Consider the following 118,554-nt stretch of genomic DNA (forward strand, 5'->3'; position numbering starts at 1 on the left):
CCTTGGCGTAACCCGCTAAGGGATCCCACATGGGCATCCCATTTGCTCTTAAATTCTTGCACACTAACAACTGAGCTTAGCATGTGCTAACGTTGGACTTTCCTGCACACTATGCCCATTTTAGCATACCTAAGAATCAGCAATTTTCAGTATTTCTTTTTTAGGAAGCGCTAAGGGCTCCTACGTTATGGGCATGTTAGCCAGTTAACATGTAGTAATCAGAGCACACTATCTGGATATCATGTCCACACCCATTCTTCACTCTTAACATGCTTCCTCCAGCAAATATATACAAATAAATACTGCACGCCTTAGTATGCACAAACAGCTCACTTACTGCAAGGTAAGTTAAAGTGTTTTGTGCTAACAGTTTTCAAAAATCCTACTAAGGGTGTTAAGCCCTAATGCACATTTAATAATAATAATTTATTTTTATATACTGCCAACCATCAGTTTATTATTGTGAACGGCCATGAACTGATGGTTTGGCGATATCCTCTATAATAAAATCCTAAGCGCGCATGTGCACTTAGGACGGTGTGTTCCCTGACAGCCTAATGTGTCCCTCCGTGCTGAATTACATTTTCAAACACGGAGGCAGGGAACACGCCGGCGACTCCCCCCTCCTGCCCGCCGTATCTACTTCTCACCTTCCTCCCTATTGCAAGCTCACCTGCCCGCTGCTCACCTGTTTAGCTTCTTAGAAAAGCACTGCACCGTGCTGCTGCTGGCCTCACACTCTCTGACAACTTCCTGTTTCCGCTAGGGCTGGCCGCAGTGGACAGAAGAGGCCGAGACCAGCAACAATGCGGTGCAGTGCTTTTCTATGAAGTTAAACACGGCGGCCGGATGAGCAGGCGGGAGGGGAGACGAATAGATGCTGGCAGAGGTGCAAGCACACTGGAAGATAGCTAGGTGTAGAAGGGAGGAGCATATGGAACTGGGGGAAGGGAGAGATATGGACAGAGGAGGTAAGAGAGGGAGAGATGGACATGAGGGAAGCGGGGGGAAGGGAGAAATGGATGTGGAGAAGGCAAGATGGGGGGAGAGAGACAGAGATTCAGGGAGGGGACTTAAGGAGGAGGGAGAGATATGGACAGAGGAAGTAAGAGAGGGAGAGATGGACATGAGGTTCGTACCGGTGAGCCATAAGGGGTGCTGCTGGACAGGGAGAGCAGGGAAGAGGTGCTGCCAGATAGGGGGGGAGGTAACAGGAAGGGAGAAGGCCTATTGCTGGACAGGGGGGGAGGTAAAACAAATGGAAAAGGGCTGCTGCTGGACAGGGAGAGCAGGCAAGAGGTGGTGGTGGACAGCCGAGGAAAGAGAGAGACAGAAAGCGGCCAAGGAGAGAGAGAGAGAAAGACAGACACACACATCTATTCTAGCACCTGTTAATTTAACGGGCTTAAAGACTAGTATAAAAATAAACTATTATTATTAAATGTGCATTAGGGCTTAACACCCTTAGTAGGCTTTTTTAATGTTTTATTTTTCTTTCTTTTTTTTTGTCAGTGGGGCTTGATCTCAAATATTGGTCAAGCTGTCCTTCAAGAACTCTTTTTGAAGTAGAGAGCCCAAACTAGAGAATGCCACAGGGACAGAAGTTGTCCCCATCTCCATGGTTAACTGCGGGAAATCATCCCTGTGGCATTCTTTAAAGAGAGAGGGATAAATCGAGTATGAATGGGCACAGCCACTGACCCTTAAACTTTGCACTGAGGAATGCTGGTGTAAAAGGACTGAGGTTGAAATAGCCACTAAAGAATAACATGAGATGGTTTCCTGTGATTATGGATGGGGACAAAGTCTGTCCCCGTGTCATTCTTTAACCCAAACCCTCTATTCACAAAAATATACTCTTCATCCATTAATAACCTATTTGCTGTTATTTTTCTTTTCTGAATAGAAGGCAGTAGTTAACTAGGGCTTCTAACTTATGTGGTTGATTCATCCTATTTTTGTACAGAGAAGATAAAATTGCTTGCTGTAACAAGTGGTGTCTGTAGATAACAGGATAATCAGCTACACATTTCCTCCTTTCTCTTGTTGGCCGCTTTGGTTTATATGTGACCGAGGAGGTCTTGCATGACAGAAATAATTTCCATTAGCCCCCATTGGATGATGCCATGCCACTTGTATGACTGATTATCTTGCCTTCCACTGAGCACATCCTACCTGAATCAACTTTGTTTTATTGGACAGGAAAATGCATTTGATGAGACTGATTAATCTTAGTCTTGATTTGCTGCTATAATTACAAAGGCATGCTTATCTCTAGTCTAACTTCAGATGTGATAGATGTTGTGGGATGAAATTTATTTATAGAGTGGTCCTTTTATATGAAAGTTGCTATGATCTGCAAAAATAAAATAATAATAATGTACAAAGCTTTAAATGTTAAGTTTAACATTTGGTCAAAAGCGGTATCACTTACCTGTTAATTTATGTAGTAATGGGGTACATCTTTTTCCCTGAATATTATGACTTTGGTTTTCTTTTGATATTTTGGATTTTAGTATTATCTATTTGCATGTAATAATGGCACTTGCTATGTATTAATTTTTTCTCCAGGATTTTTGGCATTACGGGATTGTAATGCAGTAATTTTGGTATATAAAACAGATAACTATAGAATGAATGTTGCTGCCTTTTTAAAGCTGGTGTCTGTGCATTGTTGTGTCAATACATGCCTTTGGAATGTGTTTCTGGGTCTGATGGCTTAAATATATTTGCTTACAGTTGCAATAAAACAGAGCAGACATGAATTGCCATGTTATCAAATGTGAGAGTGGTGCATACCCTTTTCATGGGGTCCTAACTCAAGGCACTGTTACAGAATTCATCTGACATATGTTTATCACCACAAAATGATTTCAGTTGCAGAAAATTCAGGATTCATGTTCAAAGGGTGACTTACAATTTATTTCAGTATTTCAGCAACATTATTTGTCATACTTTGTCAACTGTATCATTAATATACTCAAGAAGTTAAACAGTTTATTTCAAAACATAAGAACATAAGCAGTGCCTCTGCCGGGTCAGACCACAGGTCCATCCTGCCCAGCAGTCCGCTCCCGCGGCGGCCCAAACAGGTCAAGACCTGTCTGAATCATCAGAAGGGGCTCCCTTGCCACCTTGGTTTCCCATTTAAGTCCTGCCTTCCTATCGAAGTCCTAGCCCTCCGGTCTTGCACATGCACGACCTGGTTGGTTTATACTCATTACCTGGTTAACTTCCTATACTTGTGTTACATCCCAGCTCCTCCCTCAGTATCCCACGATCCCTTTATCCCTCAGGAATCCATCCAATCCCTGTTTGAATCCTTGTACCGTACTCTGCCTGATCACTTCCTCCGGTAGCGCATTCCAAGTGTCCACGACTCTTTGGGTGAAAAAAAACTTCCTTGCATTTGTTTTGAACCTGTCTCCCTTCAGTTTCTCAGAATGCCCCCTCGTATTTGCTGTCCCCTTCAGTCTGAAGAATCTGCCCCTATCCACCCTCTCTATGCCCCTCATGATCTTGAAGGTCTCTATCATATCTCCCCTGAGCCTCCTTTTCTCCAGGGAGAAGAGCCCCAGCCTATCCAGCCTCTCGGCGTATGAGCAGTGTTCCAGCCCTCTTACCATTTTCGTTGCTCTCCTTTGGACTCTCTCAAGTACCGCCATGTCCTTCTTGAGGTGCGGCGACCAATACTGAACGCAGTATTCTAGATGTGGACGCACCATCGCTCGATACAATGGCATGATGACTTCCCGTGTTCTGGTTGCTATGCCCTTCTTTATGATTCCCAGCATCCTGTTGGCTTTTTTCGAGGCTGCTGTGCACTGTGCAGATGGCTTCAGTGATGCATCCACCAGCACACCCAAGTCTCTCTCGAGTCTGCTGTCTCCCAATAATACCCCTCCCAATTTGTAGCTGAACAACGGGTTCTTTTTCCCTATATGCATGACCTTGCATTTGTCCACGTTGAAGCGCATTTGCCATTTGTTTGCCCAGTCTTCCAGCTTGTCCAGGTCCCTTTGCATGTCCTCACACTCCTCCCTGGTCCTAACTCTGCCGCACAGTTTGGTATCGTCTGCGAATTTTATAACCTCACATTTTGCCTCCTTTTCCAGGTCATTGATGAATATGTTAAAGAGTAAAGGCCCCAGCACCGATCCCTGTGGCACACCGCTCGTGACTCCCCGCCAGTCCGAATATTGACCCTTTACTCTAACCCTCTGCAGTCTACCCGACAACCAGTGCTTGATCCATCTGTGCACATCCCCTCCCACCCCGTGGTTCCACAGCTTCTTAAGTAGCCTTTCATGTGGCACCTTGTCGAAAGCCTTTTGAAAGTCGAGGTAAATGATGTCTATGAGCTCCCCATTGTCCACCCGACTGCTTATTCCCTCAAAGAAGTACAGAAGGTTCGTTAGGCACGACCTTCCCTTACAGAATCCGTGCTGGCTTGTTCTCAGTAGGCCATTCCTCTCGATGTGCTCGCAAATGTCGTCCTTGATCATAGCTTCCACCATTTTCCCTATAATTGAAGTCAGGCTCACCGGCCTGTAGTTCCCGGGGTCACCCCTCGATCCCTTCTTGAAGATGGGTGTGACATTTGCCAATTTCCAGTTCTCTGGTACCTCACCAGTTTTCAAGGATAGGTTGCAAACATGTTGGATTGTGCCCGCTATTTCCTGTCTTAGTTCCTTCAGAACCCTTGAGTGGATCCCGTCCGGGCCTGGTGATTTGCCGCAATTTAACCTATCTGTTTGAGGACATCCTCCCTACTTAGCTCTATGTGCTCTAATTTTTCAGCCTGCTCCCCACTCATGAGCTCCTCTGAGTCCGGTATATTAGATGTGTCTTCGCTCGTGAAAACCAACGAGAAGAACGTGTTCAACCTCTCAGCTACCTCTTTTTCCTCCTTAATCACTCCCTTCCTGTCCCCATCGTCCAACGGCCCCACCTCCTCTCTCGCTGGTCGCTTCCCCTTAACGTAACTGAAGAATGCCTTGAAGTTTTTCGCCTCCCTGGCCAGCCCCTCTTCGTACTTCCCCTTTGCTTTTCTAACTTCTCGGTGGCATTCCTTTTGGCATTTCCTGTGCGCCTGGTGATTTTCCTTTGTTGGGTCCTTTTTCCATCTCTGGAAAGATACTTTTTTGTCCTTTATCGCCCTCTTTACTTCTATTGACATCCAAACCGGGTCCTTTGATCGCTTGTTCTTGCAGCCTTTCCTGAAATTGGGGACGTACATTCTCTGTGCTTCCTGCAGGGTGTCCCTGAATAGGGTCCAGGCGCTTCCCACAGTCTCCATCCTAAAGATTTTTATGAGCTTCCTCCCCACCATTTCCCTCATAGCAACATAGTTCCCTTTCTTGAAGTTCAGCGCAGTTGTTGCGGTCCTCCTAACTATGGGTGTCCCTCTTTCTATTGTGAATCTGATCGTGTTGTGGTCACTGTTGCCTAGTGGTCCTCCCACTTCTACCCCTCTTGCAGGCCCCCCTAATCCGTTAGGATGAGGTCAAGAGTAGTACCCCCTCGCGTCGGTTCTTTGACTAGTTGCTCCATGAAGCAGTCCTTCACAGCTTCTACAAATCCTGTCTCCCTAGTGCAGTTGGAGTGACCCGTACTCCAGTCAATCCCTGGGTAGTTGAAGTCCCCCATCACTGTTATACTTCCAGTCCTGCACTCCTGTCTCAATTCTGCTTCCAAGTCGTGTCCGACTCCCTCTGGCGTACCAGGTGGTCGATAGTACATCCCCAGTTTTATGCCCGCACCCTTGTTTCCCGGTAATTTGACCCACAGCGATTCCAGCCCCTCTGCCTTCGTTGCCATATCCATCCCGACCGAGTGGATAGAGTCCTTTATATATAGTGCTATGCCTCCCCCCTTTTGTGGGTCCTGTCCCTCCTATAGAGCTTGTACCCCGGCAGCGCTACATCCCATTGATTTTCCTCTGTCCACCAGGTTTCTACAATTCCAATTATATCCAGGTCCTCCCCCTTGGCCACGACTTCTAGTTCACCCATCTTGGCCGTGAGGCTTCTTGCATTTGCGTATAAGCACCGCAGGTCCCGTCGTTTTTCTTCCACCTCTGCATTTACCTGGGCCACTTGCCCTTGGATTTCTGGCAGTTTTCCCGCTCTCTGTGTTTCTGCTTTGCCCTCAGCCTTTACCCTCTTAGCTTTCAGCTTCCCCACATTCCTGCCACCCCACTTCCACGCTTTTCCTTTTGGATTTCTAGCCCTACCGGCCCCCTCCTGGGCTATCATCCCTTGCGCCTCTGTTTGATCCCCCTCGCCTTGTGGTACCTCTATATTACCCTCGGCTTTCGCCCTTATGCCACCCAGTCCCCCTGTGTCCCCATGCCCCTTAGTCTTCTCCCAGCAAGCTCCCTTTACCCGATGTTTCCCTCGCTGTCTGATTTGGAGATCTTCCGGTCCCTCTGTTTCCTCCCTGCAGTCAGCCCGTTCAGCATCTGTTCTGGATACTGTTGTCAACATCAGATCAGCTGTCGGCTTTCCCCCTCTCCTCAGTTTAAAGCCCTCTCGATCTCCTTCCTCAAATTGGCTGCCAGTAGTCTGGTTCCCGCTGTGCTCAGGTGCATGCCGTCCCGCCGGTAGAGCTTGCTCTTTCCCCAGAAGGACGTCCAGTTCCTCACAAAGCGGAAGGCCTCCTCCTGGCACCATCTCCTCAACCATGCATTCACAGCTTGGAGGTCTGCCTGCCTCTTTGCATCTGCTCTCGGCACAGGCAGGATCTCCGAGAATGCTATCCTCCGTGTGCTCCGCTTCAGCTTTCGTCCCAGGACCCTGAACCGGTCAGTCAGTGCGTCCATGCTGAAGTTCCTCCGGCTCACATCGTTTGTTCCGACGTGGATTATTACCGCAGTCTCCTCTGTCTCTGCTCCGTCCAGGATCCTCTCGATCCTATCAGTGATGTCTCGTGTCTTGGCCCCTGGGAGACAAGTCACTAGCCGGTCCTCCCTTCCTCCAGCTACGTGACTGTCTACCTCTCTCAAGATCGAGTCTCCCACCACAATAGCAGACTTCCCTTTCCTCAGCAACCTCCTCTGCCTCAGGTCTATGTCCTCGGTGTAGTGTGGTGTCTCTCCCTCGGGGTCCTGGTGAGTCGCGGTCTCCTCCTCTTGCGTTGTCCCTCCGCTAGGTCCTTCCCCGGTATCGCCTTGTGGATCCTGGGTCTCGTCTACCGACATCCGTCTGTGCTGCTGCTGATCCCGTTCCTCCACCGTCCTATAGGCCTCCTCAATGAATCTCTCGAGGTCCCTCACCTGGTTCACAATGGGGCCTGCTCCGTCTGTGTTCTGAGTAGACCAGCTCGTCTCCTCTGTGATGCGCAGTTCCTCCAGTCCTTCTAGTTCCTGGACCCTGACCCTCAATCTGCCGACCTCCATCCTCAGGCTTTCCAGTTCCTGACACCGACTGCATATGTATTCCCGCCTTCCCAAAGGGAGGTAGTCGTACATATTGCACTCTGTGCAGTATACCGGAAAGTACCTCTGGGATCCTGGGTCCTCCATCGCTCTTGTGAAGTGCTGGTGTGCTCCTGCTGTGGGTAAGAGAGAGAGAAAGAGAAAAGGAAAAAGAGAAAAGAAGAGAAAAGTAAATTACTTGGCGTTTCTGGCTCCCTCGCAAGGCTCCCTCGCAAAGGCGCTCTCGCTAAGGCGAGCGCCTTTGCCGCGCGCCGAACGGCTGGGCGCCGTTGGCTCCCTTCTTCTTAAAGGGGAGCCCGGGTGCCGACGTGACCTGTGACGCGTTGGGGGTGGGCGGAGCTACGTCTCGCCGCGACCCCGGCTTCCTCCTCCTGCCCTCCGCCGCTGAAAAACAGGAAAAAAAGAAGGGACACTGCAACCGCCGAGGTCTGCTTCGTGCCCTGGCTTCCCTTCTTTGTGCCCTGGCTTCCCTTCCATAGGGACCCTTTTGCTGGGCTGCATGATGCAGCTAACCTGGCATTATCAGCATGGTCGACAGCAGGGAGGACTGGGGCTACAACACATTTTCCCCCTCTCCCATATATGCATTTAAGCATACCTTTGCTGGTACGGATGCTGAAACCCCGCCAGCCAAAAAAAGGTAGTGCCTGAGCCACTCCCCCCCTCTTCCTTGCGCTGCTTCTGTAATGCGGAATTCAAGTGTGCCTCCAGTAGTGCTGCCTGATTCGAGTTAATTCACCGATTCAAGTCAGGTGAATCGATTTGAATCGATTCAATTACAAAAAAAAAAAAATCGGCCTTCTGAGTCAATGGCCAACCCTTCCCCCGTGCCTTCCTCAAGCAGGAGCGGCAGCACTGCCTCTTGCTGGCTGTCCGCTGCCGCTCCTGCTTGAGGAGGGAGGGTCAATCAGAAAGGCCTGCATGTTCCCCAGCTTCCCCGCTCTTACCTTAAGCTAATATGGCAGCTTGCAGGATCGCTGGTGCTATATGCCTTAAGCTAATATGGTAGCCTTCAGCTGCCATCATCCTCAGCGGCACGTTCTCTCTGCTACAGTCCCGCCCCTCCTCTGATGTCAGGGTCAGGATCGCGGCAGAGAGAACGTGCTGCCGAGAATGACGGCAGATGCAGGAATCACTATACAGTAGTACCAGCAATCCTTCAGGCTGCCCTATTAGCTTAAGGTAAAAGCGGGGAAGCTGGGGGAACATGCAGGCCTTCGGGGAGGGGTAGAGGGCCAGGCCTGTGCAGAGGGAGGAGTAAGAGGGGAGGGGAGATGCCAGACCTGGGGTGAAGTGAAGGGAAAAGAGATACCAAACCAAAAAGGGGGAGGAAAGCAGAGGAGAGGTGCTGGACTAATGGAGAGAGGGAGAGAGAAATGCAAGACCACAAGGGGAAGGGTACAAGAGGGACAGATACTGCTCCTAAGTAGGTGGGCAGGGTGCAGGATGGCAGGAGAGATAGTAGGAGAAAGCCTGTACAGATAAGATGCTGGGCATGGAGGGAGCTTAGGAACAGGGTCATGCTGGATGAAAGGGTAGTTGAGAAGAAGAGAGATTGTGGATGGTGGGGGTCCATCGCTGCAGCTGTGGGGGGATGGAAATGAAAAAAAGAAAGATGCCAGATCTCCAGGAGAGGAAAGTGAAACAGAAAGGGAGGACAGAGATGGAAGATGGATGGTTAGCACGAAAAAAGAAGGAGAGCCTGATCAGAAGACAACCGGAGCCTGGGACCAACATGATTTGAAAAATGACCAGACAACAAAAGGTAGGAAAAACAATTTTATTTTCTGTTTTGTGATTACAATATGTCAGATTTGAAATGTGTATCGTTCCAGAGCTGGTGTTAGACCGCGAACGTGAGCTAGGATTTAACAGAGAGAAGAAAAGTATTTTTTGTTTGTTTATTTTGTTTACACCACAGGACCAATGTGTGTAGGAGATGGCAAAGGGGGTGAAGAGGCTATAAAATAAACCAGGATGTTTAAAAAAAAAAAACCAACAAAAAACTCCACCCAATTGGGCAGGAAAATTGAATGAAAAAATCAATTCAATACATTGAATCAAATTTTTTTTTTCCTGAATCGGACAGCACTAGCCTCCAGCTACCAACTCCAGGATTCCCCAAGCATACTCTTCCACAAATGAGCATGCATAATAAATCCCAACATTGGCAGCAGGAGGCATGCTGCAACTTCTGAATTATTCAGATATTGCAAGGAAGAGGAGAGCAGCTCAAGCACTGCATTTCTTTTGCCTGGCAGGGCTTGTGTGTCCCATCAGCTATTTAAAGGGGTGCTGCAGGTCTGGAGGGGGGCCCAGGCCCCCCCTGTGGCTATGCTACTGGTTGACAGTAGTGCAGCTACCTAATGCATTAAAATCAGATTTGCTGCCTAATTTGGGATTAGGCAGGGTCTGGGTGTGACTAGATATGGCAGCTCGCAGGTTTTTACCATGTTAGCTGTCGTTGTGGGGTAAATAGGCTTATTTATGAATGTTCAGGGGTGCCCACAGATGCTCCTGTTTCCCTCCAGAGAACAGCCTCGGGAAAAGTCCAAGAGCAATAATCTATATGTAATGGAATTTAGAAGTAGCACTCTGGATTATTAGGTGTTTATTTTCTTATTTATATTCCCCTATAATTGGATCCAAGCTCTAAATCCCTAAAGCGACTGACAAGCAATAAAAAAGACCAAATATCAAAATAAAATTATTTTAAAGCATGTGGCAACAGTAAGTAGTCATAACAGCATAATAAGAATATGAGACTTAGGATGCCTAGGAAAAATATAATGAACCCTTTTGCACTAATACCTAAGCTTTACTTGAGAGTAAACACATGGTTATCATATAAGCCAGTGGTTCCCAAACCTGTCCTGGAGGACCCCCAGCCAGTCAAGTTTTCAAGATATCCCTAATGAATATGCATGAGAGATATTTGCATATAATGGAAGTGACAGGTATGCAAATCTCTCTCATGCATATTCATTAGGGATATCTTGAAAACCTGACTGGCTGGGGGTCTTTTAATTTCCCTCTAAGGACCCTTTTACAAAGCTGCAGTAGTGATGCTGCTGCGTTAAATGGACCAAAGCCCATAGAAATTGAATGGGCTTCAGTGCATTTACTGTGGCAGCATCACTACCATATGTGTGAAAAAGCTGTATAGACCCTTCTGCTGAGGAAGGATCTTTTAGAATAGATGAATCAGGCAGAGGAAAGCTGAAGATACAGTGCAGAGTTGTCAGGTAAGGTAGCCAAGCAGGGTTATGAGCTACAAGGGCAGGAGCACTGGACCTCTTCAAATAAATTCCCAGGTATCTCATAGATTTCTATGTGGATGGTAACAGCAGTGTAGCATGCCAAGGTTCAATTTATTGTAGTTCACCTTAAGGCCTGAAATTTCCCCCAAATCTTGCACAATATTCAGTGCTTCAGTTAAGTGGACTATGGCCTGATCCAAAAAGAGCAGCAAAGAGGCTGAGTTTACATTCTGTCCTACCCACTCTTGAGTCCCCTAATATCATCTGACATCCCAATTTTGATGGCTAGGGACTCAATGGCAAGTAGGAACAGAAGTGGAGATAGGGGACACCTCTTTGAAGTGCTATTCTATAAACTGCACTCCAAATGCTAATCAGCACTTAACCCAAGTTAATGGAGACAATAGGACTGCCAAAAACGTAGTCCTACCTTGGTCCGGTTTAATATAGCTAGGTAAGTGCTGAATGCCATACTTAACTGGATAAAAGGTATTCAATGTTGATGCCCAAACATGCCTGGATAATCAATGCCAGATCATAACACTAGCAATGGCTAAAAAAAATTTATTGCTGTCAACTAAATATTTATCCTATAAACTTTTATTCTGATGTTAAGACCTCATTTTTTGTGGAATAGATGGCAGTGCATGTATGCATGCTGTAGGCTTTATTTGTCTTTTGATTTTCCTTCATCGCCCAAAATTTATAGTTTATAATTGTTGTCATCACTGCTTCAAGGGTGCTTATTTGGAATAACTGTGCTCAGTTAGCATATCTTTTTTTTAAGTTTTCTTGTCTCCCTTTTCAGATGTCTGGCTTTATCCATGGTATCAATTTTCCATAATTCCTTCTCCAATAAACGTCTACTTGGAAGTCAGTCAAGGCTTTCGAGACATCTTATCTAATTAGCTTGAGTTCAGCACTAATCCAAACAATATGAGCCTTGTTAACAGGCAGATCCAGCTCCAACCATGTTCTTCTGTTATCTGAACTTGTTTCAGCTTGCTGGGTCTCTCCCCACAGATGTTGAGACTTATCTAAGTGTTGTTTTCACATTTATGGTATTTAAGTAACATCAAATATCTTGTTTAAGAAATATGGAGTAGAGAATGAAACGGGGACAAATTTTTCCACAACCCATTCCTGCAAGCTCTGTCCTAAGCTGCATAAGCCTCAAACACTTTATATAATCATAAGTGTCCAAGGCTTGTGCTGTTAAGGCAAAGATTTTAAGAATGGGGCAGGGACAAGATAAGGAAATTGAGTTCCGGTGGGGATAGGGAAAAATTTGTCCCCATGTCATTCTCTAGTATGGAGCACACATATTCAGGCTCATTCAGGGGCTGATACAGAAAGCCCTGTATTAACCTGGGCTGAGCTCTTCCCCTAAAATATTTATTTATTTGGATTTATATCCCATCCTCCCAGATGAGCTCAGAACAGGTTACAAATTTATATTTTTAATAAATGGTATGGATTAGCACTATTCTACTCAAGCTTTAGAAATGCATATAACCTCTACTCGTGTATATCCAGTTAAAACATATATCAGTTTTCTAAAGCTAATATATTTGCAACCAGAATCTCAGAACACTACTCCAGGCCCACTTAGCTCACAGCCTTAAGCTTGATGTGTTCGTTCATCACCGGTTCTTTTTTATAAAGTGCAATTATTTATAAAGTGCCTTATTATTGTGCATTGTATTAATTTAAAACAATGAAATAGTTTTGTTGATTCATAAAGGCTTAACCCTTTCAGGACCATAAGGATCGTAGGCCAATTTTTGTGGTTTTGACAACATTTTTATGGTAAAAAGGGCTTGCAGATGCCAAAAAATTGATTTTTTTTTGTGAAATATCATTATTTTTATTTAAAAAAAATCACACTTCTGGCTTATGGACAGTGTGGCAAGTGAATCTTCTCGTCAATCTGGCAACGACGCTAATGAATGAATGTCGGAACCAATTTGTTTACATAAAGGCAGTATCATATGGAATCCGTACATATCAAATTTAGAACTGTAGACTATCCCAATCAAAATTTATAGGATTTTAAAGTTATGGGACAAATATGTCCCTTGGTCGTGAAAGGCTTAAATGCTCATACGCTATACTTAGCTTAGTATGTGTGGTCCAAGTAAATAGGGATTATCTTGCCGACATGTTTTGCCGGAGCTTTTTTCAAAAGCATAATCCCTATGAATCAGATATAATGAAAAATGATTTACTTTTATCAGTTCTTTAAAAACATATTAAACTACCAAACTAAATGCTGTTTTTACATGCACCTTTTAGTTCTTCCACCAGCTTTGCAGACCACTTTAGTTTCTCAAAGAAGGTAGCAGCATTTGTAAAGAAAATTTAAATACCCAACCGTCTGATCAGCTGACTGCTACATCAGAATTACATTGATACTGTATTTTAACATCTGCATTTTTATTGTATTGTATTTCGCTGATTGTCCAGCTCTTTTTACTGTAAACCACCTAGAACTTTTGGTTATGGCAGTATAAAAGAATAAAGTTATTATTATTATTATGGACAACTGGCAGATCAGGGCGCCCTCATTGGCTGAGGGTTAGTGCATGGTGGATCAGGCCATCTGGGTGCTGGAGGACCTGGGCTGGATTGTGAACCACAGAAAGAGCAATCTGGCACCCACACAGTCTTTGGACTGTTTAGGCATTCTTTTTGACACGGCTGCAGGCCGTGTATATCTTCCAGAAGCATGAGGAAGGTATGGTGGGAGCCATTACCAGCCCAAAGCACAGAGCTGAGAATTGTTAATGATGTTCCAAGACATGAAACCACAAGAATTTGCAATGGGCCAGGAATATCGTAATATACAAGTAAGCTTCCGTGAGAGCTAGAGAGGCAAGGAACTCTCCATTGACTGCTGCAATGACTGAATGCACCATCTCCACACCAAAGTGTGGAAATTTGAGAGCCATATTCACATGCTGAAGATCCAGAATAGGTTTACAATCTTCAAAGTCTTTCTTTGGCACGATAAAGTATATAGAGTATCTGCCCGAGTCCGAGGTGTCTGGCAGCACCAGCTATATAGCTCGAATATCCAGCAAGCGCATCTACAAACCAATCCGTCAGAGGCCAAGCAAATTCCAGCTTGTAGCCCGACCAAATAATATCCAAGACTCATTGCAAACTCAAGTGGGTAGAAACATAGAGTCTTCCCCTATCTGAAGAGGGGCATCTCTCAGCCTGGCATCATTGTGCCTTTTTGGCAGAGGGTGCAGGATGGGAAGTAGAGGGCTGGGATTGCCTGTAGCTGGAATACCGTGGCTGGGAACCCTGCAAAAATCTCTGCAACATGGCACTTGCATAAGAGCGAGATCACTGGGAGCCACAAAAATTAGAGCAAGCAGAACCTCTAGAGGTTCTGGGTATGTGATCAAACAGGGTCCTAGGGCGACGGTCCACCACAGAATTTATGAGGTTGTCCAGGCCCTTGCCAAACAATTACTGCCCCTTAAAGGGAAGTCTAGCCAAAGTAACCTTGGAAGTGGAATCATTAGCCCACTTATCTGATCCACAGCATCTTGCTGACACTTTTTCTAAGATCCACATCAGGTTATACAATGCATCAGCCTCTGGAGGCCCACATCCATATGGCGGTCCTGCATATTCTTAAGCACACCACCACCACTGGGTAAAGAGGTACGCTTAGTTGCCTAAACAAGCAAAGAATCCACCCTGGGCTGACCCAGAAGCTGCTGGCACTCCTGAGCCAGAGGATACAAGTGAGCCATCTTAAGAGCACCTTCTGGAGAGTCATACTGCTCCGAGATTAGACCGCTCACAGTTTGCTACCTTCCCCTAGTACCCTGATATAAGCGAACACCACAAAGCCAGGAGGATGAAGTGGACTAAATTCAACTCCTGCAAAAACTCTGAAATAAGATCTGGCAAAGCCGCAGACTTAAATAAATGCAGAACCATGGGATTGCCCCAGTAAATGAGGGGTCGGCAAGCTGGTCATCATCATAAGGATCTCTCGGATCAGGATCAGGCAGCACAAGAACATCAGATGACTGAAATGAAGACATGCCCTTAGGGACTATGCAGGGAAAGAACGCCAGTTTTGAAATCCATTCCACAAATGTTTCCTGGGGCATAGAGTGACCTTTTGATAATACAACCTTTCTTAGGCCGCAGCCAGGTACATGGAACTAGCAGCTGTGCCAAGCCCTGAAAATAAAGGCTGCCCCACCAGGATAGCTGTATGTTTGGTCACCTGCTTAAGCAGGGGAGAGGCTAAGCTTGGCAATGGCGCCTGTCCCGGCTGCACCATGCAGCATGTGGTTCAAGAATGCTCTTGAAGCTGTAAATGTGTGCAAACCTGGCAAACATTCACAGCAGGAGAACCCACAAGACTCCATCTCAAGATTTGAGGCAAAAACTGCAGTTTTGGAGAAGCAGGGAACTTTAGAAAAAAAAGATTGCTAAAAATCCAAGATGGCCACCAAAATCATGATTTTTTTTCACATTAAATAAAGTGTATAAATGGCAATTTTAGGATTTTTCAGGTGGGGGAACACAGGGGGTATGCAGAAACCCTCAAAAAGTTCGATTTTCAAACCTCCCCCAATTTACCTCATAGGCTGCGACAGTCTTTACTCACTGATAATGTGCTGCAACCTGCCTCAGCTCTCTAATAGTAGCTGGAATCAGAGAATCACAGCCTCATGCTGGCAATGCCTCTTTGATGCTGATACTCGGGCTGCCAGTCAGACCCTATGCCTAACTGTACCTCCACCCCTGCAGACTGACAGATGTGCTCGGGGACAGGCAGAAGTGAAAGACACAGCCAGCACCCTGCAAGACACCACTGAGTCTCCTACAGATGCCAAAGCCTGTGCTTAATAACCCTTTGTTCGGCAGAAGGAGAAAGGTGGGGATGGCCCTGAGCTCCTGTGAAGTAAATGCAGGCTTGCTGACAGGTACCACCAAGGATTGGCCTGACAGCTGCAGACCGAAGTCTGTGTGATCTCAATATAGGAAAAGCTGAATAATCTTTCTGAGCTCAAGAAACCCCAAGCAAAGGGACAAAAAAACCCACTGAATAAAATGGAGAGCAGAACAGACACACTCCTGCTGGCACGCATTTAGAATGGAAAAACTGTAGGGGGCGCTAAGGAACCCAGTGAAGTACAGCAGAGGCATAAAAAAAAAAAATTGGAGTGAATTCCTTCTGCAGCTGGCATGCAGCCATGGGAACACAACCCATCCGACTAGAACAGTGTATCACCTTGTACCATGGCGCACATGTTCTGTAGGTGCCGACACCTTTCCTGTCTGTCTTTTTTTGCTGTCTGTCTACTTTGCCGCTGTATGTCTGTCTCTTTTCTTTCCGTCTTTCTATTTGGCTGTGGTTTGGCTGTCTTTTTTTGCTGTGTGTCTCCTTGGCCACTTTCTATATTTCTGTTTTTTGGTCTCTCTTCTTGGACGCTGTATGTCTATCTGTCTTTGTTTTGGTGTCTGTTTCTTTAGCTGCTGTATGTGTATCTGTTTTTTCCTGTGTGTCTCTTTCTCCTAGTCCACTGTTTTTTTGGGAGGTTTTTCCTTTTTTTTAGCTGTCTGTCTCTCTCATTGGGTGCTGTATGTCTGTCTTTTTCTTTTCTAACCCCCTGTCTTTTTGTGCGTTTGTCTTTGACTGCCATGTACCTGTGTTTAAGTGTTTTTGTGACATATTTCTACCAGTCTGTCAATGGGCCTTTTTTCCTTTCAATGTCTCTCCCTGGCCCCCTGTCCTTCAGTGTCTGTGTGGAGATGTCAGGGGGATGTCATGTGTGTGGAGATCTCTCACCTACCTTTTTTGTAGTAATAATGGAAGTTGCACAGATTAATTTTTTTTTAAGTAAACCGGCAGAGTATAAATCGTACAAAGTATGAAATCGCCAGAGTGACTTGTGTAGGTTAAACCGCCACTTGACACTCATTTAAAAGCAAAAGTTTGTGCGCCGAACGTGCTCACGCGTAAATTTGTAATTCTGAAGTCGAATGCGCCTACTATTACCCGGATGGGAGATGTTAAAAAAACAACAACATGCCATTGTTGCTTTCTGTTTAAGGTCGTGCAGTACAGATCCGCCAGTTCCGCTCCTATGAGTTTGAAGCTTGACTCCTACGACTGAACTTTGGCAACTTTGTTTTTAGACTACCCTTAATTTAACAGGCAGCTGCTTTAAGACTAACAGCACCCTTAGTTACTTTGCAAAGTTTTTTGTTTTTTTTTTAAAGCCGCCTTCACGGCTCCTCTCTAGATCCCCACCTGCATCGGAAGCCTTCTCCGACGCAGGTGTGGCTCGAGAGAGGAGCTGCCGCGGTGGCTTTGTCTGTTGAAAATCATCCGCTCTGGCAAAAAACAGAAATGTGCAGCCACCCCTGGATAAGACGATTACCATACATTTAGTGAAAGAGACTTCCACATTGCTGCTAATATTCAGATGCCTGAGCTCTTGAGAGGACAGAGCATGGCTTATTTTGGGTTTCTTCCCCCACCCCCGTTGCCGAGTCTCCCTGTCACTCATAATCTAGGGTGTTTGTTCCTAGCCTGCAAAGCAACAACCTATTATGCACGTTTTAACTCCTGCCCCCCCCCAAAAAAAAAGACTTAGTTTTTTTGCGAAGGTTTTTTTTTTTTAGTTCAAAGCAGACGCTGCGTCTTCTCTCTCGATCCCCGCCTGAGTCAGAAGTCTTCTCCGATGCTGGTGAGGTTCTACAGAGGAACCGCGGCGGAGGCTTTGAACTAAAAAATGAACTTTGTCAGTTAATTGCGGCCCGCTGCGAGAGAGAGATGCTGGTAAGCGCACATGCGCACTCTTCCAACCACGGAACTACAGATCAGGTAAGAGTGCGCATGGGTGCTTAGCGTTTTATTATAGTAGATGCTGTTGAGTTTTTATGCTAAGCATATACTGAATTATGTTTCCAGTCCTATTGTTCACGTTTAAAACTTCTCAAACTTAAAAATGTTTTTACTTTCTTCTTAAAATGCTCCAGTTGTTATAACCATCATATATAATACATTAAAACAAGTTATCATGTGACTTCCTAATAAAATGGAAAGTAATATTAAATATTCACAGGACCTCATGGTCATCAAACTGCATCTAGGAAGGAGGAGAAATTAAAAGATTTAGATAAAGAACTTCAAATTTTTGAAAGAACACGATACTTGATGATTATAATAAAAAAAATTGGAGCATTCTTTATTAACTCTCAAGATGCCAAACTGGACCAGATTGGAAAACTTCCATTGTCTACTTGTAATTTTACAAGAACAGAATCTTGGCTGCAGAATTAATTTCCAAGAAATTCCAATGGAAACAAAAAGTTAAATGTTTTAGTGCTGACAGTCCTGCTTTGTTAATAGGTCATAGAGAAATCGACATTTAATCATGGCAGCAAGATTTTTCAAATATATAAATTTCATTTTATTCATATAAAAATGAAGATAGCATACAAAACACAGTATTCTACTTGCTATTACAAAATCTTGCTAGTAATTTAGAGTCAAAATGACAAACGTGACACACACACACAAGTTTGAAACACTGAAAAATATCAATTCAAAATAACCATCACTTCTAAGACAATATACTATATCAAGCACTGCTTTGGTCCTTCTGAAATCCATAAAGTTGGTTCTAAAATGGAGTTATAGGATAACATCACATCTGACAGTCTCTCAGATCTCATTTTATGGCTCTGGTGACAAGCCTAATTAGTGCTTCTAAAAGCCAAGCAAATCCTTGTCATCCCAGCAGGGCAGGCAAAAAGAACATGCTCTCACTGCTGTGAAGGGCAAGCCAGTGAGGCAGGCTTTGGTTGCTATTGCTTGGACCTCAACACAGAATCCTAAAGCAGGTATGACTTTCAGAATAGCATGTTTGACAGAGATAGTTTTTTTAAAAATTACAATTAGAAATAGTAAACATTTTGAGCAGGAAGAAACCTCTTTAAAAAAAAAAAAAAGTGCTTTATAAAGGAAGAATTAAGCTTTGGCTAGTTTGGCATCCAGCTCAAGATTGGGCAATTTCTTTTGAACAGACAGCATATTTTTAAAGTAATATTTTGAGGCCTCTTTGTTTAGAATCTATTAAGTGGCACTTGGTTTAGAAATGGCTGCCCTGAAAAAAAGTATAAAGTGGCAATTGATACTTAGCTGATAATCAACCTTTGAGATTAAAAAAACAGTATGTTTACCTCCCCTACCCCAAAAGGTTTTTACAGTACAGTTAATGAAGTCATTAATTCAATCTTTTCTTCTTCTTTAACTAAGTTCAAACATAGCATTAAGCTTCAGGTTAGTGTTAAATGAATATTTAGGGCTTTGTTAAGAAATTGTAAATAGCACGGCCACCAACTGAAATTTCACAAACCCTACATTAGTTTAAACATAAAAGCTTATCTACTGCATGTATTCTGATCCATTTCTGAATGAAACATGAGACAATAATAATGGGAACTGTATTACCAATTCAATAGCATCTAGAAATGATAATCTTTTGAATGAAGAAAGATTGAATCATTGCTACAGAGAACATACAAATACTGCATGTGTCCTCTTTGTATGAGTGACTGAATCTGTCTTACATCCAAAACAAAGTAGTAGAAGCCAATGTCCATCCCCCTTGTACATCAAGAGGATACTGAACCCAAATAAAGATCCAGAATCAACACTTTAAGCCAGTAATATTGAACAGAAATTCATTGCAATTTGCAAAATTTTAAATTTACTGATTATATAGAACCACGAGACATGACATTATATGTTAAACAATCCAAATGACTTAATATCTTCTCAGTCAATAGAAAGTGGTGTGCGTTATTTGCAGTAGTTTTCTTAGCAGCTCACTTTAGAGTCCTAAGTCACTCTAGATCTAAGATTTGTTTTCCTATACAATCGTATCCTTAATACGTGTACAAGCAAAAGATGAACCTGAGTTAATATTCTCACTTTATTTACACAGAGCAAAATAGTTCGATAGTGCACATATTTCATATAAACATTTAAATTCTCTCGTCTGAGAGCACAAAAAAAAAAGGATTACTCCATCATTAATGCATCTTTCAGACCCAAAGTTCACAACTGATGGCACAATTGCAAATGGTCCAAACTCGCTCTATATTCATGATTTTGTAGTTTTGAGGCTGAATGGCAGCATACTTGAGTTAGTAACAGCAAGTCAACATTCAATGCATTTTCTACGTTTGCCTGTGTCAGATCACTTTGAAGCAGGCAATACAGCACCAGATGATACAAATCACCACCCAAAAAATCTGGACCATAAGTTGTCCCCTAATTAAAACTGGTATGAGCCTTCAAAACAACAACAAAAAGCAAACAAGCTCTTGGTTAGAGAAGCAATGGTGTCCTTTCCCCCGATGGTTGCTTTTTCTGAAAGAAGCCTTGCATTTGCATTAGCCAGTTCTGCAGTCGCTTTCTGAAAGGTGGAACATGGTGGCTGGGGTCCAGAATGTTGGTTTGACGGCGCTCTCTTTCGAGCTTCCACACTTGGTAGGGATTTGGAGGGAAGGGAGGTTGCCCCTTCTCTCGGTTTGTCTGGACTACTATTCCACCAATAATTAAGATCATCCATACTGTGATGATGATAATATCTAGAGGAAAACAAAATGGAAGGAGGAATTTAATAGGAATATGATAAAACAGGAATTCATACTTGTAATATGATTTTAAGAAGGGAACATAATACAGATATTAAGTTAAACTCTTCTTTCCTCTGCTGGCCTTATTCCTTATACAATCTTTTATATGGAGAGCACTACCATCTTCTTGTATTTAAAACATGTGAACTTTACATGCCTTTATCATCTTCAAAATCACTTATTAGGTGTTTCTAATGGCTTTTAGGCTGTTTAGACTGCCAGGCATAGCCTAGTACTCAGAGGAGCAACAGAGAGAACGGGGGAAGTCAGGGTTCAACTTCCTGGCACTTCTTGTGAACTTGGACATCATTTACCCTCCATTAACTCAGGTACAAAATCAAAATTTAGCAGCTGCCATTATTAGGATAAGTTTCTTTGAATAGTGAAACCTCTCTTATGTACCCCTAGAAAGCTTTAACCATAGATTTTCAGAAGAACTATACAGATTTCCCATGCCCTAACCTGACACTTTCTGCATATCTATACTGATAGCATTGCTACTCAGTCACTATTCAGATGGATGTGACACCCCCATCACCCTCCAGATGTATATTCAAGCACTGCTTACTAGCTGGATAATAGTGCTAAATATATGTGAATATGTAATTTAAAATATGGTGGCTAGTGTTAAAACCATGGTGACCACATGGTATAAATATTGCCCTGTCAGACTGTAAGCCCTTTGGGGCTACGTAAACACTGTACCTGAAGGTAATTCACACTTTGGTAACTCTAAGGGCTAGATTCTCAAAAATCCGTGTAAAAAAATGACAGGCCGCTGTCGCAATCATTATAGTAATGATTTTTTTTTAAAGTGAGTCATTCTCCAAAAAACACTCATGCAAATGGAGGATGGCGGAGAGTAGCAAATATTCACCACATTTGCTTGTGCTCCTTGCTGGTGATACCGATGGACACATGCGCAGAATAAATGCAAAAAACAAAACACCTAACCAACAACAGACCGAGGCACCGACGTCAAGCAACCCTCCACCCAACAACAGGAGATGCCTACCTACTCTCCTGCCGCCAATCAACACCCCCAGCAGCGGGAGATATGCCCACTCTCTCCTTCCACCAAACAATAGCCTCCCAGAAGTGGAAAACGAGTTGCCCAATCTCTTCCGGCTCCAAGCACCACCCCCTCAGCAGCGGGAGAGATGCTCATGCTCTCACCACCATGCAACACCCTCCCCCCGTATCTCCAATGACCCCTGAGCTCTCCCTCTTACCTTAGATAGATGGTTGGCCCCTGCAGGTCTACTCCCTCCGGCCAGCTAGCCCGCCTCTTCAAAATGGCAAACCTTCCCCTCCCCAGGGCCTGAGGCTCTGATTAGCCCAGACATAGAAGGCCCCTCCCATAGGAGGGGCCTTAAACAACCTCCCAAAAAGGCTTGTTGGTGGGAACCACACTGTACCCTCTCCAAAGGAATTGCACAAAGGAATAAATCTGTGTGTGAGTCTCAGAAACAGTTAATGTGTCACACAGGGTACACCCAAGCTTAGGGGCAAAGGCATCAATTATTAGCATTACTGGAAGGTTCAGTCTTAGCATCTTTCAGTCAGTACAAAGCCCAGATCTCCATGGAATCATCTGGTAATATAGGCTTGTGGAGAAGAGTAAGCTGGATTATTATTTGTCGTGCGCCAAAAGTTTCCTAGCATGTTGCAATAGCCCCAAGTCCTAGACTAATCCAAAGTTTGTCTACTTACCATTAACTTGAAAAGGCACATTGGTATAAGCACTACTGAAGTCCGTGTTCAGAGCTCTTTTGAGTATGTTCAAGGTAATGTAACTCAGGCTTGTATAGACGTAACTGCTGATGGCCAAAACCACTGCATAGGAACCAACAATGCTACATGCCAGTATATTTAGCTGCAATAAAGAAAGCACATTCAAACTGAACTGTTGAAATCTCTTAAGTACATTAGCTTTAAAGAACACGGTAATTCAGACTTCAAAACAAGTTACAATACCAAGTGTTATAAAACTAAAGACCAAATTATCAGCATTTGGAAACCAGGTTTTATACATCTTATGTTTACTGCATGGACTGTCAGTGTATCTGGAGGGGAAGATAGCTCTCTGTAGGTCAACAGTTTCCAATTTAGTCAATAAAAGGCTTTACATAATGCTCAATTTGGTTGGCTTTAGCTCAAATGAACAAAAAACCAACAAAGATAGAGCATCCCTCAGCAATAGGCTAGCTAACCTACTGAGGAGGTCAGTCTTTTCTCCAGACCTTTTAAATGGTTGTGCCACTTAGCTAACTTGAAAGAAAATTTTATAATACTGCACAGTACTCCCCTGCCCCTCCTTCATGCCACTTGGCTTGCAAAGATTTCTTGGAAAAACACCAGAGATCTCCCAACTAGGATACTCCAGATAAGTGAATCATCAACTTTTCTGTACAAGAAATTTAAACAACAACTGGAAACAAGTATATATTAAATATCCACTGTACGGAAAAAAAAGATCAGGATCTACAAGCTGTAACAAAAGAAGCTGACCTGGATATTATAAAGAAACAAACATATTGCTATAACTAATCTCAGGAAAGACAGAGTAGGAAGAAAGGTGGGGGGGGGAGTGAATGATACTATATTAAAAAAAATATTGAAGCAACATAATTGCATAACTTATTAGGCAAGGTGGAAGCACTGTGGATTAATTATAGAGAGAGTAAATGAACATGTTTACACTGGTGTGATAGACAAGACTTCCCTAGCAGGCAAGCATAGATTTCATTTAAGACATTCACAACATTACTAGGAAAGGAGAGGAGCTACTGATAGGACGTCAATTTGACAGATGGGGCCAAATTCAGTAAAAGGTGCTCAAACTTCAGTTTTCTCAGGGCTGCATTATGTTCAGGAGAGTTCCTCACCTGATTTATTTGTATTTTTAAATAATTATTTCCACCCTATTTGGTTCTTGGAATTTTTGCATTGAACATCCTGGACCCCTGAGGAAGAAGTGTTTTTCGAAACACGGACCATGTCGGGTCCAGCACGCCTTATAACAAGAACCAGCCTTTGGATATTATTATAATTTTTATTGCTTTTATTGATGCTATCATACATCTTTTTTATGACTTAGATTGAATAAATTCCTGCACCTTGTACATGTTCTACAGTTTTGTTCTGGTTTTTTGCTGAAACTTCAGTGCCAAAAACAAATCTTAGCAATGAACAGTATTCTACAAAAGGGCACTTTGGGATGGGTACCTTTTACACAGTAGAATAGTGCATAGCACCGGGATCTACATGCAACTTTGGGCAACAGAATTTACACCAACTGAGACCAGGTGTAAGTCCCATTGTTTAAGGTAGGCACATATTAGAGAGCTGCACGAGAACCACGGGAATCCCCCGGAGTCCAAAGGGATCCCACAGGGATGGGTCATCTTTGTTCGGGGATCCAGTAGGAATGGTACCTTCCTCAGCATCAGGTTCTTCCATGTAGCTGCACTCACTGCTTTTTTCAGGCCACCGGCCGTGTTTCTTCCACCATGCTAACGGCAGCTGACTCAGACATGTTTTGCATCAGAGGGATGCAAACACGTCAGAGAAGGCTTCAGGTCAGCTTCCAGTAGCATGGAGGAGCGAAGGACTACTGCCACCAGCCTGAAGAGAAAATCCGGCAAGATGCTGCATATGTTGGGACACATGAATATTAGGACCAGCTTTTGGATCTAATTATTGTATTTATTTATGCCAAATATGCTTTTATGATTTTTATTGATTTTATTGAATAAATTCCTGCACCTTGTACATTTCCCTGCAGTTTTGGTTTTTAAAGCTCCCATGGAGGCATGATTCTGGCATAGATTTTTAGGCACTGGTAGGTGCTTTTATCTTTACTGTTTTTCACCGTTTTAAATGGCGTTTCTTAATTAACAGGCGCCAGTAGGGTGCCCGAGTTTACAGAAAGGCGCATAACAAGATGCCTGCACAAATCCAAATTGTTCCCATTTAGCACCCAATTTAATTGCCACTAATTGGCTTGTTAGCTAATTTAGTTGTGAACGCATCTTGACATTAAGTGCAATTTTACATGTTGAAATTTGTGCGCCATTTATAGAATCTGGGAGATATTGACTAGGATGTCCCACATGGGAGGGAGTACTCGTGAAGCTGGGACTTATGAATATGGGGTTTCTAATGTTGTAATGGGAGATACTGGGTATGAACCTTTTTGTTAGGAAGACAAATAAAATTGAACAAAGGCTACTACTGTTTGCCAAAGTAGCTGAAAAAAAATAAGAAAAGGTAAGAAGAGATGTTAGCATTCACAAACTGAAGATGACAGAAAGAGGAAGACAAAATATCTAGAAAAAGAGAAGCTGTGGAAGCAGTCAGGAAAGCAAACACACAAGACTTTAAAGATATGGTTATAGGAGGGTCGGGAAATAAGATGGCGATTTGAGTGGACGTGTGTGTCCCACTATAGAGGCTTAACTTGTCTTTAAAACTTTTTATTTACATACCAATTCAATGCCTAAGAGAAGGGGAAGGCAGAGAAATATCCCTCTTCCTCTGTTAGCGACTTCGACACCGCGTCAGTCTGCAATTACAGCTTTTGCAGTCCCGACGGTGTTGGGTGTGTCTGCAGCTGAGCCCCAGGAGCAGCCCAGCATGGAAAGCGAGACTTCACTGAGCCCTTTGGGACCTGACTCTCCCCCTCCTCCGGGAGAAGCAACTGAAGTCGGCCTTCGTTTGGAGGGACCTCGGGAGCAGCCGAGAGGAGAGGAGACATCGTTGCCTGTGATCCCGGAGAGGATTGCCGAGGGAGGAGGAGCACTGCAGTCGAGCGGTGGTGAGTTTGGGGGAAGCGAGACCCAGGAAAGAGAATGGGATCCCGGGTTACCTCAGCTCAAGCCACTCGTGAAACCGGCAGTGGTTACTCTGGACTCACTATGGGGAGCTATAGAAAATCTTCAGACAGTATGTATGGGATTCATATCTCTCATGGCTGATGTTTCAAATAAAGTTAAAAAATTGGAAACAGACTTTCAAGATCAAACGAAGCAAGTTGAGGATATTCAAAAATCTATAATAGAGATTAAAACTGTGAATAAACAGCAAGCAATGGATAAAGTTTTCCTGCTTCGCAAAATTGAAAATTTGGAAAATCAAAAATAGGAGTTTAAATTTAAGGTTTTTAAACTTTCCAATGTCTAAATTTAAAACTCCTAGAGAAATTTTTAAAGGACTTTTTAATTTCTATATTAAAAATTACAGAACTGAATATACCACATTTGCAAAAGATTTATCTAAAAAGAACAGTAAAGGAAATTGATACAACAACTGAACAAGAATTATCAGCACTTTTGGAATCATCAAATCTTGAATTGTCTGGACGAGCTACTTAGAAGAGGGCCTAAAAGTACAGAAAGCAAAGCTCAACAGAACTTTGCTTCAGTATTCATACCCCTGCTTGCCACCCAAATTTTGAGTGTAATCAGCCATACAGTTCACACTGATAGACCATTCAGGGAAGAACTGCAGTTTGATTAGGTCTTTAAACTGAAAATGACCTCAAACGATGTCCCTTCCAGTCTGTACATATGCAGCATCTAACATCTCTTCCTCTCCCAAAAAAGATCCCATATCCCTGTCCCATGTTTTCTTGAATTCAGACAGTCTGTCTCTACCACATCTACCGGGAGACTATGTCAGGCATCTACCATCCTTTCTGTAAAAAAGTATTTCCTTAGATTACTCCTGAGCCTATCGCCTCTTAACTTCATCCTTTGCCCTCTCACTCTGGCATTTCCTTTCAATTGAAAGAGACTTACCCCATGCGTATTTATGTCACGCAGGTATTTAAACATCTCTATCATATCTCCCTTCTCCCACCTTTCTTCCAAAGTGTATATATACAAAGATCTTTAACTCTGTCCCCATACACCTTATGACACAGACCACTAGCCATTTTAGTAGCCTTCCCCTGGACCAACTCCATCCTGTTTATATTTTTTTGAAGGTGCAGTCTCCAGAACTGCATACAATATTTTAAATGAGGTATCACCAGAGTCTTATACAGGAGCATCAACACCTCCTTTTTCCTACTGGCCATTCCTTTCCCTTTGCACCCAAGCATTCTTCTAGCTTTTGCTATTGCCTTTTCAACCTCTTTGGCCACCTTAAGGTCATCAAATACTATCACGCCCAAGTCCTGCTCCTCTTTCATGCATAAAAGTTCTTCACCCCGAAACTGTACTCTTCCACATTATTCGCTATGTGGTGGTCCATTTGTTTGGATGAAGTACATACTGTGGTTAAAAGCAAGTGTAAAATTGTCTCTTTATGGACAGAGTAAAGGTTTCACAGTCCAATTTCTAAGACTTGCCCACGAATCAGGGAATAAAATCCAGTAGCCATGGACTGCTGGTAACCTGGATTTGATTCTCAGATTCATGAGTAAATCAGTCTCTTGTTACTGTTAAGATTAGAAACACCACCATATACACCAGGGCTGCCCAAGTCCGGTCCTCGAGATCTACTGCCAGGCCAGATTTTCAGGATATCCACAATGAATATGCATTTGAGAGATTTGCCTGCACTGCCTTCCTGGTATGCAAATCTCTCATGCATATTCATTGTGGATATCCTGAAAACCTGGCCTGCCAGATCTCGAGGACCGGACTTGGGCAGCCCTGATATACACAATTAATAATGCCTCCCTAGATCTCTTCTATTAATACAGATCCATGCTCATGCATAGGGTTAGCATATGGCTCCAGAAAAAGGATGACGGATTGAGACATCCGGGTTTTACTTCCAGTGCTTTCAAAGGAAATAAAACCTGGATATCTCAATCCGTCCTCCTTTTTCTGGAGTCATATGGTAACCATACGTCATGCAGCTAATCAGCAAGGCAAGAAATTGGTTATTTAACCAAGGTATGCTACAGGTGTGTTGGGTCACTTCTGAATTCTGGATGTCTGAGATAATCACCCCATGCCCTGACCCCCTAAACATTAACATAAGGAAACTACATTTTGGATGAAAAGATAAAGCCCTACTATGACGTTTCATAGTTTATGGTGTGTGTTTTTTTAAAACTGTACTTACATCTATATAATTATATACATATTATAATACACATATAATTATATTATATAATATAATTTAATTTATATCATTTTATTGAAGGACATAATTAAATAGAATATAAATAGAATTTCATTTCAAATAGATTCACAATTATGATATTTTCATACATATTTCTATCATTCCTCCAAAATATATTTCCATATAACCCATATCAACCCCCCTACTCCCTCACCCCTTTCCTTCCCCCCTCTTATTAACATTGTATTGAAGTAATTGATCAAATTATAATAAATAATGAGGGAAACGCATACAGAATATGGCTCAGTATTCTTTCTAATCCCTGTCTGTATTACATGTGCTGTATCTGGGGGGAAGCCAGAGGTAGCTAGAAGAGATGGTGCAGTTTGCTAGGTGGAATAGTTCATGAGTAGCTGGAGCAGTTTAGGGGGGTGTTGAGAGAGTAGGAAATGAGAAGAAGCAGAGAGTTTGAAAGTAAGAATTCCCCCCCCCCCAACTGTCAATGTCATCTTATGTATTTAAACTACAGAAACAAACTGATGTTTCCATGGAAACACAATGAGCCATTTTTGGAAAGTTTAATTCTCTGGAACCCCCAATCCAACTTGGCCATTTTAAGTTTTCCCTCCCCATGCACAGTTTCATCCCATTCTGTTAAAATGTTTTCAGTTATTTTGTTGATGGAAACAAAAACAAAAAAAACATGAAAAAATACACTGTATTTATCATTGTACTTTATAAATTGAATTTTCATGTTTTTATGTGTCAGTGTATAATAAATTATCTCCAGAACATCTGTATCCACAGTTTGTTTTCATCGGTGAATTGTTTTCACTGTGGATAATTGGGTCTCTTCATTTTTCTTTGTTGTGTTTCAGTTATTTTGTCAACAGATTCAACCCCTTCTGTATAATTTTCTCCAATTTTCATTGGGTTGGAAAGCAAACACCCACACAAGCAATTCAGTATAATAATTAAAAAAAAAAATCAACCACCCTAAACACCTCACCTGCGATTACTGGATCCTTTAATACTATAATTCATTGCAATTAAAAAAAAAAACACAAAAAACCACCCCCCAAAAAACATACTACTTACAAATCTTAGATAAGCAAAGAATGCTAAAGGAACCACCATAGCTATACAGGTAAAAGTAAGCCAGAAAACGGTATCATCGTGAAAGACTTTAACTTCACCTGCAACAAAGGAAAATTTGATCATCAAGGACAGTCGAGTTCACAATTTGCAACTTCTCTGAACATTATGTTGTACAATGTTATATATTAGGTCAGTGCTTCTCAATAGAATCTCCCATGCAATGTTACACATGAGAGATTTGCATAATGATGAGGGTAGTGCATGCAGATCTCTCATATGCAAATTCATTGTGTATATCCTGAAAATCCAACTGGCAGGGTATACCACAAGCACTTGGTTGAACAGCACCTTACTAGGTCCTTTACACCTGCCCAAGAGATGCAAATAGGTCAGGAGTTTGGGAATTTCTAATATACAAGAAACATTTCATATAATGGAGGCAAGCACGCATGCTAATCTGTCATGTGTGTGAGTAAGGGCTGCATTATATAGTATGTGTCTGTGAAGTGCCTAGCAGTATAAAAATGCTAATACAGTACTCCCCCAATATTCACAGAGGTTCCGTTCCAGGAACCCCTGCGAATTTTGAAAAACCGCGAATACAGTTTTTCATGGGGAAGACTAAAGAAGGCAGCAGGAGAGCAGCCAGAGCACCTTGGGGCATGCCGGGAGGGGGGGGAATAAAGGCTTGTGTAGTTGCTGCTGCATGCACCTGATCTGTTGGCAAAGAGGGCAGCGGGAGAGCAGCCGGAGCGCTGCAAGTGCAGGAAATCACTCGCAGTATGCTCCGACCGCCTCTTCCTGCACTAAGTCAGGCCTTATCCAATCAGGAGCTGCGTGTCAAAGCAGCTCCTGATTGGATAAGGCCCAACTTAGTGCAGGAAGAGGGGGTCGGAGCATACCACGAGTGATTTCCTGTACTCACAGCGCTCCGGCTGCTCCTGCTTCTCCCGCTTCCCTCTCCTTGTCGGCAGTTCATGGTTGGAAAATACTGTGTATGACCGCGAACGACCGAGGGAACACTGTATTCATTAGAAATATCCTAACTACCGTAGTTTGAAACCTTTGAAAGGCCAAAACTGAATACCACTGTTTTTTGTTAGAGGAGTGCCCAATCACCTTTATTTATTTATTTAATTTTCTATAACGTTCTCTCAGGGGAGGGCAGAACAGTTTACATGAATTTATTCAGGTACTCAAGCATTTTTCCCTGTATGTCCCGGTGGGCTCACAATCGACCTAATGTACCTGGGGCAATGGGGGGATTAAGTGACTTGCCCAGGTCACAAGGAGCAGCATGGGTTTGAAAACTGAACTAAAGAATCACAAGAAGGCAGAATTCATCACCGTTCCCATGGATAACTGCGGGAAACCATCCCATGTCATTCTTTAGTTTCTATCTCAACCTCAGTCCTTCTACACCAGCATTCTTTAATGCAAGGCTTGAGGGTCAGTGGCTGTGCCCATTCATACTCCGATTCATCCCCCTCTCCTTCAAGAATGACATGGGGATGGTTTCCCACAGTTATCTGCCAGGATGGGAACGGTGATGACTTCTGTCACCATGTCATTCTCTACCCACAACTTTAGGGTGCTGAAGCTGTAGCTTAACCACTGTGCCATACTCTCCCCCTAGGATTTGAGACACAAAATTCAGCCAATGCCAAGAGTGTGTTGAAAAAAAAAAAAAGCGCCTCCGTTACCATTAACGGGTGCTAGAATAGATGTGTGTGTCTTTCTTTCTTTCTTTCTCTCTCCTTGGCCGCTTTCTGTCTTTTTTTGTCTCTCTTTCCTCGGCTGTCCACCACCACCCCTTGCCTGATCCCCCTGTCCAGCAGTAGGCCTTCTCCCTTCCTATTACCTCCCCCCCTATCCAGCAACACCCCTTCCCTGCTTCCCCTTTCCAGCAGTAGGCCTTCTCCCTTCCTTTTACCTCCCCCCCTGTCCAGCAGCACCTATTACCTGATCCCCCTGTCCAGCAGTAGGCCTTCTCCTTTCCCTGCTCCCCCTGTCTAGCATCCGCTAGCCCGGGCAGCCTCGGGGCTTTTGCTAGGCAGGCCCACCTTGCATTATCGAAGTGGGCTAGCCTAGCAAATGCCCCGCAGCTGCTGCGTTTGCTGGTCGAGGGGTGAGAAGCGTCCCGGGATTGCAGGAGTCAAACCGCCGCTGAAATCACCATCGCAAAGGAATGATATGTTGGGAATGTTTTTTTTGATTCAAGGTTACAGGGCAAGGGTAGTATATGTTGATTTTTTTTTTCTTTTTTAAAGAAAAAGTTTCAGGACAATGTGTGAGAGAAGCTACATGTTTGTTCTGGGACCTTGCACTAAAATTTATCCTCTGAGACCAGACAGGTCAACAGTAAAAACACACAAAATATTAATTGAAATTAAAACAAAGACTGTGCAGAAGGCAGAATATATCAGTCAACTAGGCAATGAGCTCTTTAAATGAAGCACTTGGGCCCAGTGTCAGAACTAGCTGCTGGTGGGCATGAACCAGGGAAACTCCAGAAGAAAGGTTGACCTAATGAAAAACACATATAGGAGAATGCACGTGACCTAAAACGACAAGCCTCAAATTACAAAAACAGCACCACTGATAACTCATACTAATCAGGGAATCACTGTTCCAACTTTTACACTACTTCCAGTAACTAGAAGGTGATTTCAATCCCCTTAGTTATAGAAACCGATTTCTCTCACTGTTGCCTGCTAGAACTGCCTCTCACTTCCTTCTAACTTACCCTGCAAATCATGGGCAAAACGCCTCAATTACCTTGACTAGGCCTCAAAAAGTCTGCTCCACATTCTCACGATATAGAACTTAAGAATCTAAACCTATATTATACTTCTTCACCTCATTTGCATATATGACATAAAAAGAAGATCCCCCCCCCCAAAAAAAAAAAAAACCACCCATGGATGAGATCCTAACATACTGCATTACAGCCTCATTATACTACTCTTGGTTGATATTTATTCCCTAGGGAAAAGGGCAGGAAAACCAGACGATATGCAGATTTTGTGAATATGAAGTAGAGGCAACAAAAAATTGTACTCTTCTCTATATCTTGTTTTGGCCCCAACACACTCTCATCCCCCACACTTAAGTGAAGAAAAAAATATTTAAGAGGAAAGAATACTCTAGAAAAGTGGTCCAAGGAGGCAGAATTAGATCAACATCAGACATTTCTTAATTGGAAGGGTTGTAGGTGAATGAAATGGCCTCCTGAGGTTGGTAATGGAGACAGTGACTCTTTTCAAAACCAGGAATGTTCTGCTCATCCTATGCTATTATGAATTTTGTCAAAAGGTCCACTGGAGTTGGATCTTCCACTTCAGGTAGTTGAGGCCAACAACGTGCTCGATTTTAAGAAGAAAAAAATGGGACAAACATGTGGGGCCACTTCGAGGGAGTGTTTAGGGGGGAGGGTTATTTGAATGGGCAGACTTGTTGGGCCGATGGCCCTTTTCTGCCGTCATACTATATGTTTCTATGTTTGCTATGTTTCTATGCCCCATTACATGTGAGCAGTTTCTTGTATAAGATAAATATTTAGAATGCTTGATTGAAGACATGTAAACAGTATGTGTTCAATGGACTCAACCTCCCAGAGTGCTTGGCTATACCCAGAATGCTTGGCTGCAGCCTGGGGTTATAGCCTGCCCTTCTTCAGCTTCTGGGAGAAAAAGAATCCATTTTGTGAGACACTACATGGCTGTATAAAACCTTAGGACAAGGATTGTCTCCTCACCAAGTTTTCACCCTTTATTTCTGATAGAATAATACAACTTAGGTCCATTGACTAAGTCAGGAGCACAGTATGGTATGTGGGTACACTCCCAGCTTCCTTGTACATAGGACATGCTGATCGAGTATGGAGATTCTGTAAGAACTAAACTGCCTTGAAATCTTCAGAATTGTAAGTGCTTATTCTTTGCTTTATGTTTTTAAAGAAGTTTGTTCAAAAGAATACAGAGTCTAGCTTGATAGCACTAAGGTTACAGAATTAAAAGGGTTTAACTGACTGGAACCCTTAGGAAAATTGCCAGTCTAACACAGTGAGAATCTGTTGGCAATCCCTGCTTAACAGTGAAAACTTGTCAGTAAAGACTTCAGGAGTCTTTTAGCATTGCAGCAGATTTTCTGTTGGGATACAAAACTTGGGAGCTGAATACACAGATCAGGATTATGCTTTAACCAGTTTGGACAAGGCAGGCAAAAGGACTGGAACTGGGGAGAGTTGTGTTCAGGCTGGCTGGCTTTCTCTCCTACATGCTGCAAATATCTTTCATACTCTTCTAATCTTAAAAATTTCAAACACACTAAATAGTGGAAGTATACATTTGGAAAAATGTAATTTAACTGGAAGGGGGGGAGAAGGTGGGCAGGCAAATTCCTGGTAAGCCCCTAAAGTTCTGGAAAATGCCTAATTTAGTTTAAAAACACAAAAACAACAAAAAGTGCAAGTGATAATTTCAGAAGTTCTCATCTAAATAGTGGGAGATTATTCATGCTTCTAAAATCAAATATAAACCAACAAAGCGGCACAAAGAGCCTCAAGAATAGGGACAAAGATGACTTTAATGTGTGTGACCTGACATGGTCAATGTGTGTGAAGCCTGCATCAGGGGTCTATGAACTACACTGTCCCTGTCTCAAGGAATTGAAAGGTAGTAAAGTCTCATACAACTTAATCACCGATATTGGAGTATCACAAAATGAAATAACACCACACACAGCATTGCTACCTTTCAACTCCTTAAGACAAGGAGGGACAGTAATTCATAGACCCCCTGATGCAGGCCTGCTTCAGGCCAAAAAAGACATGCTGTATGAAGTCACACACATTAAAAGTAATCTTTATTCCTATTCTTGAGGCTGTTTGTGTTGCTTTGTTGGTTTATAATGGTTTCTTTGCAGTAAAATTTAAATCAAACTAGAGAATGAAAAACCTTCACATACTTAACAGCTGCTAAATGTACATTTCCAGAATAAACTGTGGATTCTAGATTTTAAAAAAGGAGCATCATAATTACCTACCTATTGGTGTAAAAAAAACCAGAGATGAGATCAGGAATCCTAGAACCAGTCCTACAATCACCATACAGAGAAAGACGCAACCAAACCGCCACCAATATGCCACAAAGAGAAAGCCTCCAGCAACTCCAGTTACTACAGTCAAAACCAAACGAACTGCAAGAAAAAGGAGGAAACAGTTACACTTACAGGAGACAGGAGGTTAATGCCCAAAATTTTTGGGCCACTAAGTCTTAGAATTTATAATCCTAGAGAAACATTTTGCAGCTCTTTATGGCCAGTGGTCCTTTTTCTTCAAGAAACAGAATCCAGTCATCAGATCTAAAAGAAACAAATCCTTAATAGGCTCATTGTCCTTTTTAAGAACATATAAACAGCCAGAACAATGGTCCATTTAGCCCAGTTTCCTGTTTCCAACAGTGGCCAATCCAGGTCACAGTACCTGGCAGAAACTCACATAGCATTCCATGCTACTAATCCAGGGCAAGCAGTAGCTTCTCCCATGTTAACCCTACTATTACCCCACACTGAGGGGATAAAAGTAATGGAACACATACTAAGCAGGAAATCACATTGGTTGAACTGACATTTTAAGGGCTGTTGGAGGTGCATTTGTTTGTATATACACTGTGAAATCAAATAAACCACACCAAAAAGTTGTCGTCATCATCTTCCACAACTCGGCCAATTCTTATGAAATTTAGTGCATTGTGTCCTGAATGAAATTGATGTAAAATGTTGTAAATATTTACCACTGCACTACAACACTACCTTGTGAAAATGAATTGTGAACTGAATAAAAACACATCAAAAAAGTTTTATGGCATATCTTGAAGAAAAATTTAAAGTCAAAAAGCAATTTTTCAATTAAGTATTAGTATGCTCCCTTTGATGAGATGCTGTTTAAGGTCTTCGACATCAGATATCGATGTCTGGTAGATGTGTTCCTGTTATCAGACTCCCAGATTCGGTAGTCAACTGGGTTTAGGTCTGGTGAATTTGCAGGCCAGAGGTCTGGACCAATTAAGTTTGGGGTCTCCTAATGTAGCAGTTCTACGGTGTCCTTTGCTCAATATGCTAGGGCATTGTCTTGTTGCAAGATAAAATAGTCTCCCAATATGTGACGGATTGCTGGCAACAGCTTCTGTGTCAAGAGGACATCCTAGTAGTATGCACTGTTGATCAGGATCAATGAAGAACAATCTGTGAATCCAAGTTTCAAGATTGTGATCAAAACCATGACTGATTGGCTGAAGGTCGGGCGGGTCCGTAGAATACATTTGGCATGAAACTTACTCTTCAGTGTTGTTGAAGACACGTACAGGCGATCAATCGGTTGAGCTACTGTAAATATCTTTTCATCTGTGCTCCAGGTACTTGGTCAAAAGCTGATGTCTCCCAGATTTACCTCTCCACACCAGATATCTCTACGGGAGTTCAGGCCTGAATTTCAGCCTGCCTGTCCGACAATACCGCTTGGATGTCTCACCGCCATCTCAAACCGAATATGGCTAAAACTGAACTCCTTATCTTTCTGCCTAAACTCGCCTCCCCCCTCCTACCATTCTCTATTTCAGTGGATAATGCTATCCTCCTCCCTGTCTCATCGGCTCGCAACCTTGGGGTGATCTTTGACTCCTTTCTCTCCTTTTCTGCTCAGATCCAACAGACTGCCAAAATCCTGTTGTTTCTTCTTCTATAATATTATCAAAATCCATCCTCCTTTCTGAACACACAACCAAAACCCTTGTCCATGCTCTAGTCACCTCTTGCTTAGACTACTGCAACGTACTTCTCTCGGTCCTCCTGTGTGCCCACCTCTCGCCTCTTCAATCCGTTCAAAATGCTGCTGCGCGACTCATATTCCGCGAGAGCCGCTATTCTAACATTACCCCTCTCCTCAAGTCACTTCATTGGCTTCCCGTCCATCTCTGAATACAGTTTAAACTCCTCTTGCTGACTTACAAGTGCATTCGCTCTGAAGGCCCCATCTCTCTCTTCACTTCTCTCCCCCATGCTCCTCCCCGTGATCTCCGTTCGTCAGGCAAGCCCCTCTTATCTGTACCCTTCTCTTCCACTGCCAACTCCAGACTCTGACCCTTTTTTCTTGCGGCGCCGTATGCCTGGAACAGGCTGCCTGAATCAATACGTCATGCTCTCTCCCTAGCAGCGTCCAAATCCAAGCTAAAAGCCCACTTTTTAAAATCTGTTTTCAACTCCTAACTCCCACTCACTGCTGTCAGATACCTATACCCACTGTATCATTTCCTCTACCATAATCTCCCCAACCCCAAAATGTCCCGTCTAAATTAGATTGTAAGCTCTTCTGAGCAGGGACCGTCTTTGTATGTTAAAATGTACAGCACTGCGTACGCCTTTCAGTGCTTTAGAAATAATAAATAGTAGTAGCAGTAGTAAAGTTAACTCTTGGGCACAATGCTTTTTAAGACACTAATTTCAGATCATCATGAATTATCCTAACCACAGTTGCCTTCTATTTGGCGAGTTGTTCAGTGTGCGTTTGTGGCATGTCCTCCTGGCTCAGTATAAGATCGTGTACAACGCCAATGTGCTCTTGTGTGCGAATTGAGAGCGGTCATCCGCTGCCTGGCTTACAATCCACAGTGGCCATTGCTCAGAACTTGCGTAGCAGTCCATCAAGGCCAGTTTTGTTCCAACTCTTCTGTAGGAACTCTTTCAACAATTGTAGACTGCTGTAACCTTTTAGCGGTACCAAGTTCTTTATCAGAATTCGGTCTTCTGCAGTGAAAATCATTTTGATACAGAGACTGTTTACAAACTATCATCAGCTTCTGCACATATCCCATAGCAACAAGTTAGTGTTGTGGTGCGGTGGGAAATATTTACAACATTTTACATCATCTTCATTCAGGACACAACTTACTAAATTTCATAAAAATCGGTTGAGTTCTGTGGAAGATACAACAAAATACATTTTGCAGCGTTTTCTTTCGGTTTACAGTATTAGTACATTAGCGTAAGAGATGGATAAAAGCAAAACAGGTAAGGTTAAAAATTAAAAATGTTATTACTTATATTAAGTTTGCTAGCAGATTTTGTTCCACTTACTGTCATAGTTGAGACTGGTTACTCTGGTAATGAGAACAAAGAATAAGAAACCCACAAAAACAAATCCCATGAAAAAAAAGCCTGCAAGAAATGAAATTAAAAAAAAGGTAGTTCAGGAAACAAACCTCAAATCACTAATAAGAATACAACAATTCTTTCCTTCCTGTTAAATTGAGTTAACGCTGCACAAAAGGACCTGATATGAACCTCGATGGTATCACAACTATTTACTATGCCTAGACCCTTCCTTCAGTGGTGTTTTTAGAGACCAACATTTTCTCCCTCCTCTTAACCATGTGGAATATTTTGGATTAGAAGATCTGCCAGATAAGGTCAAGGTACTTCTGTGATTTTGACTCTTGTGATTGCTTTTTTATACATATATATTTTTTATAAATACTATAATAAATAATCACCACAAAAAAATGTACCATAACTAAGAAAAAAAATTCCTCTTTTTGCAGGTAATCTTATCCTGGATCTTTTATCCAGGCAGTTTCTACACCTTGTAGGTGAGTTTCCACTAAATGCACATACTTTTTGTTTGGGGTTTTCCTACTGTCTGTTTCCCTAGATATTCTCTACTCTCCGGCATTCATCAACTGTTATGTCCTATTGATTTAGGTAATTGACAAATATGCTGAGTTACCGAATGACTTGCAATCTGGAATTATGTTGATGCACCAAATTTATCCTTCCACTTTTAATTGTTTAATTCTTACTCAACTGATTATTGAAACAAATTTTTCTGACCCTAGTCATAAGAACATAATAATTGTCATACTGGGACAGACCGAAGGTCCATCAAGCCCAGACCGAAGGTCCATCAAGCCCAGTATCCTGTTTCCAACAGTAGCCCATCTAGGAAACTAAGTACTTAGCCAGATCCCTTTTATTTCTTTTTCTCTCCTATTTGTTGGCTCTATTTATACAGTAGTTTTGGCTCTCGTTTCCTTTGTCCAAATAACCAAGCACATCAAATATTAGGCACTGCAACTATTAAACTTTGTTGTCCTTCAACATACCTGTTTTCAAAAACTTGTGTCCAAAGAGACAAACAAAAAGGCCAGCCACAGCAATAATTGTGAAAAATATTTTGGTGGAAATTTTTCCTAGAAGAAAACAAACCAAAAACACTTTATTAAAGTTCAGGTGACTACTGAAAGATACAATCAAAGAAGTGTGCTTGCTGCTCTTGAGGTGGGCGGAAAGGGGGGAGGTTGAGGATTCTATTGTTTCCAGGGTTGGGAGTCTTTCGGATTCTCTTCCCTTTTGGATTATGATTCAATTTGGGAAAGGGTTTGGGTATTGGAGGAGTTTTGGGAGGGTTATGTTGAAATTTTATTTCTCAGTCAGTATTATACGAATCCACATTTGCTTGCTTACTATGTTCTAGTTATGTCACTGTGTACTTTGACTGTTTGCTGATTTTATAACTTTTATATGTCAAGTTCCAATGGCATTTCTTAGCGGGGGGGGGGGAGGGGGAAGGGAAGGTTTTTGGATGTTTGTGATTTGTACAATGATCTGCTGTTCCATGTTCTTGTTGGTATGTAGCACTTTGTAATCTGTTTTTATTAAAACATCCAAGAAACTAAGAATAGTTTCATTCCATAATACGACGTGGACATCTTTTTTATCTCCATCTATTCAGGTGGTCTAATTAAGCCCACAATTGCACCATCTCTGAAATACTCAAGTCAAAAGTCTTTATTCTGCTAGTTAACTACATAAAAAACATCAGTCAGCAAAGCTATGCAGCTGTGAGGCAGCTTGAACAAATGTGATATAGGTTGAAATAAGTCAGATATAAACTTTTCAGTACCGAAGACTGTCTACAGCAGTGTTTTTCAACCTTTTTACACCCGTGGACTGGCAGAAATAAAAGAAATTATTTTGTGGACCGGCATCGGTCCGCGGACCAGCGGTTGAAGAACAGTGCTACAGAGCCCCCTTCAGTTAGTACCAAAGTAATCGAACAGCAAGCACTAAAACAGAAAAATAGGAAGGGGGGACTAACATTTCTGTTCTGTCACAAACTTATCTGAAACCCAGCAGCAGCAGCAACAGGATTAAGGAAGAGAGGGAACATAAAAGTAGCCATTCAGAAGCCTGACGCCAGCAGCCAATGAGCAATGGGCTCAAAGGTCAAAGCCCCGTTTAGCTGCTAGTCTCGCATGACCTTCATTAACGGCAATTGTATTTCACGTTTTCTAGGGCTCCCTGTGTGTAATGTAGTCGTTTTCTGGCGCCACACACAACATGGTAGCTAGTCTCAGACTGACGTCATCGTCTACGACCGCATGGGATCAGCTCCTGACGTCAGAGCTCGTTCCCGAGAGAGCATGGCGGCGCTGTGGTTGTGCTTTCCTGCAGCTGGGCTCTTCGGAAGAGGAACCCGAGTTGTGACTGTAAAGCGGTCTGTGAGAGTTCTGCGGAGACGCCCTATCCAGGTGCTACTTCCTGAGGAGGAGGTGGTCAAGCCAATCATAAGCCTGCTGCCAGCAGGAAATTTAACCGCCGACTCTATCTCGCCAGCCCTGCGCGGACTGGCAGAAATTTTCTGCAGACCGACACCGGTCCATGGACCGGCGGTTCAAGAACAGTGGTCAACAGGATGTCCCAATTTTTTTTTTAATATGAAAAACATCCAGATGTACTCAAAGCAACAGCACTGGCTCTGCATCTCTATCACAGTGCATGTTAAGATAATTTAGGCTGAAAGATGAGAGGGAAGACTGTCATTGCTGTTACAGTAAACTTTCTCTACTCATATTAGAGCAGAATGGGAGGTTAAGACTGGACCTTCAGCCCCTTAACCACACAAGGGAGAAAAATCCCCACCATCTCAGAGCTCATATTCAATAAGCCAGCATCTGGGTAAAGTTTTCCTGAGAGTTTAATCAATTGTATTCAGTGGTCAGACTTACTGGTGCTGGATGTCAGATTTAGGCTAGTGTTGTCCATTTATTTATTTTAAAATTTCTATACTGTTTTTTCCAAAACGGTTAAAAAAATGTTACATACATAAAATATTAAAGATCAGAACAAAATTAGAACAAAACAAGCAGATTCAATCTTTACATTAGAATAGTTGTGTTTTTAACATTTTCCTAAATGAGTTCTTATCTCTACATTTCGAATTTGGCCAACAAGGCTATTCTATAACAAACCCCAACCATCTGTATTTGCCTAGGTAAATTCTCTGGCCAAATTACATAGAAATTGACCTATCTGGTCTGCCTAAACATGCCATCTACTATCCCCTCCTCTCCGAGATCCAATGTACTCGTCCCAAGCATTCTTGAATTCAGATATACTTCCTGTCTCTACTACCTTCACCAGAAGGTCATTCTAAGCATTCATCATCCTTTCCGTGCAAAAAATATTTTCCGAGGATACTTCTGAATCTATTCTTTTTTAACCTTCATCCAGTACCCCTTTATTCCATAGTTTCCTTTCAAATTAAAGACTCGTCTCACGCACATTTATGCCATGTAGATATTTAAAGAAGTTTGTATAAGCCAAGCCTTATGGATATAAACATATATAAATTCTTCAAAACTCTTCATATAAGCACTCTTAAAAGGCCTTGATGGTACCTTCTGTATGTATTAAACTTTTTACCATACAGAATAGCGGCATCCAAAATCGTCATCGGTCCCAAGTTTATATTTTATAACTATATCTTTTTTTTGAATAGAATAAAATACTCATCTTCATCTATGTGGGTGGGGGCAAGCACTCGGACATAGAACTATGTTTCACCCGTAAGGGCTTTATCAAGGAAATCCCCCTTAAGCCTAGCGACTCATGCTCCCCACGTTCATTCGTTTCACGTTCATTCATTCAGAGCATGAGTCGCTTGGCTTAAGGGGGGGATTTCCTTGATAAAGCCCTTACGGGCGAAACATTTCTATGTCAGAGTGCTTGCCCTCACCCACGTAGATGAAGATGAGTATTTTATTCTATTGAAAAAAAAGATATAGTTATAAGATATAAACTTGGGACCGATGACGATTTTGGGTGCCGCTATTCTGCATGGTAAAAAGTTTAATACATACAGAAGGTACCGCCGAGGTCTTTTAAGAGTGCTTATATGAAGAGTTTTGAAGAATTTATATATAAGTTTATATCCATAAGGCTTAGCTTATACATACTTGTTTGAATAGTGGGCCTTTGGACTTGGTACAATGAACAGTAGGAAAAATTACTCTGGGAAGATTTAAACAGTTGTTTCAAGCTAATTGTAGGAAAACATTGCTTAGCTACCTATGGTACACATGCTGAAGGGAAAAAAAGAGATCTGCATTCAGGCTATTTTTTGTTGCTGTCAAGCTGGGGTTTGTTTGTTTTTTTGGGGGGGTTACATTTTTCATTTATATTGCTTGGCTGGGGAAAGGGGGGTGGTCAGGAAAACCTTCTTTGGTTAATGTCAAACAAAAAGTTAGACAATTTATAGAAACAGCTACTTTGTAGAAGATATGAGTTATCCAGATATGGTTGCATATCCATTCTTTTACTCTACAAGAAATGAAACTACAGTGTTCCCCTGCGAATTCGCGGTTCCAGTCATTCACGGTATTTTCCGACCGCGAATGACCGGGCAGGGGAGGCAGGCGAGGGCAGCTGGAGCACCGGCGAGTGAAGGAAATCACTCGCTGTATGTTCCGACCGCCTCTTCCTGTACTAAAGTTGGGCCTTACCAATCAGGAGCTGGATGTCAAACTAGCTCCTGATTGGTGAGGCCTGACTTTAGTACAGGAAGAGGCGGTCGGAGCATACGAGTGATTTCCTTCACTCACCGACGCTCCGACTGCCCTCTCCTGTCTCCCCTGCCTAAAAACCATATTCACGGTTTATCAAAATTCACGGGGGGTTCCTGGAACGGAATCCCTGCAAATTTCAGGGGAGTACTGTATTTTGTCTTCCTGTATACCAAAACTCCTTACCAAAATTCTACAATAAAAAGATGGAAACCTTATTTTCTGCTAGCATTGTTATTAAAGTGAAAGGGAAGAATTCATCGTTATATTTCTTTGGGCAGCTTAGCATTTAGTGCATTCCAAATTAGTTAGCGTCCCTTGATGAATTCCCCCCCTAACTTGACATCAGCTTGTCTGTCATCTAAAGCAAGATTATTATTGCCTGTTTCATGGCGCTTATATCTTAGAGCGACAGCTTGATGCTACCTCCGCATCCTCCGAGGACCCCCACAGTAACCCTTTTGTAGCTTGCCTCTTTCGGCCATGAAGGAATTTTAGAATTTCCTACGCAGCTCTTACCGAGTGTAAAACAGTTATCCATGGTAGCATTGAAGTTACAGACATATGTATGAACTGGTACATAAGCAGCAGATGTATTCAGCAATGGGTCCCGCACAATAACATTGTATATAACTCCTTGGCCCGGAATGGAAGAGAAGGACACAGTACTCATGTCATTGGATGTAAGTCTAACCAACTGAAAGAAAAGAAGATTTCATATGAACCGGGGTTAAAACCAAAAGGGTACCTACCACTAATTACTCAACACATGTTTAAAAAAAAAAAAAGGTCATGGGCATTTCCAAAAGCTTACCTAGTTATCTTCACTTGTGCACCTGCTACCTCTTGGCACTGACAATTGTTTTTAGATAGAATATGGGAAATTGAAATTTAACACCTTCAGGTCAAGCTATATACAATTCCGGTAGTAGTTTAGAACAGGATCTACTGATGGAGCCTATCCAGGAATGCACAAACATTTGGTGGCACATTTGGCAGGAGCATTCATTTGCCAAGAAGCATGGGAAAAAAATGGAGGAAACGCAGCCAATATGTATATAGCAGCTATTTTGCAAGCCTACACAAGAACATAAGAATAGCCTTACTGGGTCAGACCGATGGTCCATCAAACCCAGTAGCCCGTTCTCACGGTGGCCAATTCAGGTCCCTAGTGCCTGGCCAAAACCAAGGAGAAGCAACATTCCACGCTACCGATCCAGGGCAACCAGTGGCTTCCCCCATGTCTTTCTCATTAACAGATCTCTAATGAGATGGCAGCCATAAGTCATTTATAGGATAATTCTCAAAAGTTACTGTGCCCTTAGCATGGTCACTAAACTGGTTCCAGCTGGTTTAGCGTGCCAGTAATTTAACCGGCCGATTATCATAACGGCCTTTTCCGATCATCCTAGCAGTCTCCAACTGCCATGCAAATGTAGAAATATTAAAATGGTAGTAAAAGGAGCACTCTGTGCAATTCTCTGTCATTGCTTGGTGATTCTCTAACCTCGTTGTGTCATCCAAAATTTTTCAACAGCGTCTGAATTGTCTTAGCCTTACCTTCTGACCAGTTCCTAAGTACCGATTGGCTCAGGCACCCTTAGGAAAATAAGGCTTGACAGCTCAGACCCCCCCCCTGCAAATTTATTTTTATCTTTTAGATATTTATATGCCAGTGATTCCCCCTCACACCCTCAACGCCCTCAGCAGAAGGGATGCCCACTCCCTCCTGCCACAGCCACAAAGCTCCGACAGCCCCCCCTCCCAACATTCCCAGCAGGAGGAATGCCCACCCTCTGCTGTTGCCAGGCCCCCAAAACACCCTCTCATGACACTTCCAGCAAGAGTGATACTCACTCACTCTCACTGCCAGGGTTCCCCGCTGCCCCCACCTAGACACCTCCATACCTTTTCCGATAATGGCCGATGGGGGTGTTGGGAATGTGTATCAGGGGGATGGTGCGTCGGGGGGGGGGGGGGTGGCGCATCAGGGGGCTGTGTCGGGGGGGTGTCGGAGGCACCCTGGCGGTGGGAAGGAGTTGGCATCCCTCCTGTCAGGAGTGTGTGTGTGTGGGGGAGTACTGTCAGGGCCCAGTGGTGGCAGCAGGAGGGAGTGGGCACCCTGGCGGTGGGAGCAAGTTGGCATCCCTCCTGTTTGGAGTGTTGGGGGGTACTGTCGGGGCCCAGTAGTGGCAGCAGGAGGGAGTGAGCATCCCTCCTGCCAATCTTAGGTCAGTGTGTTCGTGGGGGGGGGGGGGGAGAAAGACTCTTACTGCTGCTGTCCCTGCCGGTTAATCAGCTGACAGCTGAGCCGGCAGGACTTGGGGCTGGGGTTCAGTTGACTGAAGGCAGGGAAAGCAGCTTTGACAGAAGGGAGGAGCTGTCCTTAGTGATTGCTCTTCTGAGCAAATCACTAGGCACAGTTCCTCCTGCTCTTTACCGGCAATTCTCAGCACAAATAGCGTGCATATAATTTGCAAGTTATTATGCTGAGAATTACATAATAAAAGTTGTTCCCACTAGGGGCACTATATCGACTCGGATTTTACTGGCGAGTTTTAAGAATCTTCCTGTTAGTTCTGCACTGGAGGGTTAAGGAGGATATATCACCCTTATTCTCTCCTGCAAAGTGCAAGAAACAATAAACACTTCAGAACACAAATGTATGAAAGAGTAGGTCTAAATCCCAATGTCAAAGTGTCTCATATAATTATGCATTCCCCTTGTGAAAGATTTGATTTATTTAATTTAATGTACTGTTCTCCCCTAAAAAGTATCAAAGCAGTTTACAATAAAACATAAATATAAAAATAAAAACAGAAGCAGTAAACACAATGAGCAAATTCTCTACTCCATCAGCTAATACAATTGAGAATTACCTGCCAAACAGCCTCAAACCACTCCAGTCCATATGGAGTCTCTTTAATCAAATGCTGCCACAACTAACAAGGCTTTGGCAGCTTTACAAAAACAGAGGTAACTGGCCAATTTGGACATCTCTTTGGGCAATGAGTTCTATAAGAAATATCTGCGCCATTTTTTGGAATAGCCAAGCGATGTCAGTGCATCAGTCTCTTGGCTATTTTGCATGGGGTTTTAGCTAATTTGCATGGCTGAATTGGAAAATGGGCGACTGAGGGGAAAAACACGCAGTGGAGCTGTTTTGTTCATTGGGTCTGCAAAAGTTATCATTGCTAAAGCTGGGAAAACAGGTTTAGTGACAACTGCTGACTTTAGTCCATCTAGCACATAGTGAACTTACAGTCTGATCTGTTTTATCAAACAATATGAGTCTTAGTCAGTGACCAAATTATTACAAATCTGACTGCAGGGATGCATAATGCCCTTTCCCATAAAAAAAAAAAAACTGAAAACTCCAGCTGTTGGGAAGCGAGGCCAATGCCAGTTGGACTTCTACAATCTTGTGTCCCTTATACAGAAGAAATTAGGATGTGCTGGAAAGGACTTTGATGGAAAGTCCAGTAGTTGAAGCAGGGCCGGGGGGGGGGGGGGAGGAGGGGACAAACATTTTTTATGGTCTGAGCTCTGAAAATAACACAGATGGATCAAGACCAAGTATACATTTTTCTTATATCACATTCTTATTTACTATGAATACGGGTCCTGTGTATTTCAGTGGGGGAAGGCAAGGCATCAAAGTGAAACGTAGCAAAAAATATGTTGTAATACTATTGGATTGTTGGTTCAGTAATGATTTGATAATGAATGTGACTGTTGGGCAGACTGGATGGGCCATGCAGGTCTTTATCTGCTGTCATTTACTATGTTAAATTATGTCCTCTAGGTTAACACTGCTCTAGAACTTTTTTTTTTTTTTGGGGGGGGGGCGGAATAGGGGGAGGGAGGGATTTGGATTTAGCTCGTACCCTTTTCAGTAATAGCAAGTGGAGGGAATGATAATTGCTTTACCTATATATATTATCCCTATATTCTTCCAGAATTAACCTTTGATTCCCTTTGATGACAGGAGAGCTACATACTCGGACTGGAGGGGCGTCACCAGTGGGATGCCGCAGGGCTTAGTGCTTGGACCTGTGCTCTTTAACATCTTTATAAATGATCTGGACATAGGTACGACGAGCGAGGTGATTAAATTTGCGGATGATACAAAGTTATTCAGAGTAGTAAAGACGCAGGGGGATTGCAAAGATCTGCAAAGTGACATAATCAAGCTCGAGGAATGGGCATCGACATGGCAGATGAGGTTCAACGTGGATAAGTGTAAAGTGATGCATGTCGGTAACAAAAATCTCATGCATGAATACAGGATGTCCGGGGCGGTACTTGGATAGACCTCCCAGGAAAGGAACTTGGGAGTTCTGATCGACAAGTCGATGAAGCCGTCCATACAATGTGCGGCGGCAGCAAAAAGGGCAAACAGAATGCTAGGAATGATAAAGAAGGGGATCATGAACATATCAGAGAAGGTTATCATGCCGCTGTATCGGGCCATGGTATGCCCTCACCTGGAGTACTGCGTCCAGCACTGGTCGCCGTACCTGAAGAAGTGCACGGTACTACTCGAAAGGGTCCAGAGAAGAGCGACTAAGATGGTTAAGGGGCTGGAGGAGCTGCCGTACAGTGAAAGATTAGAGAAACTGGGCCTCTTCTCTCTCGAACAGAAGAGATTGAGAGGGGACATGATCGAAACATTCAAGGTACTGAAGGGGATAGACTTAGTAAATAAGGACAGGTTGTTCACCCTCTCCAAGGTAGGGAGAACAAGAGGGCACTCTCTAAAGTTGAAAGGGGATAGATTCCGTACAAACATAAGGAAGTTCTTCTTCACCCAGAGAGTGGTAGAAAGCTGGAACGCCCTTCCAGAGGCTGTTATAGGGGAAAACACCCTCCAAGGATTCAAGACAAAGTTAGACAAGTTTCTGTTAAACAAGAACGTGCGCTGGTAGGGCTACTCTTAGTTAGGGTGCTGGTCTTAGACCAGAGGGCCGCCGTGTGAGCGGATTGCTGAGCATGATGGACCACTGGTCTGACTCAGCAGTGGCTATTCTTATGTTCTTATTCACATGTGGTGGGGATGTGATATAGCTGCTGATTTTGCTTATACTGGATCTCTCATTATCAAGGATGGCCCTGTTCAAGAATCTAAATTGAAGATGGAATTTTTGCAAGGGAGTTGGTAAATGGGTAGGCTAGGCATTCCTTATGTGCGTTTATATAAAGCTTAGCCTGTCTTTTTAAGACATATCATGAACTGAGCATTAAAATTAGAAGACACTGTTGGATATGGGAATGGGCACTTTTCTCCTTTACAAGCCCATACAGATAAGATCCTATGGTTAGAGTAGCTGGGTTTAAAAAGATATGGACAAGTTCCTGGAGAAAATTCCATAGTCTGCTATTGGGAAGACATTGAAGAAGCCACTGATTGTGTGGGATCGGTATAGAATGTTGTAACTATTTGGGTTTCTGCCAGGTACTTGTGACCTAGGCTGGCCACTGTGGAACCAGGATACTGGGCAAGATGACCCAGTATGGCTATTATGTTCTTATGAGTGTTTTAAGTGTAATATAATTTTGAGACCCTTACGAAAAGCATGGCATATCCTTTTAGTATAAAACTTTGTGCCTATCGTGAATTTAGTTTTCCCTGGGTTAGACACTGAGGTATTTATAAGTCAAATATATTTTGAGCTCAACGGGAAGACAACAAAATGCATCATAAACAGAAATGACAAGCTCAAGTTATATGAAAGAACCCACAACACCATACCCATCCATCCAACCCCCCCAAAACCAGCCTCCCCTTACCTCCCCCCCCCCCCCACCTCCGGTACACCATTTATAAGATGGGTACAACAAAGAATTTTGTACTTGGTGTCCAATGTCAGCAAAATAGTACAATATAGCTTTTTGCCAATCTATTGCAATGAGAGATTTTTGCTTACATTACAATGGTCTGGTGGAAAAAACTGGGGACTTTTTTTTTTTTTTTAATAAAAAGGTAAACACATGACAGTTTGGGATTTACATAAAGCATTATGCAAAACAGTTCCACAGAAAAATTATCTATCACATAAATGGAACACAGAACTAGGGATACGTTTTATTAGCAGCAGATATTGGTCAGATCATAAAATGTATACCTACCTTGATATATAGTACCTACTATAGGGAATGTCTTGTACTTTTAACTACAGCCTGTTTTGCAAGTGCAAGCACAACATGCATTTTCTGCCTTCTCTCTTGTGTGTGCAAAATGTGGAGTAGCAGGTAATACATTATCACATGCTTTCAGGTTTTGTACTGCTATTCAACACTTCAGGGCCAATATTATTGCATATCTGGACAGAGGTTTGAAAGAGAGCACGCATAGCCTCTCCTATATGCTAGTTTGACATGTTATATCTTTTGTGCCTATGGGGATTGGGGGAGGTCATAATTTATTGGGTAAGGTGGGTACAGTAGGGAAAAAGCACATGCATCAATACTGGTTTCTAGAGATGCCACGGCATTGCCACCTTCATATTGGCAATAGTGGACTGCTTTTCATAAGCTTATCTAAATGGAGGCTTGTGATTCTTGTCTTACAGAGAAAAGGAAGGTCATTCTGCATGGTTGGGAAACCTTATATACAAATCTGTTCCCCAAAGTGAGGAGCCTGGTATTAAAATGTTTTATCCTTTCTGTGATATATTAAAAAGTATCCACATACAGGCTGAAGAGAAATGGGAAGGGAAGTTTGATAACAACATGGAAGGCTATAAGACTTAAAGCCTCTTGCAAAGTGCTTTATATTGTGTACAAATCTGTTTCATCCTGGGGGATGGAGATTGGATACTTTATGTGAAAATCTGTTTATTGAAGATTCAAAAAGCAGTACAAGCTTGCAGAATACGGAATCAGAGGAAATAAACAATACAACAGCATATTGATCTGTAATTCTCCCACCCCCTCCTCAAACCCCATAAAGAACAGTCCCCCCAGATTAAAAAAAACCCCTACAGTTATATAAAAAAGTCCAAAGGACCATAGAATACATTAGTCAATAATTATGTTGACAAACCCTCAAAAAGGCCTCACCCCTACAGAAGACCCACTCTGTATATTGATCACCATATCCCCTAATTAAGAAAAGCAGGAGCGGAAAACAATAAAATACACAGTCCAATCACAACACCCACCAAACCAAGCCCCCAACCCAGTAGCCAGGCCCCCCCCCCAAAGATCTGATACTTTAAACTTTGAATCTGAGGTAAAATATTTTCTCCTATCATTATTTTAAAATATTTTCTAAATCAATACCATTTGTACTATCTTGCAATAAGCAGATTTAAACATAATGGATGGTCCTGTTTTCACTCAACAGTTGAGTCTATTGGGTAGGTGGCATGCCAATGACTTCCACACTACTGGAACAATTTGTCACTCACAGTCTTCACGCAGCTCAGCTGACCATTGCCTTCCATTGGAAGCTCATACCTCCAACTGGAGGATTGGAAAAATGTATTTATTGAAATTATGGTATGTATCATTCATAATTTAACCTTTTCCTATCATGTGTCCCGTATGACGGGACATTCCAAAAATGTTATTCCCATCGTGGATAAACAGTCTGTATGGACTAATAAAGAGCCAGGAACACAAAATATCTGAATTTACACAGACTTATGACTTATTTACATTATGTTTACAATAGCCGTAAATGATAACGGTGAATAATACAAAACTTTGCTAAAATAATTATGATTGGAACCAGCGAAACGTAAAGCACAGTTACTTACCGTAACAGGTGTTATCCAGGGACAGCAGGCAGATATTCTTTACGCATGGGTGACGTCACCGACGGAGCCCACGGTACGGACCTTTTTACTAGAAAGTTCTAGTTGGCCGCACCGCGCGTGCGCGAGTGCCTTCCCGCCCGACGGAGGAGAGCGTGGTCCCCAGTTAGTATAAGCCAGCTAAGAAGCCAACCCGGGGAGGAGGGTGGGACGTAAGAATATCTGCCTGCTGTCCCTGGATAACACCTGTTACGGTAAGTAACTGTGCTTTATCCCAGGACAAGCAGGCAGCATATTCTTTACGCATGGGTGACCTCCAAGCTAACAAAGAGGGAGGAGGGATGGTTGGCCATTAGGAAAATAAATTCTGAAGTACAGATTGGCCGAAGTGCCCATCCCGTCTGGAGAAAGCATCCAGACAGTAGTGAGTAGTGAATGTGTGAACTGAGGACCAGGTGGCCGCCTTGCAGATTTCCTCAATGGGTGTGGAACGGAGGAAAGCAACAGAAGCGGCCATAGCTCTTACCCTGTGGGCCGTGACAGCGCCGTCTAGTGACAGACCGGCCCGAGCGTAACAGAACGCGATGCAAGCTGCAAGCCAGTTGGATAGCGTCCGTTTAGAGACCGGTCGACCCAAACGATTTGGGTCGAAGGTCAGGAAGAGCTGAGGGGACAAGCGGTGAGCCCTTGTACGATCAAGATAGTAAGCCAGGGCACGCTTGCAGTCAAGACTGTGCAATGCCTGTTCTCCGGGATGTGAATGAGGTTTCGGGAAGAAAACAGGCAACACAATGGACTGGTTGAGGTGAAAAGCTGAGACCACCTTTGGAAGGAACTTTGGATGGGTGCGCAGAACCACCTTGTCATGGTGAAAAATAGTGAACGGTGGATCGGCAACCAGTGCATGAAGCTCACTAACCCTCCTGGCAGAGGTGATGGCAATGAGGAAAAGAACCTTCCATGTCAGAAATTTGAGCGAAGTTGTGGCAAGCGGCTCAAAGGGAGGTTTCATGAGGGCAGATAAAACCACATTCAGGTCCCAGACGACCGGAGGAGGCTTCAGAGGTGGTTTGATGTTGAAGAGGCCCCTCATGAATCGGGAAACCAGAGGGTGAGCCGTGAGAGGTTTTCCTAAGACAGGTTCATGGAATGCCGTGATGGCACTGAGATGGACTCTGATAGAGTTAGACTTGAGGCCTGCATTGGACAGGGAGAGCAAGTAGTCCAGAACAGTTTCCACCGCTAAAGAGGTGGGATCGTGATGATGACGGAGGCACCAAGAGGAGAACCTGGTCCACTTCTGATGGTAACATTGGAGGGTGGTCGGTTTCCTGGAGGCGTCCAAAATGAGACGGACAGGCTGAGACAGATTTCCTGAAGAGGTCAGCCCGAGAGAAACCAAGCTGTCAGGTGGAGCGAAGACAGATTGGGATGTAGTAGAGACTGATGTTGCTGTGTAAGTAGAGTAGGAAACACAGGCAGAGGAATGGGATCCCTGGAGCTGAGCTGAAGCAGGAGGGAGAACCAGTGTTGACGAGGCCACCGGGGAGCTATGAGGATCATGGTGGCTCCGTCCCTGCGGAGTTTGGATAAAGTCCGCAACATCAGAGGTAGAGGAGGAAAGGCATAGAGGAACCGATCCGTCCAGTCGAGAAGGAATGCATCCGGGGCCAGACGATGAGGAGAGAAGAGTCTGGAGCAGAACTGGGGCAGCTGATGGTTGTGAGGAGCTGCGAATAGGTCCACCTGCGGAGTGCCCCAGCGAGCAAAGATGGAGTGGAGCATGGGAGGGTCCAAGGTCCACTCGTGAGGTTGAAGGATGCGGCTGAGATTGTCGGCCAGGGAGTTCTGTTCGCCCTGGATGTAGACAGCCTTGAGGAAGAGACTGCGGGCCGTGGCCCAGGTCCAAATGCGAAGAGCCTCCTGACAAAGGAGGCGAGATCCGGTGCCGCCCTGTTTGTTGATGTAGTACATGGCAACTTGGTTGTCCGTGCACAGGAGCAGAACCTGAGGGCAAAGAAGGTGTTGGAAGGCCTTGAGAGCATAGAACATGGCTCGTAGTTCCAGGAGATTGATGTGATGAAGACGCTCCTGCGGGGTCCAAAGACCTTGGGTGCGTAGGTCTCCCAGGTGAGCACCCCATGCATAAGGGGAGGCATCCGTGGTGATGATCATGGAATGCGGGGGCAGATGAAAAAGAAGGCCCCTGGAAAGATTGGAGGAGTTCAACCACCATTGTAGAGATTGCTGAAGAGACGATGTCACAGAGATGGGATGAGAAAGAAGATTCGAGGTCTGCGACCATTGGTTGGCCAGAGTCCATTGAGGTGTTCTGAGGTGGAGTCGTGCCAGGGGAAACACATGCACCGTCGAGGCCATGTGGCCCAGGAGGACCATCATCTGTCTGGCAGAGATGGAGTGATGAAGGAGCACCTGACGACACAGGCGGAGCAGGTTCCGCTGACGGTCGGAGGGGAGAAACGCCCTCATCAGTGTGGTGTCGAGAACTGCTCCAATGAACTGAAGGCGCTGCGTGGGAAGCAGATGCGACTTGGGGTAGTTGATCTCGAACCCCAGGAGGTGGAGGAGAGAGATGGTATGATGAGTGGCTTGTAGCACAAGCGGAGACGTAGGTGCTTTCACCAACCAATCGTCCAAGTAGGGAAACACCTGGAGGTTGTGAGACCTGAGGAAGGCCGCCGCCACAATGAGGCATTTGGTGAACACCCTGGGTGATGAAGCGAGGCCAAAAGGTAGCACTTTGTACTGATAATGGCGATGGTGCACCTGGAATCTTAGGTAGCGACGTGAAGCTGGATTGATTGGTATGTGAGTGTAGGCCTCTTTGAGGTCCAGGGAACATAGCCAGTCGTTCTGAGAGAGATGAGGGTAAAGCGTGGCAAGGGAGAGCATTCTGAACCTCTCCTTGACAAGACATTTGTTGAGGTCCCTGAGATCGAGAATGGGACGTAGGTCTCCTGTCTTTTTTGGAACCAGAAAGTAACGGGAGTAGAATCCCCGGCCCCTTTGTTCCAGAGGTACTTCTTCGATGGCATTGAGGAGAAGGAGGGATTGGACCTCCCTCAGGAGGAGGGGGGTTTGAGTTGAAAGAGAAGCAGACTCTACGGGAGGATTGTCTGGTGGAAGAGTCTGGAAGTTGAGAGAGTAGCCGTGGCGGATGATGTTGAGGACCCACTGGTCCGATGTGATGACCTCCCAACGGCTGAGAAAAATGTGGAGCCTGCCTCCGATTGGTTGAGGGAGAGGCAATGAGGGTGGAAGACTGGCTAAGCCCTGGAGAGAGGAGTCAAAAGGGCTGAGAAGGTTTGGCAGGAGGAAGAGGCTTGGCAGGTTGATTAGACTGTGCACGAGCCTGGTTGTGGTGTTGTTGGCGAGCCCGCCTAGGTTGCTGTGAAGGCGGGTTAAGCGGCCTAGCGGAGAACCTGCGCTGGTATGAAGACTGTGGTTTGTAAGGCCGAGCAGGAGGGGCCTTCTTCTTTGGTTTAATGAGAGTATCCCATCTGGTCTCATGGGCGGAGAGTTTTTGTGTGGTGGTATCCAGAGACTCTCCGAACAATTCGTCTCCCATACATGGGGCGTTGGCTAGTCGGTCCTGATGGTTGACATCCAGATCAGAGACCCTGAGCCAGGCCAGGCGGCGCATGGCCACAGCGATGGCAGATGCACGAGAGGTGAGCTCAAAGGAGTCATAGATGGAGCGCACCATAAATTTTCTAAGTTGAAGCAGGCTGGAGATGTGCTGCTGGAATAGTGGAACCTTGTGCTCCGGCATGTACTTTTGCATGGCGGAGAGTTGCATTACCAGATGTTTCAGGTAGAATGAAAAATGGAAAGAGTAATTGTTTGCCCTGTTGGCAAGCATGGCATTCTGGTAGAGCCGCTTGCCAAACTTGTCCATAGTTTTGCCCTCCCTGCCAGGAGGGGTAGAGGCATATACACTGGAGCCTTGAGTCTTTTTTAAAGTGGACTCAACCAGGAGAGATTCATGGGGCAGCTGGGGTTTATCAAATCCCGGGATTGGGATAACCCTGTAAAGGCTATCCAGTTTACGGGGTGCCCCAGGGACAGTTAATGGATTTTCCCAATTTTTATAAAAAGTTTCCCGCAGGATGTCATGCACGGGTAACTTCAGGAACTCCTTAGGAGGTTGATCGAAATCTAATGCCTCCAGGAAAGCTTGTGACTTCTTGGAATCGGATTCCAGAGGCAAAGATAAGGCTCCTGATAACTCCCTGAGGAATTTTGAAAAAGAAGATTGCTCAGGTTTAGATGTGGTATCGGGGGCCGAGGGCTCTTCGTCCGACGACGATGCATCCTCCTCGGTACCGAGGGGAGATTCCTCCCAGAGGTCCGGGTCTCTGACATCGGTGTGTGCGTGCCGAGAGACTGGAGTGGAAGGTTCGGTATGATGAGCTTTAGACCGAGACTTGCCTGAGCGTACCGAGACGGTACCGGGGGATGAAGACCTGTGTCTGTCTCGGTCCCGGGAAGAACGGTGCCGGTCAGGTTCGCGGGAAGACCGGTGTTCCGCTCGGTCCCGAGGAGGATCGGATGTCGTCAGAGCTACGGTCTCGGCATGGGCATGGATATGCGGTGCCGAGAGAATGGGCATGGAGGGGTCCATAGGTACCGATGGCGTGGATACCGGTTGGACGGTGTGGGGCTCGGGCCGGTCTGGTACCGAAAGCAGCGGTGCCAGGATAGAGGGCAAGAGCTGTTTAAGTTGCTTTTGGAGTTGTTCCTGCAACTTATCCTGGAGGATGGCCGCAATGCGGTCATCCAGGGTTGGCACCGGAACCACTTTTTTCTGCTTTGGTTCCATGGGTGCCGCTCTACGCTCCGGCGATGAGGCGGCCGATGACGAGGCACTCACCGATATCGGAGCGGAGCGCTTTTTAGTTCGGCGTGGAGCCGAAAGAGCCGGTGTCGCCACCGAGGTGGGAGGGCGCTCAAGGGTGGAAGGCTTCTTAGCCGGCTTACCTGGCGCCGGTGGCGCCGATGTAATGTCAGGCGGTGTCGAGGTGGTCGGTGCCGACTTCGATGGTGCCGCAGTTGAAGAAGTCGAGTCCATAGTCGGGCCGGTGCCGAACAGCAGACTTTGCTGGATTTGGCGATTCTTCAAAGTGCGTTTTTTAAGAGTGGCACAGCGGGTGCACGAGTCCGCCCGATGCTCCGGTCCCAAACACTGTAAACACCAATTGTGTGGGTCAGTGAGGGAGATCGGGCGTGCACACCGCTGGCACTTCTTAAAACCGGGCTGCGGGGGCATGAATGTGAACACGGCCTCCGCAAAATCAAACCCCGAGGCCTGGATCGTGACAACAGGCCCCGCCGGGGCAAAAACAAAAAACGAAACAAAAAGAAAATAATTTTTTTTTTTTTTTTTTGGAAATGAAATAAAAAAGAACCCGAAGGTAAATAAAACGAAAAAAGAACGCGAGCGGGAAGGCAAAAGAGGATTTCAATCGGAGTTGAAAAACGCACGTCTTCTTCGCTCCGCGGAAACGAAGAAACTGGGGACCACGCTCTCCTCCGTCGGGCGGGAAGGCACTCGCGCACGCGCGGTGCGGCCAACTAGAACTTTCTAGTAAAAAGGTCCGTACCGTGGGCTCCGTCGGTGACGTCACCCATGCGTAAAGAATATGCTGCCTGCTTGTCCTGGGATAAAATTTATTACGATAGGAAAAGGTTAAAAGACAAAAATCATAAGTATGTTGGTGTTTGGGGTTATAATGATGCTGAAGGGAATTAAAACTATTATTTTTTAGTGCTGTAATGAAATTTGCAATTTTTCCTTGTCTGTGTGAGGGTTCACTTCAGTTTTGATTGTGTTTTCAAAGGCTAATCATGTAGGAATATAAAGGCCTCTGTGAAAGTGAAAAAACAAAACCACACTCAAAAAACGTATACTCTGTAAAAAAAAAAAAAAAAAAGTGTTAAGTACTACTATCTTGTATCATTTGCACTTAAGTTTTCAGCTTTTACCTGAACGCCATGTGTTTTCACCAGCTGCGCTGTACTCATGTTCTGCAGGTGGCTCAGCAGCACAGTTTCCCTAAAGTCACTCTCTGGTAAGAAATGCTGATAGATGTCATACTGAAGTCGCCACCTGCTATCCTGACTCGTCTTGACATCGCACAAGGGAGGACTGGCTCCTCTAGAAGACCAGAGATATAAAGGATTATGGTTTTCAATTACAGCTGACCCCCCTGCTAAAAATCAGAACATTTCACGGATGTATAGGTGTAGATTCCTATCCTCTGTGTACAGAATATACAGCTGGGTAATACTGAGCCTTATTATTTAGTGGTTCTTCGATAAACATTCCAACATGTAGCTCAATACCATTTCTGAACAAAATAGGGAATAAATGCAAATGTCTGGCCTGGTACAATGCCATAGAAAGGAACTTCTCTGGCAGAGACCTTGGGCATTTGTCCACAGGTGAACTCAGGAGCAGGTGAAGGAGGTTTCTAAGGTGACAGGTATCAGAACTGTTCACATCACAAATTAAAATAAACCCAATTACTTGTAATAATATGTATAATATAAAGGTAAACAGACGGCATACGAGTCCTTGCACAACATGGCATCAGATTACATATCATCCAAACTACCTCAATACGTGCCAACAGGCCACTCCGCTCCCAGGAGGAAAATACGCCTATGCACACAAACCTTTTATGGCCGTGCTCTCCTTCCACAAAATGCCAGAAATCAATCCTACTCCAAGCTATTGGAATCAACTACGCCCACAAATCAGATCCACCGAAGGACTCTTGAACTTTAGGAAAGCAATAAAAACGTACCTTTTCACCCAATCCCCTGCCTAGGGCAATGTTCCCTTAAACAACAATCAAGAATAAATGTATAGTAGAACTAGATCCTCTGTCTAGACAAATTCAGATAAACATATTGCTGTAAATATATAAACCGTAACCTGTCTTGCCTGTATTCTATGTCTGTTAACCTGTAACCAATTCTGGGCTCGTTGGGGAGAACGGGATATAAAGCTATGTAAATAGATAAACAGGCAATCTACTCTCCAGAAGACTATGGTGCCTACTTCTATTAAAAGCTTAGCATGTGCCAAGTTTTAGTAAAAGGGCCCTTATGAAAATTAACACATTTTAAACACTACTACCTCTTATCATTTCTATAGCACTGTCAAACGTACGCAGTGCTGTACATCAAACATGTGACAGGCAATCCCTGCATTTAATCAAAACACACAAACAGGACAAATTGAGGTTAAGGAATTTCTCACAGAGGGAATGATAAAACAGACATTGGTGATTTGTTGGAAAATCGCCTCACTCCCCTTAAGCCTCAGTACCCAAAACAGATTTCCTGAACACTAACCGGTAGTGCTACTCGATTTCCAATTTAAATCGATTCACCAATTCACTTCGGGTGAATCGAATCAATTCATATTAAAAAAAATAAATCAGCCTCGCCGATTCGGGGCCCAACCCTCCTCCCTGTGCCTTCAGGACTTCTAAAGCAGGAGCGGCAGTGCTTCCTCTTGCTGACTGTCCACTGCCGCTGCTGCTTTAGGGGGCGCAGGGGTAGGGTAGGGGTTTGGTTGAAGTATGCAGAGTCGCCGAAACTAGAGCATTGCTGGTGCCTCTCTGTCGGCTCCAATGAATGAATCAGCTGTTGTCCTGGGGTTTGTGCGAGCTCCTGTCATCCAAACCATGTGCTGTCCACCGACAGAAGGTGCACTAAGGACCTCCCCCTCCCCTGCCACTGGCTAAACAGGAGCTTTTAGAGCAGCAGCGGCGGTAGCAGCCGTCGGCGGTTTTCGATCACGGGTGTCGGGTTATTGCACTTCTCTGTATCCCTTTGGGGGGCAAGAGGTCCTGCACTCAAAGAAAACACACATGGTAATGGGAGCAAAGTCTTTTCAAACATTCCAACGATCGCCCGTCTTCTGGGTTGACTTCTTGCTCTTCTCGGCTTTCATTCCACTTGGTTTTCTTTTTCTTGACCAATTTATTTTGGGAATTCTGATAGAGTTGGGGAATATTTTTAGCTACAATGTATTTTTTTTTGGGGGGGAGAGAGCGAATCAAGTTTCAGTGCTATGGAAGATCATCGGAAACAGTTTTCATGTAGCATCTGGAAGGGAGAAATACATTTTGTAAACTAAAATTATAGCCAGCTCTTTACTGTGATTGTGATTTTGAATTTGGAGTGCGTACAAGATCCTTGGGCCCCCCTGATCTGCGACCTATAATAGACTGAATTATTTTAGTTTGCTTGTTAAGGGGTTTCCTCCAGGCTTGTGCTTTGGGAAATTGTCTTTTGGTAAATTCATGCTTTGTGGGAAACTGTCAGCAATATGTTTTGAAACTTCTTGAGGTTTCATTTAAAAACCAAATGGATTAGTTAGGTCTGCATAATAAAGTACGGGAGGTAAAGAAGGGGGGATAAAAATACTGGATATGAGGGTAGTTGGGAAGAGAAAGGGAGAGATGGTGGACCCTGGGGTGGTAGGGAAGGAGGGAGAGATAGTGGATCTGGTGATGGTGGGGTCCAGCGCTGCAGCTGCGGGATGATGGAGATGAAAAAAAGGAAAGATGCCAGACCTCTGGGGGAGGGAAGGGAAATGGAAGGGGAGGACAGAGATGGAAGATAGACTGTTAGCACAGAGAAAGAAGAAAGAAGGAGACCCTGGCAAGCAAGTTATCAGAAGACAACCAGAGCCAGGAACCAATATGATTTGAATAATGACCAGACAACAAAAGATAGAAAAAGTAATTTTATTTTCTGTTTTGTGATTAAAATATGTCAGATTTGAAATGTGTATCCTGCCAGAGCTGGTGTTAGACCATGAACGTGAGCTAGGATTTAACAGAGAGAGGAAAAGTCTTTTTTGTTTACACCACAGCACCAGAGTGGGTAGGAGAGGGCAAAGGGGGTAAAGAGGCTATAAAATAAAACCACCAGGATGTTTTGGAAAAAAACAACAAACAAACACCCAATTGGGCAAGAAAATCGAATTGAAAAATCGATTCAATAGGCTGAATCAAATCAAATTTTTTTTCCTGAATCGGGCAGCACTAACCGAGAACATATTTTTTTCTTCAACCCACATACTGAGCTGCTAAACTAATCATGGACTGAGTCGGAAGTGTAGCTAGGTGAGAGTTGAAAAGGAGCAGCAGCTCCCCAAATAGATTTTGGATAAAATAATGCCTACGCAGACCAGCCCTTCAGCTTTACACTGATGCATATTTTATAAATGACTGCTTCCCCTGACATAAAAACCTGGCTATGCTCCCGATTAGAGCACTATATATCCCAATAATTTGGACATAACCAGTACATGGAAATCAAAACTAAGGTAACCAAGACAGATGCCACTTTATACCAGCACAAAAATTCTGACCACCTGCAATACAAGTCAAAGGTTTGAAGGAAGTAAGAAAAGCCAACCTTATTATTAGAACCAGAAATAAAAAGCTTAACATAAGAACATAAGAGTTGCCATACTGGGACAGTCTGAAGGTCTATCAAGCCCAGTATCCTGTTTCCAACAGTGGCTAACCAGGTCACAAGTACCTAGCTGGATCCCAAAGAGTATAATAGATTTTATGCTGCTTATACTAGGAATAAGCAGTGGATTCCCCCAAGTCCATCTTAATAATGGCTTATGGACTATTCTTTTAGGATAGTTATTCAAACCTTTTTTAAACCCTGCTAACTGCTTTTACTACATTCTCTGGCAACATGGAATATTGCTGCACCTTGGGTTTTAGCCAGGTACTAGTGACCTGGATGGGTCACCATGAGAATAGGCTACTGGGCTTGATGGACCATTGGTCTGACCCAGTAAGGCTATTCTCGTGTTCTTAAATTCCAGAGTTTCATTATATGTTGAGCGAAGAAATATTTTCTCCAGTTTGTTTTACATCTACCACTTCATTGCATGCCCCCTAATCCAAGCAATTCAAATCTACCCTTTCCACTCCACCCAGTATTTTATAGACCTCTTATCATATCTCCCCTGAGCTGTCTCTTCTCCAGGTTAAAGAGCTCTAACCATTTTAGCCTTTCCTCATAGGGAAGTTGTCTCATCCCTTTTATCATCATTTTTGTCACCCTTCTCTGTACCTCTTCTAATTCTGCTATATCTTTTTTGAACTGCAGTGACCATAATTGCACAAAGCATTCAAGCGGTTCATAGTCATTCGTTCGCGGAGACTTCAGCACGCTGACATTGCAGCGCAGACAATTCGGCGCAAGACCTCAGTGCGCCGCCTAAAAAGTTACTTTTAAAGAGCTCTGATGCGGGGTGTGAGTGGGGAACCCCCCCCCCAGTTTATTTCATACTCTTTGCTCTGCCGTTGGGGGGGTTGGAACCCTCCATTATAGAGTAAACTTAACTTTTTCCCTGATTTTTTAGCAAAAAGTTTTCTCTATAATGTGGGGGGGTTGCACCTCCCCCCCCATCGAAGCTCTATAAAAGTAATTTTTTCGGCGGTGCGCTGGGGTCTTGCGCCGAATTGTCTGCGCTGCAATGTCAGCGCGCTGAAGTCCCGCGCACTTTTGTCCCATCACCATTCAAGCTGTGGCTGTACCATGGAGCGATACAAGGGCAATATAACATTCATCTTGGTTTTCCATTCTTTTCATTCTATTTGCTTTCTTAGCCACCGCTGCATACTGAGCTGAGGGGTTTGACATATCCTCAACGATGACATCTGCGTCCTTTACCTGGGTGGTGACTCCTAATATGGACCCTGCATCACGGAGCTATAGTTCAGGTTCTTCTCTCTCATATGCATCACTTTGCAGTTGCTCACATTAAATAGTCTCTTCCATTTTGCACGGCACCAACATCTGAAATCCCAGATCACATTTTAAATGCCCTCTACTTGAGCCCCTTATAACAACTGCTCTATAAGAAAAGCTCAAAGTGAATACTATTAACAGGGATTAAAGAACTTCTTTATAAACTGAATATTCGCCAAAATTTAATTAAAAAATAAAATATTAGTATTTCAAGCAAACCATAAGAAACTAACTTTCAACAATTCTAAATGAGAAAATGGGCCCCTTTTACAAAGCCATGCCAGGACATGGTTAATGAACTCCTAGTGGATTTTGATAGATGGGAGGGCTTAAAGCTTTCTTAAGTGGGATGGATGCAGCTTTAAAGATGACAGTCCTACCAGAACTCCCGTACCTATTTATGGCACTACATATTCTGAATCTAAGCTCTTAGGTAAACAGATAGGTTTTCACTGCCTTTCTGAAGTTAGTAGTGACTCGAGTGAGCAGATCAATTGAGGTATTTGGTTCCAGAGTTTGGGAATGAGTATGAGCTTCTGTGGGCTTTTTCATATAAGTGCGAGTGGCTCGGTAGGACTGTCAATAATTTTTCTCCTTGTGATCTTAAGAGGGCGATTAGGCATGTATGTTTGTAGCTTGTCTTGCAAGTACCACGGGATCCTATTATGGAAGAATTTGTAGGCCAAGGTTATTTGAACATGCAGCGTTTATTTATGGGTAGCCAGTGCGCTGCAGTCAGCACAGGGGTAACCTGGTCCCAAATGTTGAGGTTTTTAGAAGATGGACCGCTGCATTTTGCACCACCCAAGTATATCCCTGAAAGACAAATTGTACTGCAATAATCAGCAGCCCTTTGCCACAAAAATTCACTTGCCTTAATCCCATAACTTCCAATTTAAAATAAAAAAATAAATAAATAAAATCACCAATCAGTTCAGAATTTCAACATAAAATCCAAACCAGGAACTTCACAGGGTTCTATCAAGACAGCACAATTCCATCCTCTATTGCCACCTGCTGATAGATGTGCACAGTTCCACAAGTCCTGGACTCATTTGGTGCACATAACAATAGCACCAAAATTATTATTCCTTAACAGAATACATGACACTGTCTAGTTTTGTTGTTGTTTGTTTTACTATAGGGTGCATATTATAGCTAAGACTTTTAGAAAGTCTGATAAAACTTGCTCAAGAGGGTTTTTAAAAGTGGTATTGGGTTTAAGCCTTGGTGCTTGAACAAAGCATTTATATTCCAGCAGAATAAGAGACAGCAAAATAGAGCAGCCCCAGCTATTAACATCACAAACTGGGTAAAAACAGATGAGGAGAACCTATACGTCTGATTTCATAAGATGGTAGCATTTTTATCTGGGTGCTAGGGAATGTATTTGCATATCACTGCTCCGGTTGCTTTTTTAAAATTATAATACAATGATCCGACTGTGGCACGAAGTGTATAACTGGCTCTCTGGACATGGAATGAAAGAGAAACACTAATAAAGCTGCAATCAGCAGCTTCTGATAAAGCAAACAGAACTTATGACCTTAAGCTTGAGAACTAGTGAAAGCCACGTAGCCTTGCTTTGCTTAGAAGCACACTCTCTTCTAACACAGTTCATGCTGCCCTGGGCCACACATTTAAATTCTCCTGATAAAAAAATATAGTAGTTTCAACTACCAATGCACATCTCTTTGGGGGGGAAATATTTTAGAAACAAAGCATGCAAATGCTACCAAGCTTTTATCTCTCTCCCCCTATGGAATAATGATAGCTGAGGCCCAGAGTGGACTGCCATTTGTCAACTGAAGGTACCATGTGTTAATAGTCTGCTCAGGTTGAAGATCTGAGAGTAAACCCGCGTCTATTCCAGTAGCTGAACTGTCTTTACCAGGAATCTAAAATGCCTGAGGGAAACCGGTACTTTTCAGATAAAGAGCCTCTATAAAGAACCAGAATACGGTCCTGAAGATTTATTTGCTCGAGATTTATTTGCTTGCAGGCTGTATAATCCCCCATTTCTCCAAGCTAGTTGAGCTCTGGACATGCCAGGAACACAGTGTAGGCAGATCAGAGAGAGGGAGGGGAATAGTTACCATGGCAGAAACTGCTGAAGGAAACATCCTTCAGCCCCTGGGCAACAACAGATGGAGGAAAAGGAGAAAAACAAGTAAGAGTGAATTAGTGTGGCAGGGATACCTGTACAGCCCCCTCCAGAGGCCACAGTAACAGGTAGACTCAGATCCTGCACCAAGTTCCAGGTTACATTTGAAGGCCCAAGAAATATAAAAGTTCTCAGGAATGGGCAATGGTAGCTCACCATAATACACCCGGAGCAAGCTAGCATAAATTTACTACTATTTAGGAGGAACTACTGTGATACTGTATGAAGAGGTTATTTTGCCCATTTTCATATTGTAATTAGTTTGAGAAAAATCATTCAAGCTACAAGAAATGCTGTATTTTTTGCTCCATAAGACGCACTTTTCCTCCCCCAAAAAGTGGGTGGAAATAAGGGTGCGTCTTATGGAGCGAATACCCAACCCGTTACCTTATTTAGTTCCTCCAGCGGTCCTGACCTTCCCTTCCCTCCAGCTGACTCCTGAACTAGCTGCCGTCAGTAGAATAGCTTGGCGGGATAGTAGTATACTGGGCGCAGCGCGGTTGGTGTCAGGTAGGCGTCTGTGTTTGTGTGCAGAGTCAGGGACGGGGGGGAGAAAAGGCGTCGGTGAGGAGCAGCGGAGGGGGGTTGCTGTCGGTCCACTGTGGGTGTGGAGACCAGAGTGGTGCTGCAGGGCCTCCTTGGCTGTGCGGCTGCTGGGGCGGGAAGACTCATGCTGTGTGGATGGGTGCTCGACACGGTTAACAATTAAATTAAATTTAAAAAATAAAGTAAACTGAATACAAGAGTTACAGTGGTGCCTCGCATAACGAACGCCTCACACAGCGAACGCTGCACACAACGAACTTCATGTCTTGATTCATACAACGAACTTCGTTTCACACAACGAAGTCGCCCGAGCTGCGTTACTCACTGCGCTTAACTGCCCTTTCTCACAGCCCTTCGCCTGGCTCCCTGTGCAGTGGCGGACCGTCGGCTCGCCTCCTTTTATGGAGGGGCCCGGCGCCTACTGCTGATGCGTTGGGGGGGGGCGGAGCTACTCTCGCCGCTTCCCCGATGCTAGAAAAAAAAAAAAAAGAAAAGTTAAGTCCCAGTTTTTGCCGCTGAGACTCTGCCCTCTCTCACTGTATACAGTCGTCCTTTTAAGATAAACTCAATATTTTTTATATACTGTATATCATGGCTTCTAAAAAAAGCAGGAAGGTGATTTCTGTTGAAATGAAACGGGAAATAATTAGAAGGAGTGAATGTGGGGTAAAACAGTGTGACCTCGTCAAAGAGTTTGGCCTCAGCAAGACCACCATTTTCACCATTTTGACAAATTTATCTTTTTTTATGTCATCTTAGCATATTTTATGCTGCAGAACGAATTATTTTTTTTAACATGTATTGTTATGGGAAAACGCGTTTCACATAACGAACTTTTCGCATAACAAACTTGCTCCTGGAACGAATTAAGTTCGTTGTGTGAGGCACCACTGTAGTTAGTTTTCAAAATGTTTAGGGAATAAAAAAGTTTAGAAGTTTATGGAAGAGTTGGAAGGAACTGGAACACCTCAAAATTAGGGGAAGTTCATTCCATAGTTGGGGAAATTTAAACGCCAGAGAGCTGCTAAAATTCTTAATTCCTTGAATTCCTTTCCTAGAAGGAAGAGAAAGTTTAAATCGATGAATGCCTCTCGCATATGAAAATCTATAAACATTCCATAGCAGAGGAACAAGAGGAGCAAAGATACCATGTAAAATCTTAACAAAAATACATAAACACTTAAACTGAATTCTAAAATAAACCAAGAGCCAATGGAGAGAGAAAAGCAAAGGAGTCAACATGGTCGACTTTGCTCTTTCCATAGATCAACTCCGCGGTGGTATTCTGAATCAATTGTAGTCTTTGAAGACAATTGTAGTCTTGTCATCACTAAGGCAGTTCTTAGTGATGACAAGATAAATGGCGTTACAATAATCTATCCGGGATAATACAACAGATTGGACCAAAACAGAAAAATGATGTTGATGGAAAAGAGATTTGACCTTCCTCAACATTTGTAAGCTGAAAAAACATTTCTTAACCAGAGTTTATTTGATCCTTAAAAGTAAGAGAAGAATCAAAAAGTATTCCCAATCCCAATTCCCAATCCAAAAAATGAATTCTACTTAAAGCTATTATCTAAACAACTGTCAACACACAAACACAAAAATTTCGCACCAGTGAGAGGCCTGGGCTCTGCTGGGGCATGATGTGTGTGTGTGGGGGAGGGGGGTAGCAATGATTTGCCAATATAAATTTTGTTGTTGGTTTTTAAATTAACACATTAACATGGTTTGAAGAGTAATTTGAGACACAAAATTCCTTTCACCATAGTTTAATCGCCAAACATTTTGTGATAAAGCATGAGAAGACAGTCAAATTCTCATTCTGTTCTACCCCCACTTTTACAAAACCGTAGCGCAGTTTTTAGTTCTGGCCACGGTGGTAACAGCTCCAATGCTCATAGAATTCCTATGAGCGTCTGAGCCATTACCACCATGGCCGATGCTAAAAACCATGCTAGGGTTTTGTAAAAGGGGGGGTTTAACTAGGCTGGAAACATTATTGCTGAGTGAAAACCCCCATGTTGTTCACAAATCAAAAAGTCACGAGATTAAGATATCTTCAGCACACAACAGACAACTTGCCAGTTCATAATAACCAAATATGGATTTTCCCAGTTTGCTAAACAAACACGGCTACTATCCTACACTTTAATCTGTTATGCCAAACCTTTAAAAACTCCCAGTATTTTTGCATTATAGTTTAAAAGGCATTAAACTATAAACTCAGATGCTGAATCTTAATGCAAAGTAGACGTGCACTATTCATTCAACAATTCTATTTACACTCATTAAAAAAAAAACACAAAAAACCAAGCACACCCATAACATTTTTACCTACCTGGCATATCCTAAATTGGCTGGAGCAAATTTAATAGTGGTTTCATACAAATTATACTGTAAATAAATATTGGGATCAATTTCCAGATTAAACTCCAAGTTGCAGCCTCCAGGGATGGGGTCTGCAAAGAAGGAAAAAAAAAAAAAAGCATGTATTTGCTTCAAATCAATCTTCGGTATGTCCCCAGGTTATTTTTTTTTCCCATTTCTCTTTAAATCACTCCAGTAAGCCCATACGTAGAGTCCAGTTATTCACATATCCTACTGTCAAATTATGTCATTTGAAGAGATTTCTCGAGAGAACTCTCTTTCCAGGCAGCCAAAATGAACGCCTGGTTTGGCAAAATCATACCAGGAGTCTCATCCTATTATATTTTTTAGAAAACTATTAAAAACACAATTATTTGACAAATTTGTAACCCAAGCTTCCTAATTGCTTTTTAAATACAACATGTATTGTGTACATTCTAGAAATGGTAAAATTTGATGCGATTCAGATTTCTGACCAGCAATTCCTTCTCCAATTAAATTCTCCTGATAAAAAAATATAGTAGTTTCAACTGGTAAGAACTTGACACATCTACTAATGAAAAAAAATCAAAAGGAATTCTTTTTCATCTCACAGGGAGGTTCACAAAGAGAGGGAGATAGTATTATGTAATCATGTGGGTAACTTCATATCAGCACATCAATAAGTAATTGGTTAGTCCTCAGTAATATATAGCTCAAAAGATTTTTAAGTGAATTGTAAGCTTGAAAACCCAGCAGGGTAAATTAAGCATAATACATCCCTGGACCTAAATTATTTATATAATGAAGTGGTGTAAATGAGGTTAACACAAGTGCTCCCAATCAAAAGTGAACCTTACTCTGTGGTATAACGCAAACTTCTCAAAATATTAAAAAAATTGATCAAAAGGAGATCCTATCCCCACAAATAGTGGAAGCTCGCCAATGCGGGTCTAAGTGTCAATGTCCAAAATGAGATGTCACAAGATATCAGTTTTTAGATATAAGAGTACTTATCTCCAGTAACTAGCGTCCAAAGTGAATGATGGAAAAAATGATTCTGAAGTCTGTGCCGAGTATTCGGCTCTACAGAGCTCCGTTATGGTGGTTCGCAAACCCCTTCTTCAGGAGCAGTACACTGGACCATAAAGATTGGACAGCAGGAGAGCAACAGAACTCCAACAGTTCTCAATGAATAATGGCGCTTTGGCATGGTCAACTATTAAATACACTTCTCTTTGGGGGAAAAAATGTTTTAGAAACAAAGCATGCAAATACTTCCCAAGCTTTTACCTCTCTCTTCATATGGAATAATGACAGCTGAGGCCCAGAGTGGACTGCCATTTGTCGACTGAAGGTACCATGTGTTAATAGTCTGGTCAAGTCGAAGAACTGACAGTAAACCTACGTCTGTTCCAGTAGCTGAACTGTCTTTACCAGGAATCTAAAAATCATTGGAAGAGACACAAAGAAGCAATGTGAAACAAACATCAAATGAGAAGTTTAAGTAAAGCTGCTTACCTTTAACAGGTGTTCTAAGACAACAGCATTTCATCACTTGTACATAGAAGCTATATTATCCTGATCCACTGATCCCCCTCAAAAAGTACTGAAAATTGTATAATTTCTCAGCATGTGCAGCAGTTCCCATTCATTTGCAAACAGAATTTCTCAGTTCTGCATTTAAAACTACACTTCTCCCTCTGAATTTGCGGTTTCAATATCCACGGATTTGGGTATTTGCTATTTTTTTTTTTAATCAATTTTAATTTTTTGGACTATTTTTAAGCCCTCAGACTCCCTGGAACCTTACCTGGTGGTCTAGTGGGCTTTCAGGGCAGGAGCAATCTTCCTATGCTCCTGCCTCGTGCAGATCACTCATAGGAAATGGCTGCCGTGAGCTCCCATAGTCTCTCGAGATTACGACGGGAGCTCACGGCAGCCATTTCCTATGAGTGATCTGCATGAGGCAGGAGTGTAGGAAGATCGCTCCTGCCCCGAAAGCCCGCTAGACCACCAGGTACGGTTCCGAGGACTCTCAGAGGGCTTAAGTTAAGGTCCAGGATTCCGGGGGAAGGCAGGGGGGGGGGGGAGTCAGAACCGGCTTGAATATTATTTGCATTTTTAAAAAATATTCGATGGCCAGCTCTGCCCCTAATCCCTGCGAATATCGAGGGAAAAGTGTACTCAACTCAAAAAAAAAAAAATTATATTCCACATATCCTACAATTCTATGCGGATTACAAACTATTCAGGTATTCAAGCATTATTCCTTAACTTCCCTGGCAAGCTCCCACTCTTATCTAATGTACCTGGAGCAATGGGGATTAAGTGACTTGCCCAAGGACACAAGGAGCAGTGCAGGATTTGAACCCACAACCTCAGGGTGCAGAGGCTGTAGTTCTAACCACTGCACCACATACTCCACACAATTGTAGGATATGCTGAATATAATCAGTTTCTTAAATTAAGTGGTCAAACTATTATATTAACATTGCATCGCCATTCTCCAACAAATCTTCAAAAGAATACTTATTAAAAGCAAACAATGTCCACGCTGAAAATGAGCCGTCCACATCAGTCACACTCTGGTCTGACCCAGCGGAGGCAACTTCTTATGTTCTTATGTAAACCGCACAGAACTTCACGGTACTGCGGTATATAAACTGTTATTATTATTATTATTATTATTACATATATCACACTAACTATCACCTATAGTCTTCTCATATCACTATTATTGAAAAGCCATACCATGTCCGCCATACAGTGTCAGAGCATTTAGTATGCCGGGCCATGGTAGAAATCTCTACCATGGCTTAATAAAGGGGGCAAGGGGGGGGGTAGTGTACCTGCATAGAGTTAAGACTTATGTGAGCATTTATGCAATTAGAGGACTTACCCAGTTGGCAGACTGAAATACCACGAGAGGTTGCAGCAGCCATTTTGAAGGCTAGGGGAGTCGCACTCCTGCCCCCAACAAACCCGCCCCCTTCCACTAGTGGGCCACCAGGTATTTAGGTAGGTCCAGGTGGAGGAGTTTTAGTAACACCACACTTATCTTATGCAGGTCCCAATATTCAGCCGGGACCCGCATAGGATGTGAATTTAGTACAACTTTGAGCCTGAATAATCGCTGGTGCCCGCATAAACCAAAGCATCTCAGCAGCCCCTATCCGGACCATTTTTCTGGGGCTAGTCGGAACCAATATTCAGCAGCACTGCCCAGCTTAGTAGTAGCTCCAACTCTGTGGAATGCTCTGCCACAGCAACTCCGATTCGAACAACAACTTGATAAATTCAAGATAAGCCTGAAGACTTTTTTATTTAGCGACGCCTTCTCCTGTATTTAGAGACACCTTTTTTTACGTGTTTTATATATTTTATTCAACTATTTTTATTTTATTTTTTTTCTCTCTCTTCTCATTCTTTTCTATTTTTTTTCTTTCCTTATTCAACAAACCGCTTTTATAAAGCGATCCCGCCCCACATGTTTTACCCTCTCCCCTCTCTCTCCCTTCTTCTTTTAACATGTAACTCTCCCCCCCCCTTCTCCCTTTTTCCCTCACTTTCATGTCTGTCCAGTTTGTCCTTGGTGTGCACTTTCATTATTTTTTTAAATTATTTATCTTTTTAAATTTTTATTGTAAACCGGCCAGATACTTGCTGATGGTCGGTATATTAAAACTCAATAAACTTGAAACTTGATTATTGGTGGTTAGCTGCCAATAGGTGACTGAAGTGGGCCAGAGTCTCTCTGGCCCATTTAAATCACTGAGTATTGGTCCCACCTACACACCTCTACAGAGGCATTATGCATCTGCCTCATTCCCATTTGTATGGGTGCTAATCACATACAATCTTGCCTGATAAAACAAACCTTATTGAATGAGAGTGTTGCATTTAAGTGATGGGTATGCAGCTGGAAGATCAGAAAGGCCACGTTGCTACCGATGCCCTGCAGAACAGCTTCTGTCGGTATCGTCTTATTCAGGAAAACTTTCTTGAACTCTCCCAAAGATAATTCCAGGAGACCTATGCATCAGAATATAAAAGAGCAAAAGTTAGTATAACCAAAATGATCTGCTAAAAAGCGTGTCGGGAGCACCGTGGAGCATTCAGTGCTGCTCCCGGTGCTAATAACCGCTATCACGGTTTAGTAAAGGGGGGGATGTTTAAAGATTTTGCAAGAAAGATTACAATGGAACACAATGGAAACATTACAATAAGGAACACAATCTTACATGAGATTTTATTTAACATTTTTTGATGCATATTCTTAAAATGCCACCAACATACAAGAATACTCAGAATCAAATCATCTTAAACCCATATTTTAGCTTTCTACTGTAGCCCAGGGCACTAAATGCTCCGACACTCATAGGAATTCTATGAGCGTTGGAGAAGCGTCAGAGCATTTAGCGTTCAGGGCCGCAGTAGAAACCTCTACCATGACTTAATAAACAGGGGGAGGCAGGGTAATAAAATGAAGCATATCATATGTTTTTCACAACTTACACTTTTAAAAAAGTTTATTATTCTTTTTTATCCTGAAGTGGGTGCATGTATTAAAACACACACTCATGTTAAGGGCAGCTCATGATTCTATTTCTCTCTCCATGCCCTAGCCCTACCACACTAAGCATAGGAAACCACCCCCCCCCCCCCCAAAAAAAAAAAAAAAAAAAAAACCACCACACACACATTCAACCCACTGATATGAGGTGTTATATATATAAGCTTGAGAATGACCTACTTTTATGAAGCTGTGAAGAAAAACTCTGAAGGTATGAAATGTACTAACAGGAAGTACTAAAGGTGAATTCTGTGAAAATTAGAACCCATCTAGCAAATAAATACTTATTAAGTTAGTGGTGCTGGTACTATCAAACAAGGCCACAATTGCTAGGTGGTTAGAAAGTATGATGGGAGTTGAGGATACATTCCACGTAGGGACTATAGTTGCTGCTATATTTTTAAATCTTTTTTTATAGTCTGTAAAAATAAACAGTGAAACAAAAAGCAAATAAGGATGAACCAAAGCATGAAAAACGATACTAGCAAAATCCACACATCACCTTGCAATACAATACCCACCCTTAAAAAAAAAAAAACAACCCACCCCAGGGCCTGCCATAAAAGAGCCCATGGCAAAATAAAGGCAAGCAATAAGATCACAGAGAACCAGCACGCCAAGTCAAATAAGAATCCCAAGTCATGAAAAGAAACAAGATGCCCCGAATTGAGTACTGTCAATTTGACATCAGACATACATAATCCAATTTAACAAAAACTTGCTCAGCCAGCTGATGACTTTCTTTTTTTTTAGCTGTATATTGTGGCTTTCTATCCAAAGAAGGGTTGGCAATCTCTCAAACTGTTGAAACCAGAAAATTTGCAGATTTCATCTTATACGAGGGGGGTGCTGAAAAGTTCTCAGCCCAACCAACTTCCTAAATTTTGAGTGTTATTTTGCAACTGTAGTAGAGAGTTGCACGAGGACAGAAATCCCACCCATCCCCGCCAAAATCCTCTCCGTCCCCACCAGGATCCTCTCTGTCCCCGCAAGGAATTACCTCCATCCCCGCCCGTCCCCATAAAAAGCAGCAATTACTTCTGACAGGATCATCAATTCCACAGTTTCTTTTGTGTTTGCGCTGCTGTTTTCCTTGTGGAATCTCTTTGGTGGAACCCATTTTTTGTTTTCTGTTCAGGTAATTAACTTATAAACCCCCTCTTTTACTAAGGCTGACGTGTCCTTTATATTATATGGTGAACCCTGCTTCCAAATCCTTCCATCCCCGTGGGAGTCCCATTGGCTAGAGGGGGGTCCCCGTGGGCCAGAGGGGGGTCCCCGTGGGAGTCCCGTGAGTTAGGGGGGGATTCCCACAGGACTCCCGCGATCCCCGTTCCAACCTCTACACTGTAGCTGAAAAGTGTTATTTTATTTTGCAAAGTGCCATTGATAATGTTTCAAATCATTGACTGAACCATATCAAATGAAAAGTGTGTAATTTTTACTTGTGGAACTCCAAGCCGTCATGAAATTCCTACTCCCTACTCCCGCAGAAGAAAACTCCAAGAAAATCCATGAATATATGATGCAAACACTGAGTGACAAATGCCCATCATACTCCACAGTGAAGAAGTGGTGTGCAAACTTTCAGCGTGGAGATCAAGACCGAAGATGCAGCACAACAAACACAGCAGCAGCAGACCCACAACAACACAGCAGCACCAGCAGACCCACAATAAACAGGAAGTCAGGTCAAATCCAGCCGACAAGAGACAGAAGGTTCGCAGGAAGAAGCCCACACAATTCAGAAGGGGAACAGGAAATGATAGCCCAAGGAAGTCAGAAAATGAGCTTTCCAGTCTTCTGCACCAGCTGTAATATGTACGACTACCTCCCCTCGGGGACTCGGGCATAAGTATGCAGTCGATGCATGGAGCTGGATAGCCTGATACAGCAAGTCCGGCTGCTAGAAGAGACAGTGGGGGAACTAAAAGAACTCCTCACCTTTGAAGAGGAAATCCGAACAGGAGAAGCGACTAGTGGAGTCCAGTACCAACGAAGAGATCAAGGAGCTAGAGAGATTCATTGAGGAACCCCACCAGCAACATGTAGAGGTCCCAGGGCTGGAAAACTGTACCCAAGCAACTCAGGAAGATGGCCTAGATGGGATGGGAGGAGACACCACTACAACTACAGATATGACTGAAGCGGAGATAGAGGGCGACCACTCATCGAGAGGAAGAGGGAGACTGCATGGGTACGTACCTCAGGAGAGAGAAGATCAGCCCTACACCATGGATGTGGATCTACGACCCTCGAGTAACCCCCGAACAAAGAAGATGGGGGATCATCGTAGGAGACTCCATTATACGACATGTGGACAGCCAAACCGCAGGAGGAAGAGAGGATAGACTTATCACCTGCCTGCCCGGAGCAAGAGTGAAGGATGTGGCTAGCAGGATCACCAGGATCATAGACAACGCAGAAGGAGAGGACACTGCTGTGCTTATCCACGTGGGAACCAATGATGTGAGCGGACGGAAGTATGACAGGGAAGAACTGAAGGGCCAGCTCCGCTCGCTCGGAAGAAAGCTGAAAGTCAGGGAGGTGAAGGTGGCCTGAAGCTAAGGGGGGACAAGTCCAGGACAAATATCAGGAAGTTCTGCTTCACGCAACGAGTGGTGGACACCTGGAATGCTCTCCCAGAGGAGGTTATTGTGGAATCCACCGTTCTAGGATTTAAAAGCAAATTAGATGCACATCTCCTTACGAGAGGCATAGAGGGATATGGGCGACTAAAATTACACCAGGTGTACACCTGACTGGGCCTCCGCGTGTGCGGATCACCGGACTCAATGGACCATAGGTCTGATCCGGTGATGGCAGTTCTTATGCTCTATGTTCAAGGTCTGGCAGGCCTCAAACGGCATTAACTCCTAAAATTGTTGACCATGTCCATGACCTGATTTTGGCAGATCACTTAATATCGGCTAAAACAATTGCCAAGACGCTTCAAATATCCAGGGAACGTGTTAAGTGTATAATCCACAAATAGCTAGGTATGCAGAAGCAGTCAGCCAAGTGGGTTCCCAATGTTTGAATACTAATGAGAAACGGCATTGAACAGAAACTTTCAAGTTGATTTTGCAGCATTTTCAGCGAGCTGGTGCCACATTTTGAAACTAGTTACTGTTGAAGAAACAGTTACACCATTATGATATCGAACAAAATAGTCCATGCAATGGCAGCACTCAGGTTTTCCAAGGACAAAGAAATTCAAAACCAAAAAGTCATGGCCATAGTATTTTAGGATCAGGACTTGTTATAATTACCATCTTCCAAGGGGCCAAACAGTTAACGCAGACTACTAATGTAACTTGCTGTGCCAATTAAAGGAGGCATTAAAGAAAAAAGGAGAGGGAAGCTGCAGAATGTTCTCTCTTTGCAAGACAATGCACCTGCTCACAAGGTTGGCAAAATGATGGATGTTTTGATGCAGTTGGGGTTTCGTGATCCTCCACCCTACTCACCAGATCTTGCTCCATCTATTTTCTGTTTCCAAACCTTAAAGAGTTTGAAATGGCGATAATTTTAGGAGTAATTCAGAAGTGATTACAGCAGCGGAGCAGTATTTCAGTGATCAGATAAGAGTATTTTTTGGAAGGGTTACAGAAACTTTAAAGAAAGAAGTGGGATCGGACAATGGTCTTTCCAAAAAAAAAAAAAAAAGTGATCCAAAAACATTTCTTATTACGTTTCCATCCACAAAAAGATAATGACTCGACACAGTACTGTGTTTCGGCTTATCATACGTCTGTTTCAGGGGTCTAAATATGCACTAAAATCAAAACATGAAGTTATAAATCATAAATTGAAAACATAATAAATTAAAATATAATTTAAAAAAACACAGACTGACAACGCACTTAAAAAAAAGTATTTACATATCAGAAAAGATTCAGCGTACAATGTATAGAAATATATTTCCACAAAAGAAAAAACATCTGTTCTTATTAGTGTAGCATTTCAAACACACAAAAGAAATATGGAACTTTTCCCAACTTGAATAAGGATGTTATTAATACAACCAACAGCACACAGAGAAAGGCTTGGAAGCAAAACTTCATGAGCTTAGAGATCAAAAAAGGACTTTATAACGTACACAAAATTTTGGACAACTATCAATGTGCAAAGTGGACTCGGCCATCCTATTATGTATAAGTGCAACGTGTGAAAAACAATGTAAACGTTCTGAAAATATTTTCTAAATACTCATGCACCAAAATGAAAATTATTACACAATATCAGTCATAATGCCAAAGTATCCTGTCATCTACTGCACTTATTACAATACCAAAACTTTATTTAAACCAGGGATCTCAAAGTCCCCCCTTGAGGGCCACAATCCAGTCGGGTTTTCAGGATTTCCCCAATGAATATGCATTGAAAGCAGTGCATGCACACAAATCTCATGCATATTCATTGGGGAAATCCTGAAAACCTGACTGGATTGAGGCCCTCAAGGAGGGACTTTGAGACCCCTGATTTAAACTGTACATTGCTACCTCATTTTGGGAGCAACCAGCAATAGACATTTGAACAATATTGGTAAAACTTTAAAACAATAGTGTACTAGATACCAATATATCCCAACAATTATGGTACTACAAACTGAATAGTGGCATCTGATCACACAACCCCAGATGACTCCCAATCCTGCAAATGGCTCGGCCTAGCATTAGCCATGGGGGAAACATGTAAAGGCAGGATCGCGGCAGAGGGACCACAGCTCCGGAGGCTTATGGCAACCTGCAAGGATCACTAAATTACCCATGATCCTTTCTGCCGCAATCAGGTAAAGGGAGCCGCGGGAGGCCAGGGGGGAAACCGGACACTACAGCACTTTCCACTGTCCCTCCCCCCTCGCTCTCTAAAGCAGGAGCAGCAGCACCAGCCAGCAAGAAGCAGCGCTGCCGATCCTGCTTTAGGGGGTAAGGGTCAGAGTGAATCGGGAGGCCGATTTTTTTTGGGTTTTGAATCGATTCACCCAAAATGAATAGGTGAATTGATTTGAATCGTGAATCGGGCAGCACTAGTGGATGCCCCCACTGCCGAACAATGGTAATTTAAAACCTGGGGAGGGGGACAGTGACCATTCTCCTGGGTCGAGTCTGCTGAGGAAGTCGGCCTGCATATTTTTCACTTCCATAAGAACATAAGAACTGCCATCTCCGGATCAGACCTTCGGTCCATCAAGTCCGGCGATCCGCACACGCGGAGGCCCTGCCAGGTGTACACCTGGCGTAATTTATAGTCCACCATATCTTTATATGCCTCTCTTAAGGAGATATGCATCTAGTTTGCTCTTGAAGCCTAGGACGGTCGATTCCGCAATAATCTCCTCTGGGAGGGCATTCCAGGCATCAACCACTCTCTGAGTGAAGCAGAACCTCCTGACATTAGTCCTGAACCTGTCCCCCCTTAGCTTCATTACATGTCCTCTAGTCCGTGTCAAATTGGACAATGTAAATAATCTTCTCTGCTCTATTTTGTCGATTCCTTTCAGTATTTTGAAGGTCTCGATCATATCCCCATGCAGTCTCCTTTTCTCAAGGGAGAACAATCCTAGTGTTATAAGTCTATCCTCGTATTCCAGTTTCTCCATACCCTTCACCAGTTTTGTTGCTCGTCTCTGCACCCTCTCCAGCAGTTTTATATCCTTCTTTAGGTAGGGAGACCAATGTTGGACGCAGTATTCCAAGTGTGGTCTGACCATTGCCCTATAAAGCGGCATTATAACTTTCTCCGATCTACTCGAGATTCCTTTCTTTATCATGCCCAACATTCTATTTGCCTTCTTTGCCGCTGCCGCGCATTGTGCCGACGGCTTCAGGGTCCTATCTATCAGTACACCCAGGTCCTTTTCTTGTTCACTCTTCCCCAGAGTTGCACCTGACATTGTATACTCGTATTCCTTATTCTTATTGCCTAAATGCATTACCTTGCATTTCTCCACATTGAACTTCATCTGCCATTTCTCCGCCCATGTTTCTAACTGACACAAGTCGCTCTGGAGTTCCTCTCTATCCTCCTGCGATCTGATTGCCCAGCATAGTTTTGTATCGTCTGCAAACTTGATGATCTCACTGGATGTTCCTTCCTCCAGGTCATTGATATAAATATTAAAAAGGATCGGCCCAAGTACCGAGCCCTGGGGTACACCACTAGTCACTTTCTCCCAGTCGGAGAACTTCCCATTTATGCCCACTCTCTGCTTTCGGTTTTCCAGCCATTTGCCTATCCATCTTTGTATATCTCCCTCTATGCCATGGCTTTGTAGTTTCCTGAGAAGTCTTTCGTGTGGAACTTTGTCGAACGCTTTCTGGAAGTCCAAGTATATTATGTCCACCGGCTTCCCACTATCAATTTGCTCGTTCACGGTCTCAAAAAATTGGAGTAAATTTGTCAAACATGATTTCCCTTTCCTGAATCCATGTTGACTGGGTTTCATGAAGTCGTGTGCGTCCAAGTGCCGGACTATGCTATCCTTGATCAGTGCTTCAACCATCTTGCCGGGGACAGACGTAAGACTCACAGGCCTATAGTTGCCCGGTTCCCCTCTCGATCCTTTTTTGAAAATTGGCGTGACGTTCGCTATCCTCCAGTCGTCCGGTATCTGTCCAGTTCTGATTGTCAGGTTTGCAAGTTTTTGCAATAACTCTCCGATTTCAACCTTCAATTCCTTTAAGACTCATCTGGTCCAGGGGATTTGTCACTTTTAAGTTTGTCGATCTGATAGTATATCTGGTCTAAGTCCACTTCAACTGTGGTGAGGCTGTCTTCTATTTCTCCTGCAAACACTTTCTCCGCTTCAGGTATTGTTGAGGTGTCCTCTTTCGTAAAGACGGACGCAAAGAAGGAATTTAGTTTGTCTGCGATTTGTTTATCTTCCTTGATGTACCCTTTTCTTCCCTGGTCGTCCAGGGGTCCTACTGCCTCTTTTGCAGGTTTTTTCCCTTTCACGTATCTAAAGAAGGGCTTGAAGTTTTTGGCCTCCTGGGCTATTTTTTCCTCATATTCCTGTTTGGCATCCCTCACCGCCTTGTGACATTTCTTCTGATCATCTTTATGTTTGTTCCAGGCTTCGGTTGTCTTTATGCATTTCCATTTTTTGAAAGAGTCCTTCTTTTCTTTTATGGCTTCCTTCACCAGTATGGTAAGCCATGCCGGTTCTCTTTTGCTCTTTGTTCTCCGATCTTTGGAAATCCTCGGAATGTAGAGATCTTGTGCTTCTGTGATAGTATTTTTCAGTAGGGACCATGCCTGATCTACCGTTTCAAGTTTGTCCACCATCTTCTCGAGTCATTTTTCTACCATGGCTCTCATGCGATCGTATTTACCCTTTTTAAAGTTTAAGGTGGTGGTTAAGGTTTTGGCATGTTTCCCTTTCCCGATGTCAAGTTTAAAGTTGATTACATTGTGATCACTCGTTCCCAGTGGAACCATGACTTCCACTTCTGTTATCCACTACATGCATGGCCAAAAGAGCCTCCACATGTGACTCTTGAAACTGTCCATTCGCCTTCGTCCCTAGACAGGCTCTGATAAGCCAATTGTTCAAATATGGGTTTTCTTGGATCCCTGCCTTACAGAGGTGCACTGCTACCACCACCATGTCACAAAGGAAGCTACAGCTGCTGCCTTAATCTCTAGGGCCAAAGCTTCAAATTGCCTCTTGAGGACCACATCCACTTTACAGTTCTGAGTATCCTTTAACATCATACCTGCTACATTAGGCAAGGAGGTTTGTTTGTTGACCTACACCACCAGTGAATCCACCTTTGGCTGAACAAACAGGTGCTGGAAATCCAGAGATATAGGGCAATGCCTGACAGAGGAGATTAATGAATTCTGGGGTAAAGGCCTGAGAGAGCAACTCTTCATGATCCTTAGGGTGGAGCAAACACCTTTCCTTGGGCTGCAAGGAATCTACACCCTTAAGGTGTCTAGGCCACAAAAGAAGCAGAAAAACAGGGAGAGGTGAAACTGTAGCCGACATCCTGAGCACCCTGAAGGACGCTATTAATGCCTAACAACCAGTGCTCAAGTTCCTGACCAATCAAGGAAGCGAGCAAGTGCTGAGGGCCTGGAATTCCAAGCTCCACAATCTTCAACAGGCTAGCTATATAGGTCCCCAAAGGATACACCTGCCAGCTGCAGATTAAATGTCTGCTCCTCTCCAAGCAGGAAAATCTGTCCCTTGAAGCCATGTAAAGAACCGTGAACAAAACAATCAAAAAATAAATGGAGCAAATCAGAAAGACACCTCATGCTCGCCTGCAGAAGGAAGAACTGAAGGGGGCAGCAGAGACCACGGAGAAGGAGGAGGAGTTGAAAAGTTGCGATTGACATTTTCTGCAGTATGCTCACTAGCACAGATGCATACCATCCCTTTCGCACTGAAACTTCAGTTTTGAATGACTCTGGAAGATACCTTTCCATCACTTATGTAACAAGTGATGTTTTGCTTCTAAACATTTCAAAGTCCAACACACATACACAATCACTAGGAGTGAAAGGTTAACCGGGATTTGATCATGTGTCTCCTTTGTTTCTAAACCTTCATTGGCTTCCAGTCCATCTCAGGATTCACTTTAAATGTGCATGTATTAGTTTTAAAATTCTATATGGTATTTTTATTCCTCTTGTCCCAAATTGTGCTCGAGGCCCCCATCTACCTCGACTTCAGAAAACTACTCAAAACTCATTTATTCCACGGACAGAACCCCTAACCCCCCCATCTTCAATATGTATGTGAGTGACATTGCTGAAGGGTTAGAAGGAAAAGTGTGCCTTTTTGCAGATGATACCAAGATTTGTAACAGAGTAGACACCGAAGAGGGAGTGGAAAATATGAAAAAGGATCTGCAAAAGTTAGAGGAATGGTCTAATGCCTGGCAACTAAAATTCAATGCAAAGAAATGCAGAGTAATGCATTTGGGGATTAATAATAGGAAGGAACCGTATATGCTGGGAGGAGAGAAGCTGATATGCACGGATGGGGAGAGGGACCTTGGGGTGATAGTGTCTGAAGATCTAAAGGCGAAAAAACAGTGTGACAAGGCAGTGGCTGCTGCCAGAAGGATTCTGGGCTGTATAAAGAGAGGCGTAGTCAGTAGAAGGAAGAAGGTGTTGATGCCCCTGTACAGGTCATTGGTGAGGCCCCACTTGGAGTATTGTGTTCAGTTTTGGAGACCGTATCTGGCGAAAGACGTAAGAAGACTTGAGGCGGTCCAGAGGAGGGCGACGAAAATGATAGGAGGCTTGCGCCAGAAGACGTATGAGGAGAGACTGGAAGCCCTGAATATGTATACCCTAGAGGAAAGGAGAGACAGGGGAGATATGATTCAGACGTTCAAATACTTAAAGGGTATTAATGTAGAACAAAATCTTTTCCAGAGAAAGGAAAATGGTAAAACCAGAGGACATAATTTGAGGTTGAGGGGTGGTAGATTCAGGGGCAATGTTAGGAAATTCTACTTTACGGAGAGGGTGGTGGATGCCTGGAATGCGCTCCCGAGAGAGGTGGTGGAGAGTAAAACTGTGACTGAGTTCAAAGAAGCGTGGGATGAACACAGAAGATTTAGAATCAGAAAATAATATTAAATATTGAACTAGGCCAGTTACTGGGCAGACTTGTACGGTCTGTGTCTGGCCGTTTGGTGGAGGATGGGCAGGGGAGGGCTTCAATGGCTGGGAGGGTGTAGATGGGCTGGAATAAGTCTTAACAGAGATTTCGGCAGTTGGAACCCAAGCATAGTACCGGGTAAAGCTTTGGATTCTCGCCCAGAAATAGCTAAGAAGAAAAAAAATTAAATTAAAAAATTAAATTAAATTAAAAAAAAAAAAATTAAAAAAAATTTAAATTGAATCAGGTTGGGCAGACTGGATGGACCATTCGGGTCTTTATCTGCCGTCATCTACTATGTTACTATGTTATCTTCCACTTCTCTCACCCCTTCCACCAATGATCTGAACTCTCCTCTTACTCCTTCTTATTGTTCATTCCCAACCTGCTAACTCCAATGACTTGTACATGCCTTTCATGCTTACCTCAACGACTTCGTTGCTTGTAAATCTTATTAATTGATGTGAACTGCCTAGAACTCCCTGGGTATGGCGGTATACAAAAATAAAGTTATTATTATTATGGAATGTCTATAGATTCTCCTATGCAAGAGGCACCCAACAATTCAAACTCTCCCTTCCTTCAGCAAAAGGAATCAAGAATTTCAGTCAATCCTTGGTCTTCAAATTATCTCAACTATGGAACGAGCTTTCACTAATCCTAAGAGGTCCTGGTCCTTTTCAGCTTTTTCATAAATCATTAAAAACTATTTTATTTGCTAATCACTTCACAAATCAACCTTACTAATATTTTCTGTTATTTTCTTTTTCTTTGTATTTTTTTTTTTTTTTTAGTTTCTGTTAACTGAGTCGAGCTCCACTTTGGTTGAAGACCCGGTATACAAAGCTAAGTTTTAGTTTAGGATCAGAGAAAGTTAAGCCACATCAGAATATTTTCTATGGCCTCAGCAATTTCATTTTTACCTAACACATATCTGTTAAGAATTTTTCACTTGATGCTTTTTACACACAGGATTCAAATCAAGTATGGATCTGGTATAATAAGCCTGTGAACTCAGACATACATCACTTGAAGTATGATCAATAATTAAAAAAAAAAAAAAAAGTTACCACATAAGCTTTTGGTTGCTTCCCCTCCTTTAGATTTCTCTTAACAATGCCAAACATAACATATACAGTATTTAACTAGTTGCTAAGCAACAGGTACTGGGATAGGCACGTGGGATCTCTCAGAGAGAAAGAGATAATGGTTACTGTGGATGGGCAGACTAGACGGGCCATTTGGCCTTTATCTGCCGCCATGTTTCTAAAAATAAGCTGTAAAGTGCATGTGGATGGGTAGGGCCATATCTATAATCTATTCTCAGTGTGTTTTGGACACACTGGTGTGTCTGTTTAACAGAGACAGCAAAGCACATGCTATATCACATGTACTGGCAGACCAGAGAGTGTGTAAAAGCAGAGAGCCATCTACTTGAAATCCCCTTTAAATGCTTCCTAGTTCTGCTTCTCCCCACCCTCAAAAGATCAGTCTTGAGATCAGCCCAGGCTAAAAATGCTGAAGGTCTGGGTCCCAATCTCCCCCCGTACCGCACATCAGCGCTATTGTATCCTGAGCTTTCCTATGCTTTTTCACCATAATAACTGCTGCCACCAGTGTGGGCTGGGAAAGCTGCCTCCTACTCTTGTCACCACAAATCACCATTACCAACCTACCCCTAAAATGTGAGGTTCTGTTCTCTTCGCCTCAGCTACAATCACTGCCATTGCTATCTGCAGAGGAAGAGATGGCCTGGTGTGGAAGGTTTGCTACACAGGTTCTGAGTAGCTTACTGAAGGGTGTGTGTTATGCCAAAGTATCTCACCAAAACAAAATCCCCAGATATCCATCCCAAAAACTGTTCATGATAAGAATTCTACACTATTAGCAAACCAGTGGTATAAGGGTCCCAACCTGGCACTTATTGCTTCAAGCCATTGGACTGTATTGGGCATTATTCATCCTTTTAAGCCTCTAGGACCACTCTTTACCTTTTGAAGCCAATCGGACTGTATCTTGACCTTTGCTTTTATCATATATATATATGTGAGTTTTAAAACGATTTAAAATTAATAAACATCGTATTTTATTTTTCCTGTTACATTCAGAAACCATGGTTCCACTTATTTTGCTCTCAAATATTTCCAGTTTTAGTGGAACACAATTCTTTTTTTTTGTTACTGGTTGTTTAAGAATTCTAAGCCATCCAAAGCATAAAACACAATTCCCCCCCCCTCCCTTTTTTATAAAACCACACTAGCGTTCTTAGCACCAGCTGCGGCAGTAACAGCTCCGACGCTATGGTTTTGTAAAGGGGGGATGTGATGTAAAGTAGAACTCTCAACATACATAAGAACATAAGAATTGCTGTTGCTGGGTCAGACCAGTAGTTCATCGTGTCCAGAAGTCCGCTCCCGCGGCGGCCCTTAGGTCAAAGACCAGTGCCCAAGATGAGACTAGCCCTACCTGCGCACGTTCCGGTTCAGCAGGAACTTATCTAACTTTGTCTTGCATCCCTGGAGAGTGTTTTTCCCTATAACAGCCTCTGGAAGAGCATTCCAGTTTTCCACCACTCTCCGGGTGAAGAAGAACTTCCTTACGTTTGTACGGAATCTATCCCCTTTCAACTTTAGAGTGCCCTCTCATTCTCCCTACCTTGGAGAGAGTGAATAACTTGTCTTTATCTACTAAATTTATTCTCTTCAGTATCTTGAATGTTTCTATCACGTCCCCTCTCAGTCTCCTCTTTTCAAGGGAGAAGAGGCCCAGTTTCTCTAATCTTTCGATGTATGGCAACTCCTCCAGCCCTTTAACCATTTTAGTCGCTCTTCTCTGGACCCTTTCGAGTAGTACTGTGTCCTTCTTCATGTACAGCAACTAGTGCTGGATGCAGTATTCCAGGTGGGGGCGTACCGTGGCCTGGTACAGCGGCATGATAACCTTCTCCATCTGTTCATGATCCCCTTCTTAATCATTCCTAGCATTCTGTTCACTCTTTTCATCACCGCTGCCCATTGCGTGGACGGCTTCATCAACTTGTCGACCAGTACTCCCAAGTCTCTTTCCTGGGGGGTCTCTCCGAGTACCGCACCGGAACACAACAAGCATGAAAAACATTTTGTACAATATTTTGGAAATTTATTTTCACAAGTTCACATTTCTTTGGTTTAGGTTTGTAGTCCTTCAATGCATTTGGCAGTAGAGGAATTGTGTGTTAAGAATTTGAATTATTTTTTGGTACAGCAAGCTGTACTGAGGCCAGTGCAGGAAGGTACTACAAACCAAACCATGCTGTTCCTACAGGGTTAATGTGCAGGTTACTGGCCAAGCAATGGGAAAAGGTTGAGTATGGGCTGTTAACTCATGCAGTAAAACATGGCTGCACATCACATTAAAAATGTATGGTAATGGGGCTATTACCTATTCCCTTGCAATGCAAAAAAAGGCTTTTGACATACACACATGCGCACACACGTTTCTCACAAGGTCTGGGACAATGTAGAAGAGCTGACTGAGAGGAGCGGGAGTCTACTGGCACCCCCCTCCCCAATCTGATGTCCTCACCCTGCCAATTAAAAAAAAGTATTAATTCCCTGCTGTCTAGTAGCATCAACCCAACTCCTCCCAACTTTATTAAAAAGAGGTCTAGTGGCAACTAGTGCTGCCCAATTCAGGGAAAAATTCTTGATTCAATTCGGCCTATTTAATAGATTTTTCGATTCGATTTTCCTGCCCAATTGGGCAGGGTTTTTTTTTCAAAATTTTCATAAGTCCTGGTGGGTTTATTTTGTAGCTTTGCACCCAGCCCCCTTTTCCCTCTCCAACCCAATGCCGGTGCTGTGGTGTAAACAAAATAAAGATTTTTTTCTCTCTCTGTTAGACAGCCAGTATGAGCTAGGACCTAACACCAGCTCTGGCAGGATACACATTTCAAATCTGACATATTGTAATCGCAAAACAGAAAATATTTTTTCTACCTTCCACTGTCATATCTCACATTTGTTTCTTTCCTACCATCTATCTCTCTGCCTTATGCCCTGAGTTCAACCTCTCTATTTGCCTCCATGAAGCATCTTTCCCTTCCTCGCCTCTATTATATGATGCAACATTTTTCTTTCTCCCCATTTCTTCCTCTCTCTTCCCTCCCCTCCATCATTTGTATGATTTCTCCCTCCCACCCCTTTCTACCTCTTCTCTCCCTTCCTCTCCTCCCATGTACAGCATCTTTCCTCTTTTCCTATCCCCCTGAGCAGCAGCTTTCCTTCCCTTTCACCCATTCCTGTGTAGCAGCTTTCCATTCCTCCCACCCCCCTGTGCAGTAGTTTTCCATCCCTACCATTGCCCTGTACAGCAGCACCCCACTGACTCTCTCACTGTGAGACTTGACATACTTTAGAGGCCTCCTAAAACATCAGCGGCGGTGGAGAGTCAGCAGTGACATCACTCTGAATGGGCTATTCGTGGTTTATCCCGCAAGAGCTTCCCTCTGCCGTGTCAACAGCGATGTCACCAGTGACGCGACAGAGGAAAGGCCCCAGTGGGACAGGCCAGGAGCAGTCCGTTCAGAACGATGCGATTGCTGACTGTCCACTGCCACAACTGCATTAGGCCTCAGAGGTATGTCAGGTCTCACCAGGAAGGGGGGGGGAGGGGGTTGGTCGCTGAATCGGTGAATCCAATTTTTTCAGACAACGAATTGATTCACCAAAAGCGAATCGTTAAATCGATTCAAATCAGCAACCCAGATAGCACTAGTGGCAACCCCTAATCCCTTGACAAAGGCAGTAACAATGTCTGCTTGCTTCTGCTTCAGTGACACCATTTTCACAATTAGCACCTGACCTTGCATATAGAATTCAGAAGGGATGTACCTGAATAAGCGACTTTTTCTTTATTTCCTAGCCTGGGCTGGGATAAGATGGCATGAATTTAGGTAGGTCCTTCTAACTTCCTAAGCTAATCAGGAATCTCCTCTGGCAGCTGGGCTGACAGCACACAGACTGAATGCCCTTAGCCTCTACTGTTTTTCCCCCCCAAATAATTTCCAACTGCCTTGGGAATTCTAGCCACCCCCTTCTATTTAGCTTGGGTGCAGTTATGCTACGGGGAGCACCAGTCCCCATTTTAAACTTAATAGAGCTAGCCAGAGGCAACTCCCCTTGCTGCTTTGAGGCCCTCTTGGCTCTCCCACTGGGATTCCCCCAACCCAGCCTGAGAATATTCTTAAAAGTAGTTTCCTCCAAAATGTAGGGAGGGCACGCCCCCCTGCCTACTTGTGGTAATGAAGGATGGCAGTCCTAGTCACACTTAAGAGTTTCAGTTTTCTTCCTCATTCTGCACGCACAGAAGGGACTGTGGTGTCCTGCTACAGTAGCTTAAGCTGATAAACTCAGAGGAATATTTTCCTCAGGCAGACACAGGCTCTTTCATTCAAATGTAGCCTCCTAATCTTTCTCTTCTTCTGGAAGAGCTGCATTAAATGTAGAAAAGCCATCTCCTCCGAGTAGGCATGGAAATAGAAAAGGATAACTTATAAAATTAGGAAAGCACACAAGTTCTACAAAACCCTCACTCCAATCAATAGGCACCTGCAACTGCCCATCGGGCTGGACATTAGTTTAAAAGTCTCCCATTATAACTCATTTTGAATATATTCAACCCTTGAACAAGGCTAACACTGTCTGATCAAACTTTTTAGAATGAGATGAAGGGGAGAGAGTAGCGGAAATCTTTATATCAATATGTGAGTGCAACTTTACAAGACACCTTAAATGAAACATTAGACCACAGTATGCGTCACAGAAAGAGTCCTATGCCTTCATTTTATCCTTTTCAATAAAGTCTACTGCTACAGACTCATACATTTGTAATTTCTGTAAAGGAGTGATATTCTGATAATCTACTGTAAGAGAACTGGAAATGGTCACTCAACTTGTAAATTGGCTGTGACGTTCTGATGGCAGAAATTCTCTATACAGAAAGGCACAAAGTGATATATGTCTCATCCCTTTGGAAACTTGCACAAAAAAGCACAGTTACTTACCGTAACAGGTGTTATCCAGGGACAGCAGGCATATATTCTCACATGTGGGTGACGTCATCTACGGAGCCCCGATGCGGAAGCATTTTCAAGCAAACTTGATTGAAGATTTAAGTTTGCTCTGCTGCTCCACGCATGCGTGCCTTCCTGCTCCACTAGGGGGTGCATCCCCTCGTGGTCTCCAGTTCACTTAACTAGCCAAGAAGCCAACCTCGGGGAGGTGGGCGGGTTGTGAGAATATATGCCTGCTGTCCCTGGATAACACCTGTTACGGTAAGTAACTGTGCTTTATCCCAGGACAAGCAGGCATGATATTCTCACATGTGGGTGACCTCCAAGCTTACTGAAGAGGGATGGAGGGAAGTTGGCAATTTAAGCAAATAGGTTTCGCAATACCGATTGGCCGAACCGGCCATCGCTTCTGGACAGGGAGTCCAGACAGTAGTGGGAGGTGAAGGTGTGAACCGAAGACCATGTGGCAGCCTTGCAGATTTCCTCAATAGGTGTGGACCTGAGGAACGCTACGGAGGCTGCCATCGCTCGGACTTTGTATCCCGTTACTCGACCGTGTAGTGCGAGACCAGTCTGAGCGTAGCAAAAGGAGATGCAATCGGCCAACCAGTTGGACAAGGTGCGTTTGGAAACTGGGTGGCCTAACCGGTTTGGGTCGAAGGACAGGAACAGTTGTGGGACTTTCCGGTGTGGCTGAGTGCGTTGGAGGTAAAAGGCCAACGCACTTTTGCAGTCAAGAGTGTGGAGTGCCACTTCTCCGGGGTGAGAGTGGGGCTTGGGGAAAAACACAGGTAAGACAATGGACTGATTGAGATGGAAATCAGACACTACTTTAGGTAGGAACTTTGGATGGGTGCGGAGTACCACCTTGTCGTGATGGAATACCGTGAAGGGTGGGTCCGCTACCAGCGCTTGCAGCTCACTAACCCGCCGTGCGGACGTGAGCGCGAGTAAGAAGATTACCTTCCAAGTGAGGAATTTTGGATGGCATTTGTCTAGTGGCTCAAATGGAGGTTTCATTAATTGAGCCAGAACCACGTTAAGGTCCCAAACCACCGGGGGAGGTTTGAGAGGGGGGTGGACGTTCAGCAGACCCTTCATGAAGCGAGTGACTAAGGGATGGAGCGATAGGGCTTTCCCTTCCAGGGGCTGATGAAAGGCCGCAATCGCACTGAGGTGTACTCGAATGGAGTTGGTCTTTAGGCCGGAATGAGATAGTTGAAGTAGATAGTCAAGGACCAGGGGGACGGGGACCGACACCGGGTCCTGGCTGTGGGAGGAGCACCAGGTTGAGAATCTGGTCCACTTTTGGGAGTAGCAGGTTCTCGTCGAGGTTTTTCTGGAGGCCTCCAGTATCTCCTTGACTGATTGAGACACGGGGAGAGCAGTCAGGGGGAGAGAAACCAAGCATTCAGATGAAGAGACTGAAGATTGGGATGTAACAGTGAACCCTGACCCTGTGACAGTAGAGAGGGAAACTGAGGCAGAGGCAGTGGATCTCTGACACTGAGTTGAAGTAGAAGGGAAAACCACGGCTGGCGTGGCCAGCGAGGGGCAATCAGGATCAGGGTGGCTTGTACTGTTTTCAGGTGGACAAGCGTCCGCAGTATCAGAGGAAACGGCGGGAACGCGTATAGGAACCTTCCCTCCCAGTCGAGGAGGAAGGCGTCGGCCTCGAGTCGGTCCGGGGAGTATATCCGGGAGCAGAAGAGAGGCAGCTTGTGATTGTGAGGGGACGCGAACAGGTCTATTTGAGGTGTCCCTCACCGTTCGAACACTCCTCGCAGGGTCTGAGAGTGTAGTGACCACTCGTGTGGCTGGAGGAGACGGCTGAGTCTGTCCGCCAGGCAGTTTTGTTCTCCTTGTATGTACACCGCTCGAAGGAAGGTGTTGTTGGAGATTGCCCATTTCCAGAGGCGCAGGGCTTCCCGACAAAGGGGCCAAGACCCTGTCCCCCCTTGTTTGTTTACGTAGTACATCGCTACCTGGTTGTCGGTTCTGATGAGAACCACTCGGTCGTGGAGCAGATGTTGGAAGGCTACAGCTGCGAGATAGATGGCCCGAAGTTCTAGCACGTTGATGTGGCAGCGACGGTCTTGTGCTGACCACATTCCTTGGGTGCGTAGGCCGTCCAGATGGGCTCCCCAAGCGTACTCCGACGAGTCCGTGGTGAGTACCTTGCTGTGGGGTGGGGTGAGGAAGAGCAAACCTTTGGAAAGATTTGAAGAGTCGGCCCACCAGCGGAGCGATCGTTGCAATGAAGGAGTCACTGTCACTGAGTGGTCGATCGGGTCCCGGTCTTGACGCCATTGAGACGACAGGGTCCATTGAGGGATTCTCAGATGGAGGCGGGCGAAGGGTGTGACATGGACGGTGGAGGCCATGTGGCCCAGAAGAGTCATCATCTGTCGAGCTGATACTGAGGTCAGCAGGGAGATCCTTCGGCTCAGACTTACTAACGCCTCCAGGCGCGGAGGGGGGAGGAAGGAACGGAGACGAACCGTGTCCAGCGTGGCCCCGATGAACTGTAGGGTCTGCGAGGGGCGTAGTTGAGATTTTGGGAAGTTTATTTCGAACCCCAGACTTTGTAGGTAGGTAATAGTCTGTTGGGTCGCTGAGATAACCCCTTCCCTGGACGGGGCTTTGATTAGCCAGTCGTCCAGGTAGGGGAATACCTGGAGGCCCTGGGAACGTAAGGTTGCTGCTACCACCACGAGGCACTTGGTGAAGACCCGAGGTGATGATGCTAGTCCGAAGGGGAGGACTCGGTATTGTAGGTGCCAGTCCCCTACTTGGAAGCGCAAGAACTTGCGGTGAGCGGGGTGCACTGGGACATGTGTGTACGCCTCCTTGAGATCGAGGGAGCAGAGCCAGTCGCCCTCGTCGATCAGGGGGTAAAGTGTTGGTAGTGAGAGCATCCGAAACTTTTCCCGTACCAGGAATTTGTTGAGGCGTCTCAAGTCTAGTATTGGGCGTAGGTCTCCCGTTTTTTTCGGTACCAGGAAGTAGCGGGAGTAGAAGCCCTTCCCCCGTTGGTCGGGGGGAACCTTTTCCACTGCTCTCAGGCGAAGCAGGTCTCGAGCTTCGGAGAGGAGTAGGGGTAGCTGAGTCCGGTTGGGGGGGCAATTCCTTGGGGGGTTGTCCGGAGGAATGGCCCGAAAGTTGAGAGAGTACCCTGATGAGATCACGCCAAGGACCCATGCGTCCGACGTGATTTGTTCCCAGTGAGGGTAAAAGCTTTGAGTCGACCCCCGATGGGAAGGTGGCCTGGGACTATGGCGGAGGGGGCCCGCCCCCTTCCGCGTGTCCCGTCAAAAGGACGGGGATGGTTTGGTAGTCGCGGGCGGTTGGGACTTGGGCATGGCCCTGTGGTGGGCTTGCGGACGTCTGGGTGGGGGCCGCGAGAAAGCAGGGGTGGACTTTTGTGGGTAGCGGCGCGGAGGGGCCCTGTATGGCCTGGACGCTGGCGGTTTGGGCTTTTGCCGGACAAGGGAGGCAAACGAGCGTTCATGTTCGGAGAGGCGTTTTGTCGCCGCCTCGATAGTGTCATCGAACAATTCCTTTCCCACGCAGGGGAGGTTAGCCAACCGGTCCTGTAAGTTGGGGTCCATGTCGACCAGGCGCAGCCAGGCTAGTCGGCGCATGGCGATAGCGAAGGCTGCTTCTCTTGAGGAGAGTTCGAAGCCATCGTAGGCCGCGTGGAATAGATGAAGGCGCAGGTTGGAGAGGGACTCTAAAAGCAGGCCGAACGTTCCTTGCCGGGAGGCCGGTAGGTCAGTCTCAAAGGCTCTCAATAGTCCAATGAGGTGTTTGAGGTATGATGTGAAGGTGAAAGTGTAGCTTTGCACCCTAGAGGCCATCATTGCGTTTTGGTATAGTCTCCTGCCGAACTTATCCAGGGTTCGGCCTTCTCGGCCTGGGGGGACCGCTGCTGAGACCCGGGACGGGTGAGCCTTTTTCAAGGAGGATTCTACTAGCAGCGATTGGTGGGAGAGCTGTGGTTGCTCGAATCCCGGGTAAGGTACTGTGCGGTACTTGGCCTCCATTTTGGAGGGTACGGCCGTGACCATGTAGGGGGTCTCCAGGTTCCTGAAGAAGGCCTGTTGGAGTACCGGGTTGGGTGGTAAGCGAAGGGACTCTCTGGGCAGTGATGGCATATCCAGCTCCGCCAGGTATTCCTTAGAGTATCTGGAGTCGGACTGGAGGTCTAAGTCCAATGCGTGGCCCATGTCTTGGACAAAGCGAGTGAAGGATGGGCGAGATGTTCCCGGGGCCCCGTGCGGGGTCGGGGAACGAGACCTTCGTCGGGTGGAGAAGGATAGGGAGGCTTCCCTCGAGTATCGAGGTTCATGCTCTGATCCATGCTCCGAGACTGGGGAAGCACTGTGAGAGTGTTCCGGGGTTGTCGATCTTCGGCGTCTCGAGGAGCCCCTCGGAGACGATGCCGGGGTTAGGGGTACCGATCGATGTCGGATCGGTGACCTCGAACCGGATTCCCTCGGAGAATACGTCCGAGGGGGAGTTCGGAGGATGCGCGGGTTGGAGAGTGATAACTCCGCCACCCTGAGCGGTCCCGTACGAGGTGTGGGGGAACGGCCTCGTAGAGTTGGTGAACCTCGGGCCTTCTTGGAGGTACGGCGGTTCGAGGTTTCTGTCGTTGTAGCCCGACGTTTTGCCCCTCGGCGGTCTGCGGAGGGGGAACGTCTCGGGTGTCTCGGCGAGGAGTCCGAGGAGGATGGGATGCGGCGAGGATTGCGCACCTTTCCTCGAGGTTGTTCGGTGCGAGGCTCAGGCTGGTCTGGCACATTCGAGGTCGAGGCCGATTGAAACTGGGCCATTGCAGCGGACAGCTCCGACGTGATCATCGCTCGGAGTAGGTCCTGGAAGACGGGCACGGACAGCATCGATGGCATGTCCACTGCCTCGGTGCGCTCCACCGGGGGCGACCTCGTATCAGAGTATTCCCGTGTGGTGGAGGCACGGCCCGAAGGCCTGGAGGGCTTAGACGGGGCTGTAAGCATGGGGCTTCCGCCATGCGTCGCCATTGTTCCCGAGGCTGGCTTCTTCGCTGTTACAGAACCTGAAGAGGGGACTTACCCGGAGCCGAGGCTTTCTGTTGTCCCGAGGACTTCGGGGTCGAGTCTCGAGGCGATGCCGAGGTATCCGGGGCCGAGGTCAAGGCCGGGGCCGAGGCCGGGGCCGACCTCGAGGCCGAGGTGGAGGGTTGGTCCGGGGTGAAGAGGTCCGCCATGCGGGCTTTTCTTCGGCGGAGGGCCCTGTTTTGGAAAGTAGCGCACTGGGGGCAGGAGTCGGTTGGATGAGCCGCCCCCAGACAGAGGATGCACCGGCGATGCGGATCTGTGAGAGAAAGAAGCCGCTCGCACCGGGTGCACTTTTTAAAGCCGGTCAAAGGCCGGGACATTAAATCGAAAGTAGCCGCGGCTCGATTAGCCACGCGGCCACGGGGACCCGGAAGCCTCCGGGTCGTCGAAAACGAAGCAGGAATCAAATAAAAAGGTAAGAATTCGCGCACAGCGACTTAATCGTGAAAAAACAAGAAAAAATCGCGGTGCTAGAAGGCAGTTGGGGCAGAGCCTGAAAAACACGGCTTCTAGGCTCGCGGAAAATTTTGAACTGGAGACCATGAGGGGATGCACCCCCTAGTGGAGCAGGAAGGCACGCATGCGTGGAGCAGCAGAGCAAACTTAAATCTTCAATCAAGTTTGCTTGAAAATGCTTCCGCATCGGGGCTCCGTAGATGACGTCACCCACATGTGAGAATATCATGCCTGCTTGTCCTGGGATAATAACTAAGTCAAATCTGAAACTAAACTTCAGTTGGCCTCTATTTCCAACATATCCTGGTGTGAGCAAGGTTTATTCCTGGCATGGTATGTGAATTAATCCATTGGCAGAGACCATCGAATGAAAAAATTCTTATTGATTTAGCCCAGGGGTAGGCAATTCCAGTCCTTGAGAGCCAGAACCAGGTCAGGTTTTCAGGATATCCCAATAAATATGCATGAGATAGATTTGCATCTCAAGGAGGCAGTGCATGCAAATCCATCTCATATATATTCATTGTGGATATCCTGAAAACCTGACCTGGCTCCAGCTCTCGAGGACCAAATTGCTTACCCCTGATCTAGTCCATTAAACCGCATCCTCTCATAGTTCATGTTTTACATAAGAGTAACCTGGAGTAGCTGTTAGTATAATGACGTTTACATGCACTAGGATTCCACTTATTTTTGTTTCAGTTGGTACACAAAATAACCTATTTGGAGACATTGCCCCCAAAACAAACTGCTACTTCCACTATGCATTTTGTGAATATACTTGGTGTCACAGACAGTAGTGGCCAATACATATAGTAGATGCCATAAGTGGAGCCTATGTAGGGGTATGTGCATATGTACTTCCTTAAGATTTAAAAAATAAACTTTCATGCCAGTAAGAGAGAATGGTTCAAATCATATGGAATGTATATTAAAAATCTTTTCCCCAAAACAAAGAAACTTAGCTCTCTCATAAGCAACAATCAGCCTCAAGTCTTCCAACTTCCTACAGTGTAAACATTATTGGTATTAGTTCTGAGGTCTGGAAGAGTTTGTTGTTTTTTTTAAACAAATTATTATTTATTTAGTTTAAAAAATTGTGTTATGCAAGACTGTCATTTTTTTATAGTATACAAACTGAAAATCCAGATGAGTCAACTGAACCCATGATATGGAGGAAGTAAGATTACAGCACTGAAGGTAACTGCATGACCATTCCAACTGGAGACAAGATGTCAAACTAAAAGAAAGCAAAAGTTATGTTTTTCTTTATACAATCCTTGAACACAAACAGAATATTATCACTACTTTGAAGCATTTTTTCAAATCCCCAAACAAAAAACAGATGGCAATCTGCTTCCCTGCTCTACTCTTCAGCTGAAAAATCAATGTCAAAAGCAAGGAGGACTTCCCAGCCTATCCAGAGGAACCCACAGCTAATGAGGGTTAAAAAGATGTCCACAATGAGCATATGAGACCATCATTCCACATGCTTCTCTCTCATATACGTATATTTCTCTTCCTTGGCTGCCTCGAGCCAAGCCATTGGATACTTTTCCCAGCCTACAAGCCAACGCAGGCCTAACAAACATCTGACAGGAAAAAGGATTATTGAGGCAAGAACCTAATCCTTCCTTCCTGTGCAAACAGCATACAATTCCTTTTGGATGGAATGTACCAGAGGAGTCCTTAGAGTCTAGGGTGGGACAGATGAGCCTGCAACCAGTACAGAGGAACTGAAGGCCCCATCCATTTGTGCCACCACATTCACTATGTAAATTTTTGAAAAGGTATGGAGGATAGACCATGTGGCTGCCCTACAAATTTCGTTGGGCAGCACTGTCCTGGACTCTGCCCAGGAAGATGCTAAACTGCTGATGGAGTGAGCTTTCACAGCAAATGGTGGCTGATTTCCACAGTGAACGTACACTGAGGAAAGAGCCATGCAGTTCCATCAAGAAATAGAAGCGTTAAAGGCTGGTCTGCCTGGACAGCTAGCACTGGTCAACAAAATAGGCGATTCAACAAGCAGAACTCATCACTTCAAGATGCCTAAGGAGAACTCTCCTGGCACCCAGGAATTTCAATACTTTGTCCTTCTTGCTTGTGGGGTGAAAAGCGGGAAGCTGCACTTCATGGTTGACATGAAATGCCAAAACTATCTTCGGTAGAAAAGAAGGAACAGTACAAAAAGATACCCGTGTTTCAGTGAATCTGAGGAAAGGCTCAGCAAAATGACACTTGCAGTTCCAACATCCTCCTTGACACAGTGATCACGACTAAGAAAACTTATCTTCACAGTTAGATCCATGATAGATGTCTCTAACAGAGACTCATATGGCCGCTTTAGCGAGGGCCCATAACACAATGTTGAGATTCCACAGAGGAACCATCTGCCACACTGGAGGTTGGAACATGAGAACTTTCTTCAAGAACCTGGACACATCTGAATAAGAGGCCAAAGACTTTCTAAACACTCAAGCTCTGTAGCACAAAAGACTGACTATCTGGACCTTGAGAGATCTTTCTGCCAGGCCCTTCTCTAGACCTTCCTGCAGATAAGACAAGGCTTCAGAAATGGGAGCCAATAAGGGATCTAACTGATTCTCCTTACACCAGAGCTGAAAAGTTGCCACACCTTTGCATAGGCTACTACAGTCTCTGGCTTGATTGTTGAAGTGCTGTGATAGTATGAACAGGATATGGTTAAGGTTGAGCGCTCAACAGCCATACCATAAACACAAAGAGTTCCAGATTCTCTAGGACTGTGGGCCTCTAGGACAGAAGATCCTGGTGCAGCGGTAGTCATAGACAGCTGTCCCACTGTAATCGGACTAGATCTGTGTACCAAGGACAAGGCTAATCCAGAGTCACCAGGGATTACTAATACTTGATAGGCCAGATTCTTTGCAGGATATCAACCTATCATCAGCCATGGGACGGGGATGGGGAGGAAACGGGAGAAAGGATTTCTGCATCAGCTAAGCATGAGTAACTCTGGCTGCTTGTCTCTTCGGGCTGCCTTTTACTCAGGTTCCCAAAACCTGAAACCTTCGATCCCTCACGCTCCCACATGATTCTTCAGGGAGAGGGGGAGGTCACAGCCAAACTCTGCCAAGCATCCTGGCCAGTTGCGGCATCAAATCAGTTTGCATTTAAACGCCTGACACCACAAGGGTGAGCATCACTCCCAGAGAACCTATGCCCAAGAGCCAAGTGTTAAAGCAAGCTAGCCAGGTGGTACTTTAAAGTGTGGCCCTCATGGTTACAGACACCAACATCTGGCCCTTCTTCCAGGCAGAGCTGTCCCAGGACTACTGGAAACCTCTTAGCACAGGGAATGCTCGAAAAAATATTGCATTAAATCCCAAAAATAAAACTTTTCAACTCACCTGCAGAAGTTAAGACTGAGGAGAGAAGGCCTGCCCAGAGAGACAAGGGGGCGGAGAAAAGAAAATGATTGATGTCTTCAGCAAGCTACTCACAAGTTGAGGTGCTTAGCCCACCCGTAAGGAATCATACGTTTGCACAGGAATTCTTTTTGATCTATTCTATCCCATTAAACTGAGTCTTCTCATAGCACATGTTTTACATAACAGCAACCTGAAGGCATGGCTGCTAGTAAACATATATTGGCTTCTCTTCTGCCAGGATGGGGGTGGGGATAAGAATTAAAGAGCCACATACAAAAGAAGATTGCAAGTCCCTGTCCTAATGCTTCTCAGGACTCGCAGGGACTTCAAGAGGTTTATTTTAGAGGGAAGTCATTTTCAACAAGATCCATAAGATAATGCTCTAACTAGAGTGCAAAACTCATGTGGCTCCCTACTGCAGGGGCAGTGGAATACTTTTTAAAAAAAATTTGTTTGGAGGGGAGCGAAACAAATTAACCTCTGATCTATTCCTCTGCAAGCTTACTAACTTCAGATGAAGTGTGGGGCAAAATGTTGGTCAGGTCAAGTGACTTGCCAGCTTTAGGTCTGAAATGAGCTGAACAAGAAGGAAAAACAAGGAGGGAAGCAGCGCGGGACTAATGCATGCCAACGATGAGGCAAGGAAGCAGGTAGAGCATAAGGCAACAGGAACAGTAACTAAGCTGCCATGGAGTCCATTATTTTTCCACCGGCCAAAAACCACACTAATTTCTGTGCCACTTGCTATCCTGTGGCATTCAAGTATGACTGACACAGTAACTTTTAAATTGAGCTGCTATAGCAAAATAAGGTGCAAACCGAGGCAAAACCCGTTTACAAGAAGGCAGCAAGCCCAAGTTCAAAAGCGAGGACACAAGTATTGTTAGGGTGTTCAGACACCATTTGGGGCAAAAGCAACCAGGGATTGCCTCTACCCCTCCCCACTTGCCACCAGGAAAACCCCTAGTGCTTTCCTTGAAGGGTTGGCGGGAATGTTAAAAGGGGTCAGCGCTGAGAAAGTTTTAAGAGGCTTCCCAGGATCCTCAAGTCATGCATTTGCAGTCTGATGCTTCCGTTAAGTAAAGACAAACAAACAGCAATTGACCCTTGATATTCCACAGAATCAAAAGCAACCAAAAACAAAAACGCTGTGGAGAAGATGTCCAAGATGCAGGCTTTATTGAAGATACAGTCATAAAATCCACATAATAAAATGTCTAGGACCCATAAGATGGGAACTATGGATCCAACATGGTCCATGTTTCGATGACCCTGTCTTCCTCAGGGGTCCCTAAGAGTAAGTCAAAGAACGTGGATTGTTCTCAGCCTTTGATCCACGTTCTTTGACTTAGGACTCTTAGGGACCCATGAGGAAGACAGGGTAATCGAAACACGGACCGTATTGGGTCCATAGTTCCCATCTTATGGGTCCTAGACATTTTATTATGTGGATTTTATGACTGAATCTTAAATAAAGCCTGCATCTTGGACATTTTCTCCACAGCGTTTTTGTTTTTGGTTGCTCCAGTAAGTAAAGAAGCATTTCCTTTCTGTGAATAAGAAACAGCTTGTTGAGGTTAAACACAATCTGTTATTCTTTTGTAACAAGCTATACCTGTAGTACATCATCTCGGGTGAATCTTTTCGTGAAGACAGTTAATAAATACAGTACAAACAAACTGAGGTTCCTTCCATATAGGGACCCACAGTTAGGGTTAGGCAAAACCTGAAGGTGCTGCTGAACCAGAACTGAACAGGAATTTTTCACGGACTGAAGCAATTTTGCATGCATTACAAACATGCTTTGCATTTAAAAGCATTCTGGGAATCTTTACTTGAGTCTTAACTAGTCTCATTTTATCTTGCCACTATCCATTTATGGATCCTCACACGGTACATATTCCAGTACATTGGGGAGCAGACCACCTACGCACCCCAGAACATTCCCTCTCATCCTTCACACCGTGTCCTTAAATCGTTACATGAAATCACAGTTGATAATAACTACGATTTTGCAGAAACACTAAACATAAGTCTTATTAATGCTAGACCTATTAAAAACAAATACCACCTTATCAAAGACTCCATAATTTACAATTCAATAGACATTTTATGTATCAATGAAACTTGGTTATCTGATGGTGATGAAGCCTTTCTTCAATTTGTTTGTCCCCAAGGCTATGGTTACCATTATAACCATAGAACTGGTAAAAAGGGTGGCGAACTAGCAATTATCCATAAAAATAACCTGATCAAGGACACAGAAACATCGCCAGCCAGAGCTCAGATAGAATACCTTCAACTTAAAGTCAATTCTAAACTTCAGTTTGACTTATCACTTCTTTATATTCTTCCTCCGATTAGCAAGGATCTTCTCTCACTATTGCATTCAATTTTATTAGATTTTTGCACCAACGCTTCCAACCCAGTAATCCTGGGAGTCTTAAACATTCATTTTGACGATGTTAATATCACTTTTACTTCAGAAACACTGAATCTCATTTCTCACATGAATATGATCCAAGTAATCGAAGAACCTACTCACCTGGCAGGGCACACTCTATATATTCTTATTATTCCAAAGACATTGCTTGGCCATTCCTTACCCCCTCGCATCTGTCCAGTTCCCTGGTCTGACCATCATCTGATCCTAAGTTTAAATTTAATACAAGTTCTGCAGGCTGTTGTCACCTTTGCTCCCATAGCTGGGGGGAAGAGGAGGAGCTCTAACTTGTGTGCAAGGTCAGCTGCTGAAATGTTTAACTTGCTAGAAAACTACAAATAGGCAGACTCTGCCTCGCCTGAGCAGAGCAGGTTATGTAGCCTTCAGAAAAAAAACTTCCCCACTGGTCCGTCAGAGGTAATTAAAGAAATAAAAGGGCCTGGGATGATTCACTTGCATTTCTGGCGAGAGGCAACAATAAAATGGATGTGGGCCATACCAATACAGGAGTGTGGACCAGTTTTTATTCTAAGCACGCCACAGGGACCACAGTTCAATCTGAGGAATCTCACCAGCTTTGCTTTTAGCTGGGTTCTAAAGCATCCACAAACTTCACCTATCCACCTGGAGCCTGCTCACTCACCCGTCTGCTCCCAAGCTAGGCCAAATGCACTTGAACGGGAAGGGGTAAAACACGGACCTCACGGATCTAAACCTGCATGTCCTTAAAAATTTGAGGTCTGTGCCACTTTTAGTCTCAGAATAGGGAGGGAAAAGCATTAGGATCCGTCAGAGCTAAAGTGTCATGGAGGTCTGTCAGAGCCATAACCTATACCAAGACTAAAAGTGGTGGGGTGCTGGGTTAGTCTACTATATTTTGTATTCTGGTTCTACAGCTGCCTGTACTTTGTAGGTTGCTTTTCTGTTTGATAATAAAAATTAATTAAACATAAAAAGTGGCACGGACCTCAGATTTTTAAGGACGTGCGGGTTCAGATCCGTGAGATCCGTAAGGTCTGTGTTTTACCCCTTGAACTGCCTTAACTTAGCAGTGTATCACGACCTTGTATTTGTAAGCATACTGGAAACAAGAGGGAGAGCATATTGCACTTGGTTATCTGGTGCCTTCTTACCTACCCGCTCCCCAAGCCAGGCCAAGTGCACTGGCTGAAGCACAATAGCACCTGGCTCCAAATATTAAGATAAGCGATTTTTGCATTATTTTGAGAAGATTTAACAGGACACCTAAGCGATGTTATCGTAAAGCATTGGTGCAGCGATAAGATCATAAGTTTCGTCATATGGGTGGAACGAATGACGATTCTGAGCACCATTTTTTATTGCTATTTTTTTTTAATATTGTTTCGGCTATACTGTTTTCGCCAAGATTTTCTGATACACTTACATTTGGAAGATATTTTTAATTTTTTCATGAACCCCATAGAGCAGTGGTCTAAAACTCAAACCCTTTGCAGGGCCACATTTTTGATTTGTAGGTACTTGGAGGGCCTCAGAAAAAAATAGTTAATGTCTTATTAAAGAAATGACAATTTTGCATGAGGTAAAACTCTTTATAGTTTATAAATCTTTCCTTTTGGCTAAGTCTTAATAATAATATTGTAATTTATAGCTAAGGAGACATATGATCAAGAAACTGTTTTATTTTACATTTGTGATTTTGATAAACATACCGAGGGCCTCAAAATAGTACATGGCGGGCTGCATGTGGCCCCCGTGCCGTGAGTTTGAGACCACTGCTAAAGAGTGATTTAGTTGATGCAAAGAACTGCCATGGACTTATTCGAAGTATGCCACCTTTCTTTTTCCCCACCACACACATAGTGGAAATTGAGAGCGAGGGAAAGAACCTGGGGCAGTACAAACACTTCAAACCCTCTGACCAGGTCCAAATCCAACACAGCACTGTAACAGTGGAAAAAAGTCTGGGGATTTTTGTAACCTTTATTGCCTTCTTTACTTGTAGCAGAATTCTCCGCAAAATTTTTGAAAATTCTGTAAAGTTTATTTTTAGTGGTTTGTGTAGAATTCTCCTACCCCGAGGCCTAAAATTCCTTCCTACCTTTTACTTTCTCAGGTTCCAGTCTCCTCAGGTACTCCAACTGCTCCAACTCTCCCTTTAAATCTCACCCTTCTCGCACCCTAAATTCTCTCCTTGGCTCCCATTGTCTGGCATCTCTAATCTAATCAGAATTTCTTAATTGTTCTCATCCAGTACAGGTTCAAGAAGATTTGCAAGATAAGAAGCCCTTGCAGCATCAACGGGAAAAGGTTACATCACATGTTAGACTAGGAAGGTTACACTGTTACAATAATAGAAAAAGTTACAGCACATTGTAGAAGGTTACTTTGTTGCAAATGAGGTAGTAGATACAACTGTGTTGAGGATAACCGATATTGTGTTTCCGCGATAATAAGACAGTGTCTTATATTAATTTGGGGGTCCATAAAATGCACTAGGGCTTATTTTTGGGGATGTCTTATTTTTTTCATGTACAAACAAAAACAAACTGCAGATGTGTACAAGATGCAGGCGAAATTTATTGTGACAAATATAAATATATAAAAACCTTTTTACCAAACAATGGACCCTGTTTCGGACAAACCTTCGTCGGGGGTCCAAAATGAAAAAGGTTTGAAAAATATGCCACAAAAAATTGTAGAGTAAAATGTCATAAACCAAAAGGTCCGATGCACCGAGAATCGCCAACTGCTGTAAAGCGTCTCATGACGAAGGTTTGTCCGAAACAGGGTCCATTGTTTGGTAAAAAGGTTTTTATATATTTATATTTGTCACAATAAATTTCGCCTGCATCTTGTACACATCTGCAGTTTGTTTTTGTTTGTTCCTGGTTGGTTTTTTCCTGCAGACAAGGTTGGACCCCCTCCTTCCTTTATTTTTTTCATGTACAACGATCATCTCTCCCACTCCAATTCTTCCTTGTGCAGCATCGATCTAACCAAAGCTTATTTTTGGGGTAGGGCTTATATTAGGACCAATCCCAAAAATGCTTGGGCTTATTTTTGGGGAAACACAGTACATTGTCATGGAGAGAGGGTGGGGGGGGTCACCCAGTTGAAAAGAATTTCTCTCTCCTTCTCTCCACTGGCTAAGAATCTCATCCTCCCTTCCCACCCCCTTTCCGGTATTAGTCAGACTTCCTCTACAATCCCCCACCCTAACTTGTGGGTCCAGCATCCATGTTCCTTCACCTCACTTCACCCCCCACCCACCACCTCTCTCACTTGCCCTGAATCCCTTCCCCACTCCCTATGGTCCAGTATCTCTCTCTCCCCCTCTCTCCACAGCCAAACATATCTTCCTTCTCCCCGCCCCCCCCCCCCTTTTCTGGTCTGGTTCTCCTTCTCACCTCACACTTGCGGATGCAGCATTCACCTCTCCCTCCTCTCACACTTGCAGTCCAGCATCCATTTTCCCTCCCCCATGGTTCTAGCATCCATAGTCCCTTCTCCCAAATTGTGTTCCAGCATCCATGTCCCTCATCCCCTTCCCCTCCCAGGTCTGACCTCTCTCCAACTGACAAAATCCCTACCATCGGTGAGATCATACATACCTGCGGACCTCCCAAAGTAGGAGCAAAGGTGGTGGCTAGCTGGCCGAGGTAGTGCTGTGAACAAGCTGCTTGCAGCTGGCTCCACCAGGGCCTTCTCTCTGCCATGTAACTTCCTGTAGATGGATAGCACGACAGAAGGAAGGTCCTAGCTGTTATGGCCGCAAACAGCCTGTTCACAATGCTGCCTCTGCCGGCTGGCCACCACCACTGCTGATGCTTTGGGAGGCCCACAGGTTGCCATATCTCAGAGAGAAGCCAGACCCACAGTGGAAGGCGGATGTCAGGTCAGGGGCAGAACGAAAAGGGCTGTGCAAATTCTGCACTGTGTAGAATTTCACGAGTACTTCTTGGTGCTCTACAAAAGATAGAAGAAGAGTGCGCCGTCAGACCATCACGGGTAGAAAATCACCAAGCATCACCTGATATTGGACCAAGCTGAAGGGCAGATGTTAAAAGCAACCCAGACTTGCAATGTTCCCAAAATACTGGTTTTAGCCAGTTTAATACACACGTTATTGTGCTCCCAATGAACCAAAGGTCTCTCAGCACACCTTTTCCCATTCGCAGAAGCAGTAAATGAAAATGCCATGCAAATCCACTTAAAACAAGCTCATTTGTATTAAAATTAGCATTCCTTGGGATGCACAGACGTTTGCAAGCAATGCAGCCAGGAGTGCCTATCTTGAAATTTTTCTGGTAGGTGCGAGCTGTTGTTGAATAGGCGTGATTTCTTGGCAGAGCAGCATGCAAATATTTTGACCATATATCAGCACGTGTAGTAAAAATGCCATCCGTGCATGTGTGTTTTGCACAAAAGTAAGCAAACCATCTGAGTCATGTATTGATGCAGTCATTGGGGTTGGGGCGCCATATATGTGTGTGTGTGTTAAAATCACATTTTGAGTGTGTATATTAAAATGTGTGTCTTATGCGCATTCACTGTCAGCTGGGGTGGCCCCACATTCTGGGCAACACCAAGCCAACTCCAGCTATTAAGAGCCCCTGTCTAAACAAAGCCAAGCACTGGCAGTAACTTAACTGACGCAGAGCCTTTGAGTCTATCTCTCACGAAGACCTGTTGGTACCGCCCCTCTGACGCAAACATGTCGTAGTGGGTGGAGCCGAAAGGACCTTCCCAAGTGTGTGGACATGAAAACTCTTCGGTGGAGGGGGCATGCCGCTGGAGGAAGAGGGGTGGGAGACCCACACTGCAAACCCCTCACAAGCGGCTCGTGATTCCATACCGCAGGTTGAGAAACACTGTTCTAACATACAGCAAAAAAATAAGTAGTAGTACACTTCTCCCTCAATATTCGCGGGGGTTAGAGGCAGAGCCGGCCCCCGAATATTAAAAAACCGTGAATAATATTCGGGCCGGTTCTGACCCACCACCTGCTTTCCCCTGGAATTAAAACTGTATTCCGTACCTTCCCTGCCTACCTCAAAATCCCTTAAGCCTTACCTGGTGGTCTAGTGGGCTTTCGGGGCAGGAGAGATCTTCCTATGCTCCTGCCCCGTGCAGATCACTCATAGGAAATGGTTGCCGTGAGCTCCCGTAGTCTCTCGAGACTACGACAGGAGCTCACGGCAGCCATTTCCTATGAGTGATCTAAACCTGCTAGACCACCAGGTAAGGATTAAGGGATTCCGGGGGAAAGCGGGAGAGAGGCGGGGAAAGTCCAGAATACAGCTTTAATTTAAAAAAAAAAAAAAAAAATTAATTGCGAATAACCGAATCCGCGGATGTTGAAACCGCAGATTCGGAGGGAGAAGAATAATCAGTTTACTTCCAGCTACACACACGACTGCTGGTTATCCACACCCCACAAGCAAGGTCCAAGCTCAAGCTCTAGTAGTCTAGTTGTATCTGTATGTCAGACACAAAATGTCCTCGTATCAGTTAACACAGGTTTACAAAAGAGTCAGGTTGCCGAGCACACTTAAGTCATTTATGGAAATTTTCACTACAAATATAGCTGCTCAACTGAGTACCTAAAACCTCCTTCCCCCCCACCCCCCCCCCCCTTTTTTTTTAAGCAAGCAGCTAAAAATGTCTTTAGGCGTTTTGAAGTTCTTACATGATACACGCCAGTAGTTTATTGGGATGAATGATACCAGTTACTAGCCTCTCTTATTTGTGCCCTTTTCTTCTATGGCCAATTCCAGACTAGTCCCTTCAACTTTGCTGCACATATGCTTGGAACAAGCTCCACCTCTGGCAGTATCCAAATCCGAACTCAAAACCCACTTGTTTGAAGCTGCTTTCAGTTCTTAAGTTCAACCCACCTGCTAAGCACCCATATCTGTCTTTCTTGAATTCCCCCACCTGAGTATTGTGTATTGATGCACCTTCTTGTCCAGTTTGTCTGTCTTGACTAGGTTGTAAGCTCTTTTGAGCACGGACTCTCTCTTCTATGTTATTATGTACAGCGCTGCGTACGTCTAGTAGCGCTGGAGAAATGATAAGTAGAGTAGGACCTCCTATAAAACAAGAAACTAGATACCAAATATAAACATGCAAAATGTTCACATCTCTGTACTTCTGTTTGCAAGAGCAATCGGCAAGGATCTTTCACGGTCTACTCGTGAACTAAAATAAATATACAGTACATAGTATTCTTACCTGGACGTGTGTCGGCGATTGCCCCATGCCAAGCGAGACAGAAAAGAAAGAGGCAGCGTAGAAAAGAGCTCCTGGGGAAGACATCAACAAACCGCATTTCACCCGCCAGCTAAAGAAACCACCATCTAAAAAGTCCTACCAGGAGCCTTAAGAGACAGGAAAAACCATTCGCGCGAGACCCCCGGACCAGACACGCCCCGCCCAGGACACCATTTCGCGGGGAATCCCTGCCGTGGAAGCTGCGCTCCTCTCAATCCTCTCCTCGGAGTCAGAACACGCCTACTTCCGCTCAGCCCCCCTTCAACCTTTTTGATTGCTCCACAGAATCCCTCCTGCGTTGCACAACGGCAACAGCAATGTAAATAAGCGTTAGGAACCGCAGAAACGCCTCCACTGTGCAGCCGCGGGATGTCCCTCCGTTTAACGCGATCGCCGCAGTTGGTGGGTGCAATTTGAAAAACATAAGATCGTTGCTTTGCATCGAGAATCGAGGGCTTCCTCCATGCCCGGCTCAGCTGATAGAAAAGCTCCCATCGATTTCTTCGCTCGTGAGAGGGGCGCTAGGCCGAGCTATGCCACTAATAGGGTGACGCACGGGTGTGATGACGTCACTACATGTCATGCGCATTGAGTACAGGAGAGGCTCAGCGGCTCGGGAGTATTTTATGGCCCCAGAGAGGCGATTTTAATTGAAAATATATGTCGATTTCACCAAGCGGGGTCCTTTGGTAAAAGGGGCAAATGCACCATTTGAGCACATAGGCTGCTGGGAAGCAGGAGGCTCTAGAGACCCAGAAACTGCAGGGCTTTGGTTTTTTTCGTGTATGCACATTTCAATAAAATAAACCAGCAAGGATACCGGCTCTTGTATAAAATCATTTTAAAGGTCGAAGAAATATTGTAAAGGCACAGTAGAGGTGACTGATGATTGCCAAGATGTCCAGTTGCAGAGTGGCAGAAATGCTATGAAAGCCTGCAATAGGTGAAAACAGTACAGAATTCAAAATATAAAAGCAAGGTGTTTTTTTTTTTTAAAAAGGACATTTTTAGATAAAAAAAAGATTCTCCACTGTAGCTAACCAATTTTTTTGTGATTGGTTAATAAATGAAAATATTTAGTATGGCTATGAATATGTTCTTTAAAAAAAGTTAGTGTGTAGTAGAGCTCTAAAACCAGATGAAAGAAGGCTCTTGCTTGGCTGCACAAGTCAGTAGGAGAACCTTCTGCTGACACAGAATTTCTAATGCAACAGGAATCTTGAGCAGGGGGTATTTACTAGTGTTGCCCGATTTAGGGAAATTTTTTTTTAAATTCGTGAATAGTATTGAAAGATTTCAAAACGGACAGGTTCCTGATTTCTAGGGGGACGAGACAGGGTTGCCCCTTATCGCCGTTGTTGTTTGTGCTTACATTGGACCCCCTAATTCAGGATATTTATGCGATGCCATCTATTTAGGGAATTGACATCGGAGCTACCTCTTTTAAGTTATCGGCCTTTGCGGATTATATTTTAGTACATCTTACAGATCCTTTGCCTTCTTTGAATGCCTTACTGGACTTGATAAAAGAATATGGTGAATATGCAGGGTTTTACTTAAATGTGGATAAATCGGAGGTGTTAGCATCCTCTGCGGCGGTTCAGGTCCTATGGGGGAATGGATTTCCATTGACCTGGGCGCCTGGGCAGTTTGTGTATTTGGGGACTTTGATGACTATGCAGGCTCCCTGTTTATATCGTCTTAATGTGGATAAGCTTCAGCAACAGACGGAGCTCTTGCTGGAGACATGGAAGGCATTGCCCCTTTCTCTGATGGGGCGCATTTGTTTGGTTAAGATGTTCATCGTTCCCAAATGGCTGTATGTTTTGCAGACTCTGCCATTGTGCTTGCTAAAGAAAGATTTATGCATTCTTTATAAAGGGTTTACTCGTTTTTGTTGGGCGGCTAAGAAACCTAAATTGAAGGTGTCTCAGTTGTTGGGGAATTGGCATAGGGGAGGATTAGGATTACTGGATTTATAATTATGCGTGTCTGCTTCATCATTTGGGAGATTGGGTGAATATGACTAGCAATTATACCCCTCTTCTGATGGAACGTGAGTTTTTTGCTCCTGTTCCGCCACTTATTTCTGTCAAATGGGATGATCAGTGACACTCAGAAAAGCACACAATGTAAAAGCGTAAACAATAACCCTTTATTATATATATATATATATAAATATGAATATAAGAATTAAATAACTTCACCGTATCCCAGGCAACGACCAGTCCTTCACAATTGGGAATCCCTGCAATTGATAGGTGGGTAGACACGGGAAACTATCCCTTTAGACGTCTTGGATTCTAATGTTAGGGTCAGAATTCCGGTCTTATATAGGATGAAAAGCTGCTGAGTTAGTAAAACAGCTGGTCCTGGTCTTTTGTTCCTTGTTTTGACAACACCTAGGTCAAGGAGGTGTTGCAGAGACCGGTTTCCCATCTGGCTTTACTATCCTTTTGATGTTATCAAGGAGGTGTTGCAGAGACTGGTTTCCCATCTGGCTTCACTGTCCCTTTGATGTTGTTTGGGCAACACTCAGGTCAAGGAGGTCAGAATGTCAGATAATCAGACTTGTGGATACATATCAGTAGTATGCTGAGTTTCAGTTACTCCCCTGGCCAGTCCCTTTGATGTTGTTTGGGCAACACTTAGGTCAAGGAGGTCAGAATGTCAGATAATCAGACTTGTGGATACATGTCAGTAGTATGCTGAGTTTCAGTTACTCCCCTGGCCAGTCCCTTTGATGTTGTTTGGGCAACACTTAGGTAAAGGAGGTCAGAATGTCAGATAATCAGACTTGTGGATACATGTCAGTAGTATGCTGAGTTTCAGTTACTCCCCTGGCCAGTCCCTTTGATGTTGTTTGGGCAACACTTAGGTCAAGGAGGTCAGAATGTGAGATTTCAGTTACCCCCCTGGCCATAGGCATAACAGTCCACCCCTGGATCCTCAAGTCTGCACCTCCGAATAAAAAGTCATCCGAATAGAGGGAGAGAGTGTTCGTTTGTATACACAATAGGTAAATCCACAATTAAGAAATGTTAACATAAGGATAACTAAACAAAAATATATTCAACTCTCAGTAATCTACTGTCATTCTCCAGCTTTCCTCTGCCTTGTGGACTGGCCATACTGGATAATTGAAGGCGGAGGTACCAAAACTATAGATTCCATCAGAAAGCTGTAATGTTAACCCTTTTAGGATATCTAGCTCTATTATATTTTAAGGAATCTCCTTGATCAATACAGTATATTCCCAAATTGGTAATTGTCCAATTTTAAAATCTGTAAAAAAAAAAATTTTTTTTTTCTTCCCGCTTGTATAATTTCCCCCCCCCCCAATCCTGATATTTATATTCCTCCACCCCAGTGTCCACTACAGCTTGTACCTTTTGCTCCCCAGATTTCCACTAAATATTTATCTCTACATGCGGACGCTGTTCTAATTTGGTCCAGGCAAACACTGAGGCTCGGCATTCACATTATTGATCCTCCCAACACTTCCACCCTTTTAAATCAGGATAAAGAATGGAAGCAGTTTCCTCAGGAGGAGCCGTTGGCACCAAAATATCCTCCCTCTCTCCTTTGTTCACTTGTGCTTGAGACATAGATTTCTTCCCCAGTCCTCTACTTTTGTACATTTCCCATAACGTCCCTGTATTTTTCCCATCTATTTCTTCCCCCTTTACACCATCTTTTATTAATGCCAAAAACATATTCCTCCGAGACATCCGATTAGCCCTGTTTGAATTGGATTGTCCTTTTCTCTTTTTATCAAAAGTATTTTGAGGTCCCCAGTCCCCCCGATCTCCTAACTGTCGGACCGCTCCTAAAGCTTCCAAAATAGTCCTGTCTATTTGATTGATCAACAAAGTTATCATTACCTGTTTGTATGCCGGTGCAGCATACTTGATAATTTTATTTCTCATGGACACTGTAAAAGGTAATGACATATATGTGTCAGCGTGACCTATTACTAAGTCTACCTTCATAGCCTCCTCCTTAATTCTCATTTGAGCATCTTTTAATGTATACCAAATTTTATCATTTGAGGGCCAATCAGATTCAAGTGGATATCGCCTCGTGACACCCCTACTAATTATCTCTAATAAAGACCATGGGGCATATTTTGCAGGATAAGGATCCTCCCGCAACGCATTTTGTACTACTACTTCTTGACTAATTTGAACAAATTTAGGGGCATCTGTGGCATCCAACATAATCCCTTCTGCGCCCAGCTCCTGCACCCGAATTACCCATTGTATTAGTGGTTCCCCAGGCTGCTGTGTAAAGCGTGCCATCATATCCATGACTTCCTGTTGAGTAACATCCTCCATAACATTATTTCTAGTCAGATTTTCTCCTGTCTGCAGTTTTCCCTGTAATCTTTGTCTCCTCACAGGCTTGGCTTCTAAACTTTCTGCCTGTTCTCCTTCAACACATATATCCTCCTCACTGTTATTAGAATTTGAATCCCAAATATCCCCATCCTGTTTGTTTGGATTCCAATCATCCGGCAGATGATAAATTAAGATTTTAATTTTTCTGTAACTCACTTTCCGCCTCCGTTTCTTGTATTTATATCATGCAAATCGCACAGCTGCCTTTTCTGTTATATTTTGATAGGTGTCTACCTTATCCATTAACAACTTATTCTGACATTGTAGCATTTTAATGGCATGCTGTTGATTACACCTTTTCTTTTTCAGCTCTCCTAATTTCAATTGTAATTCATGTTTAACTTCATGCAAATTCCTCCAGTCTGACAAAACCATCCTTCCTTGTCTACAAATTCCTTCTTGCTCTTCTCCTTTTGAGATTTTCACCTTTTGTAAGGAGGCACATAATTCATGTGGATCCCCACTTCCAAAAGTACAGGATTCACATAATCCTGCTTCTACAGACCACTCAGTGGCCATTAATTTACCTATACTGTCATTCCAATCTGGAATGGAGGGATTGGGAGCCTGCTCCTCAACCCCTTGTTTTCTGGGTAGCTTTTCTGACCACATTGATCACCCCACTTCTGGTACCAATATGTTCCGCCACTTATTTCTGTCAAATGGGATGATCAGTGACACTCAGAAAAGCACACAGACAATATAAAGCATAAACAATAACACTTTATTATACTTATATATATAGATGAATATAAAAATAGAATAACATCACCGTGCTCCTGGGCAACACCATCCTCTCCCTATGATGTGTTTGCATTACTGCATAGTTCTCGGAGGGCGCTGCCCCCTTCTATCAGATCCAGTGTATTATTTAGCGCATTGCAAGCGGCTTGGTGTTGGCTTGTGCATGCCTTAGGAGGAGATCTGATGGTCACTGATCTCTTGCCCTTGCGGGGAAACCCGGCCTTTCCACCGGGAAAGGAATCAAGAGAATATCTGTCCTGGAGAGCGAAAGGAGTTACAAGTTTAGAACATATTTTGGGGGATGATGGGGAGCTGTTGGCATGAGCAGATTTACTAGCTAAGGTGGGGGAGACCTGGGGAGCGCAGTTTGCATGTCATCAAGTAAAACACTATGTGAGATCCCTTGACAGAGCACAATTGAGTTTGCACTTGGAGGCCAGGCTGCGGGAGTTGTTTGCTTGAGAGGAGGGGACATCTCTTACGGTCTCTAGCATTTATGCTAGTTTGCAAGATTTACAACCTGACAGGGACTACCAGAGCATCAAGGGTAAATGGGAAAAGGAATTGCAGATTAATCTGGTACATTGGGATGTAGCCCGTACTTTGAGGGTGATGCCTGGGGTGACCCCGTGTGCTTGGTTGCGTGAAACATATTATATCTTACGTGCTTATTACACTCATACACAGATGTTTTATAGTGCAGGTCTTCCTACACCACTATGTCATAAATATGGGTCGGGGTCATACTTTGGGACATGCCTTTTGGTTCTGCCCCATTTTTCAGTGCTTCTGGAGACGTATAATCTCTTATATGTCAGGGTTAATTGGGAGAATCTTACGCAGTACCCTGGACCACTTTGTCTTGGATTTGCCAGAGGCTTTTGGCCAATTACCTAGGGGGCATTGAGCTTTGTGTAGGAAGATGAGTTTACTTGCCAGGAAATATATTCTTCAGTGCTGGACGGTTCCAGACCCTCCGGCATATTGGCATTGGCGGACCCAATTGCATCAGTTGGTCATTTGGGAGGCACGAGATGCTGGAGGGTCTAGGAAATGAAAGATGTTGTTTTGAATATATGGAAGCCTTACATGCTATGGGTCGCGGTGTGGTTTTAAAATGGGTGTCCTAATTTGTTAGTTGGGTTGGGAGAGTAATGGTGAGTACTGGTGGAGCGGGGTAGAAAATATCATGGCGGGGAGGAGAGGGGGGTTTGAGGAGGGGAAATGGGGTGTATTGAAGGTTCTGGTAATTAGTCAGATAGGATAAGTGGTTCAGGTGGGGGGAAGGGGTGGTATGACATTTTTGGGGTTCATAAGAGTACAGGGCTTTGGAGTACCTTTCCACCCTCATTAATCTCACTTGCCCTATGTAGAGAAGGAAGGGGAGGGAGTTTGGTTGATGTTACTCTTTTATTGTATATGCTTGTTCTATTATTGTTTATGATGCATTATTATTTGTGCACCTTTGGGGTGCGCTGGTGTTGTATTTGCTGTGTTTGCATCAATAAAAATTGTTTGAACCTAAAAAAAAAATGTTCATATATGCTGATTTTAACTAGAAAAAAAGGAAATATTAAAGAAAACAGAAGGAAATCCTGTTTGTTTAGAAGACCCCCAGTTAAAGGGAAGCAGAACTTGGAATTTGGGAAGATTTTTAAATAAAGGCAATTAAGAAAAGGAAAAAATAAGGCTAGGCAATGGGTTAAGGATGTATCCCTATCCCTTTAAACCATCACAAACTGAAGAAGCAACTGAAAAAGGAAATTTATGATCCAGAAATTCTTCAATTGAACATGACAAAAAATATATTTAAAATCAGCATGCTTAATTGTACACAAGCATGGCTCATATCAAAGCAAAAAATTGCTCCAGAGGAAACAACTCTCTTAACACTAAGAAAGGTAATTCTTGAGAGATGTTGGAAATATCCAGTAAAACAAAAAAAAAAGTGACCCCAGAAGCAAATAGTTTCCAAATTGTTGTGTTTTGGGTTTTTTTTTTTTATTTCAATGACCAGATTTTATCATGTTCCAGTGCATAAGCTACTAGGATGGTACTCTTTCCAAGCCAGAGTTTTCCAACAAAACTATTACATCTAAACCACCTTGTGTATTTCTAGGGAGGTTCTCTCTTCTCCCAGCGGGATATAAAAAGCTCTAGCAATAGGTGGAATTGTCTCAGATGGAACTATTAACTCTTCCATATACTATGACTTAAGCATATCAAGAGATGACAGCAGAACATCTTGGAAAGTTGACAAATCTCAGTCTTTTGGTATTTTTGTCTTCACCCAAGACCCTCCAAATCCTTAAGCCACTACAGAATCAAACTTCACCCACTATCTTCACACAAAGTCTCATAGTAAATGATGACAGAAAAAGACCTGCATGGTCCATCCAGTCTGCCCCACAAGGTGGCTAGAGCTGAGCCCACCACTCTGTGTGGACCCAGCCACCGGTTTAAATGCTGGTTGTCAAGCTGGGCTGCGGACACCCCTGATTTGAAGTTTATTGCCGCTGCTGGCTAAGGAAAGCAGCAGCGGCAGAATAGGGAGGATGACCGGCTGTGCAACCCCTTGGCGCGTGCCCCCAGGGCGGACTGCCTCCCCCTTTGGTATGCCACTTTATGAAGTAGATTTACATATAATAGCTCACATGCAAATCTGCCTCATGTATAGCCATTAGGGTATCTTGAAAACCTGACTGGCTGGGGGTCCTCAAGGACAGGTTTAAGAACCACCAAACTACAACAATGGAATTGTTGAGGTTTCACCTGTCTTTTTGCCATTTGCAGCACAGACTGTAGAAATCTGTTTGGCATAGACCTTGATTCCCCCAATGTTGAAGATGATGACTCTTTCATTTTTTTTCCATTTGCAAGACACAGACTGTAGAAATCTGTCCAGCATTGGCTTCAGTTCCCCCATGCTGGATTTGGCAAATTTTCTTTCAGCCTTTTGACATTTGCATAGAAGTCTGTCTGGCATCAGCTGTATTCCCACTACTTTTGCCAAAGATAACACCTTAATAGCCATCCTCTAGTTAGGCATCACTGATGCCTACAGCATAGCAGATGTTTGCTGCACAAACCAAGATATCCATGAGTCTGGACTCAAAGATGGAGTGCCATGAGTTGCGCCTTTCTGTTTACCCATTACAGGTACACACACAGCTCACCGGAATACAGCTCATGTATTTGCAGCCATCTTAGTTCTGTCTCCTTTTGCCAAGGATATTGATTGAAATAATGACCTAAGGTAATGGCAGTTAAAGAATTTGGGAAACCAGCCCGAGAGGAAGAAAGTGTTCAGAGAGAGCCCTGTGAGGGAGAAGGGAAAACAGTTAGATGAGGAAGGGGTAAAGTGGCCCGAGAGGGAGGGGAGGAGGTAAAGCATCTAGAGAGGAAAAGGCCAAAAAGACCCAAGGGAGAGGGAGGGGGTTTGAAAGGAAGGTGTTCAGATAGGAAGAGGAGTAAACAGTCTAAAAAAGGATGGAAGGGGGAAAAGGGCTCAAGAGAGAGAGGGGGAGGGAAGGGGAAAGCAGCCAAAGGGAGTAACTTTAATTTTGTCTCAAGCTATTTTTATGCTGATATTGGAATTTATGTTACCCAACAGTTTTTAGTTCTTTTAATGTTTTAGGTCCACTGATAAGTACACTCTCCTGATGCAAGCATTTCCCACAATGTGGATGCCTCAGATCTTACTGCATATCATCCTCCTTCAATACATCAGATTCTGCCATACTAGTGTTACCTTCTATTGTTGATTTGGACTTTTTTCCCTCTTATCTGGTTCACCTGGGGCAGGGCTACTCAATTCTGGTCCTTGAGGTCCACAGGCAGGCCAGGTTTTCAGGATATGCACAATGAATATGTATGACAGTTATTTGCAATCAGTCTCCTTGGTGTGCAAATCTCTCTCATGTATATATCCTGAAAACTTTTTCTGCCTTTTGCCTTCGAGGACTAAGAACTGCATAGCACTGATCTACAGTGTCACCTGCCTCGTGTTTTCTTTCTTTGGGATCTATAGCAATCCAGCTTGTTTTAGTTTCCCAATAGCAGATGTTTTGGTGCTCTAGGGCTTGGTCAAATTTAAAACATTGTTTTTCTTAAGTATGATTGTTGAAATTTGAGGCCTGTTGTGATCTGATAAATTTGCTATCAAGGTTGAGTGTCTTTTTATATGGCTTTATTTCTTAAAGTGTCTGGCAGTAGAAGGAAAGTGTGTTGCCGTTCCTACCGTGATACTACAAATGAAAGGTCAGGTGACATTAGTTCCCACTGTTGAGGAACGTGGAGTATGCGTTACAGAACTGGGAGATGAATTGAGATTCTATCCAATCTACAATAATACCCTTAGCGCACATGCGCACTTCAATTTTCGTGTCTCTGTGCGTCCGTCGCTCTGTAGTTGGCAGAGAACTGTTGCAGAGTGTGGCGCATGCGCACATTGGGAGCTGACATTGGGGAGAGAAGGAGGCAGCAGCAGCAATCGAGCTACGGAGCTAGGGGAGGGAAGGCCATAACTACTGCCGCTCTGTGGTCGCACAGCCTTCTCCTCTGCCTCCACTCTCCCCTCTGGGTGAATTTCCGGGACGAGGATGAGGATTTGTTGGAGGCTGGTGGCGCTACCGCAGAGGGGGTGGGATGGGCTGGGGGGGGGGGCGGTCAAAGGAAGGGGAGCAGGGCGCAGGCAGGGAACGGGAGAGAGGGAAGGAAAGAGACAGACAAGACAGTGGCCAAGGAGAGAGAAGGAGATAGAAAGACAGCGGACAAAGAGAGAGACAGAAAGACACACAGGAAGCGGCCAAGGAAAGAGAGAGACAAAAAGACAGAAACATACACAGATAGCAGCCAAGGAGAGAAAGAGATAGAAAGACAGACAGACACACAGACAGCGGCCAAGGAGAGAGACAGACAGCGGCCAACGAGAGAGAAAGAGACAGAAAGACACACAGCGGCCAATGAGAGAGATAAAGAGACAGAAAGGCACATTAACAGTGGCCAAGGAGAAAGAGATAGAAACATACACAGACAGCTGCCAAGGAGAGAGAGACAGAAAGAAAGAGACAGAAAGACAGACACACAGCGGCCAATGAGAGAAAGAAAGAGACAGAAAGGCACATAAACAGCGGCCAAGGAGAAAGAGCGAGAAAGAGGCAAAAACATACACAGAGAGTGGACAAGGAGAGAGAGAGAAAGAAAGAGACAGAAAGACACACAGCTGCCAACGAGAAAGAGACAGACAGACACACAGACAGCGACCAAGGAGAGAGAGAGAGAGAGAGACAGAAAGACAGCTGCCAAGGAGAGAGGGAGAGCAGAAAAATAGGCAGACAGAAGCCAAAGAGAGAGAGAGAAAGAGACAGAAAGACAGACACACACACACACAGAGAGCGACAGAGGGAGACACACAGAAAGACAGCGGCCAAGGAGAGAGAGAGAGACAGAAAGACAGACACAGAAAGGAGAGACACAGAAAGAAAGAAAGACAGACAGCGGCCAAAGAGAGAGAGACAGAAAGAAAGAAAGACAGCGGCCAATGAGAAAAAGAGAGACAAACAAAGACAGACAGACACATCTATTCTAGCACCCGTTAATGTAACAGGCTTAAAGACTAGTCCTATATAAAATCCAGGCCTCACTCCCATATAGAAGAGTTTGTTCAGAAATATTAGTTATGATTTTTATAAGCAGCTGTCAATTCTTGTACCTTTTATAGAAAAAAAAAGAGGAACAGTCAATGCAAAAAATAAAATACCATTAAAATTAAAACCCAATTAAGACAATATTTTATTATTCAATGTTCACAAATATGAGCAAAATATGTTCCTGCTTTTTTTTAATGTACTATTATTCATGATCTAAAATTTGTCAAAATTCAATTGTGGAATTTATTCACTAAGGCAGTTTTAACAGTTATAAAAAATAACAAGCAACCCTCCTCACCCCACTCTATTACAAATAAACGATATACACAACAAAGTATGAATCCCTAACACTAATTTCCTTTCACATTCCAATTGCTGCCAGTGTCAGCGCTCCTGTCACCTATGTTTGGAACAGCTAGTTTTTATCCCTTGCATGTATAAATGTTAACTTATCTCTATGAGAATGTTCTGCCCACTGCAATGTACAAAGAAATCAATCAACTTTTAGCTCATAAATCCAATCACAAACTAAACAGTTTCAAAAGAAAATGAAAGGAAAAATGAATGTATTAGGCTCCAATCAAAAAGTGCTCTCCAATTCATTACTACTGCACTGTTCCAAGCTTGATGAGCTAAAACTTTGATATATTACATTTACTCTTGACCAAAGACAATATTATTAAGGGCTCCTTTTATCAAGCCGCGCTAGTGGTTTAACGTGCCTAATAGCGCACGTTAAACCGCCGGCCGCACTAGCCACTGCCTCCCTTGAACAGGCGGTTGTTTTTTGGCCAGCGTGGGGGTTAGCGTGTGATGAAACATCACGCGTGTTAACCCCGCTAGCGCAGCTTGATAAAAGGAACCCTAAGTGTGGTCCATGATACTGGCTCTTATTTCAAGGGAATTATGGATTTTTTTTTTTTTTTTAAAGAGCAAGACCTATGCCCAAAATTTCTAAAATGGTAACTTTCTACCTGGACTAGGATGCCTACTCAGGAGAAATATTATATAATATTATATTATTATATATATAATAATATTATATATTAATATATATAATAATATTATATATTATTATATTATTATATATATAATATTATATTATTATATAATATTATATAATAATATATAGGTCCTATATTATATCTTGGCTAAGAACCATGTCAGGCTTTCCCATTTTCTCAACATATATTTTGAAACAAATTGCAGTTATTTACCAGTATTCTATTGAGAACTCTGACAATAGCAGAATAAATCAGATATCATCCGAGTGTCAACTCTAACCTCCTTTCTGGAGATCAGAAAAACTAAGGAGAGTATTCTGAACATGTAAAGGAGCTTCTATACAGCTACCACCATACTGGACCCCTCAGGTTATTTATATAACTTAGGGGGCAATGCCCCAGAAGTGAGAGGGTTTGTGTGTCTGATTTATCCTGCTGTCTACACAGAACTCCATTCACAGATCAGTCAGCCTCTACCCAGTTACTTAATTTTGAATTTGTTGCTAAAACTGGCTCAAATCTGCATTCAACCTTGTTTCGGCTGAACATGTTGGTGCATTTTTAGCTGAAACTAAAACATTTCGCTCTATGTCCAGTGGCATGCCTCCTGTTTTCCTCCAAACTGAAGGAGCATCCACTTCCCTCCTCTCCCATCCCAAACATAAGAAGCCCACTCATAGGCTGTCACTGCCTCCCCTGAGACCACCCATAGGCTGCTACCACCATCCCCACCCTTGGGCTTATTTACATGTAGGCCACCACTTCTCCCCCCACCCCAGGCCTACCTTGCCAACAACCCCGGTAGTCTAGTGGCTAGTTGGGGTAGATGCAATCCCCAGTTGCTCTTTCCCATCCCATAATCAAAATGGCTCCTGCAACCTCCAGCAGCAGTCTTGCAAGATTGCCACAGGAGGTTGTGGCAGCCATTTTGGGACTGGAACTGGAGAGTAACTGCAAATGCAACCTGTAAATTTTGTCTATAGAGTCATTCTCAACTGAAACCTAAAAAAAATGGTTTCTCACCCTCTATAATTGTGCTTTCTCCACCAACATACAGGATAAAATGACCATCAGCAGCAGGGACTCCTACAGCTTAGAACTGCCTTAACTAAATAATTTTTGATTATGAAGAGCAACCCAAGTAAACAATTTGGAGTAATTGACTAGCGATAAATATGCTTCATAAATCTACTAGTCCAAATGTTTGTGTCTTTATGACATGTTGTTCAGACATTAGTCAATTGTAAAAGTATAAATAAGAGAATATATTGCAGTCCTGCAAAATCTCAATGAAGAGGGAACATGGACAACTGATGCTGTCATAGTTCTTATCTAATGTGTTTCCACAGCATCCACTCAGTGCAATCCTGCTAGACCAGGGGTGTCCAATGTCGGTCCTCGAGGACCCCAGTCGGGTTTTCAGGATTTCCTCAATGAATATGCATGAGATCTATTTGCATGCACTGCTTTCAATGCATATTCATTGGGGAAATCCTGAAAACCCGACTGGACTGCGGCCCTCGAGGACCGACACTGGACACCCCTGTGCTAGACAATAGTAGTGTTTAGCTTGTGAGCCAGTCTATCAAAGTTCTCTTAGCTACTGGAATTCCTACCTTGTTTGGATCATAAGATATGAAAAGCCGAGTATCCTGATGTGGTTGTGCTCTTTCTACATAGTAAGCTAATGTTATTCTGTGAGCTATAATCTGGTTGAGAGTGCCTTCCAGAGGTCTCTCTCCATCCTTGTCAATCATGTACACCCTTACATGTTGACGGTCTTCCTTATGGCCAATGGGATCTTTCAACTTGACAATATGACATGTCATACTGCCAGAATTGTTCACGAGTGGTTCGCAGAGCACGACCGAGACCTCCAGCTACTTCCCTGGCCTCCAAATTCCCTAGACCTAAACCCAATCAAGCACATTTGGAACCACCTCGATCAACAGATGCAGTGCAATCTGCATGGCTCCAGATACCTCTAGCAACCATCCAGCATCTTATTGAGTCACTCTCATGTCATCTGGCTGCAGTCTGTGCTGCCAGACGTGGTTATTCTGGATATTAGCAGGTGGTCATAATAATATGACTCCACAGTGTCAAAAGACTCTGCTGAGTCTGACTGGTTTTGTTTCCAGGTATGTAGGTGGCTTGAATGGATATCTTGTCAGGAATCCCAAAATCCCAAATCCATGCTGCCTCTCCTTGCTTGTTGACATAATACACTGCCACTTGATGTTCATTTGGATTATCAGTGACCACAAAAAAGGTGGTTATGATTAATGATGCTCAGAAGCATTAGTCAAAAAGATGAAACTTTTTTGGCCTGAGCTGGAGCCATTGCTTAGACTGCCTTCTTTCTCTTGTCTTCAAAAGGGAGGAAGTCTCTTTTCCTAAAGAAAAACTCCAATATTGAGTGGTATTTGATAATCTAGAGCAGGGATCTCAAAGTCCCTCCTTGAGGGCCATAATCCAGTAGGGTTTTCAGGATTTCCCCAATGAATATGCAATGAAAGCAGTGCATGCACATAGATCCCATTCATATTCATTGGGGAAATCCTGAAAACCCGACTGGATTGCAGCCCTCAAGGAGGGACTTTGAGACCCCTGATCTAGAGGAATATTGTGGGCTTTGAAACTAGAGCATACAAATTCTGGAGGCTGATGCAATAGTCTATAATGGTCTCAGATGTTTATTTTATCTTCCTAAAAAGGACGGCACCTGTGTAAGGGTACTTGCCCATTTAGCATGCATATCTTCTCTTAAGTCCTGAGACTTTTAACCAGGTGAGCCCTCATGCTACAATAAACAAAGACAGAAATCCTGGAAGTTGTTTCAAATTGTACGCTGAACAAATAATTATTACCATCATCAGCTTCTGATATTACTAAATGTGCTGTGGAAGGGTAGATGTTAAAGACCTTTGCATGTAATGCACCAGATTTGTATAGAGTAGAGGCCTATGAAAAATTTTTTTTCCAGATAGTCTAGAAGTCTTTCCAGGTGCATATTAGACTGGACCCTGCACTTTTATTTTAGCCTTTTTCACAGCTGATTCAACAATCATCAAATTATGAGAAAGTAGTCTTGTTCAATCCATGAGTAAGTTGCATCTTGTATTTGAGGTCTCATTTCTTATACACTTGTAGAATGGAGTTTGTCGCATGTAAGTTTGTTGTTTCAGAAGCAACATATCACATCTCAATTCGGATTCTGCCAGAATGGAAAAGATATGAGAAATTTTCATATACTACTAGTTTCTATTGCGCTACTAAACATACACAGCACTGTGATGCATTTTTTTGTAGAGAGTAGAGATCGAGCTGCAGGAATAAAAGTTGACACGCCATCTTGTTCAGGGAAACAGTCATTGCTGTCCAACTCTGGATCCACATAATATTTCATGGAAAGAGGCAAAGAAAGGTTAAGATGGAAAAAAAGTATTGGTCTTCTTGCAAACCAGAATGCAATGGCAAAACTACCAGTGCCAAAGAATACTGCATTCTTCTTGTGCCAGAGTAATCTAGCTGGGCTGAGACACCTAGATGAACCTTTATAATCAACAACTGGAATCTCTTTGTAATAGCCTTTTACAGAATAATTGAACATTCTTTGTAGAAAGGAGTCAGGCTATTCTGAAGCCAAAGAGGAGGACTCATTGCTTTCAAGACAGAGTGGAGGTTAGTGAATTGTTATTTGAAGACTGGACTTACAG

At 43.9% G+C, this 118,554-nt stretch overlaps 1 protein-coding gene across 3 annotated transcripts; it reads right to left on the reverse strand.

The window, feature by feature from the left end:
• Window positions 1-18,131: 18,131 nt before the first annotated feature.
• Window positions 18,132-103,617, reverse strand: TM7SF3 (transmembrane 7 superfamily member 3). 3 transcript variants are annotated; one of them, XM_033951686.1, is made up of 12 exons: window positions 102,998-103,616; window positions 68,992-69,146; window positions 66,405-66,555; window positions 65,104-65,224; window positions 55,235-55,406; window positions 41,988-42,165; window positions 37,728-37,814; window positions 36,703-36,783; window positions 33,616-33,768; window positions 28,570-28,670; window positions 22,105-22,267; window positions 18,132-20,343 (listed from the first exon to the last, which is right to left on the reverse strand). In XM_033951686.1, exons 1-12 carry the CDS (start codon window positions 103,092-103,094, stop codon window positions 20,081-20,083), a joined length of 1,722 nt encoding a protein of 573 aa, XP_033807577.1. In that variant the 5' UTR covers window positions 103,095-103,616; the 3' UTR covers window positions 18,132-20,080. The 3 variants fall into 3 exon arrangements, with proteins under 3 accessions (XP_033807577.1, XP_033807578.1, XP_033807579.1); XM_033951687.1 differs by having other exon boundaries at window positions 28,570-28,667; window positions 102,998-103,615; XM_033951688.1 differs by lacking the exon at window positions 36,703-36,783 and having other exon boundaries at window positions 102,998-103,617.
• Between the last annotated feature and the right edge of the window lie 14,937 nt (window positions 103,618-118,554).

Source organism: Geotrypetes seraphini, chromosome 7 (genome assembly GCF_902459505.1).
Source record: "Geotrypetes seraphini chromosome 7, aGeoSer1.1, whole genome shotgun sequence".
Lineage (NCBI taxonomy): Eukaryota > Metazoa > Chordata > Amphibia > Gymnophiona > Dermophiidae > Geotrypetes > Geotrypetes seraphini.

Coding starts and splice junctions, on each gene's coding strand:
- TM7SF3 (XM_033951686.1), bottom strand. CDS start 103,094: ATGCGGTTTGTTGATGTCTTCCCCAGGAGCTCTTTTCTACGCTGCCTC. Junction 55,407..65,103: donor GCCAATTTAGGATATGCCAG/GTAGGTAAAAAT, acceptor CTGGTCTTCTAG/AGGAGCCAGTCCTCCCTTGT. Junction 28,671..33,615: donor GGTTTTTTTTACACCAATAG/GTAGGTAATTAT, acceptor TTTCCTTTGTTG/CAGGTGAAGTTAAAGTCTTT.